Source organism: Pinus tabuliformis, chromosome 3_2 (genome assembly GCF_031772625.1).
Source record: "Pinus tabuliformis cultivar Carrire ecotype Pingquan chromosome 3_2, CPIR1, whole genome shotgun sequence".
NCBI lineage: Eukaryota > Viridiplantae > Streptophyta > Pinopsida > Pinales > Pinaceae > Pinus > Pinus tabuliformis.
In genome coordinates this window covers 446,214,744-446,354,699 of record NC_142302.1, presented here as the reverse complement: position 1 = coordinate 446,354,699, position 139,956 = coordinate 446,214,744, and the positions used below count along the sequence as shown (strand labels likewise).

At 40.0% G+C, this 139,956-nt stretch overlaps 1 protein-coding gene and 1 pseudogene across 1 annotated transcript; both read left to right on the top strand.

The window, feature by feature from the left end:
* The first annotated feature begins 6,809 nt into the window (after positions 1-6,809).
* On the top strand, positions 6,810-7,978 carry LOC149181221 (non-specific phospholipase C1 pseudogene; annotated as a pseudogene).
* Positions 7,979-18,289: 10,311 nt separating this feature from the next.
* Positions 18,290-128,948, top strand: LOC149181220 (uncharacterized). Its single transcript, XM_089416504.1, has 6 exons — positions 18,290-18,492; positions 18,583-18,804; positions 75,973-76,275; positions 127,456-127,617; positions 128,250-128,333; positions 128,620-128,948. The coding sequence occupies exons 1-6, from the start codon at positions 18,454-18,456 to the stop codon at positions 128,728-128,730; spliced, it is 921 nt and encodes a 306-aa protein (XP_089272630.1). The 5' UTR covers positions 18,290-18,453; the 3' UTR covers positions 128,731-128,948.
* The last annotated feature ends 11,008 nt before the right edge of the window (positions 128,949-139,956 follow it).

The window sequence follows — 139,956 nt, the reverse complement described above, 5'->3', positions numbered from 1 at the left end:
CCAACCTAGAAAGATGCAAACTGAAAATAGTATTACGACTTCTAAATGGTTTGACTATGCAAGACAACTCTATGAGCAGGATCCCAAGGTTGACCCTCCCCCCTTGATAAACATTGATACTCAACTCTTCACGTTGCAAGAGGTAGAGATGGGTAAGTTGGGTGTTGGAAAAGAAAAAGACTTAGCTAAACTCCAAGTAGAGTATCTAAAGTGGGGCTTAAAGATTCTTGCACCTCACATTACAAAAAATTTCAACAACATCATACAATATGGGTTCCCCATAGATTGGACAACTAGTCTAGCAATACATCTTTTAAAGAGTGATGACGTCAATAATCCCTCCAATTATAGGACCATAATGCTAAACCCCTTGTTTTCAAAGTTATTTGGAAGCATGCTAGAAAATAAAATCAACAAGTGGGTAGAAGAAAGAGATAAGTGTGCTAAAGGGAAAGCGGGTTTTAGACCTAAACATTCCACAGTTGATCATTGTATAACTTTAAGGCACATCATTGAAAAAATTTGGGAGAAAAAGGAAGAAGCATTTTGTTGCTTTGTTGATTTTAGAAAGGCATTTGACACGGTTCCTAGGGATAAGCTATGGCACATATTGGAGGAACTTGGGGTTCCTAAACATTTGAGAGGAGTTGTGCATAGGCTTTATGAAGAGGTGAAAGTAAAAATTAGAACTTTACCAGGAATTTCTGAAAGTTTTAAAAGTGATATCAAGGTCAAGCAAGGTTTCCCATTCTCTCCTATCCTTTTTGGTTTATATATCAACAAGCTTGAGGAGTGGTTAAATTTGCAAAGGGATGATGGTATCCATTTGGGCAAGTTTGTTATAAGGCTTCTTTTGTATGCAAGTCGCCTTATTCTGATTGGTAAATCTGCTCTTAGTTTGCAAGAGCACTTACTATCCCTTGAGCATTTTTGTAGAAGGGCGAGGATGCAAGTCAATGTTAGCAAAACGAAAGTAGTGGTTTTCTCTAAAAAAGAAAACATAACCAACATAAGTTTTACTTTGAAGGCAACATTATGGAAGAAGTCGCGATTACAAATACCTTAGTTGACTTCAACAAAAATCTAAGCTGAGATGGTTGTAAAAAGAAAAGAACTTTGGGGGATTGGAAAGCATTTTATGCTTTTCAAAATAAGTGTAGAGAGGTAGAGTTATGAGACTGGAAAACCACTCAAACTCTTTTTGGGCTTCTGGTGATTCTGGTGATTCTTTGTGGTTGTAACTGTGGGCCAACAATACATTTGACATTCAGTGCAAACAAATTGAGAAAATTCAAAAGCTTTTGATTACAAACAAATTCAAAATTAAAGTGCAATTCCTTATGCTATCTTGTTATCTGAAATAGGGGTTGCTCCTATTGAAGCAATTGCTATGGTGCCAGTCATAAGGTATTTAAAAAAAATTGAGCAAATGGAATAGGGAAGATGGCCTAAGGTTGCCTTTAATGACATATTGTGCACAAGAAAGAAGACTTGGATGCATCAAAATAACAAATGGTTTAGTAAATGGAGTATTTGCTTGAACACGTGTCCCATAAATAATAAAGAGATAAAATCTTTTGCTATGGATAAGTTCCACAAGCGTATTTGGGATAAGGAGCTAGGGAGAAAGAAAAAGTATTATATTGAAGTGTTTATTCCCACTCATAACCATCAACAAAAAGCGTACATAGAGACCAATATTTATGGGAGAGCCAAAATACTTATTGCTCAGTTAAGGACTAATTCTTATCAACTCTGTTGTGAAACAGGGCGCTGGAAAAGGCCAAAAGAAGTATGGGAAGAAAGAGTATGTATTTTTTGTTCTTCCAGAAAAGTGGAAACAAAAAGCATTTCATTTTAGAATGCAAAGCCTTCAAAGACAACAAGGAAAGTTAGCAGATATTCTGGTAGCTAGCTCTTGGGATAATTTATTTAGTGAGGGGTTTGTCGAGAAGCTAGGATAGTTTATTGTGAGACTTCACAAGAAAAGGGTGGAATACATCAACCAGATGAAGAAGTAATCTATCCCATAGACTATCTTTAGCCTCATGGACGTTAAAATAATTTTCTTTCTTTCTTAAGTTTTTAAATATTTATTAATTAAATTTAAATACGAAGTTTTAAAATATCATAATTACTATTATGAATTACTAATATTTTAATTTATATGGTCAATAGATCTTACTTTATTATTGTGATTATGTTTGATATATTTCACTCTTCTATATGTAAAAATATTATTATTTATAATTATATGTTTATTAATTATGTCTATAGGAATATCTATTTTGGAATAGAGCTTATGGAATTTTAATTTAATTATCAATAATTATTAGGTGGATGGTAGGGATTTAACCTCCATGGAATATTCTACAATATTTTTTAGTAGTATTCACAAATCGAAAGGTCAAATTTATGTTCAAAGTATTTAAGTCTTTTTTGTCATTTTAATTAAATTTCTCAGTTAAAAAAAATATTGTATGAACAAGTGTCACACTAAATGAGTTATGGTTTTAGGCACGTGGTATTGATAGGCCATGGTATTGTAACAAAGCCTATTTACAAATTAAGAAGATGGTTTTTTTAATTTTAGCAATGTGAGATATATCATGAAATAAGTGTTTTGATGCTTATTAGTCCCTGCCCAGAGAACTCTAAACTATTAGTTAGCATTGACCAATGCAACTTATAATGTTTAAGTTGAAAAACAAATATTTATTTTTCAGTATTATTGGAAAAATGGTTTTTCAAACATTTGATTGGACCATAAACTTAAAGACCTTATTGTAATCTTCACGTCAAACTATTAGTTTAGCATTGACCAATGCAACTTATGATGTTTAATTTGAAAAACAAATATTTAGTTTTCAATATTATTGCAAAAATAATTTTTCAAACATTTGATTGGACCATAAACTTAAGTCTTTACTCAAAATTTTGGATGCTCTTGCAAAGTTAAATTTTTTGAAAATAGTTCATACTAAGGTGAATAACATATTTAATATCTAACCACCATAAAAATTGGATAGTAACAAGATGTACTTACCAACATTTACTGCACACCATTATTTATGTGTTCTTTAACACTTTAATAAGTAGGAGTAAAAATGTAAATGTGCAAACTTTCCAGTGACCCACTAGAATTTATGCAAGTCCTTGCTCATTACTTGACAATTAATTTTTCCATTTCATATATCAATTTGCACTTTTTATGAAAGCATAATCTCCATTTAAGTAGTAGGGACTAAGTTTCTTGCATCACGTGTTATGAATTGATACCTATCTACATTTACTAGCCATTTCATTTATATAGTTTAATTAAATTTAAATAGGAAATTTCAAATATCATATTTTTTTATAAAGGAAACAAATATATTACATTGATTTAACCGAAAACAGGGTAACACCTTTACATTCATAGTTACATCCAGATCTTCATTATTCCAAAGAGTTACAAAAATAGCCCTGCTTCTACCTGGCCAAGTACTAAATATACTCCTAACAACATATATTTTAAAGAGTCTCTAGAAGACTCCATTGTACAGTACATACTTGCAGTTCATATAAAACCATTAAAACTTTAACCACTACTGTCTTTCCTATTTTCAGAAGTTCCTTCTTGTCCTGGTTGAGCCAACTCCACTTGAGGGTGAGAGTCCTCATGTGCAGGACGGCCCCTAATTTCCTCTTGATGGTGCTTCCCTTCTCGAGCACCCTAAGCAAGATTGTTCACGATGCCAAATACCTCCTTCAGAATGCCCAAGATTGTTGTCTCTACAGTAAGTTCAATATTATCAATTTTGAAGGTCAACTTATCCACTAACAATTATAAATGATCAACTGCACTCGTTAATGACTCAAGCTGTTCAAAAATGAGAGTAGATTGGGAGCGAGCCTCCATGGATGCCATGTCACCTTGCTTAGCTATGAAAGGTGCTACTCCTGACATATGGTCCTTCATAATTTCCCTACTCTCTGACTGTATAAAGTGCTCCATCTTGCGAATATTACTAGAATTGCATTGTCCAAACGAGAATTCCAAGACCCACAATTGCCATTTATAATTTGTCTCTCCTAGTTCACCTCTATCTCCTTCCCTCTCCTCCCATTCAATTCCAACTACCTGACTCTACACTTGCCTGACAAGACTTGCCATCTTTGAATCACCTCTAGTATGAGATCGTGCTCGACTGTAGCAGAAGATATTGAGTTGAGTAGCCAAACCCTCCACCTAGCATGGAGCATGGGATCTACCTTCTCGATATCACAACTGGAAGGAGTTCGGATGTGTTGGAAATACTGAGAGGGAGGGTGAATCAATATTTCTTTTACAATTATTATTTTACAAATTTTAGATCACTTATAAACTGAACACAAAATGAACAATACAAAATAAATAATTCTATTAATAAGATATATTGAGGACTCCAATCATCTTTTTACAATAAATCAAGTATAATAATATTTAGGGATCCAACCTTGGATAAAGACACCGATCTCCAATCCACCACGCTCCAACCTGTACTTTGCTAAGCACCTAAGTTGCCATCTTATTGACATCAATGACAACTTTATCCAACAAGATGCGATACATTAAAGGAGCTAGCCATCAATTCCAGACTTCACATGAACTATTCCTTATGCGACTAATTAGTGCTTTGCCAAACCTTAATTCGAGGTTATTTATTCTCCATACCTTGATGGAATGAGATATTAAAGCCCATTTCAAAATATGACTTTGATTCATGGCGTATCTATTATGATTGGAGAACTATAATCCATCATCAATGCACCATAATCGAGGGTTGCACCTTGATCAAGGGTTACAACTTTGTTAGCCAGCAAGTCTACAACTTGATAATGGTGCCTTTTGATGTGATAAAACTTAATTTTTTCAAAATTTCGGATTTGCATCCAGATTTTGAGTATCATTGAAGGACGATCATTTTTTGGAGTTTCTCTTGCTTTGATGATTTTTTGGATTACCAACATGGAATCTCCAAAGACTGTCAGATGAGAAATCTTCTTTGCAATTGCCACTTCCAGATCTTGCCATAAAGCAAGAAGCTCTACTTGATTTTTGGTAGTTCTGCCCAAGTGAATTGTGTCTTTATTTCTTCCTCGGGGCGAAAAATTATCCCCCACTCCAACCTTCCCTTAAAATATCATAATTACAAATATAAATCATAATTATTTATTTGTTAATATAATATATGTATTTTCAAAATTTTTAATTATTATTATTATTATTATTTGTTTCTATGTGGTTCAAGGCCAGAGATAGGTGACGACAACGACCATTGAATATTTGTACCAGGAAGATCCATCCAAAGAAATCACTTCATGCCGACTCAACCACGAAGTCTAACCTCAAGAGTGTTTAAAAATAAATTGAACATATGACCTCTCAAATAAAAATGCGTTTTTTACAAGGAGACTCCACCAATTAAACTGACCCTCAAGTTCCACAAGTGTACTTGGGATAAGGAGCTAGAGAGAAAGAAAGATTACTATATTCAAGTGTTTAATCCCACTCATAATCATTATTCAAGTGTTTAATCCCACTCATAATTGTCAACAAAAAGCGTACATAGAGACCAATATTTCTTGGAGATCCAAAATTCTTATTGCTAAGTTAAAGACTAATTTTCATCAACTCCGTTGTGAAATAGAGTGTTGGAAAATGCCAAAAGAAGTGTGGGAGGAAAGAGTATGTATTTTTTGTTCTTTGAGAAAAGTGAAAACATAAAAACATTTTATTTTAGAATGTGCGACCTTCAAAGGCAACATAGAAAGTTGCCAGATATTCTGATAGCTAGCTCTTGGAATAATTTATTTAGCGAGTTTATTGTGAGGCTTCACAGGGAAAATGCCAAATACATCAACAAGATGAAAAAGAAATTTGTCCCATAAACTATTTTAACTTCGTGAAAGTTAAAATAATTTTGTTTCTCTATATTATAAATCTCTTTTAATAAATTATTTATAACTTTACTATTAAAAGTTAAATCACAATAAAACAAATTAATTAAATTACATTAATTATTTTTCCCTGTTTAATTTAATTGAATCTTCATAAACATCTCACGGAGAAAATAATTAAATCACAATAAAACAAATTAATTAAATTACATTAATTATTTCTCCCTTTTTAATTTAAATGAAGCTTCCTAAACATCTCACGGACATTTTCTCCAAGGCCTATTTCCACCTCTATAGTCCCATTAATGCACCCTCTAAGGACGCTTTTGGAGAAGGACTCTGACATCAGTTTTCACTGTCAATTCATGGACATAATTTCTCCGGCAAATACTTTCCGGGGATTGGGTTGATGTCTTTGTAAATCATCCATCCATGACTTATGCCAATGCGAGATGCATCATCCCCATGTGCATGATACATGTGAACTGATCCATGACTTATGCTAATGCGAGATGCATCATCCCCATGCGCATGATACATGTGAATTGAATTAATTTAAACCACTACCGAGATTTGAATTTTCCCAACAAGTTTTGAAATTTTCCCGCCCACATTATTTTGAATTTGGCCATGGATGAAGCCGCTGCATCCACAAATCGATGCCCGCCCACATTATTTTGAATTTGGCCGTGGATGAAGCCGCTGAATCCACAAATAGATGGGGTTACCACCAGGAGTCGAATCCAATATCCACCACTGATCCCAATTCTGCGAGTCTTTTCTTCAAAGACGAGGCAGAGTATGTGGATCCGGATCCGAGGCACTCGTTTCAGGCCATACGAGACTAGATTTTTGGCTCCGAGAACACCTCCGCGGATCCTGCACCCATGAATAGATTCGCCCAACAGGCGACTTCCTTGGGGGGTCCCAACATGTCTCAGACTGTCATGAATGGCTTCAGACCCGAGGTTGTTCCCGTATATAACACTCTCGTAAGTGAGTTCGCAATATTCGATCGATGGTTTGCTTCGGTACCGGCCTTGACTCAACCCAACAGACTCTACGTTCATTCTGCGACTTCCCATGAAGCCACCAGCAATATCCCCAAGCTGTTGGCCAACGAATACCCACAGAAAACCATCTTTGAATCAATAGTCGAGTCGGGTTTGTCGTTCGAGATTTATTACCAGAACATCCCGGCCACTCTGTTCTACAAAAATCTCAGAAAACTCAAGTATATTGGCGATTTCCACTCATACTCGGCTCAATTCAAGGCCCATGCCAGGAATGGGAAGTTGCCCAATTATGTGGTTGTGGAGCAGCGCTACATGGATTCCAAGCTCTTCCCCGCCAACGATGACCATCCTTCGCACGATGTGGCCGAGGGCTAGAAATTCGTGAAGGAGGTGTACGAGATGCTCAGATCCAGCCCTCAGTGGAATGAGACGTTGTTCCTTATAACTTATGACGAGCACGACATATTATTTGATCACATTCCCACACCTGTGAAGGACGTGCCTAGCCCCGACGACATTATCGGCCTCGACCCCTTCTTTTTCAAATTCGACAGGTTAGGGGTTGGAGTCCCCACTATCGTGATTTCGCCATGGATTGACAAAGGAACAGGTTTCGACTCTCTTAACGCTAGCTTCTTCCCTTCATCCATAATTTGATTATTTTCCATAACATTGAGTATTATATTAAATAAATTGTTGTTGTAGTGGTACATGGGGCTAACGGACCATATCCATCGTCTCAGTTTGAGCATTCATCCATTGTTGTAACAGTCAAGAAGTTATTCAATCTACAGCTCGATTTCCTGAGCAAGAGAGACGCCTTTGATAATAAAAAAATAATCTATCCAATAAACTTCTTTCACCTCGTAAAAATTAAAATAATTTTATTTCTTTCTTTTCTCTTCCCTGCTTTTATGCATTATGCCTTCAAAATTCATCCATCCTACACGAATTTTTGCACCGAACATGAATTTTACACGTTAAAGTGGGTTGCGGCCAGTTATGCCTGCCCTCTTTTCTTTCAAGATATGCGTTATTGAGAACAACATTAATTTAAAACCACTAACCCTAATTTTGGTTAAGATTTATACGTTAAACGTTATTTTCATAAATAGTGTCATTGGAGGAAGGAAATGGGAATGCAATAGCGAATTTTATTAATTAATTTTATATCAAAGGAATAGGAATTATGTGGAGTTAGTATGCGATGTAAGAAGTTAAACCATCACTAGATGCTTGGTAAAAATTCACTACGTTGATTAATATCTTCTCAAGATTTATTATGCTAATTAATATCTTTTATAATGGGGATATATTTCAAGTTTAGATTGTATGTGAGGTAAGAAAACAAACAATTACTGGATGCTTTGTAAGGATTCATTATGTTGACTAATAGATTCTCAAAATTTATTATGCTCATTAATATTTTTAATTTATAAAAAAGGTTTGGGATTATATTTCAAGCTTAGATTTATTATGCTGATTAATGTTTCAAGATTAATATATTTGAAATTTGATTTATATGGTTGACCAGTTTTATTGGTTTTATATGTTTGATAAATTTTATTTTAATTAGTTATATGGAAAATTGTTTACACTTTTTGTATTTTAAGGTTTTCCAAGATAAAGTATGAATGATATTTTGTTTCAATTTTTTTTATACATATTTTGATGTGAATTTCAATATTTATATTTAATTCATTTATATTTTTAATAAAAATGTAAAAACAATATTGTATGGTTATAAGGAATTCAGCTTGCTATTTTGAACTATTATTTAAAAAAAAAAAAAAAATTAATTAATAAAAATGTATATTATTATCAAGCAACAAATAAAATTTATGTGTGAGAATAAAATATCAATCTACTCATATTCATTTATGGGGATTTTTGAACTCTAGGCTATTTAACCTTATATGGTGCCACAAACATTTTTTTAGCCTTGAATAATTTACTACGAGGTACCGACTACTACAAACATTGTTCTACCTCATATCATCATTCTTACTGTATTGAAATTCATTGCTTTATATTTCAATAGCTATTTCATTAAACGTAGAAATTATGAATGCAACTACTAAATTAAATTCTCTTTAATGTGAAAACATAAACATGAAATCCTATAAATATGAAGTTCAATTAGAATGGATTCCAAAGTAAAAGAAGTAAAAGCTGCAATAATTTAGCAGGAATTTTACAAAAATATTTTGAAAGATCACAAAGGGAGAAGAGATGTATTTGTAAAGGATATTTAACAATGTTAAAGTTTTTGGTATCATGGGTATGCATGTGGGAGGAATGAAGGAATGGAGGCAAGTCCCGAATTGAATCCTCAACACCATTTCTTTGCAAATTTTATAATATGCTTTAAATAATTTTATTTTTTTTCAGCAAAGTGAGGAAATGCCCAAAAATTTACTTAGAAGTTGGATTGAACCATTGTGATGGTTGACCTTCCAATGTAGCCCCTTAAAAATGAAGGTTGTGATGAAGAAGTGGGGCATTTAACAAAGAGGAGAAAATGAAGAAAGAAAATAACAGAGATGAGAGCTCAAAGAAGCAGTATGCTTGATGATCATAATAGAATAAGACATTGACTTGGTCCCATAATGAGACAAGAATTTTGTTAAGCCATCGTCATCTGCAAATTTCCTACCAGTGAGTAATATTACACCCAATCTGTGTACAACCCACCCTTTTCTAATCAATTCCTACATAATAAAATCTCCATAAAATCTGGTTTTTCCATTTGGGCTTTACATGGATAAAAATGTTCTATGTTTATGGTGCATTGAAAATCTATGTGGTCAACGAATTACTAAGACTAAGTGTTATGTTCCTATAATTTAAAACATATGTCATCACCTATTTTTATTCAATGGAATAGATGGAAGAAACCCATAGCTCAATCCTCCAATTGCTTGATTGGTGGCATGGAGAGAATAATTAAGTGTTGTGTTACTAGGTCACTAGAAACATTAGTAAAGAAGCACCATTGGTACTAGATGTTATTCCATGTTAATAATCAACAAGTCGTTCTAGGTTGTGTGAACCTTATGAACTAATCCCCATAGTTCAATCACTAAAAGTGTTTGACTTTTGAGTTGCTAAACACCTACAAGACTCTCCCTCATTCCTTCATTCAATGGATTCAAAGTTGAATTAATAATGCACTAACTCTTGTCCTTTCTTATGAGTTGTGCGTTGATTCTTGGTTTAAATGTTGTATAAATGCATTACAAAATAAATTTCTACTTCCATACTATATATATTTCCCTAGTTAAGAATTTCCTTATTCTATCCATTCAAGGCATGGACATTACCTACAACCATTGTGTTGGACAATTGAATTTACCAACAACAAAGTGATTTTAAATTAGTGATTATGTGTTATTTCATGATCGTGATGAGTTCAATTATAATAAGAAGAGTATAACATCTTACATTTTGTTGGGATGTATAGTGATTGAAAAAAATATATTGTCAATAGAAAAGATGGAATTTAAAATTTTTAATGTTAATTAAATGAATTTAATAAATAAATATTTTTAATTTTTAATTAGTTTTATTTAGATATAGCAATGTATAATTGTAACATCCCTTGGTTGATCTTTCATGTAAATAAAAATAAGATCAAGGTCATGGGATACGTATTCCAAGCTGAATAGTGATTAAAACATCATAATGGGCATCACTTGCAACTTATTAATGGCTATGAAAATTGGCAAAGGCATTGGCAAAGACAAAGAGACAATAAATGGCATTTAATTATGAAAATAAAGGAAAATAGGAGAAAAAATGATGAAGAGACAAAGATTTGCATGCAAGGGAAATTAAAGGAAAATGAAGAAAAAGGAGATATCAATGATAAAAAGGTGTCAAAGAATCAACTCATGGCTTTTGCACAACTTTTGTCAGTTTAGCATTTGGATCTCTTACACTCTTGCACAATTAGAGCATTATTGGAGCATGCTTGGAGCACTCTAGCATTCACTTGAAAATGGAGAAGCAAGAAAGGGAAAGCAAGGAAGTGTAAGGAGACAGTTGGATCAACAACTACAACAGACTTACTTTGCAGGTAACAGGTTGCATGTGTGATCTCCTTGTTGATTTTTGGATGCATGGTATATGCACGTGCTTCCTCAGTTATGTGTTGTCATTGGCATGGAGATTTTCCTAGATTGAAAGTGGTTTCAGCCTTGCCTTGTCATTTCCTGGATAGCTATGGTGTTGTGGGTTTTCCACTTGTTTTTCTGATTGGTTCTTAGGTTCCCTATGGTTGTCGATTGGAACAAACACTTTGGAGCCCTAGAACAACTTGGGCTGAGTTACTAGTTCTTGGAGCTTGCAGGTTAGGACAAATTCTCTAGAGCCTTGGGGTTTGAGTTACTAGTCATTGGAGTCACAAGTTGGAACAAACACTCTGGAGCCCTCATTTAGCTATGGGTTGAGTTACTAGTTCTTGGAACCTTGGACAGCTTGGATAGAGACTGATGTGGTTGATGTTAGTGATTTTTGGATCGTATAGGTGAGATCACTATGGTTGAGGGTTGAGGTGGTTTGGCTTCTAGAAGCCCTGGTTGATTTTGGTTTGATTTATCCCTTATGCTCCCACATTCATGCTTGGAATGTGGCACAGGGGTGATTGGATGAAAGAGAGATTTGGTTCAACTAAATCTATGGTCTGATGGTACGTGGAAGTCCCTGACTTAGTTGACATTTTTATACATTAGTATAAGATATTTTCCTATTGTGATCTATGAGCACTATAGTGATTATGTTGGTGATTTTATGGTTGATTTTCCATGGTTTCCATTTTTTTTATATGTTGGTTATATGATATATTCTATCTATGGCTCTTGACACGTTTTGATAAGTTGCTAGATGGTTGATGAATGCATGGAATAAAAAATGTTATTACAACTATCTTGAGAGGGTATTAGACCTTCTTGGTGATTCTTGATGAAGTGCAAACTCTTATGATCAGATATGCATTCATGACATGTAGCTTCTATGTTTACTATATGCTTGATGAAATGTATATCATGGATTAGGCATGTCTGGGTCAACTTATTGCTTGAGCTTTCATTGGTTGCCCTTGTCATCATCTTGTTTTTGTTTTTGGAATGTTACAAGTAGTTTTGTGTAGTGGTCTAGAGGCTAGCCTAAATAAGTGGATAAGATCTTAGAACCATTGACAAAAAACTAGAGTTTTTGGGTCATAACTACATGGAAGCAGGTCTATGCGTGCAGTTGGGACCTCATAAATGCACTGATGTTGTGTTGTACGTGTTGTTGGGGAGTTACCCTTGTGAAAATAACTCTATCTCAGGGATTGATCACCTGGGGTGGTTTCCAGGCTCTTGGGTGGTTTGTAGTCCATCAGGAATATCTGTAAGTTGTCATTGTTTCAGCCCCACATCCATAATTGGAAATTGGAGGTCAGGTCATATCATAGTGACATTATTGTCATGTTTACCTTGCCAAGCTGGTAAAATTGGGTAGATGTGGGATGAGGCGTTACAAATTGGTATCAAAGCGAGGTTGTAGCACTAGACCTCAGAGTAAAAGTAGATAATCATAAAGGTTTGTGTGTTGGGCATGCGAGTATGATGGTGAATGGTTTTTATATGCATCGAAGTTATATGCATGCCTTTCATTCTATTATTGTTGTGGATACATGCATGATAGATGTTATTTGATTAGTGCAGTCATATGCAAGTGCATTTGCTAGTCATGCATGATAGTTAACTTGTTGTTATATGCATTGTAGTCATATGTATGATGATTATTTTCATTGCGGTTAAGTTCTTGATATTATTATGTATCATGCTAATTTGGAATGGCATGCGCAGATGGTTATGGTTATTATATTCATGTATGCATCGGTATACTTGTGATAATGTGTTGTACTAATAGGGATTGAGTTATGCAGATGTGATAGCCTCCACTGAGATACACTGAGGTATGATCTTGATTATGTCTTCTATTTGGTTTACCTAACATGGTATGATTGTAGGAAATAGAACATCAAATATTAGTGGACAACAGTTCAAATGACTCCCCTTACAGGCTTGAAAAAGGAGTGCAAGCAAAAAGAGAAGGAGGTACAGTTGTGTTAAAGCATGGCGAGTTTATGGTCTTTATTGTCATACAGATGGCGGCAGCAGAAGGTGAGAAGACTTGCAACAAACCTAGAGCAAGGAGTGCTCAATTGGTTCCAGAGGAGAGAACTAGAAGGATGCCGAAAGACTAAGCTTAGAGGAGAAATCTTGGTGAGGTATCATGTAGTAGAGAAGACTGTTACTGCAGAGGATTGATTGCAGCTCACAGAAGATCATGAAAGCAGTTCCACTGAGGAAGTGGGTAGAATTGCTATGGGATTAAGGAGAAGCATATGGCTAGGAGGTCATAAATTTTTGTGCCTCGGGAGTCTAATGCAGGAGCATCCGAGCATTCATCATTAAAGGAGGAATCCAAAGCAGAGAAAGGAGGAGACATGGACAAACGAGCAAAACAGGGGACAAATTCTGTTAAAACCGAGCTAAATGATGGAATGGATAAAGTCTCTAGAAGACTTATTTAATGTAATCTGCCATATGTATGCATATAGAGAGATTTAGGGGTTGTTGAGTGATTTGTGAAAGGAAATCATGGAGAGGATTTGATCGGATCCTTCCAGTGATCCGATCCAATGTTTTCTTATAAATGATGAACCTGCGTGTTCTAGGGATATAGAGGGATATAGAGCAATATATAGAAATTCGTGTAACCAGATTGTAGAATCAATGTAGTCGAGAGGGGAAAGTGTGACTAAGGCTGAAATGCCTTAGATTGTAATCTAATTTTGTATAATGAATATACGTGTGTTATGTGGATTTATGTGCGTTTGAGTAATGTTTACTTATTGTTTATATGATAGAGTTAATTCTCATGTTATCGGATTGTTGGTTGACCATCGATCACTATAAGGATCGATGGCGATCCAAAGATATCATAGTTAACTGTCATATGGAGTAATGACAGTGTGGATGCAGGGTATGGCCGGAAACATGTGTGTAGCGTAATTCCATTAATGGTGAAGGAAGAATGACAGGAGAACCATCGCAGCTGTCGATGGAAAGGTAATAGCAATGACTAAGATGAGCAGCGGGGGTAAGAGTGTACTGGTTTCTTAATCCTGGCTGAAGTCCCGCACTCCATCACAACTATTGATCTCATAGTCAAATTTTGGAATCATAGTCAACTGCGGAGTTAGGATTGTCATTAACCCATGCACGAGTTGAAGTCCGCGGACCGTAGGATCTAAGGCCTTCGTCATCCAACGGATATCGGGTTGGAATAGGCGCATAAGTAAATCCAGAAATTCGGACCCGAAAAATTGTAAACCGCAACCTAGAATCCTATTGACTCCGATGGGCGGTAACGTCGTGCAAGTTCTCGTGCGATGATGCGACAATCGTCGGATCGAGAACCAGATCGACGGTCAAGATTTGATCGCTAATCGCATTTCGCAGAAGTCAAGGGTTGAAGGGTGTGGAAACACTGCGATATGCGATGAAGCGAGATTGCGATATTGCGATGAGCCAAATATGTGATATTGTGATTAACCGAGAATGCGATGAAGCATCAACCGTTGGATCAGAGAATGAAATGGACGGTGGAGATTGAAGAACAACGAAAAGGCTTGGGAAAGAGCAGACCTGAGAAGTTTATGGAGGCGGGTTTATTCTATTTGAGATCTGGCCTTAGGCGTTCATGGTTGGGTTTCCATGTATTTCCAGTGTATTCCGATAATTTGTGTTGTCCCGGTTTTTTAGGCAAAAGCGCTAATTAAACGCTTCCGATAGATTTTTGGGCCCATAACCCACAGGTCCAAGATTGATAGATTGTAAATGAAAGGGAGATTGCCTTCGTGCGATTTTTCCTTCATCACATTTGAACTTGGGTGGGGAGGGTAACAACCTTTTTCTCACGACCACTTGAACTACCTCCAACTGATAGTAGTATTATCTACTTAAAATAGAAGTCAAGTAGATCATTTCCCCTTGATATGGGTAGGTAAGTTGCTCCGTAAATGGAATTTCATTTATCCCACATCAAACCAAATCTTTGAAAGCATGGCCTTATGTGTATGTTGCATAAATTTAACCCGAATATGTAGTTCACAAATGATTTAAGGAATTAACTGTGTAATCATTGATAGAAAAGCATAAATATCATAATTTTTTTAATAACGAATAATTTAAAATCAGATCAAGAACTAGAATACAAAAATGTTGCTCTACTATATGTCCATTTCTATATAAAAATAAAATGACATTATAAAAATAATTCTGTTTGAAGTTGTAAGAGCATTGTGTAGAGTTGAATATTATGAAAAGAACAATGACAACTCAAAAACAATATATATATGCTAAAATGATCAAATGTAATTAATGAGTTCATTTCAAAGTTAACCTTATTCACAACAAATGAGGAAACTAAATCCCATTATTCCTATAAATCAACCAATTAAGTGTATTGATGATGATGTTGACTTCATTTGCTTTTATTCCCTAGAATGAATGATGAGCATGTCAATTTTGACAACAAGAATATTTTTCCCACATGGATGTAAAAATTGAAACTAAAATGATATGGGTAGTTGAATGTTAATTTATCAGAAACATATCGTGGACTAGATGTTTATGGAAGAATGAAGGCACATTGTAAATCAAGTGCAAGTTGCAGTCCCATAGGAAGGTGCAATAGTGACAATATGTAAATTAATTACATGTGAGGAGTATACTTAAAGTGAATTTGGAGTTCGTGATATTAAAAATTCATTCATTTATTTGATATGAAAACATCTTAGTTATTTATTATATATAAAAACATGTTAAGAGCATGTGTTTCCTCCTAAGAGGTCACAGGTTCAAAACCAGAGGGGGGGTAGAGTATGTATGTCTTCGTAGACTTAGCAGTCAGGGGGGTAGAGTATGTATGCCTTCGTAGACTTAGCAATCAAATCGCTGCGCGAAGGTGGGTCCCTTGTCCCACAAACAAGGGGGTCTCATACACCAATTTGGTGTCTGGCTTGGCTGTGACCTTAAAAATGGATATTATTATTATTATTATAATAATAAAATTTAAGAAGAAAGAGGTTTTTCAATTTAAACTTATTGTTTTGGAAAAGCATGTTAATATTTTAAGTTATAAAGAAATGTGTGATGAAGCTAAGCTTAATGTACACAATACGTTATTTTGAAAATTATTTTAAACAAAAAATTATTTAGAAAATTAATTTTTAATAAAAAGATTGAAAGTAAATGGTAATCAATCTAATACATGTTGATTTGTAAAATTAACTTTACTTTTTCTAAATTATTAAAAACAAAAATTAATTCTTATAAATTATAAATGTTTCATAAATTATAAATATTTTAAGAAAACCAAATAAATAAAAAAACCCCTACCCAACAAAAAAAACCAACAAAGAGAACTTGAAAAAATAAAATGATCTTTCACACTAAAGCTAGTTAGGCCGGTTCTATTACAAAAATTAAGTGTAAAGAGATAATCTAGATGTATTATAAAATGATTGTAAAGAGTTTAGGTCACTGAACTCAAAGTGTATGTATAGATAAATTTTTTATTTATTGAATTATATGATGGTTTTTTAAAACATGATTATCATTATATATATATATATATATATATATTTTTTTTTTTTTTTTTTAATTTGAAAATTAAAAATATATTTTTATTTTAATTGAAATAGATAAAAAATAATATGGTTAAAATAAAATGAAATTTAATATTGAATTTCTAAAATAATTTGAAATGAAAACATCTATTGTTTAAGGGGTTTTGGATTGACGTGAGTGACCAAACAAGCAGGGCCTAATCCCAAGGCATCCAAGTAGGGCCTAATTCTAAGAGCATCCAGGAGAATTGACCCTGTGTGACTTCCTAATTGGCAAAGTGCTTACCAACAAAAATTTGACCACTTAACTAACCCTTAGAAATATCTATTATCTTTATTTTAAAAAATTATAAAAAAATAGAAATTAATATATATATATATATATATATTTTAATATTTCACACATTTAAGTTTAAATGTTAAAATATTTAAATGTAAGTGGTTACCCTAATAATTTTATTAATAATTACTATACAAATTTAAAAATAAATTTTCATTTTATTAACTTAAAAAAATAAACAATTTAATTTATTCTTTATTATCAAAAATACCTAACCTTAAAACCCCATATATATTAATAATAATCATTTATATAGATAAGTTTCGAGTAGCCTATTTTTTCTATATAAACTTGGAAGCCAAAAAAATATACCTGTTATACAAGTTCAGGAAGTAAAAAATAAAAGCCTCACGGAAAACTTTAGAGCACGGTTAACATGGTTGCAAATTCTACCGTCCAAATTCTACTTCTAATCGACGGTTGACCTTGTGATCCTCATCCGCTGTCACACGGATCAGGAAAACCTGCTTTCTATTACTATATCTAAAAGGGACGGGACAGGGACGAATGCCGTTAGAGAGACGGAGTAGTCGACCAACACATTGGTCGGAAAAGGTGCTTTTCTGAAAACGAAAACCGAAAACCGAAGAGGTTTGAAATGGTACAGGTGTACGCATGGGTTGTATGGATATGGCATGGAGGCAAGATGAGGTGTTTTGGCGGTCATCGGCAAGGAAGCCGACCATCTCTCATACATGGCATACCATGTATGTGTTACCATGTAAATGGATGTCACGTCAATGCTGAAAAGTCACATTAAATATAGCTTGCCATGTTCATGCCCATGCGAATGCAGAGATGTATTTCGATTGACCAAATGTACTATTAAGAGTCTTAAATAACCAATAGCATGGGATTTATTGGTTCCCTTTCCTTTTCTCCTGTATAACGCCTCTTGAAACAACAACGATTGACTTTGTCAATAAAGATAACTTTTGACTTCGCAAATGCCATCCTCGTAATCATATGGGTTGTATGGATATGGCATGGAGGCAAGATGAGGTGTTTTGGCGGTCATCGGCAAGGAAGCCGACCATCTCTCATACATGGCATACCATGTATGTGTTACCATGTAAATGGATGTCACGTCAATGCTGAAAAGTCACATTAAATATAGCTTGCCATGTTCATGCCCATGCGAATGCAAAGATGTATTTCGATTGTCCAATGTACTCTTAAGAGTCTTAAATAACCAATAGCATGAGATTTATTGGTTCCCTTTCCTTTTCTCCTGTATAACGCCTCTTGAAACAACAACGATTGACTTTGTCAATAAAGATAACTTTTGACTTCGCAAATGCCATCCTCGTAATCATATCTTTGCCTTTTGTGCTGTATAACGCCTCTTGAAACAACAACGATTGACTTTGTCAATAAAGATAACTTTTGACTTCGCAAATGCCATCCTCGTAATCATATCTCCACGAGGAGCAACAACAAAACTTCTCAAATTGAGAATTGAATTGCGCCAATTTTAGCTTTCGGAGATGGCAGAAGATGGGCTGGGATCAATTCGTTACGCAGTGGTCTCTGTTGCTTTTTCATTTCACTCATTCTGATCACCCGGCTGAAACCAACTACTGATATATACTTTTTTATTCCAATTGCAACTGCAGATCGATGCATTCACAGACAAACCATTCCAGGGCAATCCTGCTGCTGTGTGTTTACTGGAAGAGAACAAAGATGCAGAGTGGATGCAGAAAGTTGCCAATGAGTTCAATCTTTCAGAGACTGCTTTCTTAAGAAGTCGAAGCTCCTCCTCTGTCTCACAAAAAGGAGTTGCTCTGGACAATGTCGAAGAGTTTGATTTGAGATGGTTCACCCCGTTAGTAGAGGTTAGCAAACTTTTTCATTTCCTCTTGTGATTTGCTTATTTAATTTTGAATTCAAAGTTTTGGTGTGTGTTTAAAACTGGCTATGTCAACGGGGTTTGGTTAAATGTAAAGTGGGTTACATAACCCACCAAGGTTTAAATATGCAGAGACATGTTTCACTTTTTGTGGCCTGTTTTGCCTATGGAGGCAGGCTGTTTCAAGCTATTGCAGCTGGTTGCAAGTCCTGGTTGACTCCAGCGAATTAGATACTCCACCTGTAGCTTCTAAATTGTCGTAAGCAGGGTACATTTCATTGCAATGTTCCCATATTGCCGGAGACCACCCTCGGAGCACAGTGATTATATGAGGCATAGTGTAAGCTAAAAAATCAAAATTTGGTTAGAATAATAGTCATGGAGATTCTAACATGGTGGTTCCATGGCTCCCTCTTATTTCTGAGCAATGACTGCTGAGAAATTATAGGAGCTACCTGGAAGGGCAATTGATGCTTCAGGGATTTAAATTCCAATATAAGAATTGCCCAGGGTTCTTTTATATTGTTTTGTGCTTGTCTGAATCAAATTATGAATTTTTTCAAAAGATCATAGATTTTAATAGAAATAAAATTTTATAGTTCCTAGCTTCCTAAGTCTAGTACTCTACCCCCAGATTCCAAAACTTTTTGGGCTTTTGCAGTAACCATTTCCAGACACCCCTTTCGTGCTGTTTCCCGTAGAGGAAAATGAAATATGGCGAAAACGCTTATCGAGTTAAATGAGAGATTTGATGCAAAGGACAAAATTCAAGTGTCCGCATACATTTTATAAGTTAAAGGAGTTAAAGCCAACCTCTTACAGGCAGGGACAAAAAATTCCTAAATAACAGGGTCAACAAACTTTTAAGACAGATTTGAAGTTTTCCTGTGAGCCTATTTCTTCCTCTTCATCGGACCACTTTTACTCAAAGGCATGTAACTATATACCTCCATGGGGTCATGTCTTAGGAGTCGGTAACATGGGAAGATACCTCGTATTTTCTGGAGTTGCTTTTTTATGGGTTTAATAATGCTCACTGCCCGGATGACAGAATAGCCAAGCCTTGTTACTGAAACTTTATTTATCCCCAGACTTGGAGTTAACTAGACCAAGAAATTCTCATAAGCAGAGACTTGGAAAAATCTATTTTTTTCGAACTCCTTAAACTGGTGCTGAATGTCTCCCCCTAGCAGAAAATGAAACTAATGAACAACTCTTGTTTCCTCTGCATAACTTTGCATTTCAAGGACAAGTTATGTGTCATGGGTACCAGCTCTGGTTTTTGACATACACTGAGACTCATTCCACTCTAAGTAGTAAATCATCATATAATTGTAAAATCATTAGTCTCACTGCTTTTCAAATGGCAGGGGGTACTTTTATATGATGGCACTTGACACTCATGCATTACAGGTTTTTGAAGGCTATTTGTTTTAGAAATGCAATAAAGGTTTACTGTAATCAGATTTTCAGCTGTGCAAAATATAGCAGTTGTTTCATGTAGTTCATATGTTAAATGAAACCCTTCGTTGACAGAAATTTGTTCCTCTCCATATTCTTATATATGTTCATTTGCTCTGGGTATGGAAGATCGTCTTATAGAGATTTGTTGTGGTCACGATATAAAGGAAATAATGACTAAATAATTATCCATAACATGAGTATATAATTTGGAATTCTGAAAGTTGACTAGAATTGAATAGAGAAATATAGAAAAGTTTGCACAACGAATGCACATTTTGAACATCACTGTCAAGGTAATGCATGCAACTAAAGAGGCATTAAGTACCTAATCAATATCAATTAATTGATTGTGTTGATTGTATCCTATACAAAAAGATTGGATTGGATCCAATACTTATTCCTATCATATGAATTGAGTTAATGACTATTTGTAATCAGATGTCAATCATAATTTGAGATCAGGGAGGGATCTTAAAATCATCACCTAAAACGGTGTTATAAAGCAACATGTGTTTCATTGATGTGGATGATGACATCGGTTAGAAACATAATCCTTTGGGGTTATGTGAATTTGGCACTTTCATTTGACTGGAAGGCGAAAAGCCTCAACTGAAGGCCAACAATCATGAGAAGTCCAAAAGACCTCTTGGAATATGAAACCAAGGGTCAGAAAATTGTGTATTTTTTTCCTGAGAAAAGATACCCATAATTTCATTCATATAAAATGATGAAGTTACATTTTGTATATACACTACTGAGAGTGTATTCCTGCAATTTCAGTTACTGCTTTACATATTTGTCTTGCCAGAAAAGAAGTCCAGTATATCTAAACAGGTAATGCTTAACATCACCATATCTGACATATATGAGAAAAATAAAAAAGAGCTGTACTGTCCATGAGAGATACATAGAGATTACAGAAAAACTGATAACCCAGAGAAAACCAGGCAGTCCCAAAAACAACTATGATTTGAGCTGAACCAACTAGGCATGGACCAGCCAGAATACCTGAACTGCCCAAAAAAACTGATAACTGTAGACTGTGAAATAAAGCTGCCAGCTGAAAGCACTGATGTTGACAAACAAACAAAAACAGAAGGATGTGGATGCAAGATAGGAGAAAACCCAGTGAGTCACACACTGTCATCAACCAGAGCTGCAACCTGTACCCTGTATGGACGATGAGTGTATTAAAAAATTTGATCATTAATTTGTTACTTTATCACCCAAGAATCCTTTTCCAAAACGAGACCATCTTTTGATAGGCGGTCAGTGTCATGGTTCCTCTCCCTGTAAATATGAGAACATGAACATGAATTAGATGAGCAAGTCTCAGTAATGCGAAAGATATCCTCAAGTATAGGCAGAAGGGTGGTATTCCTGCATGAAATAATGACATTTAGCCAATTTATAGATAGCATGGAATCCCTGAATATGTGAAGATGCGAGTAGCCTTTTTCTCTTGCAAACAGGAGCAAGTTTTTGCATGTGAGGAGTTCAGCTCTGTTGTTTGTCCCATAACCTAAACCCATTTTAACTTTGATACTGTGAGATGGAGAAAGGAATAAAAGGAACCCTCCTCCGCAATTCTGGCCATTATTGATAGAGGTGCCATCAAAGAAACCCCATGGCTTTGAAGTGTCAATATTTTCCGGAATGATCACCCTGGGGCAGCAACTCCTTTTTCCTGTAGAAAGTGGCTTAGGATAGCCAGCACCTCATCAGCAGCATGAAGAGGGACCGGGTCTTGTCCAAAAAACTGCCCTATTTCTAGCCAACCAGACCCCCCAACAAATAATGAGTGGAAGGACTTTAAAAGGGCGACTGTGTTGAAAATCTAACGAATGAAGGTCTGCTAGCTTGTGCCTTAGCTAGTTAAGACTTTGAATTGTCTTTCTCTAGCATGAATGCGAATTCATGAGATAGACTTCAGTGTGATGAGTTGATTTCCAGTTCACTGGAATGGTCATTAGTAGATTGCATGCGTAGTGTTGAAATTTCAGTTCGTTGGAGTTTTCTTCAATTAGACTACAGGATGAGGTGGCAGAGACAAGTCCAATTAGGACCAGTTAAGACCGCAGAGACAAGTTCAGTTAGGACGGGTTAAGAATTCAGAGACAAGTGAAGAGAGGACGAGTTAAGTCCTCAGTTAATGCAGTTCACAACTAGAGGAAAACAAGGAGCAACTTGAGCCAGTTAACTGAGAGCTAGTCCAAGTGTAACTGAGACTTACTCCAGTTAATTCGAAAAAAGAATTCATTGCACTTGTGTGAATAAGAATTCAAACTTGGTCTCCTTGCGTCAATTGAAAGTCTATTAAGGCAAGAGAAGGATGAAGGCACAAAGATAGATGATTCTTTATTGTTGACAGAGCACATTGGTTGAGGAGCGAAAATTAGAATTCAAAGAGTAGAAGCTGAGCCTAGTTTCAGCAAGAAACAATTGTGTGTGCAGGCCGAGATGAAGAGGCAAGGCTGAAGGCATCTTCTCAAGGCCGAGAGCAGTGATCTAAGAGCATGCCAAGATCAATTGTGAAGCTGAGATTAATCTCTTAGAGGCTATTTGCTGGCTGCTGTAACAACATACTGAATTTGTAAAAGTTCTGTTTGCTCAAAGAACAATCAATAAAAGCCCAGAACAATGATTGTAGGTTTTCCCATTTGGGTTTCCTGGGTAAAACACTGGTGTCAAATTTATGTGTGTGACGTGTTTTTATCTCAAGTATTTTCCGCTTCATGTTGAATGTTAAGAAACTCTTTATCTTGGTGAAAGTTAAACTTGGTTTCAATCTTCAGTTGCCTTGATTTTTCAGTAAATTCATCTAAGTAGTTGTAGAGTTTCAAGAAAATTAACATGGTAGCAGAGCCACGCTCAGTATAAAAACCAACACCAAGATTGTTTAGTCAGTGAATGACGCAACTCAGTCAGTAGGCATGCGCTAGAGTTTGAAGAGCAATATTTTTTGGATAGCAGAATGTCGTTCCAAGGACTAAGGGCAGATCACTGTTTAGAAGGAGCCTCTAACTTCTACTCATGGAGGGAGTAGACCTCAGTAGTGTTGGAAGATATGGGGTGCTAGATTTTGCAAAGAACCCCACAAATGGTGCCCGCAAATGCCCAATAGTTGATCCAACATAACAAGAATGACACCGAGGCTGGGACGATCATTCTTGAGGGGGTAAAAGACCACATTATCCCTCATCTCCATGGGAAGATGACAACAAATGATATTTGGAAAGCCATCTTGGTTTTCTATCAGGGATCCAGTGATGTCAGGAAGCTTGCCTTAAAGGACAAGCTAAGAAATATCTGGATGAGAAAACGAGAGCCCATCATTATGTACCTTTCCAAGTTCACCCAGGTTCGGGATGAGCTTGCTGGAGTGGGCGAGATTGTAGCAGAGAACGATCTTGTGAGTCTTGCACTACTGGGACTTCATAAGTCTTAGGAGAATTTCTAGGATGCAGTTAGTGGTAGAGAGAATCTTCCCATCTAGGAAAAGCTATGGGGACATTGCGTCAAAGAAGAAATTCGGAGGGGGACGAGAGCTAGAATTTCAGTGAAGACAGAGGACGAGGAGAACTTTGCCTTGGCAGGCAAAGGAAGCAAGGCCAAGGGCAGGAAGAGCCACGACAAAGTTGAGTCCAGTCAGAAGGGCGAGAAGAAGAAGAAAGATCTGAGCAAGATCAAATGCTTCTCTTGCCACTAGTTTAGACACTATGCCACTAAGTGTCCTAACTGAAAGAAGGGGTCTAATAAGGATCATGTGGCAACATCAGCCGAGGTAGATGATTTTACTTCTCAGTTCGAGAAGGATTTCTCATTGATAGCTTGCATGGCAAGCTCAGTGGGCAACAACGTGTGGTACATTGATTTTGGAGCATCCTTTCACATGACCAGGAACAAGGAATATTTCAGCTAGTTGAAGGAGAAGGACATGCAATTTCACATTGAGCTAGGAGATGATGGCAGGTACTTGACCAAGGGCGTAGGTACTGTCAGTTTTGAGAGGGAGTCTAGTAACTCTCTCCATCTCAAGGATGTCCTCTATGTTCTAGGCCTTAAAAAGAACCTTGTTTTTGTTTCCACCCTAGAGGACAAGGGTTATGATGTCATTTTTAGCAGAGGAAAGGCCTACCTCAAGCACTTAGAATCTGGAGCCATGAAGCAGATTGGTGTGAGGGTGAAGAACCTTTACAAGCTCCAGGTTGAGACAAACACATCCTTGAGCAGTAAGTTAGGGTGTGAGCATGGCAGAGATGTGGGGGAGCTTTGGCATAATTGCATGGGGCATTTGCATCATGGGGCGCTGACGATTCTTTAGCAGATAGCCACAGGGCTACCATAATGCAGTATTGACTAGCATGAAGTGTGCAAGGGCTACACACTTGGCAGGTATGCCAAGTCATTTTTTCAGGGCTGAGACAACAGAGACAAAGGGATTTTGGAGTTGGTACATTCAAATGTATGTGGGCCCTGTTACTGCTCAAACTAGCAGGGGTCTTAGGAGGGGATCCTATAGAGCAACTACTAGGTCAAGGGGCAACAATGGAGTGATAGCCCACTGTCACCTTAGCTAAGGCTCCCTGCTCTTTACAGACTTTCACCGATGGGAGGAGACCCGATATAGGGGGAATCACTAGGAAGGATGGATCTATGAATGGATAGAGAGTGATTCCTAAGGCCTATTCACAAGAGAGGCTCAATTAAATAGCTTGCTTGCTTCAAAAGCAAGGTGATGGGCTCTCTAGGAAGGGCTAAGAGGATTCTTAAGCCTAGGTTTGGAGGATATGCCTTAACAAGGGGCTTCCTAGACCTAAGGATCCTTATGGAGAATTGGCCTTTATGTGATCTTTGTGAAATCAGAGTTGTAAAGTTGCGGGACCACACACGACCAAGTGGACCCAAAATTAGGTCAAGGGTATGGAGTTGATCAACCAAGGAGGGGCTTGACCTAATTAGGGAAGAGAAGAGGATCAAAGGACAAATTTTCATTTGAGGATTGAATACAATGACCTAAATGAGGAGACTAGCCAAGGGAAACCTAGGGCAAGAATTGGTCCCTAAGCTAGGGCTTTTTATATCTCGGGATCCCACCATCAGAATCACTTCAAATTTGCAGGACCTCTAGAGATAACCCCAATGCAGTGGTCGACCAAAAATTCAGGTGTTTCGATGGGTACAATAAATTTTGTTGGATGCCCTAGTTGACCTATTAGGGCTAGGCCTAGAAAGATAAGGAGAAGATGAGAAAGATATTCTTTTAAGTGACCACCAACGGTTGGATCCGTGCCTTTCCATTGAGATGTTGATTTTTGGTAGCATCGGATGTGCTTTAGCTCCGAAATTTTGTGGAGGGGCTAGAACACATGAGATCTCCAAGACCCATAAATCGTTTGGAGAAATTTTACTCGGATGATGAGTTATTAAAATAATTAATATTTTTAATGAGTTCCTAAGTCTAAACTTAGGAAAATAAAAATATTAATGGGTATTAATAAGAATATGGGTGAGAAACTTCTAAATGACAAGGATCAAGTCTGTTTTAATCTTAGCCGTTGATTAAGGACTTAATCTCAGCCGTTGATTCATCAACAGGAAAAGTATAAGAGGAGGCTTGAGGGTAAGTTGGAGATACACTTGAGAAATCAGTGAGTTCGATTTATCATTTTTCTGGGGCGAGGTTCGCTGAGAAAATCGAACAATTGATATGTTGCAGTGAGAGTGGCAGTAGTAGAAAGTTGGATTGGAAGGGAGTTCCGAGCCAACGAGTACCAGGCAGAGAGGCAGTGGTAGCATTAGAGAGGCAGCGCAGAGGCCTACATAGCCCAAGAAGGGGCTCACGTAGGCCAAGTGGGTTCTCGCAGTGGCAGTGCGAGATAATCGAGGGAAGTTCGAGATCTTGCTAGGAGTTCAATGTTCTAAGCTGGGAGGGCTGAAGTCGAAGCTTATGAGGGAAAATCGATCCAGCAAAGAAGTGACGCAGTCTCCTAGAGGCAAGACGTTGTCCCACATAGTGTAGATTGTGCTGGGATTTTTGCAGCGCTTACCAGAGTCAGCCATTCAGTGGATCAGTTCAGACTTGGAGAACGAGGTAAACCCTCACATGTATTTCTTGCTGCCGTAATATCTCTGAAAGGTTAGCCGGTGTGAGAGGCAACTTGTTGTACTTAGATTCTGCTTGCTTAATAATACAAACCCTCTATATATGCTACACCAGTTTTCCCGAATTGGGTTTTTCGGGGACGATTGTCCAAAAATAACGGTGTCCCTTGTGTATTTGCCTCGTTCTATTTCAGTTCATGATTTGTATGTATGTGTAGTCTGCAATAGTGTTTTCATTGCTATTTAATTAATTAAATACCTTGTTGAAATTAAAAACAAGTAGGAGATGATAAACCAGTGATTGTAGTAGGATTTCTGATGTGTAGATTCAGAAATTTTCACATGGTATCAGAGCATTTGCAGATCATAGGAGACTGAAGACACCAACCGAGAGATCCAGAGAATTTGCTGCAGAGAAGCAGCTGTCCAAGTGACAACTCCATTTCAGAGGCAGAGGAGCAGCTGAAGGTGTGACACAGAGCCAAAAAAGTGACAAGAGGCTCACACAGTGCTTACGTTAGCATTTTGAGCCTGTAGAGGGTGACACAGAACCCAAGTGGAGCTAATGCAGTGACTACGTCAGCTCTCTGGGCCAGCGCAGAGCCTGAGAGGCTTGAAACAGTCAATTGTCGGGGCTAGAGGAGCAGAGTAGATTCGATCAATGGAGCTGGTGGGACGCTGTTGCTGTTGGTGCAAAACAGTGTCTGTGGAGACAGAGCCGAGGTAGAGGGAGTCACTGCCTTGACAGATTTCTAGCCAAACAAATTTAGATCCAGGTTGTAGCAACAAAGGAGGATTGGAGAGGAGTGATTCGACATTTGGCAGGAGGATTTCCGTGAAGGAAATCAGGACTCAGAGGGAGTCTAGAGGAGCTTGTTCCTTAGAGGGTTTCTTGCACCAAAGAAATCCAGATCCAAGTATTTTCAGATTAGCAGCAGGAGAGGGAGAAGAGAGCTAGTCCTATTTTTTTTAGCAGAGATGGCGGTCAATGGACTGAGGGATCAGGGCAGATTGGATGGAGCATCCAATTTTGTCATCTGGAAGGCCAGGATCCTGGCAATCCTAGACAAACATCGCATCAAGGACTATGCCTTGAAAGTAGTTGTTGTTCCGGTCGACGCTGATCCGCTGCAGAAGTACGAGGAGGCCTAGGTGAAGGCTAAATGCATGATTCTAGACGGGGTCAAAGATCATGTGGTCCCACACATTGCTGAGAAGGACACAACAAGGGAGATGTGGGAAACACTGACCACCTTGTACCAGGGGACTTCCGTTCAACGGAAAATGCTATTGGAAAATCAGCTGAGACAGTACCAGATGTAGAAGGGAGAAGAGATCGATCCCTTCCTCCTCAGGTTGCAAGGGATTTGCGACCAGTTGACTTCCGTGGGGTCTACACCAGATCCTGAGTTCATGGTCAGGATTGCCCTGAATGCAGTCACCGAGGACTGGGAGACATTTGTCCAAAGTATCTTGGGCAGAGCGACTCTCCCTAGTTGGGAGGAGATGTGGGCAGCTCTTCGACAAGAAGAGATCAAGAGGTTGACCAAGGCAGGGAGTAGCGACAAAGGAGCCCGGGTCAAGAAGGAAGAGGAGGATGTAACTCTCGCATCATCGGGACAATAAGGGCAACAAAAGAGAAAGAAGAAGGATATTTCCAAGGTCAGATGCTTCAAGTGTGGGGAACTTGGACATTTTGCCACTCAGTGCCCTTGGAAGAAGGGCAAGGAGGAGGCTTTTGACTCAAAGGCTGCTCCAGCGAAAGCTGATAGGGAAGGCGAGGATGACGATTGTGCCATGAGTGCTCATGTGCCTCTGGAGAAGAGGTGGGGCGACATGGAGTTGTAGTCGAGAGGACTACATGTGGGGTAGGATCCTTGAGGTACCCAAACTCTTGGATCACATACGGCTACGGGAACCCTCAACGACAGTAGCAAAATGACGGGTGTCGGTTGGTGCAAGGTGTGATGGAGCAACAATGGCAGAGCTAGAGTGCCAAAGTTTAAAACAACGCAGTGGATGTTGTAGCAGTGCGAGAGGCACAGAGCAGATTGCAACAATGCAGTAGCAACAGAGGGTCAACATAGATTAGCAATAGAGGTGGCTTCAGCATCACGAGGCATCCATACTGACCAGCATGTCAGTTTTTGGGTGAGGTTTCAGCTACTTACTTCTTAGTAACTGAGTTGCAGTGCAACAGTTAGCAGTGGCAGTGCTATGGGCAACATGATGCAACATTTTGAGAGGGAGCTGCTAGTACAGACGTAGCAATGGCAGTGACAGAGTCATGGGCAGCAGTACAGGATGCAATAGTGCAGTGGATGAAGGGCAGCAGGCCAAGCATTAGCAACACAGAGGACGATGCAGAGGATCAGTGTAATACTTCTATTGAGAAGTATTGCTAGAGGACATTCCTCGCTAAGAGGGAGTGTTGATTTTGGGTAGCATCAGATGTGCTCTAGCTTTGAAATTTTGTGGAGGAGCTAGAACACATGAGATCTCGAAGACCCAGAAATCGTTTGGAGAAATTCCACCGGATGAGGAGTTATTAAAATAACTAATATTCTTAATGAGTTCCTAAGTCTAAACTTAGGAAAATAAAAATATTAATGGGTATTAATAAGAATGTGGGTGAGAAACTTCTAAATGACGAGGATCAAGTCTGTTTTAATCTTAGCCGTTGATTAGGGACTTAATCTCGGCCGTTGATTTATCAACAAGAAAAGTATAAGAGGAGGCTTGAGGGTCAATTGGAGATACACTTGAGAGATCAGTCAGTTCGATTTTTCTGGGGTGAGGTTTGCTGAGAAAATCGAACAAGTGATTTGTTGCAGTGAGAGGGGCAATAGCAGAGAGTTGGATCAGAAGGGAGTTCCGAGCCAACGAGTACGAGGAAGAGAGGCAATAGTAGCATCAGAGAGGCAATGCAGAGGCCTACGCAACCCAGGAAGGGGCTCACGCAGGCCAAGAGGGTTCTCGTAGTGGCAGTGCGAGATAATCGAGGGAAGTTCGAGATTTTGCTAGGAGTTCAATGTTCTAAGGTGGTAGGGCTGAACTTGAAGCTTCTGAGGGCAAATCGATCCAACAAAGAAGTGATGCAGTCTCCCAGAGGCAAGACGCTGGCCCACACAGAGCAGATTGTGCAGGGATTTTTGCAATGCTTGTCGAAGTTAGCCATTCAGTGGATTAATTGAGACTTGGAGAACGAGGTAAACCCTCGTAATGTATTTATTGCTACCATAATATCTCTAAAAGGTTACCAGGTGTGAGAGGCAACCTGTTGTACTCATATTCTGCTTGCTTAATAATATAAACCCTCTATATGCTGCACCGGTTTTCCTGAATTGGGTTCTTCCCGGGGACGATTGTCCAAAAATAACAGTGTCCCTTGTGTATTTGTCTCGTTCTATTTCAGTTCATGATCTGTATGTATGTGTAGTCTGCAATAGTGCTTTCATCGCTATTTAAATAATTAAATAACTTGTTGAAAGTAAAAACAAGTAGGAGATGATAAACCAGTGATTGCAGTAGGATTTCTAATGTGTAGATTCATAAATTTTCACGTGGGAGAGATGGAGTCAAGGTGAATTTGTGATTTGGAGAGACTATATCTAATCAAGGAGGCCTTTAGGCAACTTTGCATGGCAATTAGGGCATGGGAGCAGCCACCCAAGGACTTTATTCTTCGATGTGCAATGTTTGATGACTTATCAAGGTATATTCAACAAAGATAATCTCTAGGAACATTCACCCGTTCATACATGACACATGTAATGATGCAATGCTTCAAAAGATCAAAATTTCCACAATTTCTAATAGAATAGTAGTGAATTTCAGGCCTAGATTTCGAAAATCCCAGCAACATTCATGTGATGTGATAAATATAAGAGTAGACATGAAAAAGAGATCATTTACATATACAAAGAGTATATGCAATCTTCAAATCATGACAAGAATGAAGATCCAAGATCAATAGAATAGTATCCAGATTCCAAACATCAAAAATCATCCATGAAACCAAATTCGTCCTCTAAAAGGGAATGCAAAATTCTCCAAGTAACTACTAAACCCAAATCCAAGTGATGATGAGAGAAATGAATCACCTCTCATCTATTGATACTAACTCTAATGAGTTTAGTTTGCCTAGTTGGCCTAATTAAGCCCCAAATAATAAAATAATGTGCAATACTGACATCCCTTGGTGAAAAACCCACCAAGATAGCTAAATAACAACTTGTCCTGATGATGAACCACACTAGTTGGTTCGAAACGCGTCGACAAATGTCTGTCTACATGTGATTTACGCCGAAGTTATTCTTTCAAAAATAAGCCTCTCAAGAGGGCAAAATTATCAATAAAATGAGTTGTTAGGTCTTTGAGGAGGCCTAATGAAGCCCAAAGTGTGCCATGGTGAGAAAATGGACACCAAACATAATGGACAAAGGGTTGGCCCCTTGTTTTCCAAGCAAGTCACCATGGTGCTCCCAAGTGGGTGTGGGGGTGCAAGGACATCCTCATGGGTCTCCACGTGGATAAAAAATGCTTGTAAACCATCTTAAGGGCTAGGATGATGACATAAGCCATCCCTTTGTCTCCTGTAGTGAGAATATCCTCATTTGGACCCTGGAACATCCGCCAAGTGTATGGTGCAACTGTGGAGTCGGGGGGGCATGGTGAACTAGGTGCATCATCCTCAACCAAAAGGTGGAACACGATCAATCAATGAGCGGTGCTGGAGATTCATGATGTAATCTCTGCTATGGTGGATGCCCATGGCTCTCAATGCTCACCCTGCAAGTGCCAATGTGGCCCTCTGAAAGTCTAGGACTACGTATAGGGAGACGAGGCCCTTCATGGAGACCCACTTGCAATCCTGCATAAGATCCAATGCTTCTCCTTGCCCTTAAATACAAAAAATTATTAGAATAATCAAGTAAAAGAGCTTACGAGTCATGGAATCAATGGGGCACTTCATGGTGGTATGCCCTTCCATAGTGGGCTTTGGCATGTACAAGTGTCTCCAAGCTCAATAAGGGGGTTTAATTAAGGACCCTATTAGGTGGTTTCAACCTTTAATGGGGGTGACATATACGCGGTACATCCATTAGGTAGTAGGTGGCATGTGATATAGTGATGGATCATGGAACAGAGTGGGGATCAGGGGAATGCTCCAGGCCACATGCCATGGTACAAGGGTAGCTATGATGAGGGAGGCCCACACTTATGTATATGAGTGTAGAAGGGAGCAAATCGTGGTACATGAGTTACCTCGATGTTTGTTTTTCCACCCTTCTTCATATGCCTTTTGCCTTTGATTGATGTTTCTTCATAATTGCTCGGGGATCCAGGGGATGAAAGCATTATGTATAGCATATAGCAGTAGATACCCCCTTTTAAGGTGGGGCATTTCATTGCCCACTAGGGGTGGGACAATCATGGGTTCCTTAATGTGGAGGGGGCTCATCTAGGGCCCATAGGAACTAGGGTGATGGCCATAAATAAGGGGTAGAGCTCATGTTTGGCTTTTGCCCATGTGCTAAATTTGTATGTCCCGACCATCTTTTGCATTTTGTGGTACATTTCCTGTTGAGAGTGGCCAAATTATGCTTTTTCTTTTCTTTTTAGTTGCATCAACCTTCGGGGCATTGTTCCAGGCCCGACCCAAGGTGTGGACAAGGGGAGGGGGAGGCTAACCCTATGTGGACCTAGTGGACACATGTGGACCTGAATGGGAAAAATGATGAATGGGGTTAAAATGAGTAGAAGGGAGTGATGTATATGGTGTCGAGAAGCAGGACCACGCAACCAAAATCGGGATTTCCCATGTAGTGCCAACCCTAAAGCTAATGGCCAGTAAAGGAGATCCCACAGGACTAGGATACAAGGCTAACCACCAAATCAGGCAGAGGAAATAATGATACACACCTAGCCCACTATTTCTGCCGAATCCCCCCACCAATCCATGCGCCAAAGTGTCCATGATAAACAAGGAAAATTTCTCAACTATACCATGGAAAAGCCATGCCTTCAGGGTCGGGAGGCCCACCTTCAAACATACGATCATAATAGGTGGGCGAGGGACCACATGGCTGGCTTAGGTAGCGGAGAGGGAGACAATGGCACATCGAGTTATTTGGTGGCTACAAGGGGCTGTCGGCTAAGGACCATCTAGGAGATTTTTTTTCCTGTGCATACTACCCACAGGTAGTGAGTAACATCTGGCTCTAACTGGGACAAGAGCTCTCGGAAAGGTGCACAAAGCTACTTGAATGGGAGGTCATGAGAACACCAACAATCTTTTGGTACTGCAGACCTGTTACCTACACATATCAAAGATAAAGCACATGAGGCAACATGTTTTTGTGGTGTCTTATGATCATCCATGCTTAGTATTAGGCCATAAAATCAACAAGAAATAACGTATTAGTCTAAATGCAATTTTTAATCTTAATGCAGTTAGTGTTTAATGATAATGTCACATGATGTTAGTTCTAATGAGGAAATCAACATGCCATGCATCCTAACCTACCATGGATGTTACATTATGCAAATACTAAGTGTAATCATGTGTTAATTTTAGGTATGTTCTATGCTAGAGCAATCTATTTCAATTTCTTTTCCAGATTAGCAATCACATCAACATAAAGTAAATTGCAGATAGAACATAAATATAAATCGCAAAAGACAAGCCAAGACAAGAGGACACAAGATGTGGCGCCAGCCAGGGACAAACCCCAATGTGGGGAAACCCTTGATCAATTCTTCTTTTATGTTCTTCAAAGTTCAGCAGAGAAAGTGAGAGAGATAGTACATTTACAATAGAAGTCAATATTTTGACTTTTGATATTGCATGAGATCAGTTGAAGACATATTGCTTCAACTGATTCTCTAAGGTGACTCTTTCACCTATTAGAGTGCTGCATTTCGTCCATTTGCTGCACATGACTGTGTGACACCATGCTGTACAGGTCCTCCTCATTGTTGCACCATTGAAGCCATCACTACAGTATCACTAAGATCAGCCTTGACATTATGTCAACGAGGTCTTCTTCAACATGATGACTGTGCCTTATATCTTCATCATCATTGAGACAGTGATGCTTTTCATCAAGTAGTCCTAGTTATTATATCATTCCTCCATTACTAGTTTGCTGGAGCTTTAGGACTGTTTCTTCATATAGACTGTGATACTGCTCCTTATGCCGAGACAGTGAGATATAGATCCAAATCTCACTGTGATGTATGATCTCTCTGTATCCCTGTGATCATCACTGAGATTGACTGCTGTCTACTGCAGGAATACCTTCATGATCTTTATGTCCACATCCGAAACTTGTCTTGTTCCTTTTATTCGAGTGACATGCCCAGACTTTGCTGTGGATACTACCTTCAGATCTAAAGTGTATCCAGACTTTGTTGCGGAGAACTTATTCATTGCTCCATGCATCGAGGTTGTGACTGCACCTAAAACCCAAACCAGGTGCAGTCAAACCTTGTGGCTCCTCTCTTCATGACTGCGTCTGCTTTCTTCATGATTGCGGCTTCCCTTTCCAAGACTGCGGCTTCATGCGTTGACTGTGGCTACACCTCCTTATTGCTGCGGCTCCTCTTCTTCGTGACTGCAGCTCCACGCCTTAACTGCGGCTTCACCTCCTCGTGACTGCGGTTATGACTGCGGCTTTTCCATATGACAGTCACTGCGTGTAGGGAGTCTCTCTGCCCTGCGTATAAATGACTTCCAGAACAACGTATAAGTACAACGTATAACATTCACAATGACCAGCGTATAACATCCATTATGAACAGCGTATAAAGACAACATATAAGTCTTTTGCATATATGTCTCCATTATGAACAGCGTATAAGTCTCCATCATGAACAACGTATAAGTCTCCATCATGATCTGCGTATATGGGAGCCTCCTTGACTGCGTAGATTAGGGCCTGCGTATAAGACTTCTAGACAACGTATTAGGGCCTGTGTATAAGGCTTCTGGATAGTGTATTAGGTCTCTGTCTGCTGTGTAGATCATCCTCATATGCCTGCGGCTTCCTGCGGTTAGGGCATCACCCTTGGGCCAGCGTATCTTCATTGTGTCTCTCCTTCACCAAAACCCAAAGACGTGGAGAGGAGGAGACCACATATGAAGAGGATGTGTGTTCCAAATGATTTCAAGTCCTCTATATTTATACTAAAACATAGATGATGAATAGACACGACTATTGGGCTTCTGAGCCTACATAGGATGCTGGCTGACTTGACAATATGTCTTATAATAAAAATAAATTCATAACTCCATGAATACTTATCGGAATCGAATGATCTTTAGATCAATCCTACACCTCTCGATGAGAGGGAAAATATCAGCTACCATAAATAAGATGACCCACATGGAGTTTGGCCCTAGTTGCCAATTTAACCCTCCCTCTCAACTAGGGAGAACTCCATCCACTGATCCATATGTCCGACTGTACTATCTCTGCCATCAATGCCCTGCACTGCTCTGCTCAGCTCTTGCTCGGCTCTGCTGGCTATGCTCGGCTTTGCTGGCTCTGCTCGGCTCTGTTGGCTCTGCTCAGCTCTGCTGGCTCTGCTCAACTCTGTTGGCTCTGCTGAACCATGAAGAAGAAGAATTGATCGAGAATGTGTCATACCATTCTCCACTGATCCAGAGTTAGTCTTAGAGTGTGTACGACTGGTCCCAGACCAGTCCTCAACCGACCCGAAGTCAGTGTCATAGTGGGTACAACTCCTACAACTGGTCCCAGACCAGTCCTCTACTGACTCGAAGTCAGTCTCAGAGTATGTACCACTGGTCCCAGACCAGTCCTCAACCGACCCGAAGTCAGTGTCATAGTGGGTACAACTCCTACAACTGGTCCTAGACCAGTATCATTGATCCCAGATCAATGAAGGTCATCCTAGCATAGGGAGTACGGTAGATACAACGATGCATCCATCGGTACTACTATGGTCCCTATCCTCATTTCCCTGCTCATTGATCAGATGAGAGGTACTTCCCATGAGTCTCGGACTGCATGGGTAGGATGCCTCGATAGGAGAACTAATCAATCCTGTCCACAGGAGAGCGAATCATCTTGTCCCACAAGAGAGCAAATCATCTTGTCCACAATCGCCATGGAGAACACATCATCCAGGCCTCACAGGAGAACTAATCATCCTGCTACATAATCGTCATGGAGAACACATCATCCAGACCTCATAGCAGAACTAATCATCCTGCTACACAATTGTCATGGAGAACACATCATCCAGACCTCATAGGAGAACTAATCATCCTGCTACACAATCGTAATGGAGAACACATCATCCAGACCTCACAGGAGAACTAATCATCTTGCTACACAAGAGAGTGAATCATCTTGTCCACAGGAGAGCGAATCATCCTGTCCAGTGCGCACCACCAGGGGAGGGTGAGTCACCCTGTGGTTGTATGTTGCTCCAGTAAGAACCACAAGCCCCCAGAGCTCCCAGAGCTCAATGTATACAACATGCAGGACCCTTGTACAAGGGTCTCTTGATGACTCCAAGTCGTTTGGGAAAATCACAGATTTGATCTTTCCCCCGGGGCTTAGACAAAGTGTAGCGACCTGTACATCATCTCATAGCGATGGAGCTTCCTTGTTCGTAGACTTACCATATCCTAGATAAGGTAGTATATGATGTCTATCTGCTGGAGCAATCGTCGAATAAGGGATTCCTCAATAATCGAATCCCACCTCTGGTTGTCACAGAGAATCACAGTGGTATTCATCATGTGTACAAACAACTCACTGAAGAGCTTCCCTAGCCATGCAGCTTCATACGAGATCATACTCGTAGATATGTATCCGGTCTCGGCGGTGCTTATAACAAGTGACTTCTGCTTCCTGCTCATCCATGATATCAAAGCAGAATCCAAAGAGAAACAACACTAAGAAGTGCTCTAGTGATCCTCCACACTACTTGCCCAATCAGCATTCGAATAATCATGCAGTTTCATATTTCCGGCAGTGTATCTCAATCCATGAGAGATTGTGCCCTGAAGACATCTCAGAAGATTCTTGGCACCAATCCAGTGAGGCTCAACCAAATATGAGCTCCCCATGCTAACTGCAAAACATATGTCCGGACGGAAGTTCACCAAGAACTTTCCCAAATCTGGTCCGACATCACTACCGTATAACTTTTGAAAGTTAAGATCCTCAAGGTAGTCACAGGCTTGTAGTTTATCATTTCACATCCGAAATCCAACTCCCTCTTACTTCTGCAAGTGAGAGGGTCTGCATAGGTCATCCTCATAAGGTGCTGGTATGAGAGGTCTATCATCCACAACCTTTGGATGGTTTGGATCCGTTTCACTCCTAGTGAATCTCAGCTTTATCAGACAGCTATCGATCCTCTCATACTATGCCCGGGGTGTTTTACTTCAAGCCATAGAGGGCTTTCTTCCACCTGCATATGCGAGATTCCTGATTATCAATCTCAAACTCCTCGGGTTGTTCCAAACCTGTGGACCTGCTGTATGAGGGGAATGGTCCCCTTATAAGATTTTCCTTCGGTACATCTCAGACATGTACCTTCATTCTCTTTTTGAATCCAGGCATCCCTGTCACCATCTGACTCACAGGCCTCTAGTGCTGTGTCAATGGACATGGTCCCCAGTGGATTTCCTGCAACTTGATACAACCCTGAACTCAAAAACATCTTTGAAAAATCTATTTTCAAACACGTACCTTTCCATCGATGAGTGCCATCCTGAAACCTTTGACTTCCATTTTCGAGATGGACACCAGGTTCTTCTAGCGATTAGGTACATAAAAGAGATTCTGGGGTTCCTTGCTTTCTTTGAAGAGTCGACCATTTCCTTGATGACCTGCATTATCAATCATTCCTTTGATCATTGGAGATGTCCCCGGAATGATTGTTATCTTCATCAAGAGATGTGTCTCTGCCATTCAGACACTCCTTTGCATGATGGCTGAACTTATTGCAACCAAGGCATCTGCCTTTCCTTCCACCTTTAGATCTGAACTTCCCAATGAAGTGATCTTCCACTGTGCCATTTGATAATATTCTCTGCTTCCACTTCACCCTTAGTGAATGAGAAGAGGGATAATGATCCCATTGATCCTTTTTTCCTGTCCCAATTGTCTTAGGTGATTGCTCTTTCAATGTTCACTCTTGCTTGGGCATTGTCTTCACCTCAGCTCTGATACCATGTTAATTTTAGGTATGTTCTATGCTAGAACAATTTATTTCAATTTCTTTTCTAGATTAGCAATCACATCAACATAAAGTAAATTACAGATAGAACATAAATATAAATCGCAGAAGACAAGCCAAGACAAGAGGACACAAGATGTGGCGCCAGCCAGGGACAAACCCCAATGTGGGGAAATCCTTGATCAATTATTCTTTTATGTTCTTCAAAGTTTAGCAGAGAAAGTGAGAGAGATAGTACATTTACAATAGAAGTCAATATTTTGACTTTTGATATCGCATGAGATCAGTTGAAGACATATTGCTTCAACTGATTCTCTAAGGTGACTCCTTCACCTATTAGAGTGCTGCCTTTTGTCCATTTGCTGCACATGACCGTGTGACACCATGCTGTATAGGTCCTCCTCATTGTTGCACCATTGAAGCCATCACTACAGTATCACTGAGATCAGCCTTGACATTATGTCAACGAGGTCTTTTTCAACATGATGACTGTGCCTTATATCTTCATCATCATTGAGACAGTGATGCTTTTCATCAAGTAGTCCTAGTTATTATATCATTCCTCCATTACTAGTTTGCTGGAGCTTTAGGACTGTTTCTTTATATAGACTGTGATACTGCTCCTTATGTCGAGACAGTGAGATATATATTCGAATCTCACTGTGATGTATGATCTTTTTGTATCCCTGTGATCATCATTGAGATTGACTGTTGTCTACTGCAGGAATACCTTCATGATCTTTATGTCCACATCCGAAACTTTTCTTTTACATTTTATTTGAGTGACATGCCTAGACTTTGTTGTGGATACTACCTTCAGATCTAATGTGTATCCAGACTTTGCTGCGGAGAACTTATTCATTGCTCCATGCATCGAGGTTGTGATTGCACCTAAAACCCAAACTAGGTGCAGTCAAACCCTGCGGCTCCTCTCTTCATGACTGTGGCTTCCCTTTCCAAGACTACGGCTTCATGCGTTGACTGTGGCTACACCTCCTTATTGCTGCGGCTCCTCTTCTTCGTGACTGCAGCTCCATGCCTTAACTGCGGCTTCACCTCCTCATGACTGCGGTTATGACTGCGGCTGTTCCATATGACAGTCACTGCGTGTAGTGAGTCTCTCTGCCCTGCGTATAAATGACTTCCAGAACAGCGTATAAGTACAGCATATAACATTCACAATGACTAGTGTATAACATCCATTATGAACAGCATATAAAGACAATGTATAAGTCTTCTGCATATATGTCTCCATTATGAACAGTGTATAAGTCTCCATCATGAAAAACGTATAAGTCTCCATCATGATCTGCGTTTATGGGAGCCTCCTTGACTGCGTAGATTAGGGCCTGCGTATAAGACTTCTGGACAGCGTATTAGGGTCTATGTATAAGGCTTTTGGACAGTGTATTAGGTCTCTGTCTGCTGCGTAGATCATCCTCATATGCCTGCGGCTTCCTGCGGTTAGGGCATCACCCTTGGGCCAGCGTATCTTCATTGTGTCTCTCCTTCACCAAAACCCGAAGACGTGGAGAGGAGACCATATATGCAGAGGATGTGTGTTCCAAATGATTTCAAGTCCTCTATATACTAAAACGTAGATGATGAATAGACATGACTATTGGGCTTTTGAGCCTACATAGGATGCTGGCTGACTTGACAATATGTCTTATAATACAAATAAATTCATAACTCCATGAATACTTATCAGAATCGGATGATCTTTAGATCAATCCTACACCTCTTGATGAGAGGGATCCAATAAAAATATCAACTGCCATAAATAAGATGACCTACATGGAGTTTGGCTCTAGTTGCCAATTTAACATCATATAGCCAATGTAACCAAAATATTATTAAATCAATATAAAAACATTTTCCCTTATGAACCATCATGAGGCAGGGGACCTAGATATCACTCTTCCCATTGCAAGATTTGCTTGACGAATAATAAAGGTGGCGGGAGGGATCATTTGAGGACCATGCATCAAGGGTCATCGATGAGGAGGGAGGATAAGAATCCAACTCGTGCAACCTTTCTTGCAATGAGCATATGGAGAAGTCAAGAACGAAGCTCATAAAATTTTGATGAATGGCAAGCTCAGGCATATCCTCCTCATGGCATGAAGAGATAGAAGGCTCATACACATCCATAATCACATCATCTTGATTATCGAGGGAGGAACAAGGTGGACTACAATCATCATATCTTGGGAAGAACCACAACCCCCTTTCAGGGCATTGGGAAGGCTCCTCAATTTCATGGCTCCCAAGAGATTCATCAAGAGGGGAATCAAACTCCTCATGATCATTGGGTGGAGGGTCATCATCTTGAAACATATAAAATAGGCCTCTCCAATGGTCCATTTATTTCCATGCATTTTTTTATAAGAGTCTATATTTGGAGTCGCCATGGTGAACTTGAAATGCCTTGAGAGATGCTTGCTTAACCCTACAAGCATTGACTTTGAAGTTCAATTAAGAACTAGGGCTTCGTTCTTCCAATGGAGTCGCCAAATGATATATCAATAATGTTGTATGGGGAAAAGACACACATCTCGTGTCCCCGAGAACGACGCCAAAATGTTACCGCTCAAACTAGCAGGGGTCTTAGGAGGGGATCCTATAGAGAAACTACTAGGTCAAGGGGCAACAATGAGGCGATAGCCCACTGTCACCTCAACTAAGGCTCTCTGCTCTTTACAGACTTTCACCGATGGGAGGAGACTCAGTATAGGGGGAATCACTAGGAAGGATGGATCTATGAATGGATAGAGTATGATTCTTAAGGCTTATTCACAAGAGAGGCTCAAATTAGATAGCTTGCTTACTTCAAAAGCAAGGTGATGGGATCTATAGGAAGGGCTAAGAGGATTCTTAAGCTTAGGTTTGGAGGATATGCCTTAACAAGGGGCTTCTTAGACCTAAGGTTCCTTATGGAGAATTGGTCTTTATGTGATCTTCGTGAAATTAGAGTTGTCAAGTTGCGGGATCACACACGACAAAGTGGATCGAAAATTAGGTCAAGGGTATGGAGTTGATCAACCAAAGAGGGGCTTGACCTAATTAGGGAGGAGAAGAGGATCAAAGGAAAATTTTTCTTTTGAGGATTGAATACAATGATCCAAATGAGGACACTAGCCAAAGGAAACCTAGGGCAAGAAATGGTCTTTGAGCTAGGGCTTGCTATATCTCGGGATCCCACCATCAGAATCACTTCAAATTTGGAGGGCCTCTAGAGATAACCCTAGTGCAGTAGTGAACCAAAAATTGAGGTGTTTTGATGGCTACAATAAATTTCGTTGGATGCCCTAGGTGACCTATTAGGGCTAGGCCTAGAAAGAGAAGGAGAAGGTGAGAAAGATATTCTTCTAAGTGACCACCAACAGTTGGATCAGTGCTTTACATTTGGGAGAGATGGAGTCAAGGTGAATTTGTGATTTGGTGAGACTATACCCAATCAGGAAGGATCGACGTTGTGGCCAGGAGGTGCAGATTTTTCCCAAACCATTTCTAGGTCAAGAAGGATCAACGCTTGGCTAGGAGGTGCAGATTTTGCCGGTGCTAGGATTGCGTAGAGCCTAGAGGCTTAGACCTTGAGATTGTTGGGGCATAGGAGGCTGTGGGTAATTTGCGGAGTGACGCTAGTGGGGTACTGTGGTCAGAACAATACATAACAAGGAAAGACCAAAGAGGAGGGAGTTGCTGCTGAGGATTTCTAGCCAAGGAATCTGGATCAGTGGTGCAGTTGCACAAACAATCGGAGTGGGGCATCTCGACATTGGTAGAGGGGTTTCCAAAAGGGAAATCGAGACTCGAAGGGAGTTAAATCGAGAACTTCCAGACGGGAAGTTGAGAGACTCAGCAAGAGTCAATCAGAGGACTTCTAGGAGGGAAGTAGAGAGACTTGGAAGAGTCAAAAGAGGAGCAGCGAAATGACAATGAATGGGCTGAGAGATCAGGATAGATTGGACAGAGCTTCCAACTTTGTAGTATGGAAGGCTAGGATCTTGTCCATTATAGACAGGTATCGCATCAAGCATTTCGCCTTGAAAACGATAGCGATCCCAGTTGACCTAGCTAAAAATGAGAAGTACGAGGAGGCAATGGCCAGGGCAAAGTGCATCATCCTTGATGGTGTCAAGGATCATGTGGTGCCGCATATTGCCGAGAAGGACACGACAAATGAGATGTGGGAGACCCTAAAGAAATTGTACTAGCATACTTCCGTGCAAAGGAAGATGTTACTTGAAAATCAACTGCGGTCATACCAGATGCAAAAGGGAGAGCAGATAGATGTCTTCCTCGGTGGATTGAAGGAGATCCGTGATCAGCTAACTTCCATAGGGGCCACGCCGGATTAGGAACTGATGGTGAGGACTGCATTGAACATAGTCTCAGAGGATTGGGAGGTATTTGTCCAGAGCATACTGGGCAGGTCGAGCCTTCTAGATTGGGAGGAACTGTGGGCAGCTCTTCGTCAAGAAGAGATCAGATGGGTGACCAAGGTGGGGAGTAGCAGAAAAGGGGTCAAAATCAAGAAAGAGGAAGAAGAAGATGCGGCTCTAGCATCTGTTGGAAAGCAGGAGAAACGAAAGAAGGACCTCTCCAAGGTCAAGTGCTTCCACTATGGGGAACTGGGTCACTATTCGAACCAGTGTCAAAGGAAGAAGAGCAAGGGAGAGGCTTCTGAGACCAAGGCAGCGCTAGCGAGGGTAGAGAAAGAAGTGGAGACAGATGACGACTGTGCCATGAGTGCTCATGTGCCACTTGAGAGAAAGTGGGGAGACATTGAGATGTAGTCAGAAAGATTACAGGCGATGAGGGGCAGGATCCTTGAGGTACCCAACCTCTTGGATTATACCTTGCTACGGGAGCCCTGAAGAGGAGTAGCAGGACTGACGGATGTCGGTAGAGACGGACGCGGATGGAGTGGTAGAGAGTGCTATAGTGCAGGAATCCCGGGACAACGTAGAGGCTAGCAGAATGCAACAATGCGAGAAGCATGGGAGTATTGCACCCGTGCAGGATGGCACGGAGACGTGTGCAACAGTGTAAGATGCATGGAGTAGTTGTAGCAGTGCAGAGGTCAGTAGAGGGAGCACTTGTTAGCTGTAGAGGGAGCTTCAACATCGGGAGAGTCTCTAGCCTGATAGGGATGTCAGAGTTTGGTGGATCAGTTACTTTCTTCTCAGTAACTGGGTTGCAGTGCAGCAGTTAGCAGTGGCATTGCTATGGGCAGCACGATGCAGCGTGAGGAGAAGGGGATGCAGTGCAGATGCAACAGTGGTAGTTGTTATCACCCCAAGAAACTCACCTAGGTTGTAAATCAGTGATGCTCAGGAACATTAAAAATTCAACAAAATAGTTGGATAAGATGATGGATAAATGAAGATATGCTTCACATTTAAGCCAGATAACCACTCCTACTATGATTATCCCCAAACATGGGTGAAGACCCCCAAACTACAAGGCTTTCAACTACCAACTACTCACAGTTTAAGGTAAAAGTGATGATGGAGAAGACTAATTACACCAGCAGATACACAGGACCCTGTGATGGCCAGCTGCAACCAGTTAGAAGATCTGTAGAACTATTGTTTAATACACAGTCGGGATGACGGCTCCCTGATGTTAAACAACAGCAATCTGCAAGCAATTTTAATGAACCACTAAATTATAATACAGAGGTGGGATGACAACCCCTCTGATATTAAACACTCACAACACATCAAATAAATGCCAGCAGGCACAGCTTAGAAGAAGAAAGAGAAGTGGAAAGTGAGCAAGTGACAGCAAAAGAAGCTTGTATTAGTTGAAAATCAAGACCAGAAGCTGTAGGTCTCATAGTATTTACAGTCTCCAGAAGTTAAAGGCAACAACAAAACTATTATTCATCAAACACTCATCAATGTAGAAATTTCTTATTTCCCACCTCGGTTTTTAGTTTCTCCTTATTTCTCCCATATAGTTAAATGCCCTTTCCCATAACCATACATTTAACAAGCTAGAAAAAATAAATTTGCTGAAAACACAAATTCTGGAAATTTTACAGAATGCTGGAAATTTTACAGAATGCTGGAAATTGTAGAAATAAAAATCAGCAGTAACAAACAACCATTAAAACACATTTAAACACTGAGATTTTTGGTCAATGTGACCCTGGAAAAACCCTCTAAAACTCTTGGGGAAAACCAGTTCGAGAGCTCTTTTTTATTTCTGAAAATTGCCTTTTTACAGTGAGAAATATTCAGCAAAAAATCAGCAAGCAAATTTACAACTTATCTCTTTTCCCGTGCCTCACAGCAATCTGGAAATTACAGCAAACATGACATCAATAAATGCTGTACGGCCTCCTCGATTTTCGTGCCTACTTTCAGCATTAAATGCAGCTGTACGGATAGCATTAAATGCGCTGTACGGCCTGCAATAAATGCGCTGTACGGCCCTCGTTTTGCGTGCAGAAAAATCAGCAAACTGCTCCTCGTTTTTTGTGCAAACCACTCCTCGAAAATCGTGCCAAAATTTGCCTTTCACTGTGTGCTGAATCAGCTGTACAAATCTGTTCAACTGCTGCCTTGGAATGTGTGCCAAGCTGCTGTCTCCTTTTCCTCCCTGCTCATAAATCTCTCTTGCTCTCCTTCTCCCAATCTGCTCATGAAAGAATGAATGACCTTTTCCTTCTTTAATCTAACCCCAAGTGACTTTTGGGTGATCCCTAAATCCAATGGCTGAAATAGATTGAGATCTAAGGCTGAGATTAAATGCTCATTTAAATCTCACTTTTTTATTTTTTAATTCACCCCACTTTAATAAAGACCCACTTAGTCATTTATTTCCAAAGTCACTTTTCTTTTCTAATTTTTCATTGACTTTATAAAAGTCACTTTAAAATTAGACTTAGTAACTTTATCACTTAAAGTCACTTTTAAATTAGATTTAACTTCATAAAATTATAAAGTCACTTTTAAATTAGATTTAACTTTATAAAATTATAAAGTCACTTTAGGAGAAAAATTAAATTCTTTTGGACACTTTTCCCTAGGCCAAAGATCAAAGCCTAAGGGAACCACCTGTCCTCCGGTACCAAATTTCAACACTCCCTCTTATCGAGGAAGGTGTTCCTCACCACACCCATCTTGTCTCTGAAGTAGACATGCTTGCCCCGTGGTAAGGCTTTGGTAAGAATATCTGCAACCTGCTCATCAGTGGAAATATACTCAAGCTTCACAGCTCCCTTCTGAACATAGTCTCTGATGAAATGATATCTGATCCCGATATGCTTTGACCTGTCATAAAATACTGGATTCTCCGTGAGTTTAATGCAACTCTGATTATCACAGTAAATCACTGAAGGTCTCAACGACTGACCAAATAAGCCAAACAACATCTTGCGAAGTCAGATAGCCTCACAACTAGCTAGACTGGCCGCCATATACTCTGCTTCTGCTGAACTCAGTGCTATTGACTGCTTCTTCCGGCTGAACCATGACACTACTGCTGAACCCAACCCAAAACAGCACCCTGAAGTGCTCTTCCTATCAGAAGCACAACCTGCCCAATCAGAATCAGTGTATCCTGCCAATCTCACTCCATCTCCCTGCCTGTAGTCCAAACCATAATCCATTGTCCCCTGCAAGTACCGCAAAATGTGTTTTGTAGCCACCCAGTGAACCTTCCTAGGCTCACACATAAACTGACTCATCGTGTTGACTGCAAAACAGATATCTGGTCTAGTGTTGACCAAATACATCAAGGAACCAATCAGCTGCCTGTACAATGTGGGATCCACCAACTCGGAATCCGAAGCATGAAGCTTCTTCCAGTTGGTGATCATCGGTGTCGACATGGGTCTACAATCCTCCATGTGGAATCTGCTAAGGATGTCCACAATATACTTCCCCTGCCCCAGGAAGAAATGCCCCTCCTCTTGCCACACCTCCAAGCCCAAAAAGTAATGCATCAAGCCGATGTCCTTCATCTCAAACTCCGTCGCAAGATCTCTCTTGCAGTGCTCTATGAGTCTCTCTGCACCTGTAATGACCAAGTCATCCACATACAGCACTAGAATGAGAGGCTCCTCACCAATCACAATAAAGGTTCGGATCTGCCTCACTCTTTGTGAAACCCATCCCCTGCAAATATGTATTTATCCTGGAGTACCAAGCTCTGGGAGCTTGCTTCAGGCCATAAAGGGCCTTCTTCAGTCTGCACACATGGGACTCCTTCCCATGCACCTCAAAGCCCTGTGGCTGCTCAATGTACACCTCCTCTTGTATGAAGCCATTGAGAAATGCAGTCTTCACATCCATTTGGTGGATCTTCCAACCCATCTCTGCTGCTATCGATATAATGGAGCGGATCAAAGTATATCGAGCCACGGGAGCGAAGGTCTCCTCATAATCAACTCCCTCTACCTGGAAGAACCCTCTAGCCACAAACCTTGCTTTGAATTTCTCAATGCTGCCATCTGCAGCATGCTTTACCTTGTAAAGCCATCTGGAAGTAACCACGGATTTGCCCTCAGGCCTCGGCACCACCTCCCAAACATCATTCTTCATGATAGAAGAATACTCCTCCTGCATGGCCTCTCTCCAGACCTGCTGGCTAGCTGCCTCCTCATAGCTAGAAGGCTCAAAGTCAAGGATGCTGGTAACCATCGCCATATAGCTACAAAACCTCTCAGGTGGTCTACTCTCTCTGACGGGCCTCTTCGGCTCAGCAACAGATGAGGCATCTCTCAAGGTGTCCTGAAGTCACTTGGGCTTCCTCTTCCCTGAGCGCACTTCTCCCACCGGAGAATGAAACTCCTCCTCCTCATCATTATCAGGAGCCTGAACTCCTAACTGTCTGTCTGCTATCCTCCTGCTTGCACCTGAACCTGTAGAAGCTGAGGTACCGTGTGAACTGTCCATCAGTGGACTCCCTAGTGAACTGCTCTGCATGCTGCCCGGAGCACCACCCCTCTGGCTCGGTGAGCCATTGCTCACTGACGGACCTGACATCCTCATAGATGTACCTCTTGATCCTCCTGATCCTTGCCCACTGGATCCCTGCGACTGACTCAACTGCTGCTGAGGGTCTGGCTGATCTAGATACTCTAACTCCCGTGACCTCCTAAAGGCCCTGTCCTCCTCGAACTTCACATCCCATCTGACAACGACTCTCCTCTGTGCAGGAATGTAAATTCGAAAGGCCTTTGAGGTCTCACTGTAGCCCACAAAGATACCCTTCTCTGCGCTGGGCTCTAGTTTGGTCCTCTTCTCCTTGGGTATATAGGAGTATGTAATGCATCCAAGGCACGATGCGGACTCCTGTTCTGCAAGTAAACAGCTATTTTGCAGGCCTCTGCCCACAAGAATAATGGCAACCCTTGATCATGTAACATGGCTTTGGCAGCCCCTATGATGGATCTGTTCTTCCTCTCCGCAACCCCGTTCTGCTGGGGGTTGTAAGGAACAGTGAACTCCCTCCTAATGCCTGCCTCCGCACAATAATCAACAAACTCCCCAAGGGTGTACTCTCCTCCATTGTCCGACCTCAGGGACTTGATCTTCCGACCTGTTTGTGTCTCCACAAGAGCTCTGAACTCCTGAAACCGCTTGAAGACCTCACTCTTGGTCTTCAAGAAATAAATCCAGGTCCTCCTGGAGAGATCATCAATGAATAAAACATAGTACTCATATCCACTCAAAGAAACATGAGACATCCGACCGCTCACATCAAAATGAATCAAATCAAGTATCCCAGTCGCTCTGCTGTCACTGCTGGGAAAAGGGGATTTGGCAAACTTGCCCATCGCACAACCTCTGCAAGTATCAAAGTGATCAGTACTGAAATCTGGCACACCTGTAGTGATCTCCTGCAATGTCCTCAAGGCTCCATGATACATATGTCCCATCCTGCGGTGCCAAATCTCACACAGCTCAGAACTGCTAGCTCTGCTGTCGGTACTACTACTCAATGCCAAAAGGGGCTGGAATGCAAACTTGTACACCTTTGCATGGCGTACACCTATCACTCTAGCTGAATTCGCTAGAGTGCCCCTGGGATACATCAACACCTGTCCTCCTTGAATAGTACCTCATATCCTCTGTCCTCCAAAGCTGAGACGGATATGAGGTTCTTCCTCATCCCTGGCACATAAAGAACATCTGACACTTTCAAGGGAGGTTTGGACTCCCTCTGAAATGTCAGTGTCCCCATCCCGACTGCTCTAACAACTCTGTCATCATTGAGTACTACCTCTATATCAGTGCCACTCTCTGAAAGCTCTGAGAAGTACTCACGGACTCCTGTCGTGTGACGTGAAGCCCCACTGTCCACATACCAGATACCTGAAGATGCTCCGCTAATCGAGGGAAAAGCATGCTCCCTCTGAACCTGTGTGGCAGGTGATCTTGCACTAGAGGACTCACACGTAGTGAACGCAAACTCCCGGTCAAAACGATCTGCAAAGTCCTCAATCTCTGCTGAAGCTGCCACGTCCTGGTTCTTCCCCTTCTTCTTCTACTTCTCCGGACACACAACTGTAATTCCAACACTTCACCTTGGAATAGTCCTTCTGTGTGTTCCCTTGTTTACCTTTACCTTTGCCTTTGCCCCCACCACTGCTTGTGGAAGCCTGCTTCTTCCCTTTGCCTTTCTTGCCTCCTGCCACCAGTGCTACATCCTCATCCTGCTCAACTGGCTTGGCTGCCCCAAGCTGACCTTTCCTGATCTCTGTCTGAATGCAATCATCCCAAAACCTCTCCCATGTGGGAAGGGTCTCACGTGCACAAACCCCATCAGCAAAGTTCAACCATGAATGGGGGAGGCCATTCACTGCAATCCGCACCAACTCAGTGGGTGGAATGGCCTCTCCAATCGCTGCCAACTCATCTCTCACATTAGTAATCTTTGTGAGGTATCCCGCTGCACTATCATTACCCATCTTAATGTTCTTCAGCTTCTCCTTAAGAACTATCTTCCGGTTCTCATTGGTACTCTGGTAGAGATTGGACAGTGTTGTCCACATCTCATGGGCATTGCTCTTTCCTCTCACATGAGGAATGCAATGGTCTTTGATTCCGTCTAGAATCAGCCTCTTACCCTTGTTGTTCTTTTTATTATAAGCTGTCAGCTGAGTAGCATCAGTAGGCACAACAACAGGGTTCTGTGTGGTATGCACCATGATATCCCAGACTTCTGCCTCCTCAAAGATACTTTGCATTCTCTCCTTCCAAACGCTGTAATTTGTATGCCCATCTAGCCTATCCTCCACCCTCAAACCCAATGACATCCTGCTGTCCTAAAACTGAAAAATAACACTGCTGTAGTAAAGATAAAACTGCTGTTTATGAAAAAATCAGCTTGCTGGAATTTTCTGAGTGAAAAATCAACAGCTGTAATTTTTCCTTTTGCTGTCCCAAACTGCCCTTCAGCACTCAAGCTCTGATACCATGTAGGAATTTCTTATTTCCCACCCCGGTTTTCAGTTTCTCCTTATTTCTCCCATATAGTTAAATGCCCTTTCCCATAACCATACATTTAACAAGCTGGAAAAAATAAATTTGCTGAAAACACAAATTCTGGAAATTTTACAGAATGCTGGAAATTGCAGAAATAAAAATCAGCAGTAACAAACAGTCATTAAAACACATTTAAACACTGAGATTTTTGGTCAATGTGACCCTGGAAAAATCCCCTACAACTCTTGGGGAAAACCAGTTCGAGAGCTCTTTTTTATTTCTAAAAATTGCCTTTTTACAGTGAGAAATATTCAGCAAAAAATCAGCAAGCAAATTTACAACTTATCTCTTTTCCCGTGCCTCAGCAATCTGGAAATTACAGCAGTTAGGACAGCAATAAATGCTGTACGGCCTCCTCGATTTTCGTGCCTACTTTCAGCATTAAATGCAGCTGTACGGACAACATTAAGTGCGCTATACGGCCTGCAATAAATGCGTTGTACGGCCCTCGTTTTGCGTGCAGAAAAACCAGCAAATTGCTCCTCGATTTTTGTGCAAACCACCCCTCGAAAATCGTGCCAAAATCTGCCTTTCACTGTGTGCTAAATCAGCTGTACAAATCTGCTCAACTGCTGCCTTGGAATGTGTGCCAAGCTGTTGTCTCCTTCTCCTCCCTGCTCAGAAATCTCTCTTGCTCTCTTGTTCTCCTTCTCCCAATCTGCTCATGAAAGAATGAATGACCTTTTCCTCCTTTAATCTAACCTCAAGTGACTTTTGGGGTGATCCAAGTGACTTTTGGGTGATCCCTAAATCCAATGGCTGAAATAGATTGAGATCTAAGGCTGAAATTAAATGCTCATTTAAATCTCACTTTTTATTTTTTAATTCACCCCACTTTAATAAAGACCCACTTAGTCATTTATTTCCAAAGTCACTTTTCCTTTCTAATTTTTCATTGACTTTATAAAAGTCACTTTAAAATTAGACTTAGTAACTTATCATTTAAAGTCACTTTTAAATTAGATTTAACTTTATAAAATTATAAAGTCACTTTAGGAGAAAAATTAAATTCTTTTGGACACTTTTCCCTAGGCCAAAGATCAAAGCCTAAGGGAACCACCTGTCCTCCGGTACCAAATTTCAACAATCAATCCCACTACATCGGTTTTTTCAGTATATATGGTGTCTCATTACACAATCTCTCTGTTAGCTATGCGTGGAGGAGCCCATAAATGGCCACCAACCATATTTACATTCAGGAGTGGGCCTCTGGTACAAATCTGGCTGTGCTGTAAATGGATTTGACCCCTCTGTTGCTCTGCAGTCCTCCTTTGAGCAGGTGGCGTGAAATACCAAAGGAGCCATAACCATTGAATGCACTGATCTGATAAACGGTGTCTTGCTTCCTCCTCGGCCATACTTTTGATTAACGACAGTTGTTGAATCATTAAAACGACTCAATCATGACTGTTTGGCTTTAAAACAGTGAAACGCTGCTACATTATTCATTCCCGCCCATCACTGTTTCAACTTTGGCCTTAAAAGGTGTCCGTCAACCGTTGATCTGCCCTCAAGAAATCGAACGGTTGAGGTGAATATCGGAAGCCCTTTCTTGACTGTATTTTACGTCCCGATAGAACGGCTGCTTTGGAAACGTACAAAGGACGTGTGGCATAGTTCTATTGCATCAGGCTCGTTTGTACAAAAACCACTTGCTAGGCAAAAGCGGTCCGATAAGGTTGGTGGTTTTCTTTATATTTGAAAACACATAAAACTGCTGCAAAACACGGGAAATTTGCTTTTGGCGGACCTAAATCATATATATATTATGTTTCAGAACCCTTTCGGATCCGAAAACCCATCGCAATCACACCCGCCAGGCATCCTTTACATTTCTTTATATTTCATAATACATAGAAAATGCGCCCAAAACCAATGAAAATGGCTTAGCGCGGACTTGAAATTTTAATAAAAACCATTTATAGTCCCATCGGGTCTGGCCCATCGGGTCGCAACATAACTCATGTTAAAGCCCGCCCCTTTGTTATCGCCGATAGCGATATCGGCGATCGCTCATCGCAAACATAAAAGCCCCGATTTCTTTGATAATGCCGATGCGGTATTGCTGCGGACCCGAAAATCTATCAAAAAGGATTAATACCGCCGTCGGGTCCGGCCCATCGGGTCGCAAACATAAAAGGCCCATGCTCCATTGTAAATGCCGATAGCGATACGCCGATGCGATATCGGTGATCGCTCATCGGCGATGTATCATGTCGCTGCCGCTGCCTCCCCCGACTTGCGATATGCCGACGCGATCTAGACCGTTGATCGGCCAGATCCAATGGCTGAGATTGATGCGGATCCTTAAGCCTGCGCTTTTGATTTTTACATGGTTTTTGGGGTATTTCCACCTCCCGATAGTGTATTTCTGCCCTCCAAAGGGCTTTCCCCTTGCAATTTTTTCGATCGGTGGAAGACTTTTAGCCATAATTTGAGAATTTGAACAGCAACCATGGATCCTTTGGCATATTTATAAGTGTAATTGCAGCCTTTGAGAGTGTTTGAATCCATTTTTGATGCTTTTGCACAGCAAAGCTAACAGTAGTTGCAGGGCTGTGGGCAGCAACACAGATGCAGAGGGAGCTGCCGTACAAATGCAACAGTGGCAGTGGTAGGGCCATGGGCAGCAATACAGGATGCAACAGTGCAGAGGGTGTTGGGCAGGGAGGCCGAGCATCAACACAGGTACCGATGTTGGATGATCAGGGTGATACTCAATGAGGAGTATTATTAGAGCACAGTCCTCGCTAAAAGGGAGTGTTGATTTGGGGTAGCATCGGATGTGCTCTAGCCACGAAAATTGGTGGAGAGGCTAAAGCACATGAGATTTCGAAGACCCAGAAATGGTTTGGGCAGAATCTAACTGGTTTGGGAGATATTAAAATAATTAATATTTTTAATGGAGTTCTAAGTCTAAACTTAGGAAAAATAAAATATTAATGGGTGTATTAATATAAAACTGGGTTAGAATGGTCAAAAATTCATGGATCAAGCCAAATCTAATCTTAGCCGTTGATTAGAGATTTAATCTCCATTGTTGATGGACCAATGAGAAAAGTATACGAGGAGGCTTGAGAGTCAGTTGGAGAATACACCAAGAGAGATCAAGAACTCGATTTTTTGGGGCAGGGTTTGCTGAGGAAATTGAGTGAGTGATATGAGTTGCAGCTAAGGGGTAGTTAATACAGAGTAGAGAGGCAGAGCTAGTACCAGGAGGATCAACGCAGAGCCGGGAGAGGGACGCAGAGCCAACTGGAGGCCACGCAGAGGTTCCAGAAGCAGACGCAGAGCCCAGAGAGGCTGATTCTATGCCAGAGAGGCTGACGCAGGGCTTAGAGGCAGCACTGGGAAGATTTCGTGGGACAGACTGGGCGCTGGAGAGTCGGATAAGGTGACGCAGTCCCTATCAGAGTGATGCAGAGTAGCAGAAGTTGCATTGTTGCTGTGGGATTGTTCATCCGGTGTTTTTAGCCAGAATATTTGTTTCCGACTGAGAGGTACTAATGCCAAGGGAATTCTCTGTTGGGTGAGCCATTTCTGGCACCCTGGTTGTATTCTGAAATTGCATAATAATAAAACCCTCTGAATAGCTGCACCGGTTTTCCCGCATTGGGTTTTTTCGGGGACATTAGTCCAAAAACAACGGTGTCACTTGTGTTCTTGTTTACTTTTAGTCGATGATCTGTATGTGTTGATATTGTACTTGTATTTATTTTCAGTATTTACATGGTAAATAACTTGTTAAGTAATTGAACAAGTAGGAAGAAATAAATCAGATAGTACAGGAAGAATTTCTAACTGGTTAAACTTAGAAATTCCAACATCAATGGGGCACTTCATGGTGGCATGCCCTTCCATAGTGGGCTTTGGCATGTACAAGTGTCTCCAAGCTCAATAAGGGGGGTCCTATCAAGTGGTTTCAACCTTTAATGGGGGTGACATGTCTGTGGTACATCCATCAGGTGGTAGGTGGTATGTAATATAGTGATGGAACAGAGTGGGGATTAGGGGAATGCTCCATGCCACATGTCATGGTACAAGGGTAGCTATGATGAGGGAGGCCCACACTTGGGTATATGTGTATAGGAGGGAGAAAATTATGGTACATGAGTTACCTTGGCCTTTGATTGTCCACCCTTCTTCATATGCCCTTTGCCTTTGATTGATTTTTCTTCGTAACTGCTCGGGGCTCCAGGGGATGAGAGCATGATGTATAGAATATAGCAGTAGATACGCCCTTTTAAGGTGGGGCATTAAATTTCCCACCAAGGGTTGGGGCAATCATGGGTTTCTTATGTGGAGGGGGCTCATCTAGGGCCCATAGGAACCAGGGTGATGAGCATAAATAAGGGGTAGAGCTCATGTTTGGCTTTTGTGCACATGCTAAATTTGTATGTCCTGGCCATCTTTTGCATTTTGTGGTACCTTTCCTGTTGAGAGTGGCCAAATTATGCTTTTTCTTTTCTTTTTAGTTGCATCAACCTCCGGGCCATCGTTCTAGGTTTGACCCAAGGTGTGGACAAGAGGAGGGGGAGACTAACCCTATGTGGACCCAAATGGGAAAAATGATGAATCGAGTTAGAATTGTTGAGAAATGAAGGCTAGTAGAGTTAGGGTTAGATTTCTTGTTCTTGATAATTACTTGTGAATTATATTGGCTTCTTTATAACTTTGTTATATTATCTTTCATCAAGAAATTACCAAATTATATGTGTATGAAGATCGCAAGAACAAGAGACACAAGATGTAGGCACTCTGCCAGGGCAAAACCCCTATCTAGGGGCAGTGTTGCACACATCGCGATCGGGATTTAATCGGCGCCGGGAAAAAAGCGGAAAAAATCGTTAAAATCGGGAAAAAATCGGAAAAAAGCGGGAAAAAATCGTTTGGCACAAAAATATTCATTTTTTTTCAATTTTTTTAATATCTAAACCATCTACAACATAAAATAAATACATTGACACATAAATATGATAAAAAAACTAATATATAAGATGTTTAATATCATTTCTAGCGCTAAAATCACACATAACATTGAATCATGTCCTGAATAGTAAGTCCCAACTCAGCCTCAAAATATCAACAAAAAATATGATAATGTATCTCATCATGTCATAATGTCATATACAATAAAATGAAAGTCTAATCCTATTGATTTCCTCTGCCCCTCTTGCGAGAAAATGCCACAGCTTTCCCTTTCCCTCTAGATGTAGATGCTGGTGCCCGTGCAGGTGGAAATGGCAGTGGAGTCTGATGTGATCTAGACGTTGAAGAACTAGAAGTAGGAGCTATAGGAGGTAGACCACGTCCTCTACTGGTGGCAGGGGTAGCCCGGGCACGTGGTGTCACCTGGAAACATTACAATCTCCCAATCCTGAAATCCTGAAAAACTGATAAGTCTGCTGGATTTTAATTGAAATCTAAAATTCTACTTTCTCCATATGAAATCCAATGAGGCTGGAACCACTCTCAAACATCCTGAGTCATTTCATGGTAATGTTAAAAATTTAAGTAAAAGGATGAAAATGAAGATTAAGGAGAATGTCACTTTTACTTTAAGAATTTAACATTACCATGAATAGCATATCCATACTAGGGCCTAGACTTGATCATTAAGCTACCCCACTCAAAAATTATTTGTTTCTTTCAAAAAACATTGCATGAAAAAACCCAAAAAAAGTTATAAAACTATGCTGTCCTGAGCCCCCACGATTTTTTCGTTAAAAATCGCGCTTTTTTCGAAAAAATCGCGATTTTTTGAAAAAAGCGCGATTTTTTCAGTAAAAATCGGCAAAAAAAAAAGTAGGCGATTTTTTCGTATAAAAATCGCGATTTGATCGGCAAGATGAAAAAATCGCGATTTTCCGATAAAATCGCGATTTTATCGCGATTTTAACAACACTGGGCAAACCCAGTCAAAGTTCTTCCTTCAGTAGGTAAGATGAGATAATCCAAGACTTTTCGACCTAGACACAGACCTCCTCCAACCACCAAGTTAGCCTCTCCTTCCAGCAACTTCGACCTTGCAGTAGCAGCACTTCGACCCAACAAATCCATAATTTCGACCTTTCAGCAACAAAATATTCGACCCAACACTTTCAGAACTTCGATCCTTCCAGCAGTAAAACTCCTATCTAGCGATTGGCCTAGTAACTTCGCATAAGAGAGAGAAAGAGATAGCCCAAAACCTTCGACCTGTATTTCTTCCTTCTTCACCTTGAACTTTGCACTATTTTGCACTTCTTTGATGTAGATCAAACTGCTTGAGTTGATGTCTCCAAATGAAATCAAACTGCTTGTATATATAGGCTTTAGGTGAGGTTAAATTACCCAGTTTGAGGCTAACTTGATCTCCTTGAGGCCGACTTGGTGTGGAGGTGACAAATACCTTATTTGACTCAATAATAAACCTTTTTACTATGAAATTTTTTGAATCTAACACATCAGAAACCCCTACTGCAATATTTGGTTTACTATCTCCTACTTGTTCTTTACATTAACAAGTTATTTAATAACATAAACATCGAAGTAAACACAATTGCAACATTCACAAATATACAGATCAACAACTGAAATAAAATAAACACAAGGGACACCATTATTTTTGGACAATCGTCCTCGGAAAAACCCAATGCGTTAAAACCGGTGCAACAAATATGAGGGTTTTAATATTATGCAGTTTTTTGAATACAATTAGGGTGCCAGAAATGGCTCACCCTTCAGAGATTATCCTCGGCAGTACCTTTCTCCAGAGATAGATATTCCGGCTAGTCAGCAACCGGATGATTGGCCCCACAACAACTTCTTTTGTTCCTCAACGAGACAACGAAAATTGCTGCAAGCTATCTTCTGGAACTGTGTCACCCTCTAGGGACTGTGTCACCCTCCTACGGCTCTGCGTCACCCTCCAGGGACTGTGTCACCCTCCTACGGCTCTGCGTCACCCTCCAGGGACTGTGTCACCCTCCTACGGCTTTGCGTCACCCTCCAGGGACTGTGTCACCCTCCTACGGCTCTGCATCACCCTCCAGGGACTGTGTCACCCTCCTACGGCTCTGCGTTAGCTGATCAGCTCCCAGTCTGGCCCAAAAAATCACCTCAGCGCAGCCTTTTCAACTTAGCGTCAGCTCTGCAGCTCTCTGTGCTACTTGCGTCAGCCTCTGCGGCTTCTGCATCAACCTCTGCGGCTTCTGCGTCAACCTCTTGGCTCTCTGCGTCCTCTGCGCTGGCCTCTTCAGCCTCTGCGTCAACCCTTGTTGCTTTTGCGTCAGCCTTTGCTGCCTCTGCGTCAACCTTCCTAGGCTCCGCGCTGTCTCTTTGGCACTTTCTCTGCCTCTCTAATATGTATTCTCGGCCTCCTACCGAACTGCCCCTCATTGCATTAGATCACTAACTCGATTTCTCAACAAAACCTGCCCCAAAAAATCGAATTGACTGATCAACTTGGTGTCTTGGTGTGTCTCCAACTGACACTCAAGCCTCCTCTTATAATTTCTTGTTAATGATTCAACAACCGAGATTAAGTCCCTAATCAACGGCTATGATTAGATCTGGCTTGATCATCGTTATTTAGAACTTTCTCACCCATGTTATATTAATACACATTAATATTAATTTTCCTAAGTTTAGACTTAGGGTCTCATTAAAAATATTTATTATTTTAATATCTCTCCAGCCGAGTGGAATTTCACCAAACGATTTCTGGGTCTTGGAGATCTCATGTGCCTTAGCCTCTCCACCAATTTTCATGGCTAGAGCACATCCGATGCTACCAAAAATCAACACTCCCTCTTAGCGATGAATGTGCTCTAGTAATGCTTCACCATAGAAACATCACATTGATCCTCCACATCGGTACCTGTGCTGATGCTTGGCCTGCTACCTCACATCCATTGCACTACTGCTTTTTGTACTGCTGCCCATGACACTGCCACTGCCACCGCTACATCTGTACTGCAACTCCCTCTCAACATGCTGCATCATGCTACCCATAACACTGCCACTGCTAACTGCTACGCTGCAACTCAGTTACGGAGAAGTAGGTAATTGACTTCACCCAAACACTAACATCCCGGTCAATCTAGAAGCCTTGTGATGCTGAAACTAACTTTGCTGCTATCGTATGCTCCCTCTGCTGCCACTGTGCTATTGCAAACACCTCTGTGCCTCTCACACTGCTGCAACCTCTACTGCGCTGCCTTGCCTCTCCATCACAGTTTGCTCCACCTGACACATGTCATCATGCTACTGTCGTTAAGGGCTCCTGTAGCCGTATGTGATCCAAGAGTTTGGGCACCTCAAGGATCCTACCCCTTTTCTGTAGTCCTCTCGACTATAGCTCCAGATCACCCCACCTCTTCTCTAGAGGTGCATGAGCACTCATGGCACAATTGTCATCAGTATCGACATCCTTCTTCGCCTTAGCTGGAGCTGCCTTTGAATTAGAAGCTTCTCCCTTGCCTTTCTTCCTGGGGCATTGAGATGCATAATGTCCTAGCTCCCCACAGTTGAAGCACTTGATCTTGGAGATGCCCTTCTTCTTCCTCTTCCTTTGCTGTCCTGTAGATGCTAGAGCCGCATCCTCCTCATCCTCTTTCTTGACTCAAACTCCTTTACTGCTACTCCCCGCCTTGGTCAACCTCCTGATCTCCTCCTGTCGTAGAGCTGCCCACATCTCCTCCCAACTGGGGAAAGTCGCTCTGCCTAATATGCTTTGGACAAACGTCTCCCAGTCCTCGGAGACTGCATTCAGAGCAGTCTTGACCATAAAATCTGGATCCGTTGTAGACCCCACGGAGGTAAGTTGGTCGTGAATTCCTTGCAACCTGAGGAGGAAGTGATCTATCTCCTCTCCTTTCTGCATTTGATATGACCTCAGCTAATTCTCCAATAGCATCTTCCGCTGCACAGAAGAGCCTTGGTATAAGGTGGTCAAGGCTTCCCACATCTCCCTTGCTGTGTTCTTCTCAGCGATATGCGGTATGACATGATCTTTGACCCTGTCTAGGATCATGCATTTTGCCTTGGCCTCGACCTCCTCATACTTCTCATTATCATTCGGGTCAGCTGGGACAACAACGGTTTTCAAGGCATAGTCCTTGATGCGATGTTTATCCAAGATTGCTAGGATTCTGGCTTTCCAGATGACAAAATTGGAAGCCCCGTCCAATCTGTCCTGATCCCTCAATCCGTTCATTGCCGTCTCTGCTCCTCTTCTAGATTCCCTCTGAGTCTCAACTTCCCTCCTAGAAATCGGCCAACTGCCGAATCACTCCTCTCCAATCCTCCTTTGCTGCTGCAACTCGGATCTGGATTTCTTGGCTAGAAATCCGTTGAGGTAGTGCTTCCCTCTACCTTGGTTCCGTCTCCTTAGACACTGCTCCACACAGACAAAAACAACGTCCCACCAGCTCCTCAAATCACAATTTGCACAACTCCCTTAGCCCCGACAACTGAAGAATCTGAACCCTTCAGGGTCTGCGCAATCACAGCGAACGCTGAATCTGCTCCTACAACCAAGTGCGTCAATCCTATCTGGCTGAGTAGGATGACGTGGCTCTGCGTGAGCCTCTTCTGCCTCTCTCTACCTCTGCGCTGACCCTTCCCTCGGCTCAAAATGCTGACGTAGGATCTGCGTGAGCTTCCGCGTCACCCTCTAAGAAGTGCGTCACCTCTTCTCTTGTTGCTTCAGCTCTGGAACAACGCTGTCTCTCGGGACAAATGCTTTTGCTGCAAAATTTTCAGATTTCTTCTGCCGGCGTCTTCAGTCCTCCTGTGATCTGCAATCGCTCTGATACCATGTGAAAATTTCTAAATCTAACACATCTGAAACCCCTACTGCAGTATTTGGTTTACTATCTCCTACTTGTTCTTTACATTAACAAGTTATTTAATAACACAAACATCGATGTAAACACAATTGCGGCCTTCACAAATATACAGATCGATAACTGAGATAAACTGAGACAACACAAGGGACACCGTTATTTTTGGACAATCGTCCCCAAAAAAACCCAATGTAGGAAACCAGTGTAGCAGATATGAGGGTTTTATTATTATGTAGTTTTCTGAATACAACTAGGGTGCCAAAAATGGCTCACCCTTCAGAGATTATCCTCGGCAGAAGTACCTTTCTCCGGAGACAGATATTCTAGCTAATTAGCAATCGAATGATTGGCCCCACAACAACTTCTATTGTTCCTTAGCTGGACAACGAAAGCTGCTCCAAGCAATCTTCTGGAACTGCATCACCCTCCAGGGACTGCGTCACCCTCCTACGACTTTGCGTAAGTTGACCAACTCCCAGTCTAGCCCACGAATCACCTCAGCATAGCCTCTTCAACTCAGCGTCAGCTCTGTAGCTCTTTGCGCTGCATGTGTCAGCCTTTGCGGCTTCTTTATCAGCCTCTTGGTCCTCTGCGTCCTTTGCGCCGGCCTCTTCAGCTTCTGCGTCAACCCTTGCTACCTTTGCGTTAGCCTTTGCTGCCTCTGCGTCAGCCTTCCTAGGCTCTGCTCTGTCTCTTTGGCACTTTCTCTGCCTCTTTGATATGTATTCTCGGCTTCTGCCGAACTGCCCCTCGTTGCAACAGATCACTAACTCAATTTCTCAGCAAACCCTGCCCCAGAAAATCGAATTGACTAATCAACTTGGTGTCTTGGTGTGTCTCCAACTGACCCTCAAGCCTCCTCTTATAGTTTTCCTGTTGACGATTCAATGACCGAGATTAAGTCCCTAATCAACGGCTGATATTAAGTCCCTAATCAACGACTAAAATTAGATCTAGCTTGATCCTCATTATTTAAAACTTTCTCACCCATGTTATCTTAATACACATTAATATTTTAATTTTCCTAAGTTTAGACTTAGGGTCTCATTAAAAATATTAATTATTTTATTATCTCTCCATCCGGGTGGAATTTCCCCAAACGATTTCTAGGTCTCGAAGATCTCATGTGCCTTAGCCTCTCCACCAATTTCATGGCTAGAGCACATCCGATGCTACCAAAAATCAACATTTACATGATTTGAAAGCCCAAGAAGGGTCTTTTCGAATGGACAATGACTCTAATGGCAGAATAAATCCTAGAAGTCCTCAATGGGGACTTTGACCTAAAACATGATGACCCAAGCATGAAACGCATGCTTTAATAAGTCATAAGTCATAATAATAATAAATTTCTTTTTCATTCTTTGAGTCAAATATAAATATGAAGAATGAACCTAGTTACATTCTTCAATACTCATATGAGATGTGGGAGGCCCTAAAGAGATTGTACTAGCATACTTCTGTGCAGAGAAGAATGTTACTAGAAAATCAGGTGAGGTTGTATCAGATGAAGAAGGGCTAATCGATTGACACCTTCCTCGGAGGATTGAATGAGATTCGAGATCAGTTGACTGCTATAGAAGCCACGCCGGATCGGGAATTGATGGTGAAGACAGATCTAAAAGATGTCTCAAAAGTTTGGGAGGTATTTGTCTAGAGTATACTGGGCAGAAGGACACTTCCACCTTGGGATGAGATGTGGGTGACTCTTCGCCAAGAAGAGATCAGACGACAATTAAAGGCGGGAAGCAACAGTAAGGGGATCAAAGTCAAGCAAGAGGAGGAAGATGTTGCCCTAGCATATGAGGGAAAGCAAGAAAAGCGTAAGAACGATCTCTCCAAGATCAAGTGCTTCCACTGTGGGCAGTTGGGTCATTATGCGACTCAGTGTCCAAGGAAGAAGAGTAACGGAGAGTCTTCTGAGACTAAGGCAACGCCAGTAAGGGCAGAGAAGAAAGTGGAGACAAACGATGACTATGCCATGAGTGCACACGCACCACTTGAGCAGAAGTGGGGAGACATCGAATTGTAGTCAGGCGGACTACAAGCGATGAGGGGCAGGATCCTTGAGGTACCCAGCCTCTTGGATCAGACCTTGTTATGGGAGCCCCGAAGAGGAGCAGCAGGACTGGCTAATGTGGGTAGAGACGGATGCAGATGAAGCCGCAGAGAGAGCTACAGCGCAGGAGTCCCAAGACAACGCGAGGCTAGCAGGCTGCAGCAGTGCGAGAGGCACGGGAGTGTTGCACCAGTGCAGGATGGCACAAAGAGGTGTGCAACGGTGTGAGATGCAAGGAGTTGTTGCAGCAACGTAGAGGTCAAAGAGGGAGCACTTGTCAGCGGTAGAGGGAGCTTCAGCGTCAGGAGGGTCTCTAGCCCAACATAGAGGTCAGAGTTGGGAGATCAGTTACTTACTTCTTAGTAACTGAGTTGCAGTGCAACAGTGGGTAGCACGATGGAGCATGATGAGAGGAGTTGCAATGCGGATGCAGTGTTGGGAGAAAGGAACAACAGCAACATGGATGCAGAGGGAGCTACCGTACGGATGCAGTAGTGGTAGGGCCATGGGTAGCAGTACAGGATGCAACAGTGCAGAGGATGTTGGGCAGCAGGCCTAGCATCAACACAGGGACCGATGTTGGATGATCAGAGTGATACTCAGTGAGGAGTATTGCAAGAGCATAGTCCTCGCTAAGAGGGAGTGTTGATTTGGGGTAGCATCGGATGTGCTCTAGCCACGAAATTTGGTGGAGAGGTTGGGGCACATGAGATCTCCAATACCCAGAAGGAGTTTGGGAAAATTCTAAACAGTTTAGGAGATATTAAAATAATTAATATTTTTAATGGAGTCCCTAAGTCTAAATTTAGGAAAATTAAAATATTAATGTGGATTAATATAAAACTGTGTTAGAATGATCCAAAAGACATGGATCAAGCCATATTTAATCTTAGCCGTTTATTAGAGACTTAATCTCGGTCGTTGATATGTCAACAGGAAAAGTATAAGAGGAGGCTTGAGGGTCACTTGGAGAACACACTAGATGATCAGTCATTCTATTCTTTAGAGCGGGGTTTGCTAAGAGAGATAGAATCAGTGATCGGAGTTGCCGCTGAGGGGCAGTGAGTACTGAGAGACAGAGAGGCAGAGATAGTGCCGGGAGATCAACGTAGGATCCAGAGAGAGTGACATAGTAGCAGCCAGGGCCACGCAGAGGCAGCTGGGAGCTGCGCATTGCTTTAGAGAGGCCAATGTTGCTGACGCAGAGGACCAGAAAGCTGACGCGGACCCATTCAGGGTGATGTAGGGCCAGTGCTGGGCAGAGAGAGGCTGACATAGTCCAGAAAGGCAGACGCTGGGGCTTCTGGGGCAGATTGGATTTGAGGAACTGTCAGAAGGTTTATCCGGGGTTTCAGCCGGGACATTTGTCTCAAACTGTGTTATGAAACCAGCTCACAAAAAGATAGAAAAGAGAGATCAACGCCTTAGAATTCAGCCTCTTTGAGGGGGCAACTTCCTTTACATTACACAAATGAACAATTCTTGGATGATTCAAATGACAAAACCTCCTTTCTATATATAGGAGTCTAAGGAGTCGCAATATAACCCAACCAACCTAACAATAATAATATAAAGCCACAAAAATAAGAATAGAGGGATTCTATGGGGCACAGTAATAACAATATGGGGACAATAGGGGCACAACAATATTAATAAGGGATACAACTACAATAGTAATGAGGTAATCACTAGTATTATAGGGACCCAACATGCCCCTCTCCTTCAAAAAAGTGTTGTCCTCAACGCTTGAGTAGTTCTGGATGCTTCTGTATACAATTCTCATCCTCCCATGTGGAATCTTCAGCGGATAAGTTCTTCCACTTGATAAGATACTCCGAAATTGATCGATTTCGTAACTGTCGAGTTCTTGTTTCTGTGACTGCTTCTGGTTCCAATATAATTTTTCATTCTTCGTCAAGTTCTGGCAATATTGTTTGAACTGGGAGCTTGTCGCCTATAACCTTCTTTAAACATGAAACATGGAAAACTGGGTGCAAGCGAGAAGCTGTAGGAAGCTCCAATTTGTATGCCATAGTACCAATCTTTTGCAACACCTTGTACGAACCATAATACTTTGGTGATAATTTATTATCCTTCTTAGCTTGCTTGAGGGACATTTGCTTATATGGTTGTAGCCGTAGGAATACCCAATCACCTACATCAAAACTTATTTCGCTGCGATGTTGATTTGCCTGTTCATTCTATTCTGTGCCAACACGAGGTTATCCTTTAAGAGTTGGAGGACTTGTTGTTGATGTTCGATGTGATGTTCCACTGCTTGAACTTTAGAATTTTCTCTTAAATATGATGTGATGGATGGTGGCTGATGTCCATAAAGTGCCATAAATGGGGTCATTTTTGTTGCTGTATGGAAGGAAGTGTTATACCACCATTCAGCCAGAGGCAACCATTTGAACCATTGTGTATGTTTATCAGATACAAAGCAACGAAGATATCCTTCCAAACATTTGTTTACTATCTCAGTTTGCCCATCAGATTAAGGATGATAAGATGAGCTATGAGCTCACTGAGTACCAAGACAAGAAAATAATTTTGTCCAAAAATTTCTAGTGAAAATGGGATCTCTGTCGCTTACAATAATCTTTGGGTTTCCATGTAGCTTTTGAATTGTTTCCATAAATGCAGTAGAAACTGTACTGGCTTTAAATGGATGTGATAATGCACAAAAGTGTGCATACTTGGTAAGTCTGTCAACTACCACCATGATGACACTCTTTCCCTCAGACTTGGGTAAACCTGAGATAAAATCCATTGAAACCTCCTCCCAACGTTGGCTTGGAATGGATAAAGGTTGTAATAGACCTGGTGTCTTAATTGTTTCAACTTTATTTTGTTGGCAAACCAAACATTCCGCCACAAACTTTTGAATATTTGATTTAAGGCCCTCCCAAAAAAATTCCTTCTTAACCCTGTGGTAAGTTTTTAAAAATCCTGAGTGTCCTCCTAAGGGAGAAGTGTGCAATTCCATAAGAATCTTTTGTTTTAGCTGGGAATTCGTACAGAGGTATAAGCGATCTTTGTACCATAACGAATCATTTTTCTAGCTAAATGTATCAGACGTACTGGAGTCTTGTTGTAACTTTCGAATAAGTGCCCACACTTCTTCGTCGTTCTTCCATTCCTCCCTTACTTCGTTATCCAATCTGGTTGGATAATAGAAATGGTGCACAACAATGCTTCCACATCCTCATCCTTTCTTGAGAGTGCATCTGCCAGTACATTTTGCTTCCCTTTTTGGTAGATGATTTCAAAGTCATAACCCAACATCTTTGTGACCCACTTTTGTTGCTCTTCAGAGGATAATCTTTGTTCTAAAAAGTATTTAAGGCTATTAGGATCCGCCTTGAAGTGTCTTCCCATTAGGTAGGGTTGCCATTTCTTAAGTGCATGGAGTATTGCCAACGTTTCTTTCTCATAAATAGCTTTGTGTAAAAACTTTCCCTTGATTGGACGACTTTCAAAAGCAATGGGTCTTTCATCTTGCATTAAAACAACACCAATTCCATTTCCTGAAGCATCACATTCCACAATAAAGGTTTTTGTGAAGTCTGGTGTAGCTAAGACCGGTGCTTGGCACATTGCCTCTTTAAGATGTTCGAAGGCCTTTGTTGCTTCTGGAGTCTATGAAAATGCATCTTTCTTCAATAATGTTGTTAGAGGTGCTGCTATTCTCCCATAATTCTTAACAAACTTGCGATAATACCCTGTCAACCCGAGAAATCCTCACAGATGCTTTATGGATGTGGGGATTTTCCATTCCTTAATGGCTTTAATTTTGCTAGGGTCTACCTTAACTCCTTCATGAGATACAATATGACCCAAATATTCCACCTCTTGTACTCCAAAGAAACATTTGGATCTTTTTGCATATAATTGTTTCTTCTCCAATAGTTGTAGCAGCCTGTCAACATGTTCAACATGATCCTTCCAAGACTTGCTGTAGATTAGTATATCATCAAAAAATACTAACACAAATTTTCTAAGGAATGGTTTGAAAATGGAATTCATCAAACCTTGAAATGTTGAAGGTGCATTGGTAAGGCCAAAAGGCATGACCAAAAATTCATAATGACCCTCATGAGTTTTAAATGCTGTTTTCGGAATGTCTTCAGTCTTCATCCTGATTTGATGATATCCTGAACGAAGATCCAACTTGGTGAGGTAAATTGATCCATGCAATTCATCCAGTAATTCATCAATGACAGGAATGGGAAACTTATCTTTAATAGTGAGCTTGTTGAGCTCCCTATATTCTGGACACATGTGCCATGATCCATCATTCTTGTGCACCAATACTACTGGAGCAGAGAAAGAACTTTGACTCGGTTGAATTATACTAGCCTCTAGCATTTCTGCAACCATACGTTCAATTTCACTCTTTTGGGCATAGGGATATCTGTACGGCCTGATGTTTGGAGGAACACTTCCTGGAATTAGATGAATAGCATGATCATGATCACGAATAGGTGGGAGACCTTTGGGAGTCTCAAATACCTTGGAATGATTGTCCAAGACTTTTTAGAGATCTGGAGAAATAGATGATTCCAACGTGGAAACATCTAGCGAACATAATTGTGCAATTACACCTCTTTGTTCCTTTTTTAGAAGCTTTGTTATACCGTTAGAGTTGATTATCTTTCCCTGTTTCCCTGCAATACCCCTTAATTCAACTTCCTTTCCTTCCACAGAAAATTTCATGAAAAGTTCTTGAAAATTAAAAGCTATTGTACCCAAGGATTGTAGCCATTGGACTCCTAGTACAACATCAACACCTCCCATTGGAATGGAAAGCATTGGGCTAGTCAATACATATTCTTCCATGGATAACTTGATATTATGGCACTTTTTAGAACAATTTATTGTTCATCCATTTGCAACCATCACTTGACACTCTGGTGCTGGATATAAGAAGCAATTCAATTCTTTTGCTACCTTACAATGAATAAAATTGTGGGTACTTCCTGAATCAATCAACATTATTACCTTTTTCTTCTTGATTTGTTCTTCTATCTTGATGGTTTGAGGAGTGGTAATTCCCGCCAATGCGTTACAAGATATGGTTGGATTCATTTCTTTTTTATCTAGACTTTGTTCCTGGAGTATATCCTCTTCTTTTGACCATTCTTGCTCCTTTTCTTCTTCCTCTTCACAATCTATGTAGAATAATTTCTTCTCAGCACACTTATGACCTTTAGTGTATTTGCTATCGCAACTGTAACAAAGCCCTTTTGATCTTTTTTCTTCCAATTGTTGTGGTGTCAACCTTATAGGTTGTGGAAGACTAGGGGCAACAACACTTCCATTTTTATAGTTGTGAGTGGTATGCTTCCTGGTTGCCATAATTTTGCTTTCCATTTTTCTTGCTAACCTGAATGCCTTCTCTAATGAATCGGGTTCCCAAAGGCGAACATCATGTTGGATATTATCCTTTAAAGTCCCTATAAACACATCAATCCTATGCTCATCTGGAATATTTTTTACCCTTGTGTTCAATTTTTGGAACTCCTTAATGTGCTCCATTATTGAACCCTTTTGTTTGAGACTTATCAATTGGCTAAAAAAAGTGTTTTTTTTTGTATCCTCATAATGTGCTGTCAATTTTTATGTAAAAATTGCCTAAGTGATAATTTGTTTACAAGAGCAAAGCCATTGATACCATACAAACTGATTTGGTTCCAAATATAAAGTTGCAATACGTACTTTTTGTGTGTTTTGCACATTATTGAGATCGAAAAATTGCTCCATCTGTAACATCCATGTTGCGGGATTCTTGCCATCAAACTTCCTCATATCGATTTTTGGAATATGGTGGGTCTTTGATCCAACATTAGAGTCTATGGAATCTTGATTAACATTTCTTTTGTTCTCATCATGAGTTTCCTTTACTACCCTTTCACCATTAGTGACCATTTCTTGTAGCAACTTATTCATATTTATCTTCAATTCTTCCATCTTATCATCCATGCCATCAATTTTAGTGTCCATGCCATTCATCTTAGCTTCCATGCCATCCATCTTAGCTTCTACACCTTTCTTTAAACAATCCATTTTAGCTTCTACACCTTTCTTTAAACCACCCATCTTAGCTTCTACATCTTTCCTTAAACCATCCATCTTAGATTCTGTTGTTTTTTGTGCAAGTGACACTTGTTGGACTTGGTCTCGTAATTTTGATATATCATGTTGCATTTCTTCCTCTTCTTCATGAGTCATGCTAGAGCTTTCAGGTTGCTTACTAGGTGTTTGCATTTTCTTTCCTCGGGGCATCAATTACCGATTTAAACTAATTTTTCAAACCAAGCTTATGCAAAAATTTAAAAAACTACACATTTTTTTCACTTTGTAGAAGCTTGATATTGAATATGATGTAGCTCTGCAATTTTAGATCATCCAGTTTTGAAATTGCGACCTGTAGTAGCCCTCTGTGTCCTCCTTCCAATGCCACCAATCTGATCCAAATTGGATTCTGCAAGGAAGAGTTATGCACAATCTCCCAAGATGACCTGATTATAGACTAGTTCAGTAGAGCGAACTTTTACGACGTGCCACGAGTCACTGTTTCGACCTTTGGCTCTGAAAAATATATACAAGAAACTACAGTCCGTCCTATTTCTGTACCTTCTTACGAAATTTCAATCCAATGCTCAGAGAGAAAGTTGTGACGATTTTCCCCAGGTCACCTGTTTGGAATGTAATTCAGGAGTCTGCAAAAAGACCAACTTCCTCAGATCATATCTTTGCAAATATAGCGCGAAAAGCTCTAAAATTTGGACCCGAGATTTAGCGCGATTTCTTCTCAAATGGGTTTTTTTAGCTTCTGAAACGTCGCAGAAAAAAAGTTATAGCGAAAATGCCACGATGACCTGTTTGGAGCAGCGAAACCCTAGAATCCAAAGCTCTGATACCAAATGTTATGAAACCAGCTCACAAAAAGATAGAAAAGGGAGATCAATGCCTTAGAATTCAGCGTCTTCGAGGGGGCAACCTCTTTTACATTACACAAATGAACAATTCTTGGATAATTCAAATGACAAAACCTCCTTTCTATATATAGGAGTCTAAGGAGTCACAATATAACCCAATCGACCTAACAATAATAATATAAAGCCACAAAAATAACAATAGAGGGATTCTATGGGGCACAGTAATAACAATATGGAGACAATAGGGGCACAACAATATTAATAAGGGATACAACTACAATAGTAATGGGGTAATCACTAGTATTATAGGGACCCAACAAACTGAGAGGTATCACTGCCAAGGAAATTCTCTGTTGGGTAAGCCGGATTTGGCACCCAGATTGTACTCTAAAATTGCTTAATAAGAAAACCCTCAGATAATTGCATCGATTTTCCCACATTGGGTTTTTCCGAGGACATTGGTCCAAAAATAACGGTGTCATTTGGTGTGATTGTTTCTGTTTCCTTCAGTTGTTGATATGTAATATGTTGAGCATGCACTAGTGTTTATTTTCAGTATTTACATTGTAAATAACTTGTTAAGTAATAGAACAAGTAGGTAGGAATAAATAACATAAAGTGCATGGAGGGTTTCTAACTGGTAGACTTAGAAACTTCAACAGAAGCATCAAGCCAAGAAGTCTCAAACACATCAAGGACAAGAAGGTCTACCATCTACTATTCATCAAGGATGACTACTAAAGAGAAGCCTTTCATATAAAGGCACCTTCAAGAAGATCAAGTAAAAAAGGGACCTACATCAAGCTACATCGTCTTCAAGGGAAGAAGAACTACAAGACAAGTCATCACTCTCCAAGCAAATTTCATCTTGAAGCAAGTCTATTTGAAGAAAGCAATTTGAAAAGCATCAAGCTCCAAGAAGGCAAGCCATCAAGTCTTCAAGAAGAAATCAAGTCCACTACATCTCAAACTCTATCAAGTATATATGTCCCCTCCTGAACATACATCAATGTCTTTTTGCAAGGAAAGCAACAAATTGGTTGGGACCACTAACTTCCTTGCATGGAAGAAGAGAGTTGATTTACTTCTCAAAGAGAATGAACTTCTAGACCTCATCAAAGGGAATACTACTATCCCTGCTAAGGAACAAACTCAAGCCTTAGCCAAGTACAATAAGGATGAGACAAGAGCTCAAAGGATTCTAATAGAATCTATCAAAGACTCTCTCATTCCTTATGTCTCCAAATTTGAAACATCAAAAGAAATCTATGATAAACTAATAGAGCTATTCTCGGTAAGCACAACTGGAGAAGTGATATCTCTATGAAATGATTTGTACAAGATGAAGATATCAAAGGAAGGAATAGCTCCCTACTTCATGAAGATCTCTGAGATGAGAGATCAACTTCAAGAACTAGGAGAAGTCATGTCTGATAGAGAAATGACAACTGTAGTACTCAATGCTCTACCTGAGGATTGGGGCAACTTCACATCAAGCATATATGCCAAGAAGGAAGCTACCCCACTAAGTGAACTATGGTCTCTATGCAAGATAGAGGAAACTAGACTCAAAGCCAAGGATGACGTGGGATCAAAGGAGCAAGCATTTGCTACCATGTCCAAGAGAAAGGGAAAACTTGGCAAATTTTGTCCACGAAAAACAAGCAATAGAGATATGTCCAAAGTCTAATGCTTTGGATGTCAAGAATATGGACACTACAAAAGGGATTGTCCCAAACTTAAGAAGGACAACAACAACAAGAGAAAAAGAGAAGAAGCTCACATAACTCAAGAAGTGAAAGAAGAAGACAAGAAGTAGAAGAAGGAAGATCCTCCAGATCTCTACTATGACTAAGTCAACCTATTTACTTAATTCTTCTTTCCAAGTTTTGAGTAGCATAGGAGCATATAGAGATATGATAGAATGCATGGTTAAGTAGCATCTTCTAGAATATAGGAGCATGGTTTAGATATAGCTCAAGGTATTCATGTAGAAAGTGCATACCCATTATAGGACCTCATTCACAATGAAAGAATAATTGATCATGATTAAAATCATAGAAGGCCTCTGTCATCAAAAGGAAGAAATATTTGCAGGATAAGGGTCTTCAAGATCCTCTGATGGAATCTTCAAAAGAAGGTTCATAAATAAGAACAAATCTTTCATTCGGAGTCCCATTCATGGGATTCAAGAAAGAATGATATGCAAGCAAGAAAGGCTACACTAATCAAGAAGAACCATCAAATGAAGCCAATATGATCAAAGCAGAATCAAGATGAGGTATGTATGCATCAAAGTTTAAGTCATGTCATCATATATATTATTGGGTCATGGGAATAGTTCTAAAGCATGATCAAGTATAAAAGGATCTCTTTCACCAATGACATGCTCGAAGGCATGTACTACAATGCAATGAAGGTCAACATGAAGAAGTGCTCCCATAAGGAGTATAAGGTGGTTGACTAATCAATCCAAAAAGAAGCAAATGAAGAAAGAGATCAAGCATGTGAAGAACACCATGGTCACAAAGAATCACTATCTGACAAGATCCATTAAAGACATCTCCCGAAAGAAGGCATGACAACTTTGACAAAGGAAGAAAAAGATCAAAGGACCCTTGACACCTATGAAGGCCTTGGAGATATTAAGGTACAGATAACTGATTCAACTCTACAAAGATGTCATGATGAAGAAGCCATCCAGCAAAAGCACTATTCGATGTTGAAGCAATATCAGGATGAAGTCATGAAGGGCTACTAAATCGAAGTATGGGAACAAGCAAGTACAACTAAGAATCTATGTGATAAATATTTCGAGGCATAGTCAGATGACAAAGGAGTAGCCAGATGACGAAAGATCTTGACATACATCAAGAAGGCCACTTTCCACGAAGGGAGCAATGACATGACAAAATCAGGAAGGAAAGTGATCGATGGCTAGTGCCTTACCAAGAAGAAGTTCAAACAAAGACTTCATGACATCAAAAATCAAGCAGCTGAAGGACCCATGAAGAAGAATTTGTTGATGAATGGACAAGTCCCTAGCTAAGAGGGAGTTCTAACAAGTTCCCAATTACAAAGGAGCTTGAGCAAGTTCCTTGACAGAGGAAACTTGGGCATGCCTTCCTCAATTAAGAGGAAGAGATAGACACAACATTCTTAGCTTCACCTGGGAAGAAAGACTGGAAGGATTGGGTAATCATCTAGCATCCGATACTCTTTGAGGATGTGTAGGGAATCCAAGACAAGAGTAGGCAAGAGGACCGATATTCTTTGAGGGTTGGGAACCCAAGACAAGAATAATCCTAGAAGGTCATACTCAGTGAACACCCGAGTGGGTATGTACCTTGAGAGACAATGAATAAGGTGTCTATAAGTCATTGGTCTCACCAACATTGTGCTCTTATTAGAGATAGCGTTGTTAGTTAAGACCTTGCTATGAACAATGTTGGTTACTATGATGCTATAACAGATGGATTGCCAATCCGGTTTCTCTTGTGTGAATTCTTCAAGATTGAAAAATAGCCAAACACCTTGTAATGATCTACGAATACCTCCCTAGTTAAGAGGGAGTGTTGAAGAAAGTGTAACTAGGTTCGGTCTTCGTAAATGTACTTTTGATATTTGTATTTATACAAGAAAAGAAATATTATTTTTGTTATATTTATCAATGAGTTTCTTGCTCATTGAAATAGGTCTAGCACATGTCAAAGTGCTATAGGTAATTCAAAGAGTCAAAAGAAAATGTTGAAGAGCCTTTAGGGCATGTTACACTATGTATACATTTGTATAAGAGTCAAAGATATCTCTCCAAGCAATGTTGCGGGGGAGCCCCCCCTTGATCCCGCTCCCAATCCGCGCTCTGGGCGGGAGTGAAGAGCCTTTAGGGCATGTTACACTATGTATACATTCGTATAAGAGTCAAAGATATCTCTCCAAGCAATGTTGCGGGGGAGCCCCCCCCGATCCCGCTCCCAATCCGCGCTCTGGGCGGGAGCGACTCGGGAGCGATTTCGGGAGCGCGCTCCCAAAATTTTTTTTTGCTCCCTGCCTTTTAAGGAGCGTTTAGCCATTTTTGCAATTTTTTTTTGCAGTGATGTTCCAAATGCAAAATTTTTTCAAAGAAACAAATAAGTTTTGAGTGGGGCAGCTTAATGATCAAGCCTATGGCGCTAGTATTGATAAGCAATTCATGGTAATGTTAAATTCTTAAAGTAAAAGTGACATTCTCCTTAATCTTCATTTTCATCCTTTTACTTAAATTTTTAACATTACCATGAAATGACTTAGGATGTTTGAGAGTGGTTTCGACCTCGTTGGATTTCATATGGATAAAGTAGAATTTTAGATTTCATTCAAAATCCAACAAACGTATTAGTTTTTCAGGATTTCAGGATTGGGGGATTGCAATGTTTCCATTGAATTTTGTCATGTATTAGGGTATGGAACTCGTATTTAATCAAGAGCACCAATCCCTCTATGTACCTTGATGTTAGTGACATTGGTTGCCGAACTCCTCTATCATGACCCTCCTAAAAATGTACACATCACTCAAACAAAATCTTAACTTGACATGCTATGCTTTTTCTATCTTATGTTAATGCTTAGAGGGTGATATTAATGACAAAGGTCTTGATTTTCCAACAAGACTAAAAAATTAGACATTTCTCGTGGTGGCAAGAGGCCCAAGCATAAGCAATAGATAATAGATTTACTTGTCTTTTCTAGTTTCTAGTAGTTTTTATAACTATTGACTCTTTCATATTAATTATGATATTTTTTTAAACAATATATGACAATTTAAGTTTGAAATTGGCAATTATAACTCATTAGTGATGAATTATGAATATGATGCTTCATGAAAGTTGAAAGTTGTTTCATTTCATTTCATGTTAAATATTATTTGTTGTAATGGTTACACTTAGCTTACAAGTACAACTTTGGTGATCGATGATGATAAATGTTATATATTGAATTTTGAAAGCTTGAAACTTTAAGATTGATGAATCATGAGACTCAATATGTTGTATGTTACTATGTTACTAACTTTTGGATGTGGTTGATGAAGATTATAACTTCTAGATGATTGTTGTTATATGGTTCAATCTATGTTTTTTTATATCTAATTCATCACTCTATATGTTTTTGTTGACATATATGTATCAAAATATAAAAAATATATATATTTTATAAAAAACGCTCCTGGATTCGCTCCCAAACCGGGAGCTTCTGAAAATGTCGCTCTCGCACCCGTTTTCACTCTCGCTCCCCGCTTTCACTCCCGCTCCCAATTAACACAGTCTCCAAGCAAAGTCACAAGTCCTCCATGCAACGACATCACCAAAAGAAGCTAATCCAAAGAAGAAAAACGAAGTCGGCTTAAAGTCACCAAGTCGGCCTAAAGGAGGGACAAACCTCTATATATAGAGGTTGTCCACTCATCCAACAACAAGCAATGATACCTCTGAAATTAGCGAGAAAAGGAAGACCGAAAAAGGGTGAAGAAAGTTGAAGTAAAAAGGAGCCTCTAGTGCAGCAAAGAAGGAGAAGACAAAACCGAAGTTTAGAGGGTTATTCTAAGTGTAAATCACAGTCACACGTGTGAGAAAATGAGGTCTCTCTACGGTCATAACAACAACAACATAACAGTCTCATATCTCTCATTGTTTGGGCTAGAAACTTAGGCCTATAAGGCCTCCCACTAGAGCGAAGAAGAGGCTCTCCCAAGTGAAGGTAAAAGGAGTCAAATATACAAGGAAACCTCCCACACGTGCGAGAAACTAGGGCTGCAGTGTTGTCATATCAAGTCTACAACTACACATCAAGAAGAAGCTCAGTTGGACAAGAGAAGGAAGGTATCTTCATAGGTGAAGGATCTCACTAAGTATCTCTTCTAGAGCTCACATAAAGAAGGTCTATCACCAGTTGTCGAAGGAAGAAGGAGGACGAAGTGCCGAGGAACGAAGTGCTGGAAGGAGGACGAAGTGCCAGGATACAAGTGTCGGAAGAAGGAAGGACTTGAATTGTGCTTGGAGGATATTTTTGTCAAGGGTCTAGGGTTTGGCATTGTTCAATAAGAAGCTTCAATAAGAGAAATTTACGAAAGGGTTTACCTCTCTAAGAGAGAGAGGTTTTGCCCTAGTAGAGACAATATCTTGTGTTCTTGTTTCTTGTGTTTTGGTAGCAGTTTGATGAAGTAAATACACATACAATAATAATAAGAGAAGAAGATCAATCTAACAAGTTAAATTGAAAAAATGCTTCACAAATTGTTATCAAGTAAAGAAGAATCCTACTATATCTAAGTGCCCTAGATTCTTCAACAAATGTTGCCCTGGTAGGTCACTTGGAAGAAAGCCGAGATCATTATAGTGATGAAAAAATGGTACGTGATCTTCCTTATGATGACCAAGAGAGTAATGAGGGCTTAAATCAAGAAAACTTCCAAATACTTCAAGAGAATGTGAATGAATATAGGAAGTATTGCAAGTAACTGACTGAGGATTCCCTTGATATGAATCTCCTATTGAACCTATGCAGTGAGCGAAGGAGGGAATTCGATGAAGTATGGCATGAATATGAGAAAAATCCTACTAATATCCTCTTTCTTGAGCTCTCTTACAAGTACTATATGATATCCTACTGCCTATCAAACCAAGTTTCAAATTGGAACCAGATCGACTTGGATCAAATAGGATTCAATGGACCGGTTTTTAAAAATAGACATAAAATAATTAATTTTCATTGAAAAATTACTCTTAAGATTCCAAACCATTAGAGAGAAAATATGCAAAGTTTTCTCATATATATACCATGTAATGGTGAATATATCAAAATGGCACTGAGTGCAATACATATCAGCAACAGAGTACATAATCATTGAGTCTTTGAATAGCCTCTAGATTCCAGAAACCATGCTACAAGCTATTGGTCCACTGGCCTACTTCAAATTATTGATAAATATTATGATTTATAACTCATGAGTCATCAATATCATCAACAAGAGCTACATAAACATCATCTGGCTTAGGGTCTTCAGATTCGTCGAATTTCTCAACCTTATAATATGGTATAAAATGTTTCACATGCCTAAGCAATGATTTTGGTTTCAATGAAAGCTACATTTTTGTTAAGGCCATGGTAAAAGAGTTCAACAATCAATACCGCCAACATCAAAGGAGTTCAACATCAATACCACAACGTCAAGGTACATAAAGGGCTTGATGCTCTTTATTAAATGCCAATCCCATACTTTCATACATGATAGAATTCAATGAAATTGTTGCAATCCTACCAATCCTAAAATCCTGAAAACTGTTAAGTCTACTGAATTTTGCGTGGGATATGAAATTATAGTTTCTCCATATGTAGTTTGACAAGGTTGGAACCACTCTCAAACATCCTAAAACAATTATGTCCTTTTAATTTAAGAATTTAACGTTACCATTGATTGCCAACATCGCTAGGATTTAGGAGTTAGTTTTTTGTTTAGGGTTTAGGAGTTAGGCTTTTACAGCATGACTGGTTCAGGATGGGACAGGCCGGTTCGGATTGGTTTGGAACCAAAGCAGTCCACTGGTTTGCATTGGTGGCCGGTTTAACGCCTAGCCCTATCCAACCAGCCGGTTTGACTGGTTGCGGTTCAGACTGGGCTGGCTTTTAAAACTATGATCTATGTTATATAAGGTCCCCCTTAATTGATGTCCGGCTATTCTTTTGTTCTTTATTGATCATTGTTAAAGTTAATTCCTGACATCCATGAGCAATGTTATAACTAGCTCCCGTTCTTGTAGAAGATTGAACTCTTCCACTAGATGTTCACATCTTGCATATGCCACTAGCCTAGATATTCACAACATAAATTTGGGCACTAAAATGGGGTAATGTTCAATATAATCAAACATATAGGATGTTTTGCAGATTGACAAGAAATATATTGTCTGCTGTAATGCAAGTTTACTTTCCATATACTCTTCTCAATTTTGTTCTCATGAAGTCTATCTGGTTTTATGGCAGGTTGACCTTTGTGGCCATGCAACATTAGCATCTGCACATTTTCTCTTTTCTGCTATTATAAAGTGCAACACGGTGCTCTTCCACACGAAATCTGGAACTTTAACTGCTACTAAAGTGGAAGGATTGAATCAAAATGGAAGTACAACATATTTGGGAAGAAAAAATGAGCGATTTGCGATCGAGCTGAATTTTCCACAGGTTTCAGTGTTTGATTGTGTTTCTACAGAGATACCATTACTTTCCAACACCTTAAGGGGCGTTGCAGTTGAGAGTATTAAGAAGACGACATGCAATGATTTTATTGTAAGTTTCCTCTCTTTCTAATATTTTTTCTTGTCTCTGACACAGCTACAGCCACATCCATGTACACCGAAAAAAATCCTTGGTACAGTTAAAACAGTGCATTATGTTTAATGCTTAATATTGATAGTCTGTGGAAGTGTACTAAGAACTGCTTTGTGTCTGATGGATTATATCCCATTTTGAACAAATTGCAATTCAAACTGTCTGCCATAGCACTCTAACTATTACAGTTTTTTACTGAAACCCCACCTATGTTACTTACACAAGTCTGCATAGTTGTACTTCTAGGCTTGCAAATTCTCCTTTCTTTGTTCACAATTTAAAAGAAAAACAAACTTCTACAAAATGGTTCTCCCTATTATTTGAAGCTATACAATTCTTTTCATATAGAATGCGAAGTGGCATCATGATAAATTCCCTCTTGAAAGTTTACTACTTGAAATGAATTTCATTTGTTTTCTTTAAATCTATGAGTCTACCATGCATTCCCTAAAAATATAGGTCTACAGACTACTTTGAAGGCATCCTTTATAAGTTGTTACTAAGCTTATAAGGATGGTAGGCCCTTTGACTTGGAGTCAGTCCTATATTTGGGAAGCTTGAATGGTAGTCTGATAAATCGATAATGTCGTGGTACTACTTGCCATATGAAACTTAACCCTGAAATGTCACAGTATTTAAATAACATATTGTTGATATAAACTAGGCAAAATCAGAAATAAAATGACTGTCTACTTATGGGAAATTGCATAGCAAAACATTCTTCTTTTGAGATGCTAACGTTAAATGTGATCTTGTTTACATTGACATGCCAACTGATTTTAATAATTTTATATGGGTTACAAGAAAGGGAGATCCTTACCATGTTTTGATTTAAATAGGTTTTTTGAAATGTTCAAATTTCTGTTTCTGTTCCACTCATTTTTCCTATCAAGTCACTGACACTCTAGCAAATCTATCAAAATTTATCATCTACTGCAACTACTTTTGAAAATAGACACCTTCATTGTATTTCACTATCTGCACTCTGTTATAGCGAAATCTACCTTTTCTAATATGTGAAAGTCCCAACTGCCAGGTGTTAGTTTGTGTAACTATAGAAGGCTACCCATTGTCACCATAGTAGAAGTTCCATTGTTGCGAACATCTCGATAACATTCTGATTTTATCTCAAAATCACGATTTTTTGGCCTAGCCGATGTTTGCCGATTTTTAAAGATATTTTTATGATATCTTAGATTTACTGATGTTTGCCGGTTTTTTACCGATATTTTCCCGATTTTTACGATTTTTTGGTTTTCCGTACCCTTGCCGATTTTATCTCAATGCCGATGTTTGCAACACTGAGTAGAACTTCCTCCCTCGTTAGGTTTGTTCTTATGACTCAAGGAGGGTATCCCTAAGGCTAATTAAGTATGATGATAATTAATGATGTTTGATTGGACCAATGTTATCGGAACTAGAAAACCTTGTGGACTGGGAACCGGTCGGAACCAGAAAACCTTGTGGATTGGGAACCGATTGAAACCGGACCGATGACCGAACCAGAAAACCTTGTGGACTAGGAATTGGTTGGAACCGGTAAAAAACCAAACCGAAAAAACTGGTTGACCAAAAACACACAGAATATTCAAATTTTAAAGAAAATTATATACGTTAATGTGCATCCATATGAATCCATATGTAACTATGTAGGAATGTGAATGATATTAAGCAAATAAATAGTGCAGCAACATATAAAAATAAAAACACACATTAGACATCCATGAAAACATTGCCAATCAGGAACTGCTGAGCCATATTATTAAAAATTAGAGGGCTAGATATGATGCGAAATGGAATGGTGCACCTGGGCTTATCCCAATGAACAAGCAATACCAACCCCAGGTGGGAAAATCGCTGAGCTGAAGGTTGCCCAGCTGCTGCACCACTCTACACTACGCTGCCCCAGTAAACCGCTGCCCTGCTGAACTTTGACCCGCTGGAATGTGCCCAAAAATTGCCTAGAAAATTATATCCTTTTAGTTCCAGACAACTTGGACAAAACCCAGAAAAACCCAGAAGGGAATTTCGCTGGTTTTGACTTTGGATATTCGGCCTCCTTGGAGCCTCTCCCCAGCGTCTGTTGCCAAATTCGACTTGCAGAAAACAGCCTGCAAATCCCTTTGTAAACACTCATGAAATGCTGGTTTTATCTGTGCTATCCAACTCCTTGCTCCCCGGATGGCTCTTGCCCAAGATTAACTGCTCTCTCAAGCCCCACGAAATTGCTGCTACATGCCTCTGCGGAATCCCTCTGCCTAGAAATTCGTACAACTGATGCACTGGTCTAGCTGGCTTCAAATCCCAGTGAAAATGTCCTCAATAAGGCCTCCTCAGCTCCCGGAACTCCCAACAAGCAATGAACCTCCTTTCTAGCTTCTAACTCCTCCTGCGTGTTTTTGGCTGCCCAGGAAATACATAGTTCCATTTTCTGCGCTGTTGGCTGAAGTGTGTGACTGTGATGAACTCCCTAAAACTCCTGTGGAACAGCCTCCCTAGGGCAGGCACGGATGGTCCCTTGAAGAAAAGGTTGAATCTTTCGTGTGAGAGATTTGTGGCTAAACAGCTGGTAGACTTGCTAAGTAGTAGAACGTACAAAGGTGTGTTTGTTTGCAAATGTTCAAGATGGTCGAAAATGAGCGCTGATCCTCCAACCCTCTAAGAATTAAAATAAGATAGAAAAACGCAGCATGTTAAGTCAAGATTTTGTTTGAGTGATGGGTACATTTTTAGTAGAGTCATGATAGAGGAGTTCAACAACCAATGCCACTAACATCAAAGTACATAGAGGGCTTGGTGCTCTTGATTAAATACTAGTTCTATACCTTTGTACATGACAACTTGCAATCCCCACAATCCTGAAATCCTGAAAAATTGCTAAGTTTGCTGGATTTTGAGTGAGATCTAAAATTCTACTGTTCCCCATATGAAATCCAATGAGGTTGGAATGACTCTCAAACATCTTGAGTCATTTCATGGTAATCTTAAAAATTTAAGTAAAATGATCCTTTAAGAATTTAACATTACCATGAACTACATAACAACACTGGGGCCATAGTCTTGAATATTCAATATTAGGCTGGCCTAGGGGAGAATTAGAAGTGGGCCAACCAAATGAGAAAAAAACAAAAAAATGGCAAATTTTTTAAGCTGACCCACATGGGTACACACTGCACGGAACCGGTCTTGAACCAGCCGGTTTGGTGAAATAGGCCGGTTCGGTATTGATCTGGCCTATTCCAGTTCTGGAACCCAAACCGGACCAATTTTGGGCCCAAATTGTTGGACCAGCCGGTTCCACTGGTTCTGGTGCAGTTCCGATAACATTGGATTGGACCAAATGACTTGTTTGGAATATTGTTGAAGTATTTCTCAAATTGATTTACAAGGGATGGTTCCAAACTAAGTTTCAAGTCTTGTTATGATCTGTGAATTTGGGTTGTTTGACTTGTTTCAAATCTGAATCTTGAGATGTCTTAGTGAAAGATTATTCCAGGTTTATATGTGAAATTTAATGATTTGAGTAAGTAATTGATATAAACATGGAGTGAATGTTTCAAAAATCAAATTCTGGAATTAAATTGCAGCAATGAGAAATGATGCAAAATGTAGAATTTCTTAATGCTAAATTTGAAATGGGTTTGAGTAAGTAAATGATATAAACATGAAGTGAATGTTTCAAAAATCAAACTCTGGAACTAAATTGCAGCAATGAGAAATGATGCAAAATGTGGAATTTCTTAATGCTATATTTGAAATGGAAATTTGGGAATTAACTCCCTAATACTTGAGGCTACAAAATGCCGCTAAGATGCAATTTTCAGATCTGAAACGGTTCTGAAAATTTTATTTTCTAAAATAATTCAATTGTCAAAACAAAAATTAGACTAAAACAAAAAATAGATTGAGTTTCTAGAATGTTAAGTTCAAAATTTTGCATATGATGTGAAAATGCGAATTTCTAGGAAAAATACAATGCCGAAACTAAATTTTTGAATGTGAAAAACATCTAAACTATTGGATATGCAATCAGAATTTTAAAGCTAGGATTTCCAGCACACAAGGGTGTGAAAATAATCTAGTTTATGGGCTAAGATTGAGGTCTTAGGTGAAATAGGCTTGTTGGAGATCAAAATTTCTGAACTAAGTTAAATGTAGGAATGCAAAATCTTAAAACAAAAATTTAAAAGGGAAATTTTTAACAAGCTATATTAATCGTTTAGCCTAGTATAAGATCTAAAATAAAATTTCTAAAGTATAAGTGGAAATGTTGCCTCAAAATCTAGCAGGTCTTGTGAGAGGCCTCACAACTACAAGACAAGCACTAGACCAAGATACAACAATGAGGTAGAGGCCACTCTCACCTTGGCACTCCAGAGTCCACACTGTAACGACCCATCTAAACTAATCCACTATATAAAGTTTTAAACTTTATAATAAAACGGATATGATGAACTTTAAAATAAATATGATTAAGTTTTATAAATATAAATTTTAAACTTTATAAAATATATAAATTAAACTTTATAAAACTAAACTATATAATAAAAATAAAAATCAAAAGAAGCACCCTTATATAAAAGGGGACGCATAAACCAGCAGGATATTTATAACAAAGCGCATATGACAGCAGGGAAAATATCTGAGAGCCGTAAATGCGTGGAAGGCATGTCGGGAGGAGGAAAGGCGGTGGCTGCAGGTAGGAGGGCGGCCACCGCCAGGCCCGCAGATAAAAACCGGAGGTCTGAACTGAGAAGGGGGGCTGTAACAACAGAGTTAGAAACCAGGAGGAGGAAATTCTGCAGTGAGAGAGGTCTGCCATTGGAAGAGCTTTAATCCGTCTGAGGTTCTGGGCACGGGGGACAGTGAGCTGGATTGAGCAGCCAGTCTCTGCTCAGTCAGGCTGGGTGGAATTGGTCTCCCTGGGTAATTGGAGCAAAACAGCAGCAGCATCAGCAACTTCACGGGATCAGATAGCAGTTCAGGTAAGTGCAAATCAAATTTTTTTTACGGTTCCTGTTTTCAAGTTTTTGATTACTACACATGGTATCAGAGCTAGTTGTTCAAACTCTTTTCGACCTTACAGGCCCACAATTCGCTGTTCTTTGGTATATGGTGAATGAAATGGATTTCTTTAATTGCCCTTGCCTGCGTTCTTTCCTTTCCCTGTCAGCTGTATCACCTGTAGCTGCAATAAAGCAAGCGAAATAATTATGTTCCTGTGCTTTGGATTCTAGCCTTAGGGCATCATTCCGACACCGCAGCAGCTCGCGTCCTTGAATTTCGTCAATTTGTGTGTCTGTCGAGATTTTCCCTCATTTCTGAGAAGCGAAAAAAAAGGGCTTTGTTTTCTTAAAATCAACCACCCTTTAGTGCCATTCATATGAAGTTCAGCTGGTGATGCATGATTCAATTTCCTCACGCAAACTCAGCAAATATTTGGGTTTTAGTTGAAAATATCCGAGAGAATTGAAAATACACCGTTGTTTCCTGCCGCGTCCGTGACGATAAATTAAAGCTAGCCACTATTGCATTTAGAAGTTCGTGGTTCGGACAAAGGAATTTCAGAGTGGAGCTTCAGTGAACGGAAATTTAAGAACAATCATCCCGTGTTTGACCGGAGCCTCCTTTGTGTTCCTTCAATGTCTGGTTGGGTGGCTCGCAAGGTCAAGCGGGATTTCAAAGTTCGGAAGAAGTCAAAACGGTGAGCAGCAACCTGTAGGAAATTTAATTGCGGGACGATATTCCTTGCGGCGATGCTGTGTGCCATAAATGTGTGCAGAGCTCGCCGCGCCGTCCTACGGCTGTTTCTCGTGCTTTTCGAAACCTTGCTTCAAATTTTCTCATTTTTAATTTTAAATAAGGAAATGCGATTTTCGATTTATGCTTTATTTATTAGTTTTCATATGAGCACAGGGTCTCTGTTAATTCCGAACCACTGTCACCTAGGATCCCATTGCCCCACTCTTTTCAGATGATCGTATGTCACCTGCGGGGGGGGGGGTTCCCTAATTAATACTCATGTACTCTGGGCTATAAAGCATTGGTGTAGAAGGGATTGGCCTCTCTGTTTGTATATGAATGTGTTCCAGGACAACATTTAATTTTAAACGATTGCCTGGAAGTGCTTAACATTATATAGCTACGGTGTTCTCGAGTTCCTTCTCATGGACAATCAGATTCGATTTTATGAAAGTTTAACTCTCGGGTGAAGCTAATGAATTTGTCACCAACCTTTAGATTATTGTATAAAGCATATGAATGGAGCTATTATCACATGGAATAACAACAGGGAAACAGAGCCACTAAGCTTTAGTATTAACATATTTTCAAAATATACCGATAGCATTCAAACAGGAAAGCATGAAGGCACACTAATAAACCTGAATCGGAAATGAGGTATATTTTCCTTGAACTGTAACAGAATTTCCAATCGTACAAAGACTGCAGATATGCCGGCAGGCTATCAGATGCAGATATTGATGAGGCACCTGAACTGCATGAATAAACTACTAAACCGTTCGACTGATTTGATGAAAGGGGTTGATTTGTTGCTTCAGCAAACACAGGATTACCAGAAGGCATCCACCCCTGGTTTCCTCCCAGTACGATCAAAGCTTGACTGATACCTGTTCTTGATTTAACAGAAGTTTTTTTTACAAAGGGCATCAATCTCTTCAATTAAAGCATCATCAAAACCTTCAAAAGGGTTTTCTGGTAGGGGAATAATCTTCTTCAATGTAGCAGCTTCCAAACATTTTTTTCAGCAAAAAACAAAGCCATTGCTTATAGAACCTTGCATCCAAGTCTGGACGAAGCCTACATCTTCTCTATACTCATATATTGTAGTTGTTATATGTTTTGCCAGATCAACTTTAAATGTAGTCAACTGTCCAAGACAAGCATTAGCCTAGTCACCATTGCAAGTTGTTATACACCCCTTCCAAAGGGAGGTGAACCCTTCTAAACAGGTTCTTTTTTTTGTTCCTTGACAGTAATCGATTCTAACTTGATAGGTTCCCGGATATGTTGTTGATCATTCATAGCCTCCTAGGATTGCCAGTTTCCAGTTGACAGGAACAGCTAAATTTCTCAGGTAATATCTATGCAAGTTTTCTGCAAATACAAGTTGAAATCTCGGGTTAAGAAGACTTCAGAAAACAGTAAAACTCAGTAAGTGAAAAAGACATTGCACATAGAATCTCATCATAGCGATGTTAGTTAAGGGTTTTTGATAGCATAGTTGCAAATATAATTGATATATTAAATATTGAAATATATTGTGAATATTTCAACTCCACGATACTAGCAGCGAAAATGTCACAATATCTTGAGGGGTAGTACAATATAGTGATATATCATGAAAATATTGCAATATGATGAAAAATATAAGCTTTGTAACAAAAAAAATAAATATTTTGTGGATCCTATTACTCATTTTGAAAGGAAAAAGCAGGGTATCAAGGACAAAGGGGTTATTCACCATTCACTTCGGCTATGAAAAGGGTAGAGAGGGGATTGCTTTAGATTTTTTTTCAAAAAAAAAAAGGGAATATTTTAATTTGATTTAACTTTGTCAACATTTTCATTTCCTTGATATTTTTTTACGAGTTTCCTAAGTCCTTACAGTGCTTGGGTGATGTAAGCACCTACATGATATTTGCAACATTGTATGATATACTTAAATTTATTCAAAAAGACATAAATTTAAAGCAGATGCTACTTGAAGCCATTTCTCAAACTTCTCATGCTTGTGGATTGGGAGAACAGTATCAAACATGGTTAATTACTCTTCATGGGTTAGGTTTTAAAAAACGTCAACATTCAATTTAGATTATTGATAAGATAACATGTAGTACTTATCTATATGGATACGTTTAAGCTACATGTATCTAAAGGTAACAGTACTCGGTAAATAGTTGCTATATCCTTAGTTATAATACGGTGCTTAATAGTTATGATCAAATCCCATATATGTAATCACTAGTGTTAGCAACAGGATATGGAGCTAAGCATTCACAGTAATCAATCATTACGCTTATAACACAAGTAAGAGTGTATCAATGGAGATACTAGTATAGTCATCACCTTTCTACGTATGAGTAACTGCATATTACTGATTCACTGTTGAACTAGTGTGATGGTATTTACATAAGTAAGTTAAGCAGCTTTCTATACAATGAGCATGATTACAGTGTTACTACAGGTCAGCTTAGCTCACTACAACCTTAACAAGAAGAGTCATCATCATTTTAAAGCACAGTACTTGTACAGACTATCTGAGAGTAGCCCGTTGTTAGACCAGTTATTCCTTGCCTATGAGTGTGGTTCTCCGGTGTGTGGCACAAAATTTTTCCATGAATCCTATTGCAGTCAAATTTGCACTTACATCAACCATTAAAGTGTTATGTGCAATTCACAAAAACTACTTTTCAAAAGCATCAATTAGAGAACAAAATTATACTAATTATATCCTTTGACGGAGTCATTCTTAAAAAAAAACTGGTTCTAAAAATTCATAATCACATTTTATCCTAATTATTTCCTCCGTTTAAAACCAATCTACTATTTATGATATACTGCTGAACTGTATCTCTTCTAGATTTTCATCATGACATATCTATGGTAAAATTTTACGGCTAAAGGTCAAACTAATATGGAACCAAAACAACCCTTCCTTTTATAGATTTAATCTGTACCCAAGTAATATATATAGAATATCATGGATGTTATTAGGTGAATAAACTTTAGATGTCTTACCTTAGGAGCTAATAACCATACACTTCTGCATTATTCATATTAGGATAGAATACCCTGCATTAGGACAAGGAGGTCGCGAGACCACCCTCCTTGACCTCGGTACCAGTAAGATCCGCCTAGCGGGTAAAAATAGCAAAACTATACCCGTTTATGAATGTGAAGTTGCAAAAGAAAATTGTGTGTTAAATTCGGTTGTCCACCTCAAAATTTTTACGGAATTTTATTATGTGTTCAGGAACCATTACAATGGTAAGGACGTATGAGCGACGACGACGTGATCAGGCAGCATCACCACCATTAATGCCGCCACCGTCGCCATCATCATCCCCATCACCATCGTCACCGCTAAGACCATCATCAACATCAATCGCTCCAACGCCAGAGTTGACTGTGATAATGAATTCTTTGGAAGCCTTATTGGAAACATTAAAAGAATCAACTAAGGCCAAAACCAAAGGGGAATTTCAACATGTAGCCACCAGTTCAGCGGAACCAAATAATTTTGAGCCCAGAAGATCGAGAGAAGACATTTCTAGGGAGCTTCAGAAAATTAGACTCCCAGAATTCTCAGGAGGTCGAGCAGGTGAACGCGCTGAAGCATGGTTGGAAGGAATGAACCGATGCTTTAGGTTAAGAGAATATTCGTCTTCAGCAAAAACAAAAATTGCCGTGTTTCAACTAAAGGAAAGTGCCTTGATTTGGTGGGGAAATCTGGAAAAGCAGCTGCACCTTACATCGGATAATGTCCCTTGGGAACTATTTGAGGAAAGGTTCCGCGCAAAGTATTTACCTCCATACTTTCAACAACAGCAAGCCAGAGCCTTTCATACATTAATTCAGGGAAATAAAACGGTGGAAGAGTACGAGATAAGGTTTATGGAGCTTGTAAAATACATTCACTACTTAGATTCTGATGAACGTCAAGCTGAACGCTTCATATTTGGGTTAAATCCTCGCATCAGAGCCTTGGTAAGCATGTGGAAACCATCATCAGTAGCCGAGGCCGTCGAATGTGGTCGTTATGCAGAAGAGCACCTTGGAATCAAAAAAGATATGGGGCCAGCAGGGCCTTTACAATCAGGATTTCCAGGGAAGGCTCCCCGGAACTTCTTCAGAGGAGGTAGCTCGAGGCCACCTTATGGTAACAGGTTTACCCCGAATGTGGGGACAAGAGCTCCCATGGCAGTAAACACTATAGCCGCGGAATCATCAAACACCAGACCATGGGCATCGCGAGGGACTGCCGGTAGAGGAAGAAGTGCGAGAGGAATCAACATGAGAGGACGAAGCTCGTTCTCTAGAAATTCACACCTTGATTCAAGAGGATCAACGCAGCTCAATTGTTGGGGATGTGGGGGACCGCATTTTCAGCGTGATTGCCCAGAAGCTTCATCAAATATATTGCATAGGACTGGAAAGGAGCCGATATCAACCAATCGAGGTAATCATAGAATTCATGCAGTAGTCAACCATGACCAGGCAACCCATCAATCCACTGTAGTGGAATCTTCAGGTATTATCAACGGTATAAAACTCAAAATTTTATTTGATACAGGTGCCACAGATAGTTTCATTTCGTCATATGCATTAAACAAATGTGGGTTGGCAGCTCGTAGACAAAATGATTTCCACCAAGTGGAAATGGCCTCAGGAGAACTCCAAACCGTGGGCTTAAGTGTGGATCAATGCAAAATTGACCTAGGGGTCTGTTCGACTAAACTGAAAGTTTATGTCACAGCCTTAGGAACGTATGATCTTATCATAGGTATGGATTGGCTAGAAGCTCACCAAGCTTGGGTGGACTGTTATGGGAAAAGGATTCTGGGCATAAATGATGAGGGAGAAGTAATCCAAATTCAAGGAATCAAGAGGGAAGTTTCTTTACGCTACATTTCAGCAATGCAGGTGAAGCGTTGTTTAAGAAAAGGTTGTCAGGCTTATGCAATTCAAGAAGTAAGCCAAGAAAAAGGGCCATCCTTAGAACAATATCCAGTGTTAGCCGAATTCCCGGATGTATTTCCAAAGGAACTACCTGGATTACCCCCGGTAAGAGAATTGGATCTCACTATTGAATTAAAACTAGGTACCCAACCGATCTCTAAAACGCCTTATAGAATGACAGCTCCAGAACTTCAGGAATTGCAAATCCAATTGAAGGAACTACTCGATATAGGGCATATTCGGCCCAGTACATCACCTTGGGGCGCTCCTGTAATTTTTGTGAAGAAGAAAGATGGATCCTTAAGATTATGCATAGATTATTGAGACTTGAATCGAGCTACAGTAAAGAATCAATACCCTATGCCTCGAATCGATGATCTTTTCGATCAAATGAAAGGAGTTGTTTTCTTTTCAAAAATTGATCTCCGATCAGGATATCACCAGCTAAGGATTTCCGAAAATGATATTTCTAAGACTGCATTCCGAACACGTTTTGGACATTATGAATTTACTGTGGTGCCATTTGGGTTAACAAATGCGCCAGCCGTATTCATGAATCTTATGAACAGTGTTTTCCGTGAATACCTTGATCAATTTGCGCAAGTCTTTTTAGAGGATATTCTCATCTATTCCAAGAATGAGAAAGAGCATGAAGATCATTTGCGGATAGTATTGTCCTGCCTTAGAGAACGTCAGTTGTATGGAAAACTATCCAAATGTTCATTCTTTCAGGAAAGGATTCATTATTTGGGTCACATCATATCAGGTGAAGGGATTTCCGTAGATCTTGAGAAGGTAAAAGCGATCATGGATTGGCCAATACCGAAAAATGCACATGAGATACGAAGCTTTATGGGTTTAGCCGGTTATTACCGAAGATTTGTGGAGGGATTCTCCAAAATCGCAAAGCCAATTAGAACCCTTCAACGTAAAGGTGTTAAGTATGAATGGACCGAGGAATGTAATAAAGCATTCTCTGAACTCAAAAGACTACTCACCAGTGCACCAATCCTAAGAGTCCCTGATATGGGCAAAGACTTTACGGTATGTACTGATGCATCCAAGCAAGGGCTGGGTGCAGTGTTGATGCAGGATAGGGGAGTGATAGCATATGCTTCCAGAAAGTTAAAACCTCATGAAGAGCTCTATGCTACTCACGATTTAGAATTAGCCGCTGTAGTGCTAGCTTTAAAGATTTGGAGACACTATCTAGTGGGACGAAATTTTACACTTAAAAGCGACCATCAAAGTCTACAATATTTGTTCACCCAAAGAGACTTAAATGCCAGGCAAAGGCGATGGAGTGAATTCCTAAGTGAGTATGACTTCGGAATATCATACATTAAGGGAAAAGAAAACGTAGTAGCAGATGCTTTAAGCAGGAGACCTCGGATATTCTCTCTCATACCCATTAAAGTAGACTTAAGACAACGAGTACTGGATCATCTTATAAGAGACAGCTGGTATTTAAAGGTGAGAGCAAGTGTTGAGGGTATTAGGGCAAAAGAATCTAAATTTGAGGGTTATGAATTAGAAAATGATGGGATCTTACGATTCCATGGAAGGATGTATATTCCTGATGATAAAGATCTTCGAGATGCCATCCTTGGGAAAGCCCACAAAGCAGTATATTGTGCTCATTCTAGAGTAGGGAAAATGTATGCGGATACCAAGAAACTCTTCTTTTGGGCAGGCATGAAGCGTGATATCACTTAATTTGTTGCAAAATGTTTGGAATGTCAGCAAGTAAAGGCAGATCATTGTCACCCAGCGGGCCTCTTACAACCCCACGACATTCCTATGTCTAAATGGGAGACCATTTCTATGGATTTTATCACTGGACTACCTCTTACTTCTCAAAGACACAACGCCATTCTGGTAGTGGTGGATAAATTAACTAAAAGCGCCTATTTCATTCCGGTAAGAGATACTTACGATGTTGCTGACGTAGCTCGAGTATTCATAAATGAAATTATCAGATTTCATGGAGTACCTAAGAAGATTATATCCGATAGAGATTCGCGATTCACTTCCAGATTCTGGACTTGCATGCAAACAGCCTTAGGTACTCAGCTAAATTTAAGCACTGCTTACCATCCTGAGACTGATGGGCAAACTGAAAGAGTAAATCAAGTACTTGAAGACATGTTGCGAATGTATGTGATGGATCAGCAATCACACTGGGAAAAGTATTTACCCTTATTCGAATTCGCATACAACAACAGTTACCACAGTTCGATTGGGATGCCTCCATTTGAAGCTTTATATGGCAGACCTTGCAGAACACCGTTAAGTTGGGACATGTTAGAAGATCGAGTGATAATAGGACCAGAATTAATCCATGAAATGGAAGCGCAGGTAAGACAAATTAGACAACGATTAAAGGAAGCATAGGATAGACAAAAGAGTTATGCTGATGCTCAATGAATTGATAGGAGGTATGAAGTAGGGGATCAGGTCTTCATCTGCATCAAACCAAATAAAAGTACTATTCGATTCGGAAAAGGGACAAAGTTGTCACCCCGATTTATTGGACCGTTTAAAGTCGTGGAAAGAGTTGGACCTGTTGCCTATCGTCTTGCCCTGCCACCTCACCTGCATAGAATTCATAATGTATTTCATGTTTCTGTATTAAGGCATTATATAGCTGATCTATCTCATAACCTTCAATGGAAGGAATTGCAGGTATCAGACAAGGGAGTCATAACGGTCGAACCGTTACGTATACTGGAACGTAGAGTTCGACAGCTGAGGAACCGCCTGGTGGACCAAGTTAAGGTCCAATGGGACAAGTATAGTCCTGGATCAGCAACTTGGGAAAATACAGAGGACATATGTCAGAGATACCCTAATTTATGTCCATTTTGAAGAACTTTACACTATGTTTAGTATATATTTACTTCACTACAATCAGAGACTCAGAAACATTTTGAATGATTATGGATAGACATGAAATTTTGTGGCATAATATATGTTTAATTCCTGCTGGTACATGGATACCAAAACAATATATGTGGTTCATTTTACCAAATAAAAGTAATATTCGATTCAGAAAAGGGACAAAGTTGTCACCCCGATTTATTGGACCGTTTAAAGTTGTGGAAAGAATTGGACCTGTTGCATAGATTATTGGAGACTTGAATTGAGCTACAGTAAAGAATCAATACCCTATGCCTCGAATCGATGATCTTTTCGATCAAATGAAAGGAGCTGCTGTCTTTTCAAAAATTGATCTCCGATCAGGATATCACCAGCTAAGGATTTTCAAAAATGATATTTCTAAGACTGCATTCCGAACACGTTTTGGACATTATGAATTTACTGTGGTGCCATTTGGATTAACAAATGCGCCAGCTGTATTAATGAATCTTATGAACAGTGTTTTCCGTGAATACCTTGATCAATTTGTGCAAGTCTTTTTAGATGATATTCTCATCTATTCCAAGAATGAGAAAGAGCATGAAGATCATTTGCGGATAGTATTGTCCTGCCTTAGAGAACGTCAGTTGTATGGAAAACTATCCAAATGTTCATTCTTTCAGGAAAGGATTCATTATTTGGGTCACATCATATCAGGTGAAGGGATTTCCGTAGATCCTGAGAAGGTAAAAGCGATCATGGATTGGCCAATACCGAAAAATGCACATGAGATACGAAGCTTTATGGGTTTAGCCGGTTATTACTGAAGATTTGTGGAGGGATTCTCCAAAATCGCAAAGCCAATTACAACCCTTCAGCGTAAAGGTGTTAAGTATGAATGGACCGAGGAATGTAATAAAGCATTCTCTGAACTCAAAAGACTACTCACCAGTGCACCACTCCTAAGAGTCCCTGATATGGGCAAAGACTTTATGGTATGTACTGATGCATCCAAGCAAGGGCTGGGTGCAGTGTTGATGCAGGATAGGGGAGTGATAGCATATGCTTCCAGAAAGTTAAAACCTCATGAAGAGCTCTATGCTACTCACGATTTAGAATTAGTCGCTGTAGTGCTAGCTTTAAAGATTTGGAGACACTATCTAGTGGGACGAAGTTTTACACTTAAAAGCGACCATCAAAGTCTACAATATTTGTTCACCCAAAGAGACTTAAATGCCAGGCAAAGGCGATGGAGTGAATTCCTAAGTGAGTATGACTTCGGAATATCATACATTAAGGGAAAATAAAACGTAGTAGCAGATGCTTTAAGCAGGAGACCTCGGATATTCTCTCTCATACCCATTAAAGTAGACTTAAGAGAGCGAGTACTGGATCATCTTATAAGAGACAGCTGGTATTTAAAGGTGAGAGCAAGTCTTGAGGGTATTAGGGCAAAAGAATCTAAATTTGAGGGTTATGAATTAGAAAACGATGGGATCTTACGATTCCATGGAAGGATGTATATTCCTGATGATAAAGATCTTCGAGATACCATCCTTGGGGAAGTCCACAAAGCAGTGTATTGTGCTCATCCTAGAGTAGGGAAAATGTATGCGGATACCAAGAAACTCTTCTTTTGGGCAGGCATGAAGCGTGATATCACTCAATTTGTTGCAAAATGTTTGGAATGTCAGCAAGTAAAGGCAGATCATTGTCACCCAGCGGGCCTCTTACAACCCCACGACATTCCTATGTCTAAATGGGAGACCATTTCTATGGATTTTATCACTGGACTACCTCTTACTTCTCAAAGACACAACGCCATTCTGGTAGTGGTGGATAAATTAACTAAAAGCGCATATTTCATTCCGGTAAGAGATACTTACAATGTTGCTGACATAGCTCGAGTATTCATAAATGAAATTATCAGATTTCATGGAGTACCTAAGAAGATTATATCCGATAGAGATTCGCGATTCACTTCCAGATTCTGGACTTGCATGCAAACAGCCTTAGGTACTCAGCTAAATTTAAGCACTGCTTACCATCCTGAGACTGATGGGCAAACTGAAAGAGTAAATCAAGTACTTGAAGACATGTTGCGAATGTATGTGATGGATCAACAATCACACTGGGAAAAGTATTTACCCTTAGTCGAATTCGCATACAACAACAGTTACCACAGTTCGATTGGGATGCCTCCATTTGAAGCTTTATATGGCAGACCTTGCAGAACACCGTTAAGTTGGGACAGGTTAGAAGATCGAGTGATAATAGGACCAGAATTAATCCATGAAATGGAAGCGCAGGTAAGACAAATTAGACAACGATTAAAGGAAGCATAGGATAGACAAAAGAGTTATGCTGATGCTCAACGAATTGATAGGAGGTATGAAGTAGGGGATCAAGTCTTCATCCGCATCAAACCAAATAAAAGTACTATTCGATTCGGAAAAAGGACAAAGTTGTCACCCCGATTTATTGGACTGTTTAAAGTCGTGGAAAGAGTTGGACCTGTTGCCTATCGTCTTGCCCTGCCACCTCACCTGCATAGAATTCATAATGTATTTCATGTTTCTGTATTAAGGCATTATATAGCTGATCTATCTCATAACCTTCAATGGAAGGAATCGCAGGTATCGGACAAGGGAGTCATAACGGTCGAACCGTTACGTATACTGGAACGTAGAGTTCGACAGCTGAGGAACCGCCTGGTGGACCAAGTTAAGGTCCAATGGGACAAGTATAGTCCTGGATCAGCAACTTGGGAAAATACAGAGGACATATGTCAGAGATACCCTAATTTATGTCCATTTTGAAGAACTTTACACTATGTTTAGTATATATTTACTTCACTACAATCAGAGACTCAGAAACATTTTGAATGATTATGGATAAACATGAAATTTTGTGGCATAATATATGTTTAATTCCTGCTGGTACATGGATACCAAAACAATATATGTGGTTCATTTTACTAAATTAGAGTTGTCGAAGTAAAGTTAAGACAGTTGAATAATTTTTCCACTGATAGAAATTAAGATATTATAGATCTGATTTACTTATTTATGTCAATATGATCAATGAGATAGAAATCAGGAAGTGAATACATTCTAGATGAACGTCAAAAGACATGCATGGAATATGGAAAAATATGTTGTACTGTAGTATCATAGATGAATTCATAAGGGAATAATATGTGAGTTATTTTGAATATGTTGATGCACATTTTACGGATGCATGGATAAGTGTATGATTGTAGGTAATAGACAGTTACCGGGATGACCACGTGATGACAAAACCTCAGAACAATTAAAGCTCCAAGTGATTCTATGATAGGGTATTAACCCTAAATTCTACTAGGTGGGGTGGAGGTGTTGCCCACCGTTTATCCTTAGAACCTTGGAGTCATGGGAGGACTGTGCGGATCACGCTCCCCTAGACGTGTGATGATGACTGCCGGATGCCTACTGGGAATCAGGTCGGTATAGCCGACGCTGTCACCTTAGAGTTTATGAATGGTCAGGTCAGTAAAACTGACGCCATGGCATACTCCGGTAGAGGACGGATAGGATGGGAGCAGAAGAGATTAGGAAGGATAGGATGATTTTAGAATAGCTTGGGAACCTGGATAGAAAAAGTCATGTCCATTAAAACCTTAAACCTAAAACTCTAACTTCGGGACGAAGTTTTCAGAAGGGGGAGTGTATGTAACGACCCATCTAAACTAATCCACTATATAAAGTTTTAAACTTTATAATAAAACAGATATGATGAACTTTAAAATAAATATGATTAAGTTTTATAAATATAAATTTTAAACTTTATAAAATATATAAATTAAACTTTATAAAACTAAACTATATAATAAAAATAAAAATCAAAAGAAGCACCCTTATATAAAAGGGGACGCATAAACCAACAGGATATTTATAACAAAGCGCATATGACAACAGGGAAAATATCTGAGAGCCGTAAATGCGTGGAAGGCGTGTCGGGAGGAGGAAAGGCGGTGGCTGCAGGTAGGAGGGCAGCCACCGCCAGGCCCGCAGATAAAAACCGGAGGTTTGAACCGAGAAGGGGGGCTGTAACAACAGAGTTAGAAACCAGGAGGAGGAAATTCTGCAGTGAGAGAGGTCTGCCATTGGAAGAGCTTTAATCCGTCTGAGGTTTTGGGCACGGGGGACAGTGAGCTTCTGTGAGAAGCTCGCTGGATTGAGCAGCCAGTCTCTGCTCCGTCAGGCTGGGTGGAATTGGTCTCCCTGGGTAATTGGAGCAAAACAGCAGCAGCATCAGCAACTTCACGGGATCAGATAGCAGTTCAGGTAAGTGCAAATCAAATTTTTTTTACTATTCCTGTTTTCAAGTTTTTGATTACTACACACACCCTGCTCTTTAGTGGAGTTTCAGCACAAGGGAGGCTTCCCGGTACAAGTCACCTGGGGAGAGGCTCTAAGGAGGCCGAATAGCTCAAAGGTGTTAGGAGGCCACACATCATCTCTATGGGTGTCCAATGGTCAACATAGTGCTCTTCCTATCTAGTATTCGGGATCCATCAGGTGCAACAAGCCCTCCCTAGGCATCTCATAGAAGACCATCCTCATTTGGGCTCTGAATCATGCCTTGCCCATCAGGGAGTGTCAAGGCCAGCCTAGGCACATGCTAGGTCTAGTGGTGCAATCATCAAGAATCCTCTGTGCTAGGCCAAAGAAGATCGACATCCTGGGTCTTGGGGTTACTCTGGGATGTGCATTAGTTGCTCGAGTCATCATAGTGCCTAAAGCTCTAATGTAAGTGGGCAATGATGCATCTGCTAAGCCATCAACCTCTCTGAAAGGCCTGGGTACCTATAGAGTGGGTGCCCTCGAGTCCTGGGCTACTGTGGGCCACCTTATAAGACCAACATAAAGTCAAGTGAAAGCAACCATTCATTAGAGACTAACATCATATATGTTAATTTTCTTGTGTTTTATGCTTAACACAATCACTTATTACAATTCTTCTTCAGTTAGCAATAATTTTATCCAATTCCAAAAACAGTGAGCAATTATAGATAGAACAATAAACCAAATGCACAATAGAAGACAACTAAGAAAAATAAAGACACAACAATTTGGTCAAAGACTAGGGAAAAACCCCACAAGGTGGAAAACTCTTTCCAAATTCTTCTTCTATTAGATTATCATCAAATGTTCAACAGAGAGATACAATGTTCAAGTTCATCAACAAAGAGTCAAAGGTCAAAGCCTTGACTATCCCAAAATACCAATCGAATATCCAATCAAAGATGAGCCCAAAAGTCAAATTTGATCGAAAGTCAAATCTCTCAATTATGGTCAAAGTCAACAACAACAAAGGAAGCCCTACTAGTCAACGGTTAAATCAACCTCCAAAAGTCTCAGTGAAACAGTCAAAGAACTCGATCGTCTTTCCTTAATCAAACCTTGTCAATGTAGCCTCCAAAAACTTGGTCAAAGTAGAGATAAAACCTATGGTCAACCTTCAATAGATTTGCGGTCAAACTCAGTCAATGACTGTGGTCAAATTTGGTCAAGTATCCTAGAAAAATTTGGTCTCATTCCCAATCAATTTGGCCTTCCAAAATAGAGATAAATTCAAGCCAAACGAACCTAAGTCAAAGTGTAGTCAAGGCCGGTAAATGCTACCCCAATAGAAAGTCAACGAACCAAACAAAATATTATTCCTTCCCTTTGCACATGTGAGATCAAATCTGCAATTTCAGATGTAGTACAAACCAATCAAGAGAAGAGATGTTTGTGTTGTGATGTCTCGGAATGAAGTGACGTGAAGTGTATTTATATGAGGTTGAGGAGACCCAATTTCTCCTTGAGGTTGACTTGAACTTTTGTGACAATGTGGCTCCATATTAAAATAATCATTTTTCCTTGTGCAAATTAAATTCTTCCAAGGGCTAGTAGGGTCTTCTTTGGATGAGGAAGGCTTCCTAAAGGAGGGAATTTCTCCCTGAGCTGTCAAATTGCAACACTCCCTCTCAGCTAGGGAGGAATCCGACTGCATTATGAAACTCATCTTAAATGTTCTATCATCATCATCGTTGTATCATACTTGTGATTTGGGGTAGCATCGGATGTGCTCTAGCCATGAAAATTGGTGGAGAGGCTAAAGCACATGAGATCTCCAAGACCCAGAAATGGTTTGGGGAGATTCCACCTGATTAGAGTGATATTAAAATAATAAATATTTTTAATGGGTTCCTAAGTCTAAACTTAGGAAAATAAAAATATTAATGGGTATTAATATAAAATTGGGTGAGAAGTTTCTAAATGACATGGATCAAGCCAAATCTAATCTTAGTCGTTGATTAGAGATTTAATCTCGGCCATTGAAGACTCAATAGAAAAAGTATAAGAGGAGGCTTGAGGGTCAGTTGGAGATACACCAAGATTGATCAGTCAGTTCGATTTTCTGGAGCAGGGTTTGCTGAGAGAAATCGAACAAGTGATCTGAGTTGCAGCGAGGGGCAGTGAGTACATAGTAGATAGGCAGAGATAGTGTCGAAGGACCATTGCAGAGGCAGAGGAGGCTACACAGAGCTAGCAAGAGCCACGCAGAGGGCCAGAGGGATTATGCAGGGGCTACTAGGGCTTGCGTGAGTGACGCAGAGGGCCAGGGAGCCTGCGCAGACCATTAGAAGGCTAATGCAGAGGGTTCCAGGTTGACGCAGAAGCCAGGAGGGTTGACGTAGAGCCTCAAAGAGGCGTTGGAGAGTTTTTTGTGGAGTAGACTTGCCGAATATCTACTTCTGAAGAGAGATATCACTGCCAGATTGATTTCTCTATCGGGTGAGTCAGTTTGACACCCAATTGTACTCAAGAAAGCTGCTTAATAATAAAACCCTCAGAACCGCTGCACCGGTTTTTCCAAGTTGGGTTTTTCGGGGGATGATTGTCCAAAAATAGCGGTGTCCCTTGTGTGTTTGTCTATTTTTTAGTTGATGATTTGTAGATGGTTGAGACTGCATTTGTGTTTATTTTCAGTATTTATATGGTTAAATAACTTGTTAAGAAATTAAACAAGTAGGTGAAATAAACCAGATAGTGCAGGAAGAATTTCAAACGGGTTAGACTTAGAAATTCCAACACATACCATAAATCATCTTTGCTCATCTCTGCTCATCTGCTGAACAATCTCGAATCTAGAGAAGAAGAATCATCATAAGGGAGCTCCGACTTCCACCCTATATCCAAGGACGATAGGCAAGATATAACTTACCATGAGAGGTAAGGATCACACTCTATCTTATTATCTATTGATCCTTCCCACCTTAACCCTCAAGAGTCAAGTGGTAGAAAAGCTGCATCTCATCACTTAAACAAGATACTACTTACCATAAATGGTAAGGATCACACCCTATCTCAAGTCTCCTCACCCATTGGCCAGATGGGTGGCAGTCCCAACAAGCCCAACTTGTGGGTAGGATGCATATTGGGGTATACTCTGCTAAGTCCTTGTTGAAAATTTGGCAGCTCAGGGATGAATTTCTAAAAATAGAAAGCTCAAAAACAAAATTTCTAAAAATAGAAAGTCTAAAAATAGAATTTCTAAAATATAGAAAGTCTCAAGATAGTAAATCACCTTGCATCAATTGGTAATCAAGTATTGTTGATGGAAAATCCCTTTTGATCATCAATTAATCATAATAGTTCAATTTTGACTTAATCATCAATATTATCATTAATATTATTATTATGATATTATTGTATTATTATTAAAAATAAAGTCAAGTCACTCAATCATGACTCTCAACAATGTTCTCTTACACTCATTATTGACATGGCATATTCCTCTTGCACTCTCATTAATGCTCTTACACTATCTAAAGCATGTCGTAGAAGATTCTCTTACACTCTCTTACACTCAATAAAATCATGTCATAAAGGATTCCTCTTAAGCAATCTTTAATGCATGTGTTACACTCTCTCTTAAAAGCATAAGTTACAAAGGCATGTGTACCTCCTTAATGACATGAGCTACATTTCCTAAATGGGCATGAGTTACACTAGTCTTAGCATGCGAGTTACTCCTCTTTTATGGCATGGATTCATTGCTCCTCCTATATATATGTGCCTCATTCTTTCTCCCCTCACTGCTTTTGCATTGTGAAAGAAGAATTCAAAATTGAGAGAGAGTTGGAGAGAGTTAAAGTAGATCATGAGAGAAACACTTGGAGAGTAAGAGCAAAGCTTGGTGAGCTAAGGTTGATTTAGTGCTTCCATGTTTCAATGTTGATTCAATTGAAGGGAAGGTTGATTCAACACGTGCATCTGTTGCTGCTGCCAGTGATCTTCATGCTACAACTTGTTTAAATTTTGGTGAACTTACTCATTCTCTTGATTTCTCATTGTACTCTATATCTCTGTTGAACAATTGATTTCTAATAAAAGAAGAATCTAGTTGGGTTTTTCCCTTGTTGTCCTGGTCATTGTACCTAAATTCTCTATGTCTCATTGTATTCTTGGTTGTATTCTATTAGGCATTTTATTTATATTCTATCTACAATTGCTTATCTAATATTGCAGCATAAAAAAGTTTTGTAATAGGTGATTGTTACAGCATAAAACATTCGAATTTCAACATGGTACCAGAGCTTCGGTGAAGACAAGTGGTGTTCCAACCCATTTTCTGCTAAAATATCTCTTGCTTTCCACTCTATTTGTAGTCCATTTTTTGCTAAAATATCTCTTGCTGTCCACCTTCTTTACAATCCATTTTCTGCTGAAATATCAAGTGTTGTCCACTCTATTTATAGCCCATTTTGTGCTGAAATATAAAGTGCTGTCCATTCTATTTGCAGCCCATTTTTTTTCTGAAATATCACTTGTTCCTTCTATTCGCTGCTCATTTTCTGCTGAAATTTACTACTGAAATCTTACTGTTAAATTTTACTATTGAAATTTACTACTGAAATCTTACTGTTGAAATTTTGTTGCTGAAATTTTACTGCTACTGTTCTTCCAAGATTTCAAGGAACTGAAGATATGATAGTAATTTTGCAGATAGTAATTAAGGTGTTGCATGTGTTTAATAGTTGTGGTTTTGGTACTTGTTGATGCTTGCAAAAGTAAATAGTTTTACTTCTGTTTATGCATGTGCAAGGAAGTGTTGTCTTGAAAAGTAGTATAATCTATAGAAGGTTATGAAAGAACAACTAATAGAAATTGAATGTTGAAGATAGGAGGATTTTGACTCTCTCACATTATATGAGAAAGGTCATAATCTTATGGGGTTTGGTAATTTTGATATTAGAGTTTACTAACAATAGTGGTTGTAGGTAAGAATCATGTCTTTTGAAAAAGATGGAATGATAGTTTTCTAAATTAACCTCTTTTGCAGCGATCAAAGTGTTGAGAAATCTAAAGGGTTGCAATTAAGATGATATCTCTTCAATTTGATAACTATTTGTGATGCATTTTTAATTTTCTTGATTATTAGCTTGTTCTCTTATTATTACGTTGTTTTTATCATCAAACAACTTCCAAAACAGGAAGATCAATAATACACAGGAATAGAGGATGTAGGCTACAAGCCAGAGCCAAAACCTCTCCACTTGAGAGGAAAACCCGCCAATCTTCTCTTCTGATAGATTCTTCAAATGACAAATTCCAAGACCTCTAGACCAAAACCAATACCCTTCTAAGACCAAGTCTGGCCTCCTTGATGATGTGCTTCCTCTATCCAAGTCAAACCCAGTCAAATCTCTTCTAGCTGCACAACTTCGACCCCTAGCAACAAAATTTCGGCCTCCACTGCAAGTCTGAAAATTTCGGCCCTTGCAACAGTTGTTGCCTCCAGACGTGTGAGCAACTTCAAGGCTTCCAAGGCTTCCTTTGACCTTCACTTGGATTTCTCCTTCTTCTAGGGGTTGTAGGTGACCTAATAGACCTTCCTTCGACCTTCTTTCTGCATTTTCCTCAATTTTGATCTTACAACATCGAAACCCTAGCCTTCCTTCTTCGCACGTGCGAGTGAGAGAGAGAAAAACAACCCAAACTTTCGTCCTTCATCCTTCTTCTTCCTTCTTCGCTAGCCTTCTTCTTCTTCTCCTTCTCCTTCCCTTAGACGATGAGAAGATGAGTGAGTGTCCATAAGAGGTCGAGTTCCCTCCTATATATAGGCTTCCAAGGAGGACAACATGCCCTAATGAGGCTGATTTCTTAGCTGCTAGGCCACCTTGGTCTTGGAGAGCATTTTGACACCTTTAAATACAAAAATAATTCTTTTTACAAGTTATAATGACCCGATGGGGTATTCTTCATATGACAATGACTCTTTTGACTTCTTGACCCTAGGACATGTTGAAAAAATGTAACTAGGTTCGGTCTTCATAATGACATGATCTTTGTAAATGATGAAATGAAAGAAATAAAATTATTTTTGTATGCCTTGCTTCATGGGTTTCATGAGAAAGAGGTTTATTTGTTAGTGGCTCCCATTGAGAACCTTAGGATTTATTATTGAGTCTAAAGAGTCATTGTCATGTATGAAGAGCTCTTCTTGAGCACATGAAAAATATATATGAGTCAACCTACTGTCTCGAAAATCCCTCCAAAATAACAAGCACAATCCTCTTGATGTCGGCTAGCATAATGAATTAAATACAGTCATGTTGGCTCACCTATGGAGACACATTCATTCAACATGACACGTCGGCTCATTTATGGAGATGAAACTACTATAAATACCTTGCTGAGATTTTCATATAAGTTCAGTTCAGGATTTCAGATGTCTATGAAATATTTGGTGGTAACTACAGTGGATACAGTGAGGTACAGGAACTCAGATTCTTTGAATTCTTCGGATGGGTACAGGTCTGAAATCCGCATTACAGGAGGGAAGAAAAACTCGGATCCCTGTAATTACAGTCTCAACTTTCTTGGCATAATTGTGACGACGAAGACCTTAGTGCAGGGAAAGAACACAATCACAATCTTGGTATAGTTGTGATGATGAAGATGTAGGTGATATCTCTCTCTGTTATACACTCTTGGCACAGTCACATTCTTTTGGCATAATACACTGTCGACATACTAGACACAGTCATGATCTTGGCATAGTGGTAACCATGATCTCGGTCATAATCTTGATGAAGACAAGGTCACAATGAAGATCTCGGTATATACATACATATCTCAGCATAGAGGCCTCGTTGACATGGTGATGATCTCAGTGAGAGTGCAACAATGATCTAGGAGAAGGTACAACAATGATGCAACTATAATGCAATAATGATTACCTTGGTGAAGCAGCAGTGATGATGATGAACTCAGTAGTGCCAAAGAAGACGATTGGTGTCTTGGTCTTGGAGTGGCCTAATAGGTCAAGGGTCATGGTCTTGGTATTCGTTAATTGGAATCTCTATAAGAAGAATTTTGTGCGGGTTTTCCTCTCAAAGAGTGAGAGGTTTTGGCCTTGGAAGAAAGCCAACAACTTGTGTCTTTGTGTCCTTTTTTTTGGTAACTATTTGATGAATTGAGAAGACACTCTAATTATAACAAGTGAAGAATTGTGCTAATAAGAAAAATTAAAAACACCTCACAAATAGTTATCATGACTAGAAGAATATCATTAACCTATATTGCCCTAGATTCTTCAACATGGTATCAGAGCTAAGGTGCTGAAGTCAAAGGAAGGGCACCAAAGAGACATTCAAGCTTTCAAGAAGGGCATCAAAGCAAGTTGAAGGGCTTTGTGTTTCAAAACCTATATCAAAATTAAAGGACCAGTCTACAACAATAGTCTACAACAACAATCTACAACAACAAGGGCTTTTGTCTATATAATCAAGAAAACAACCTACAACAACAAAGGCTTTTGTCTATATAATCAAGAAAACAACCTATAACAACAAGACAATTTAGTCCTACAGTGAGATTGATTTGGATCCTTATTTGAAGATGATTTCATCGTCTCATACTACCCATAGTGGCAGTGCTATGCTATTGACATCTCAGTGCCACAATATGATTAAGTAATCATAGTCAAAAGAAGAGAAGGCAGTTTTCGCTGCTAATTCAGTATTGAAATAACCATGGTGCTAGCCAAAAATTTGGTGTCACTACAATCTTTGTTATACCACAGCGATCTCAATAACTTATAGTCTGGAGCAATTTTGGTGCTTGGTGCTAGATAGTGCAAGAGGGTCTCAAAAGAGATCTTTGAAAAATGATTTCAATTGTTCAACTCAAGCAAGGATCTACAATAAAATCACATCAACTCGAAGATCACCTAGAGGAAGCATCAATACATCTTCAACATGATCAAGGTGAAGTTTTTATCTTCACATGTCAAGTAAGTATTCTCATTAATCAATTTGGTAAAATGACTTCATGATTGCAAGGATATCTATAGGTTGGATGGGTCATCAAAGGTCCTTGCATGGAATAAGGAGGATTGTCATAGTCCTCATAGAAAAGAGAAGTCATTGATATCTATGGAAAAGTCTCTGAAGGTCAAGCATTGTTTGAATGCATGGAAAAGGATCAAGGGGCTCATAGGATTCTTATAAAATCAACCAAAGGTCCTCTCATCCCTATGTAACAAGAGAGGAGACATAAAAGAGATATATGAAATGATGATGCAGTGAAGAAGTTCATATCACTTAGATCTGATTGAAGGTATCAAAGAATGAAGGAATATCTTCATGAGATCTCAATTGAGAGATTTGGGAGAGATGATAAGAAGATAATCATCATTGTTCTAACTGATAAGCAAGGTAACAAATGTCCATGAACAAGAAGGCTACCTTAGTCGACAATTTGTGGTCTCTATGATAGATAGAGAAAGACAAGTTGATGGTAAAAGTGTTGAAGGTTAAAGGACTCAAACATGTGCAGAAAGGAGAGGAAAGGGTCCTCAAACAAGATAGAACAATGCTATGGAAAGATTAGAAAAATCAAACACACTCTCATTTATAATGAGTTGTGGAAAGGAGTGTGTGTTGGAGACAGAGACAGAGCCAGAACAACCTACCTCAGACAAGGAATTTGCCATTTGGGAAAATAAGAACAACAAGGCTTATGCATTGATTGCAGTATCAGTAAAAGAAGAGGTGAGTCGCCATATTTCACCATTTTCAAATGCTTTTGAAGCCTTACAAAATCTAAAGGAACTCTATGACTCACACTCTGCACTTGATTAACTCATGATTAAATTGTTCACCCTTGAATTACAAAATGATGATCCTATTTCTCTTGCATCAGAAGTAAAATCTATTATGCAGGATATCAAAGTCACTAATGTAGAACTGAACATTCCTCTGATAGCTTTCCTCATGGCACTTTATCCCACTTTTTCAAATTATCTAGAGTCATTGCAAGCAAATGGAAACCTCAAAGATATTACCTTTGACTCCCTTGTGAAAAAAATCGCTGAAAGAGAGAAAGCTTTTGGGAAGAAGACAACTCCTTAGTCTTCTGAAGAGGTTGTGTGCCTTGCACATAGAGAGAATAATCTTGCTCAAGATTCTTCGAGAAGAAGAGATGGTTGAAGAGGAAGAGGAATAAATTTCAGATGCAGGGGGGCCGACACTCTCAAGGAGAAAATTCAGATTTGCGCTGCATACACTGCAAAAGAGATGGATCACATGATGCATCCACATGCAAGTTGCCTTGGGACAGAATTGAGCATGAAAGAAACCAACCCAAAGGTAAAACTAATGACAAAGAGAAAGGTAAAGCACCTGAATCCACTCACTATGTTGTGGCACACTGTAATATTGGAATAAATGAAGACTTATTTAATGCTTCACTTGCTTCTTGGAAAAATGAATGGTTGCTTAATTCAGGAGCAACTTGCCACATGACATTTAGAAAATATTTTTTTGAAGAATTTTCTGACAATGTTGATGGAGCAGTATACTTTGCAGACAAATCAAAACTCAAGCCATCAGGGCTTGGTACAATCAAGCTTAAATTGCCTGGTCATCCAGACTTTCTTCTGCATCATGTTTTATATCTCCCACAGCTGAGCAGAAACTTGCTTTCCTTGGTCCACATCTGCCAGCAAGGACACTCCATTCATATGTTTGATGGCAAGCTTGAGGTAAGAAAAGCATCAGATCACTCACTTGTCATGACGGGGATAGAAGAAGAAAGGCTTCTCAAGATGCAGGGCACCTCTGCTCGTGCACAAAATTTCTCATACAATTCTCATTATGAAGAAGGTACATTTCCATCAAGTTTATTATGGCATGCTCGATTTGGACACCTGAACTATGACAGCCTCCGCTTGTTGAAGAAAAATGGTGTTACTGGTTTGCCTACAATTCCTAGGAAACTTGAGCAATGTGATGCTTGTATTCTAGGAAAGCATAGCAAACAGTCTTTTCATGATTCACATTGCAGAGCACATAGAAAACTTGAACTCATTCATTCAGGTTTATGTGGTCCAATGCCTGTTTCTTCTGCAAATGGAAATAAATATATGATGAGATTTATTGATGACTACACCAGAATGTGTTGGGTTTATTTATTGAAGAACAAAACTGATGCGATAATGGTTCAAACCCGATACGGGTATGAGCCAGATTTAATAAGATCTCAGGTCCAGAACTTCATTCAGGCTAAGTCTTTTCACGGGTTTCCTGTGTAAAACAAAGTTTCCGCCGCGGAACTCAACCATGCATGTAAGAGGAACAAGCGTGCCGATATAAGGGAAAACCGCACCAATAAGCTTAAAGCAAGTATTAATAAGAAAACAGGGCCAAAACACCGTTAACAAGGTTCAGAAGAAAAGAACTGCAACCAAATACGCATACAATTACCAGTTAACAGAGAACCATAAATTCAAATGCACAGAGAGAGTTTTTCAAAGATCACAATGTCTCCGGGCCAACCAACACAGAGAAGTCCTGTTATTTCCTTCAAAAAATAATAGATAAAGCCCACTCGGTCCTTATCCCTTTACAAAAGCATGCCAATTACATATCTACTGGTTCATTTTAGCAACCAGTTCCTAAAACAGAAACTTAGTTATTATGAGTAACAGTTCCGCGAGACATCCCCCTCGAGAACCTCCACTACAGCTTATCCATAAAGCGATTATTACAACATGATCTTATTCTTAAATTCTATCCTTATCCTAAACTAGAAAAGCATGGAAATTGATGGCTAAAGGACCTCACTCCTTTGCCTGTAGATTTTTTTTTTGATTTTTTGGAATAAGTTTGAACATTTTTCCCTCCAAGTCACATGCTCCTGCGTCAGACTCCTAAGGACAGAATTCTTCATGGGCTCTTGTCCATGAGCTCATCTACAGTATTGCCCAGTTTCTGTAACCCAGGTAGATTCAGCGATTGGCTGATCCTTCCATTTTACCAAATATTGGAAATACTCTTGTCCCCTTGTTTTCTTAAACACCTTCTAGTCCAAAATTCTTTCTGGCTGCAATTCCTTTGTTGTGGGTAACTGCTTTACCCAGATCTCTTGGGTCTCTTGATCCTTTCCTGTATTATTTGCAGTTTCACCTTCATACTTGTACAGGTCAGCAACATTGAAAATTGGTGATATTCCAACATCAGGGGGTAACTCAATCTCATAGGCATTTGCAGAAAATTTCCTCAATACTCTGCACTGTCCAATTTTCTTGAACTTCAATTTGTTATACTCCCTCTTTGGAACCTCTCGTGTCCGAGGTGTGCTAAAACCAGATCTCCAACTTCAAAATTCACCTCTCTTCTTCTCATGTCTGCTTTGGTTTTGTACTTGATGTTACTATCCTGCAGTGGCTGTTGAACTTGTTCATGTATTGCTTGCATTTCTGAAGCAAAATCTTCTCCCTTTGCACTTCTCATCTCATCTTTTCCCAAGTTTCTTAACTCAAATACTCCTCTTCGATGCATTCCATAAACAATATGAAATGGACTCTGTTTTGTATTCCTGTTAGGTGAGTCATTATATGCATATTCAGCTTGTGCCAACACTTGATCCCATTGCATTGGTTTTTCTACAGTAAGACTCCTTAAAAGATTGCCCAAACTCCTGTTCACAACTTCAGTCTATCCATCAGTTTGTGGATGATAGGCAGAGCTGAAACTTAGTTTAGTTCCCAACTTCTTCCATAATGTCCTCCAGAAATGTCCAACAAATTTGGAATCCCTGTCCGAGACAATACTCTTAGGCAACCCATGCAATCTTACAACCTCCTTAAAAAACAAATTAGCAATGTGAGAAGCATCACTAGTTTTATAACATGGAATAAGGTGTGCCATTTTTGAAAATCCGTCCACCACAACAAAAATTGAATCATTACCCCTTTGAGTCTTAGGTAAGCCCAAAACAAAATCCATACTTACCATATCCCAAGGCCTATCTGGAATTGGTAATGGAATATACAAACCTGTGTTTTGGCTCCTTCCCTTTGCATATTGACAGACTTTGCAAGTTTTCACATTCTTCTCCACTTCAGATTTCATTTTCGGCCAAAAATAAAATCAGTTTAACTGCTCATAAGTCTTCTCTACACCAAAATGTCCTGCAAGTCCTCCACTATGTTTCTCTTTGATTAAGTTCTCCCTCATAGAACAGTTTGGTATGCACAACTGATTTCTCTTAAACAACAGTCCATCTTGTAAGAAGTAATCCAACCATTTACTCCTATCCACTAAAATAGGATTTTTACAAGCTTCAAATGCCTCTTTAAAATCTGGATCTGTTTCATACAATTCTTTAAGAAAATCAAAACCCAACACTTGGATTTGACTCTCTTGAAATAATACACTTCTCCTACTTAAGGCATCTGCAACTTTGTTTGATTGGCCATTTATATGCTTCAAGACAAAATGGAAACCTTGAAGATACTCTACCCATTTGGCATGTTTCTGGCTAAGCTTTGGCTGCTGCATAATATACTGTAGTGCATGGTTATCTGAATAAAGTATGAACTCCTTTGACATTAGATAATGCCTCGATTTCTTCAATGACTGTACAACTGCATAGAACTCCTTGTGATAAGAAGAATACTTCTTCTTTGAATCATTGAACTTTTCACTAAAATAAGCTATAGGTCTATCTTCCTGACTTAATACACCTCCAATAGCTTCTCCACTAGCATCACACTTCACTTGGAAAGGTTTATTAAAATCAGGTAGAACCAAAATAGGCTTTTCAGTGATCTTCTTCTTTAACAACTGAATTTTTTTCTGCTTCAACAATCCATCTAAATGGTTGTTTATCCTTTTTTATGGTCTTAATAATGGGAGCATTGATCTTACTAAAATTCTTTATAAATTTCCTATAAAAACTAGCAAGACCATGAAAACTTCTTACCTTAAAAACCTTTTTAGGTGAAGGCCACTCCATGATTGCCTTGATCTTCTCTGGATCCATCTTCAGTTCTTCAACATAAATAACAAAATCCAAGTACACTTGCTCTTCTTTCATGAATGAACACTTCTTCAAATTCAGCAATAATTTCTCTTGCTGTAGCCTTTGTAAGACAATTCAGATGTCTCATGTGCTCCTCCTTAGACCTGTTGTAAACTAATATATCGTCTAGATATACTATTACAAATTTACTAATAAACTCTTTAAGAACTTCATTCATGAGTCTCATAAACGTACTTGGTGCATTTGACAATCCAAAAGACATTACTCTCCACTCATACAATCCCTCATTTGTCTTAAAGACAATTTTCCACTCATCCCTTCTCTTATCCTTATCTGATGATACCCACTTTTAAGATCTAGTTTTGAAAAATACTTTGCTCCAGTCAAGCAATCCATTAAATCTTCAATTCTAGGTAAAGGAAATCTGTACCTGATTGTGATTTTATTGATGGCTCTTGAATCTGTACACATTCTCCAGCCTCCATATTTCTTTGGACTCAATACTGTTGGTACTGCACAAGGACTCAAGCTTTCTCTGATCAACCCTTTGTCAAGCAATTCTTGCACTTGCTTCCTAACTTCTTCATTTTTTGTAGGAGTCATTATGTAAGCTGCTTTTTTAGGTAGACTTGCTCCAGGAATCAAATCTATATGATGGCTAATTCTTCTAATGGGTGGTAACTCATTGGGCAAATCATCAACAATAATATCACAATAGTTCTCCAACATTTTTTGAATTTCAATGGCTAAATCAGAAACTGTAGTAGAAGTCATTATTACCTTGGGTTTGCAAATTACAACAAAATTTACCTCATTCTCTTCAATCTGCTTCAAGTATTCCTTCCCTACTAGTAACAGAGTTTTTGGATCAGTCTTCTTTCCTAATGCATCTTCTCCTTGCAGAGGCAGCAATGTATGATTGACACCATCTTTTCTAAACTTGTAGGTGTTTCTTTTCCCATCATGCATGGCTCCTCTGTCATATTGCCAAGGTCTTCCAAGCAATATGTGACACACATCCATTGGCATCACATCACATACAATTTTATCTTTATACTTACACAACTGAAACTCCACTTCACACTGTTCATTCACTAATAGTTGATGTCCCTTTTGTAACCATGACACCTTGTACGGTGTTGGATGTTTGATTGTCTTCAGCGTCAATTTCTCTACCACTTTTGTAGAGACCAAATTATCAGTGCTACCACTATCAATGATCATCTGACAACATTTCCCTTTAACCTTACACATTGTCCTGAATAAAGTCTTTCTTTGTGATGGTTCAACTATCTCCTTTGTTGGCTTGAGCAAAACTTTATTAACTACCAAAGATTCTCCTCTCTTTGTTATATTTTCTTCTTCTGTCACTGCTGTTGTTGTTGCTTCTCCCTCAACTTGAGCAACAATGGCATTCCTCTGACTTGTTTCTGCTTTCTCTGGGTGCTCAAAAGTTCTGTGTCCCAGTTTGTGACACCTGTAACATCTTACTTCTCTTCCTCTTCCTTTGCCTCCTCTTCCTCTTGAAAAACTCTCTCTGCCTCATGCATCACCTCCTGTGGGTGCATGCTGGGTTGAGCTGCTGCTAGCTCCATCTTTAGGTGCTGTAGATCTTCCTCTACCACCTTGACTTCCCCTTCCTCGAAAAGTACCTCTCCCTTTGGCAGACTGCTTCCTCATGAGTTTTTCTTCAGCTTTCAGTGCTATTTGGTAAGCTTCCTCTATTGTTTTAGGAGACAGTATACTTATCTCACCTTGAATGTCCATCCTAAGACCATTCACATATCTAGCCACCTTCTCATCTGTATCCTGAGTTTCTCCAGCCCTTATGCTTATCTTATAGAATTCCTCTGTGTATTCTTTCATTGTCATCGATCTCTGTCTAAGATTTTGCATCTGTCTAAACAAGGTTTGCTGATAATTACTAGGTAGAAACTTACCTCTTAGTTTTGCTACCATCCTACTCCAATTCTTGATAGGTTGCTTGCCAAGTCTCTTTCTTTCTGCTTACACACCATCCCACCAAAGCGCTACATGGCCTTTTAACTTGGTGACAACAAACTTTACTTTCTTCTCATCTTCTGTTTATTCATAGTCGAAGAATTTCTCCATGCCATTAATCTAGTCTATCAATTCTTGTAGATTCAGTCCTCCTTCATATATTGAAACCTCGGTCTTTGGCCTAGCTGTGGATCTCAACACTGATTGTAAGAATCTCATCTTAGGAGTAACTGCTACAGCTTCTTCCCCTGCAGCTTCAACCTCAGGCTCACTAACCTCTCCATCATCTATATTTCTTCCTGTTGTTAATGCATCCAATCTAGCTTGCATCTGTTGCACAAGTTCCATTACTTCAACATTTGCAACAGGCCGTCCTCTTCCACAACGTCCTCGTCCTCTTCAAACTCTGAAAGCCATATTAACTTTCCTTCTCCTGCTTCTGAGATTCAATTCAGTGTCAACAGGTTGCTCTGATACCACTAATGGTGGCCTGGGTGTAGGCCAATGTTGTAGGAAACGTCCCCTCCGGATCTAATGCCTGAAGCGCATACCGTACGAATGTGCCCAGGAAGCATCCCCGGAAGCGTAGTTCTGAAATTCCGAAATGCGTTTCGGACTGATATGGACGCTTCCTGGAAATTCCGAAAGCGTCCCTCCAAAACACGTTTTGGAATCTCCAAAACGCGTTTCGTATGGTGTTTCGGCTGTACGAAGCGTGATGCTTCAGAGGCCGAATCGTACACTTCCATACGCGCTTTGGCGCCGCGCAGCCTAAAAATATTAGTTTTTTTTTTTGGTGAGTTTGCTTGTTGGGGGTAGGTCCACCTTGGGTTAGGGTGAGGAATGAAGGCAAAAAAAATATAAATATAGCAGATGCTCCCTCATGGTAATGTTAAATTCTTAAAGTAAAAGTGACATTCTCTTTTATTTTTCATTTTCATCCTTTTACTTAAATTTTTAACATTACCATGAAATGACTCAGGATGTTTGAGAGTGGTTCCAGCCTAATTGGACTTCATATGGAGAAAATAGAATTTCATATCCTATTCAAAATTCAGCAGACTTAACAATTTTCAGGAATTTAGGATCAATGGGATTGTGGCATTTCGTTAGATTATATCAAGTATGAAGGTATGCGATTAGCATTTAATCAAGAACACCAAGCCCTATATGTACCCTAGTGTTGGTGGTGTTAATTGTTGAACTCCTTTGTCACGCCCTTAGCAAAAAATTACCTTTCAATCAAGTCAAAATCATCTATCAAGCATGTTAAGCTTTTTCTACCATGTTTTAAGTCTTGGATTAGGTAGTTTGATCAAAATTAGGCAATGTTGACTAATATCCCTAGACAATTGAGGTAGAGGCAAAGGCTAGACAAGAGGAGAAGAATCTAGATTCTAGATGGTTGATGCATCTAAATGGTTGATGCTCGAATAATTAATCATTAATGTACAATGGATGCTATATCTATCTTGATTTATGAAAAAATATGCATGTTTTCATGTCTTCTATGTTAGAAAATTATATATTATGGAGCAATGGAACACATAAAATATTACAGAAATATAAACACAGAAAATAATCAGGTTCCACACCCAACAATCTCCCACTTGGAGATTGATTATAGCAGCTCCACCGCTGCTTCATTTGCTAGACAATGACTCCACTTTGGACCTGCCTGTTTCTCATCTTTTTCATCATACTTGAAGGCCAATTGAAACTGAGCAGATTCTCAGTTTCTCCCTGGTTACAACTTTTGTTAGCATATCTGCAGGATTCTGGCTAGTGTGTATCTTTTCCAACTTCAATTGTCTATCTTCCAATGCTAACCGTATGAAATGGTACTTGAGTTGTATATGTTTAGTCTTGGAATGAAATGCAGAGTTCTTTGCAAGATGTATGGCACTCTGGCTGTCACTATATAACCTGCCCAACTCCTGCTTCTTACCCAATTCATCCAAAAACCTTTGTAACCAAATCATTTCTTTACTAGCCTCTGTAGCAGCAACATACTTTGCTTATGTTGTTGAAAGTGCAACTACACTTTGGATTTTTGAAACCCAACTGACAGTTGTTCCACCTACAGTAAATATATATCTTGTAGTGCTCCTCCTGTTATCTCTATCACCTGCCATATCTTCATCAACATATCCCTGTAGAGCAATGTTTGAACCACCAAAGCATAATGCTTGAATTGTGGTACCTCTCAAATACCTGAGAATCCACTTCACTGCCATCCAATGTTCTTTTCCTGGATTGTTCATGTACTTGCTTACAACTCCCACTGCATGTGCAATATCAAGCCTTGTGCAGACCATTGCATACATTAAGCTTCCAACTGCGGATGCATATGGAACTTTAGACATATGAGCCATTTTTTCCTATGTCTTGGGACACGCCTCCTTACTTAATTTGAAATGGCTAGCCAAAGGTATACCAATTGGTTTTGCATTCTACATATTAAACCTTTTCAACACCTTTTCTATGTACTCACTTTGAGACAATGTTAATTTGCGATTCTTCCTGTCTCTAGTTATTCTCATACCAAGGATTTGTTTTGCAACACCCAAATCCTTCATTGCAAATGAGTTTGCCAATTTTCTTTTGAGCACATTTATCTCCTGCATGTTAGAACTTGCAACAAGCATGTCATTTACATACAATAACAATATAATATAGCTGCCATCATTTTGCCTTTTGAGATAAACACAATGATCAGAGTGACACCTAGTATAACCTTGTTCAGACATAAACCTATCAAATTTTAGATACCACTGCCTTGGAGCCTGTTTAATATATATTATTTTTATAATATATGTCAATGAGTTTCTTGCTCATCGAAGTAGGTCAAGCACATGTTTAAGTGCTTCTAGGAAGTCAAAAGTCAATGTGTTTATGTAAGACCCTTAGAGGGCATGTTACACTAAGTATAAAATTATATTAGAGTCAAAGGACTACCTCCAAGCAAAGTCCAAGTCCTCTCCATACAACAACGTCCTCCAAATGAAGCAAAACGATGGAATAAATTCATGTCGACCTAAAGCTAGCATGTCAGCCTTCTAGTCGGCCTAAAAGGAGGGACAATCCTCTATATATAGAGGCTATCCACTCCACTATAACGTCAAGCAACTCTCCTCTGAAATCAATGAAGAAGGACAACTAAGGAAAGTGAAGAAAGAGACAAGTCTAAGGGTCTCCAAGCAAAGCGAGGAAGGAAGTCAAAATGAAGTAAAGGGACTGTTTCTACGGCAAAAAACAGTCACACGTGCGAGGTACAAGAGGGAAGATTGCGGATATAACAACAGTAGCATTTCAGTGCAAGATTCATTAGTGTTTGGGCTAGATATTAGGCCTACAAGGCCTCCCAAGTCAAGCGAAGAAGTCTCTCTCTCTAGCGAAGGTGAAAGGACCCTAATTCACTAAGGGTACCCTCCACACGTGGGAAAACTAGGGCAGCAAAATAGCATTACAGTCATACACCCATACCTCAAGAAGGATCTTGTTTGGTCAACAAAAGAAGAAATCTACTCGAGCAAAGGATAGAAGAGGAACATCTCATCTAGAAGGCTCACTCAAGGAAGGTCTATCTCTAGACAAGAAACAAAGGAGGACAAAGTGCTAGGGAGCAAAGTGCTGGAAGGAGGAATTCTATGTGTCGGGGAACCAAGTGCAGAAAAGAGGAAGGACTTGACTTGTGCTTGGAGGACATCCTAGTCAAGGGTCTAGGGTTTGGCAGTGATCAATAAGAAGCTTCAATAAGAGAAACTTACCGAAGGGTTTTCCTCTCTAAGAGAGAGAGGTTTTGGCCTTGGTAGAGAGCCAACATCTGTGTTCTTGTCTTTATGTTTTTGGTAGTAGTTTGATGAAACACACACACTAATAATAAGAAGAAGATCAAGCTAAGATAATTGTAAAAGTGCTTCACAAATTGTTATCAAGAAGTGAAGAATCTTAACATACATCATTTCCCTTCAATCTTCATCATGGACAAGGGGAGGGGGAGGCTAACTCCTTATGGACCCAATGGACAAATGTGGACCCGGATGGGAAATATGTGAAAAGGAGTTATAATGAGTGGAGGGGAGTGATGTATGTGATGTTGGGAAGTGAGACCACGCAACCAAAATTAGGGTTTCCCATGTAGTGCCACCTCTAAAGCTAGTAGCCAATAGAGGAGATCCCACGGGACTAGGATACAAGGTTAACAACGAAGTTGGACAAGAGGGCAAGAGTACAAACCAAGCCCATTCTTTCTGCCCTCACCAATCTATGCCCGAAAGTGATCACCCCACCAATTCATGCCCAAAAGTTTCCATGATAAGTAAGCAAAAATACCCAATTACATAATCAAAGTCATACCTTCGGGATTGGAAGGTCCACCTTCAAACATACGATCATGATAGATGGGCTAGGGTGCATAATGGTCGAATCAGGTGGCGGAGATGATGGCACATCAAGCTATTTGGTGGTTGCAAGGGGATGCTAGCTGTTTGTTGAAGACGATCTAGTAGAAAAAATTCTCCTAAGGGTGTCACCCACAAGTGGTGGGTAACAGTCCCTTCACCAAATGTATGTGAAGACTTTTTTTTTGCATTGCTTCCTCAAGGAAGAAGTATTTGTGGAGAAAACACAAGGCTTTGAAGTACATGACCGGAAAACTCATGTGTGTAGACTGAAGAAAACCCTCTAAGGTTTGAAGCAAGCTCCAGAAGCTTGGTATGCCTGCATTGATAACTTCTTGATGAAGCTTGGTTTTACCAGAAGCAATGTTGATCCAAATCTCTACTTCAAAACGGTCCAAGGTATGCCTTTGATTTTGGTATTATATATTGATGACTTATTCTTGACAGGTGGAGAACCCCTTACCCTCCAGTGTAAGAGGGAGTTAGCTTCTAAATTTGAAATGAAAGATCTTCATTTGATGCACTACTTTCTAGGTATCGAAGTATGGAAGAAACTTGGTAAGATTTTCCTTTCTCAAGGAAAATATGTTGTCAAGCTGCTAGAAAGATTTGGTATGACAGAATGTAAATCCATGAATACTCCAATGGAGATGAACTTCAAGACGTTGTGTGGTCAAGCTGCAAGTCCCAATTTTTTGCAAATCCTTCTAAGTATCGACAACTAACTCGGGCACTGATGTTCTTAATGAACACTAGACTAGATATATGTTTTGCAGTCAATTTTCTGAGCCAATATATGATTAAACCATCTCATGCACACTAGATTGCTGCAAAACATGTGCTGAGATACATGCATGGGACCATCAATCTTGGATTGAAATATACTATTGGAGATGTAAGACTACATGGCTACTCTGATGCTGATTAGGCTGGTAACTCCGCTGATAGAAAAAACACATCTGGATGCTGTTTTAGCTTGGGATTTGCCATGATATCTTGGATGAGTAGAAAATAGAAGTCTGTAACCCTTAGCACGATTGAAGCCAAGTATATTGCTACTAACATGGCTCGCTGTGAGGCAGTATGTTTGAGGAAGCTCTTTGGAGAGATGTCTGAGCATGTGCTAGATACGACAGTAATATGTTGTGAGAATAAGAGTGGGATTCAACTTGCAGAAAATCCCCTGTTCCATGACAAGTCCAAGCACATTGAAATTAAATATCACCATATTTGGGATATGGTGTAGAGAGGAGCAGTGAGGCTCCATCATATTGTCACTGATGATCAGAAAGCTAACATACTAACCAAGCCTTTGTCGAAAGAGAAGTTATTTTTTTTCAGAGAGCAGCTTGGATAGATAGATGTGACCCTTCCTAGAGAGGGTGGTCATGGATGATGAGCCTTGGTTGTGCGAGATCCTTGTCATGTGTTGACAAGTGGATCCCCCCAAGCAGAGATGACACTTGGTTGTACGAGATCCTTGCCTTGTGTTGACAAGTGGATCCCCCCAAGCAGAGATGACACTTGGTTGTGCGAGATCCTTGTCATGTGTTGACAAGTGGATCACCCCAAGCAAAGATGACACTTGGTTGTGCGAGATCCTTGTCAAGTGGGTTATCCCCCCAAAGCAGAGAGGTGACTTGGTTGTGCGAGATCCTTGACAAGTGGGTTATCCCCCCAAGCAGAGATGAGACTTGGTTGTGTGAAATCCTTGTCATATGCTGACAAGTGGTAATCCCCCCAAGTGAATATAGGGTGATAGATTAATCTCCCCTATTGTTTGTGGATATAGGGTGGTAGCCGAAGCTCCCCTATGATGATTCTTCTTCATTAGAGTGAGACATAATTGTTCTAGATGATACAGAGTAGAGATGAACAGAGATGAGCAGTGAAAGCAGAGATCTTTTGTTGCAAAAAGAAATTCCTCCTTGGCTAAGAGGGAGTGTTGAAAATTTAGTAGCCTAGGGATGAATTTCTAAAACTAGAAAGTCTAAAAATATAAAGTTTGAAAATATAATTTCTAAAATAAAAAGTCTAAAAATATAATTTCTAAAATATAGAAAGTCTCAAGATAACAAATCACCTTGCATCAGTTGGTAATCAAACATTTTTGATGGAAAATCCCTTCTGATCATCAATCAATCCTAATAGTTCAATTTCGACTTCATCATAAATATTATTATTATTATTATTAAAAAGAAATTCAAGTCACTCAATCATGGCTCTCAATAATGTTCTTTTACACTCTCATTATTGGCATGGTGTATTCCTACACTCTTATTAACGCTCTTACACTCTCTTATACTCGTTAAAGCACATAATATAAGATTTTCTTACACTCTCTTGCACTCAATAAAAGCATGTCATAAAAGATTCCTCTTACGCACTCTTTAATGCATATGCTACACTCTCTTTTAAAAGAGTAAGTTACAAAGGCATGTGTACCTCCTTAATGGCATGAGTTACATGTTAGCACCGTTCTAGGCTAAGTCATGAGTAGGTTTTAAAATTTTTATTTTTTAGGATTAATTTTGTAAAATTAAAAAAAAAAATTAAAATGCTACCGGAATTTTCGGTAGCACCCGATTTTCTCATTCAGACAGTGTCCCCTGTTTTTCGGACAGTCTTTTTGTTCTTGTGGTTTTTTTGTTTTTTGTTTTTGTTTTTGTTGTTTTGTTTTGTTTTGTTATTTGTTTTTTTTTTTTTGTTTTGTTTTGTTTTGTTTTTTGTTTTTTGTTTTTGTTTTGTTTTTCTGTTTGTTTGTTTGTTTGTTTGTTTTTTTTTTTTTTTTTTTTTTTTTTTTTTTAACCGATGCTACTGGAATTTTTGGTAGCATTTTCCGTTTTTAAAATAAAGCCGAAAACGCAATCGTTTTCGATTGTCCAAGTGTCATAATGGCGGAATATCTAATCCAAATCATGAGGTTTCGTGATTGGATAGGTCTCAAACTTGAAGTCAAGTCAAGTGGTAGTGGTTAATTGTTTGGGTTGATTGTGTTTGCTAGGTGTTAGTTACAACCATTGCCTACCCCACCCATCTTAAATAACTTGTGTTTCCCAAAATTTTAAGCGTGTCTACAACGTCAGTCTCAGCCAGTTGTTTGAATTCCGACGGCCGTCTTTCTGTTCCGTGTGATGTGCTACTGGAATTTTTGGCTAGTTCGAATTAATGCAGGAAAATTACCAAATTTGCAAAAAATCTCATACAGCCACCTGTAGCAGATCAGCTGGACTCTCCAAGGCAACTCGACTTCATCATTACTACTACATGTTGTCTATTATGACATGAAATCTTATGTGATCATGAAGTATTATATGCATGGGATATTGAACCATAAATTCATCTCAAATATTCGAAAGTGAAGGAAATGTCACTATTTCGAATTTCTGAAGTGAAGCTAAGGAGACACTAATTGAGGAGGTTAAGAACACATCCCAGATTTCAGGCTGCGTAATTCAAGATAGTTGCAACAATTGTTGGATAAGCTTCCACACTTTGACACCTATTCTTCATAACCAACAAGCAGATATTCTATGGCACCAAAGTCTAGGAAAGGTGGAAAGCTTAAGAGAATCGAACCTCAAGGAGCTGAGCTAGTTGATGCTAATCCAAAGGTCAAAAGGTTGTTTATTCAGGCAGGCTGGTATCCACTCTACACAAGGTTAGGAGATTCACATCAAGGTGTAGCCCGAGAGTTTGCTCAAACTTTCGATGGACAGGGAACTATTATCTTTGGTCTTAGGTTGCAGGTTTTAGAACAGTCGATTGCAGAGGCTTTTAACCTTCCCTGGGAAGGAGAAAAGTGGTTTAAAGGATAGCTCATTAAGGGAGGAGATCTCAATGCTTTTATCAGAGATGGATACAAAGATCCTAACTGGGCCAAAGGAATTCCCAACAATTATCTTAAGAAAGAATGGGAAGAAACAGTCAAACTGATTAAATTTTTTCTCACTTGTGAGAGAAGATATACAATAGTTTTTCTTTACCATATGAGGTTTCTTTTTCTTTTTGCAGATATGAGGACTCTTAATTTGCCTTATTTCATATTGAAGAGCCTGACCAAAATGGCAGCTAGGATTCAAACACATCAAGAAGCATCAGAATACATCCTGTATCATCAGGCAATTATCAAGGTTCTGGTTGAAGAAGAACTGAAAAACAGAAACCAATCCTGGGACCATTTCTTGTTTTACAGGGCAGGCCAACCTGCATCAAAACCCCAAGAAATTTCTAAATCTTCTTCAACACAGATTCAGACAAAGAGAACATCAACTGTATCAGCTGAAGGAAGCTCCAAAAGAAAGACAGAGGGAAAGTGTGAGCAGAGGTGCCAAAAGCAGCAAAGAGAAACCCTTAGTTGTTGAATCTGAAAAGAGAAAGGAACAAGGTGAAAGCTCTTTTGCCCAGAAAACAAAAAGCTCAAGTGGTTTCCCCTGTTAGACCTTTTCCTAAGGTTTACACAAGAACTCGGAGAAGTAAACTTGTAGCTGAAGAGAAATCTAAAGCGCAGGTGTTTCCTGAAATTCTGAAAGCACATGAACAACAACAAAAAAACCAGCCTCTTGATTCTGATGAGGAAATACTGAAGGAAGTAGGGGATACAAGAACAAGTAAAAACAAGAAAGAAGAGCTAAAACTAGTTGTTGGAACTAGGAGGAGACATACTAGGGAAAAGAATAAATACAGACTGAAATCAAACGCCCTAAATAATCCTATTTTACTGACTGAAGTAATAGTTATAGAAGAACAACCAACAGAGTTACAGACTGAGGATCCTTCAATTGCAGAAATCAAAAGATCCTTGAATAAGCAAAGAGGTAAAGCTCCCATGGACTAGCCATCATAGCCTTCCAAAAGAAGAAAGATCCAAAAAGAAGCAGAAAAGAAAGAGGCCATCATCAAAGGAGAAACAACAAAAATTACAAGGTCTAAATCTACTAGAATTAAAACAAATTTGGATAAGCTTGCAGAGGCTGCAGCTCACATGGAATGTAAGGTATTTTCGAAGCATTTCTGTTAAAGTTTTGAAATGGAAATATTATCCTACCAAAAATATTGGAAGTGTTTCTTGTTTTTTCGCTATTACAGGTATTACCGGAATTTCCGGTAGCACCTATCTCAACAGAAATATATAGTTGTTAGCAGAAAACCTCTGGGCCAGTTTTGGAAAGATGGCGACCCATAACAATATGGATAAGAAAGATAATGGATATGAGATAGTTATGTGGTTATTGAAGGTTGTATTTAATGAAGCCATATGGTCATTCAATAGTCAAGACCATAAAGAGAAAATTTAGCAGCAAAAGGGGCAGCCAGTCAGTTTGTCCAGGTCATTCTTCCTCTTCTTCTCATCTACACCTGTACTTTCTGTTGCAATTCGATGGGAAATGTTTTTAATATCTGAAAGACACCCATGTAATCAGGAAATAGTGGAACTACCAATTTAGGAGAGTTGGAGTTGATGCCTCTCTCCCTATATATATCTTTTGTAAATATCATTTCATGGTTGGATTTTGGTTCACCTGAAGACTCAACTTCATAAAATAGCTTTTTCTGCACTTCATGTTGGAGGATTTTGTGATTCAAGTTATATCTAATGTGTGGTTTGTCTATCTCCTGTTTTCAATTTTCTAAATTATAAATTTGTAGTAGCTAGTATAGTATGAGTGAGAATCATTAAGAGGATCTGATGATGACTTATCTACTATCCACTTTTCTGTAAATTATAATATATGTTCAAGTAGAACTTGCTAGTGAAGGTTTCACATAGTATTTGTGAGATACTTTATACATGTTTTCTACTTTCTAGTTGTTGTCTCCTTTGCCAAACCTATTTTAATCTTTTAAATGACAAATTACAACAGCTAGTATAGTATGAGTGAGAATCATTAAGAGGATCTAATGATGACTTATCTACTATCCAGTCCCCTGTAAATCATAATATGAGTTCAAGTAGAAATTGTTAGTGAAGGTTTCACAAAGGATTTGTGAAATACTTTATACACTTTCTCACTTTCTAACTATTATTTTCTTTACCAAAAAAAACAGAGTTTGTTACAAGGCTTTATGTAGTTGAAGTGTCTTAAGATACTTAGTTTCTTTGGATAATTATCAGCTACCTGTTACTTTTCCCTTGCTCCCCTATATTACTCACTTAACCACACAATTTATGCTTGCCACAGCTTGCCAAATGCATGAAAGTTAAAGAGGAACACAATTATTTCAAAGCATCCTTCAGAAGTCATCCCACCACTCAAAAAACCCTTTTAAATTTTGAAATGAAATCATGATGTGTAAAGCTTACTCCTTTTGCAGTCTAGGAGTAACTCCTTGCGCTAACATTTCATTTCCTAAATGGGTATGAGTTAGACTCCTCTTGGCATGTGAGTTACTCCTTTATGGCATGGATTTGTTGCTCCTCCTATATATATGTGCCTCATTCTTTCTCCCCTCACTACTTGTGCATTGTGAAAGAAGAATTCGAACTTGAGAGAGTTGGAGAGAGTTGAAGAAGATTGTGAGAGAGAGACTTGGAGAGTAAGAGCAAAACTTGGTGAGCCAAGGTTGATTCAGTGTTTCAGTGTTGATTCAGTTGAAGGGAAGGTTGATTCAGTGTGTGCATCTGTTGCTACTACCAGTGATATTCATGCTACAACTTGTTCAGATTTGGGTGAACTTACTCATTCTCTTGATCTCTCATTGTACTCTGTATCTCTATTGAACAATTGATTTCTAATAGAAGAAGAATCTAGTTGGGTTTTCCCCTTGTGGGTTTTGCCCTGGTCATTGAACCTAAATTCTTTGTGTCTCATTGTATTCTTGGTTGTCTTCTATTGTGCATTTGATTTATGTTCTATCTACAATTGCTTATCTAATATTGCAGCATAAAAAAGTTTTGTAATAAGTGATTGTTACAACATAGAACATCAGAATTTCAACAGTCCTAGACTTGATGGTAGGGGGAGATACCCACTTGTCATAAATGACAAGGATCACACACACGTCCTACAGTGACAATAGGCGAGATACAGTTATTGCAATGGGTAAGATCACACCCTATCCTATTGTCCAGAGTTCCCTCAACCCCATGAGCTCTTCGACTCAATTCCTCCCCGTGAGCTCAAATAGGGGAGAAGAGCATAGCTCAGTGTCCTCAATCAGTCGTGACCCCCGGAGGGTCACATCCATCAGTCCAAACTGCTCTCTGAAGACCAAGAACTTCTCTTTCGGCAAAGCCTTGGTAAGAATCTGAATATCTGCTATCTGCTCATCAATCGAAATGTGATGGAGTCTCATTGCTCCACTTTGCAGCATATCTCGGATGTAGTGGTATTAATCTCAATATGCTTGGACTTGTCATGGAACACATGATTCTCTGCCAGTCGGATCCCACTCTTGTTGTCACAATATATCACTGTCGTATCCAGAACCTGCTGAAACAACTCTCCAAAGAGCTTCCTCAAGCATATTGCCTCACGGCTAGCCATGCTAGCCACAATATTCTCTGCCTCAATCGTGCTAAGGGCAAGAGACTTTTGCTTCCTACTCATACAAGATATCATGGCAGATCCCAAGCTAAAACAACACCCTTATGTGCTCTTCTTGTCAATAACATTTTTGTCCCAGTTAGCATCGGTATATCCATGTAGCCTCACATCTTCAGCAATATATCTTAGTCCAAGATTAATCGTCCCATGTAAATATCTCAACACATGCATGATGCTTAGCATCGACCCAATGTGCATGTAGAGGCTCAATCATAAATTGACTTAGAGTGTTAACTTCAAAACATATGTTTGGTTGGGTGTTCACAAGGAACATTAGTACCCCAATCAACTATTGATACTCAAAGCAATTTTCCAAATCAAGTCCAGCAACTTCTCCACATAACTTCTTGAAGTTCATCTCCATCGGTGTGGCCATGGACTTGCATTCTACCATTCCAAATCTTTCCCGCAGTTTCACAACATATTTCCCGCAGTCTCACCAGGTCTCTGCCACACCTCTAAACCCAACAAGTAGTGCATCAATCCAAGGTCTTTCATCTTCAATTCAGAGGCTAGCTTCCTCTTACACTCAAGAATCAGAGACTCTCCACTTGTCAAGAATAAGTCATCAACATATAAAACCAAAGTCAATGGCATACCTTGGACAACTTTGAAGTAGAGATTCGGGTTGACATTGCTTCTTATAAATCCAAGCTTCATCAGGTAGCTATCAATGCGAGCATAGCAAGCCCTGGGGCTTGCTTCAATCTATAGAGTGTCTTCTTCAACCTGCACACACGAGTCTTCATGTCCTGTACTTCAAATCCCTGTGGTTGCTCAACATATACTTCTTGGAGTATGCCATGTAGAAATGCGGTCTTCACATCCATCTGGTGAAGAGTCCATCCTTGACTAGCAACAAGGGCAACAATAGATCGAATAATAGTATAGCGGGCAATTAGTGCAAAAATGTCATCATAATCTTTCTAGGAGAAACCCCTAGCCATGGACCTTGCCTTGTATTTCTCGATACTTCCATTTGCTCCATGCTTGATCTTGTACAACCATTTTGAAGTCACAACATACTTTCCTTTGGGCCTTGGAACTACTTCCCACACATCATTTTTCATTATAGACTCATATTCCTCTGCTATAACATCTTTTAAGACCTGCTCTTTCACCAATTTTTCAAAGGTGTGTGGTTCAGCTTGTACAATGTTGTTGATAGCCACGCCCCACAACATAACCTTGATATCGACATGGCTTCTTACTTTTTGTAAAGGTTTTTGGTAGTAGCATGTCTCTCGGCGTCTTGTAAAGTGTCACAGAGCCAAAGTGGTCTCTTCCTTGTAGGAGGATCACTTGGGAGAAGGATCCAAGGGGTCCATGGGTTCCAAGGGATCATCAACAACATTTGTCTCAAGCTCAGGCACAAAAGAACCTTCTAATAGATCCATATCATCATCCTTCTTCTCAATAATGGGAGGAGGAAGAGTGTCTCTTGCTTTCCCAAGGGCAACATCTTCATCAAATATCACATCCCTACTAAACTCTATATTCCTTTGACCAGGCACATATACTCTAAAAGATTTAGAATTTTTACAATATCCAACAAACATACCTTTCTTCCTTGAAGCTTCTAGCTTGTTCCTTTTGTCCTTCAACACATGAAAGTATACAAGGCATCCAATGATCCTCAAGTATCCAACATTTGGCTTCACACTTGTGAAGACTTCTTCAAGAGTCTTGTCACCCAAGGCTCGATGAGGGGTCTTGTTTTGAACATAGACTGCAATGTTAGCATCTTCTCCCCATAGAAACTTCAACAAATTTTAATCATACAACATGGCTTGAGAAACTTCCATGATGGTCTTGTTCTTTCTTTCATCCACTCCATTTTGCTGAGGGTTGTAAGTTATGATGGTCTCCTTCTTGATCCCGAATTTCTTGCAAAAGTCAATGAACTCGTTTGAAGTGAATTCTCCACCATTATTAGACCCGAATACATAGATTCTTTTCTCTGTTTGATTCTCTAGCAGTGCTTTGAAGTCCTTGAACATATCAAATGCCTCGTCCTTGTGTTTCAAGAAGAATATCCATGTCTTTCATGAGAAGTCATCTACAAAGATTATATAGTATAGGTAGCCACCAAGAGATTTCACTGGCATGGGTCCACAAATTAGAATGTATGAGATATAAAATATCACTGGTCCAGCTCCTGCTAGAAGGGAATGGTCCCTTTGATTTCTTTCCACTTGCACACCCCTGACACACTCCATCTTGATTAGCTTGAACCTCAGGCATTCCAGAAACCATACTTCTTACTTTAGGCAGGGCTTCATAATGAAGGTTAGTGAATCTACAGTGCCATAGCTCACTTTGATGATTGCTATCATGTACCAATGCTTAGATTGATCTTCCATTGACTCTATAATGTCCTTCAATTCTTGATCCCAAAGTGAATGCATCCCTCATGCGAGATTCCATAGGCCAAGAAAGGACCTTCCCTCTTATGAAAACAACTTTCATCCCTTTGTCTTCCAAGGCAGATATAGATACAAGGTCAAAATCAACAACAACAAAAGAAGCACTAACCAGTCAATGGTCAACTGTCAAATCAGCCTCCAAAAGTCTCAGTCAAACAGTGAAAAAACTTAGCCTTCTTTCCTTAGTCAAACCTTGTCAAAGTAGCCTTCAAAAACTTGGTTAAAGGAAAGATAAAACATGTAGTCAACCTTCAACAGATTTGCGGTCAAACTTAATCAATGTCTGGTCAAAGTTGGTCAACTAGCCCAAAAAAGTTCCATCTCTTTCCCAATCAATTCGGCCTTCCAAAACAGAAACAAATCCAAGTCAAAGTGTAGTCAAGGCTAGTCAACACTGTCCCAACAGAAAGTCAATGAACCAAACAAAAGATTCTTCCTTCCCTTCGCATGTGTGAGATCAGATTGCAATTTCAGATGTAGTATGAAGTTTGAACCAATCAAGAGAAGAGATGTGTGTGTTGTGATGTCCCCAAATGAAGTGACATGAGGTGTATTTATATGAGGTGGAGGAGACTCAATTTCTCCTTGAGGCTAACTTGAATTTTTGTGACAATGTGGTTCCAGATTAAAATAATAATTTTTCCTTGTGCAAATTAAATTCTTCCAAGGGCTACTAGGGTCTTCTCTAGATGAGGAAGGCTTCCCAAAGGAGGGAATTTCTCCCTGAACTGTCAAATTTCAACATTATAAGCATCTAAATGGACCAAGCTTGTATGTTAAGGGCATATTAATACTTCAAACTGGGATCAATTTCCAATATCTAACTAGACCGAATCCTGTAAAGGTGTTCACTACCTTGATTGGAGTGCCAATAGTCAACCCTATTAGATGCTTCCAACCCTGAAGGGAAAGTGGCATTTCCAAGGTCAACCCTTCAATCAAATAGGCATTAAGTGTAAATGAATGGCAATGGATGGGAATGGCTTCATGGCCAAGTGCCATGGTCAAGGGGACCAACTAATGGGACTCCACATCATGAGTATATAGATGTAATGGAGGGAGCAATCGTGGAGGCATGAGTTATGTTGCTTTGCTAGCTTTTTCCACCTCTCTAGTGCGCCGTTTACTTCTTTTTAATAATGCTTTTATTTTGAATTCATAGCTCAAGGGTTAGAGCTTGCTTTTTATGATGTAGCATTTAATTTCACCCCTTAAGCTGAGACAGTTTATCACTCATTAGGGTTGGGACATGCAAGGGTTCCTTTTGATGAAAGGGAGAATCAAGTGCTCAAGAACCAAGTGATGGCTAATGAGGAGGGTAGGGCTTATGCTAGGCTTTTACCCACGCACTAATTTATGTCTTGACCATTTTTGCATTTTGATTTTCTTCTTTTTCATTCATTGTGGCCATAATATGCTTTACCATTCTTTTAGTTGCATCAACCTCCAAGGCAATGTTTCCTGACCCTACTCAAGGATGTGGATAGGAGAGTTCTGAATCCCAATGAACCAATGAAAAGTTAGACCCGAAGAATAAAGATGATATATAAGAGGTTTGTTATGTGACATGGAAAGTGTCAAGTGTGGTGTAAAGGAGAATGACCATGTTGGGTGTGGAGCCTGAATATCTTCTGTATTCAAAGGTTTCAGCCGGATGTATACCCCAGGAAGACTGTACACCCCTCCACGCGGGGGGGTGCCGGGGGGACTTGTCCCCCTCGCGGGGGTCCGGGGGGGTAAATCCCCCTCGGTTGGGGGGTCCGGGGGCCAGCGGTCCCCCAAAGCTAAAAATAGATGTAAAATTGTTTTGTAAAAGTCTAGTAATTTCTAGTCAATTTGGGCCGTTCATTAGGCGGATGATCTGACAGTAGAAGTTATGTTTAATTTAGGGTTTTTTGCCCTAGAAGGCAACCCCTCACTATATATGAGGTAATTGTATTGCGTCTATGTAGATCTGTATTTTGAGTGAGGAAGAGAGAGGAGATTGAGAGCGAAGAGGGTGTTACAATGGATTTGCTGTAGGTTGTATCTCTTCAGTTTGCTGGATAATATAATAAAAGAAGGACTGGCTATTTCTCCGTGGATGTAGCCCAAACTAGGTGAACCACGTATATTTGTGTCTCTCTTGTTTTATGCGTTTTCTGTGTTTATATTTCTGCAATATTATATGTGTTCCATTGCTTCGTAATATATAATTTTCTAACAGACCATGCTATATCAATCTGGGTCTTTGAAGTAGCGCCTCTCCTATAACCCTAAGGCCTCAAGGGAGGTCCCGCTAGACTAGGGCTAAAAATTAACCCCCCTGGTAAGGTGAAAGAACAGATTTACAATCAAGATCGGTCAATCTTCCATATCACCCCTTTATCCATACTAAATCCCTGAAACAAACAAACAAGTATAAGCACTTGATTGCAAAATGATCATAGTACTTTTTGAATAGCAACCCACCTTCATTCAAGAGGAAATTTCAAATGGTGAGAGGTGTGTGGTTGATGCAGATGGAAAAGGCACATGGCATATCATCAACAAAAAGTGAATGTTAGCAGTCGCTGGTTGGTTGGCTGTCAAATGTAGGAGAAGTTTATTCTTTTATGGGGTTACCCATTTTGATGGGTAACATCTGGCTCCAACTCGGGGACATGAGCTCACCGTAGAGCTCATGATACATATCAAATCAACTTGTTTGGAAGCATGTGCACTAGGTATTGGTTATCACCCTAGTTTTATATGATAAAAATCCATACAAAAAATATAAATCTATCTAAATGCAATATAGCCTATGATGCAACACAACAATATGAAAATGCAAGAGTTAGGATGCTCACACAACATAGAATGCAACTAACTACAGATAATTCAATTAGTTTCCATCAAACAAAGTGAGGCGGTTCCCTCTCGTTGGTGAGTGCAAGAGTTCACCATCAAGTTTAGCAATATAAAAGTATCCAACCCCTACTTTTCCATGGATCCTCACAGGGATGGGGTTCCTATCAACCAGCACAAGATCACCTACTTGTTATTCTCTACTTGGTTTCTGATCCACTGTTTCTTTGAAAATGTCTTTCTTATGGATGTTGTGATATGACAAACACTTTGCAAAGGATGAGCTTCCTTCGACTTCTCAGGCCCCTTTGACTTAAAATGACTTTGATCTATACCCTTAGGATGTTTGGTAACCTTCGGATTTTCAATGGATTGAGGGAACGGGAAAGGCTCCATATCCTAAACTTTTTCATTTTACTCAAGATTATGGCGAGCATGAGTTTATAACCAACTGTACAAACTTCACCAAAGTTCTAGCTTTTGAAGAGTGCACATTGCACAGGTCTCTCATAAAATTAATTGTAAACTTACAAGAGTAACCTGGAATCAAACAGAGAGTACATAACATGAATCCTTTGATAAATTGTATTTAGTTACCATTACCCTGCATTTTCATATTCAAAACCATGGATGGAGGAGGCTAAAGAACACATGCACACACTCAATGTTTCTTTTGAAAAATTTATGCTTATTAGTAATTACTGGAAGAGATGCAAATGTCAAACCATAAAAGAAAAAATAAAATGACATCACTATGTCAAAATAACCTTTTGCCCTGTTTCTGTGTAAGTAGAGAAAGTCTATGTCATCTGGCATGTACATACAAATGCACACACACTTGTAGGATTAAACTGTCAAATTTTTAATGATTTTCTGATACCTAAAACATCGCAATCCCAAGAACAAGATCTATATGGATGTCATGGAAATTTGTAATGCTTTCTTATATTTTGTTGGTGGCAGAAGATATTAGGTGCCGTGGTGGCTAACTTTATCATTTTTTTTGAAGGTTGAGCTTGCTTCAGGAGAACTTGTTGAAAATCTACAGCCTGAATTTGACGAAATTCAGAGATGCAGTGCTAGAGGGATCATTGTGACAGGACTTGCTCCCAAGCAATCTGGTTTTGACTTTTTTTCTCGGTTTTTTTGTCCAAAACTTGGTATTTATGAGGTAACAACTGTGAAATGTGAACATGCAATGATTAAATTTCCTCAAAATTTATTTCTTGGATTTGAAACAAAATAAATCTTTCCTCCGGATTTCTTTTTTAAATTAATTTGAAACATGAATTCATGTCATAATTTAGTTATTTTTGCTTTTCTCGTCGAAACAAATTAAGGTTCGTGTGCATGTGCTTCTCTCTATCTTGAGGATAAAACTTCTAATACTAGAGGTCCGTTATTTGTAGGGATCAATAATCATTCACATTGCCTTTGTAGCAACGTTGTCTTGACTGATAGACTCATTAAAACCTGAATTAGTAATATAAAGTACCCTACCTTCTAAAGCATGAAAGAGCATCTTTATCTATAAAAGGGAGTAGAAGAATAATGTAAAAAAATACTCCAATTGTCAAGTTAGGTTTGAGTTTTACAGAGAGTTAACTGAGAGGCTTTTAAGAAAATTTTAATGTTACTTTCTTCCTAAAAAATGCAGTGTCTATGCTTCCATCAAAAACTTTTTATTTAGTTGATGAATGCTTGACCCATCCTTTTTATATCTTTGAATTTGTAAATTTGTTTGCTTGTTTTCAAGTCTCCTTGACTTTGGTTTGTTTCTCATTTTTTGGTTTCATCTTTTAGGACCCTGTGTGTGGAAGTGCTCACTGTGCATTGGCACCATATTGGGCCAAAAAGCTTGGAAAAACTGAGTTGGTTGCGTACCAGGTAAGCTGCATTTCCCATGATATATTTCGATGGGATCTCAGCATTTGAGCATATGAAGGGGGTCTCAGCTGTGCGTTTATCCATAATTAGTAGTAGCCTCTCTAAAAGGTTTATCTTTAATTAACGTTCTATGTTGAGGATTCATAATTGCCAATGCATAGTATTATAGTGATAGCTGCTTCCATTTTATTAGATTTCTTGAAAAGCACAATGGTTCAGTTGCAAGCAATACAATGCAAATTGATTTTTGGTTTTGAGATATAACACAACATCATTTGTGAATCAGGCATCGAAGAGAGGTGGAAAGTTGGTCCTTCGAGTGGTTGAGGACCCAAAAAGTGTAGTTTTACAAGGAGAAGCTGTTACAGTCATGTTAGGCATTCTTATAACAGACTAGAGATACCGGTTGCTATTACTTATAAGCCAGGTCATCTCTCAGATACCCAATTGTAAGTCAGCAAAGTGTTTAGAGACATGAAATATGTCTTAATAATAATTGAATTGATGAATGAATAGTGATGTAATACAATAGAGTATAGCCTGTCATCTTGACTACAAACCGTTCATATTTATGTTTCCATTAATATAGCTAATATACTCGTATTAGATATACTATATGCTTCCCCTTTTGAAATATTGATAGATATGTGATTCCTGCTGCCAAAAAGAGAGGTCCTATTTTCCATTTTAGTTTAGGCTTTTCTTGTTTTAAATATCTCCTGTATTTATCATGGAAATTCCCATTATGATCTAAGTGTGTACATGCATAACGTAGAAAATACAATTGCTTGTCCCTATTCAACGTCCCTATTCAATTTCCAGCATTAAAGTAAAATTTTCTTAGACATATATCTCCTAAAGGAAATTGACAATTATAAAATAAGGGAAATAATAAAATTATAAATCATATGAGCTATATGTATATCAATGTAGATCCATCTTAACTCCGGATCTATCAAGTGCCGAGAGGGATCAAATCCCTCAAGGTGCAAACCTTTTTTTTGAGTGTAAAACTTGAGGAAATGTTTGTACCTCGATAGATTTTATCCCTCTCGGTGCTTGATAGATCCAAAGTTAAGATGGATCTACGCTGGTTTAATAGAGCCCAACTATGTGACCAAGAAAGTTGTAATCTTCTATGGATTTAAGCCTCAATGTAGATCCATCTTATCTCTGGATCTATCAAGCGCCAAGAGGGATCAAATCTCTCAAGGTGCAAACCTTTCCTCAAGTTTTGCACTCGAAAAAGAGGTTTGCACCTTGAGGGATTTGATCTCTCTTGACGCTTGATAGATCTGGAGTTAAGATCGTTCTACGTTGGTTTTATGTTATAAATCAATTTTCTTGGACCTAACTGACCTCAACCTTCACCTTCACCCTAGAGCCTAAAGAGCTACCTGTCTCTAGGCTTAACTCTAACCCTAAACCTCAACCTTCACCCTCGTCCTAGAGCCTAGAGAGCTACTTGTCTTTAGGCATTTCTTGTTTAAGGTCTACTTGGTTCGCTCCTTGACCCTTCACACTTATCCATCCTTTTACACAACATTTAAAGAAGGTTAGCTCGATCGACCGTTATGGGCAATTTGTTGTGGTGGGTGGCACTTAACGCCAAATAGATGGTGGGTGACAATTAATGCCAAATTGTAACTTGCTCAACTTGGTTTAGTGTAGAGTTAGGTAAAGTGTGTTTCTTTACTATGTACGTTTGTAACTTACAATCTGACGATCACGATATGTTCTAGACATGAAGTGATCCAACGGTTCATTCTCTCCTTGTTATTACTGACACTTGATCTGTGGCTTAACACTCGATTGGTCCATGATCTCTATTTAAAGAGTATGGAGGGTCATTTGTAGGGTGATGTTAAAATTGGCAACTAGGGCCAAACTCCATGTGGGTCACCTTATTTATGGTTGCTGATATTTTTCCTAGATTCCTCTCATCGAGAGGTGTAGGATTGATCTAAAGATCATCCGATTCCGACAAGTATTTATGAAGATATGAATTTATTTCTAATTACTTGACAAATTGTCAAGGTCGGCCAGCAGCTAAGTCTGTGGCACACATGCCCAGCGTTTCATATAAATAGAAGAGAGGTTGGGTCATTTAAAACTCATTCATTCACTCATCTTCTCTCTCTCTCCCCTATGCATCAAAGAAGCCTCTCTCTCTCACACACGTGTGGCTAGAAAAGAAGACGTTCTAGGGCAAGGCAGACGCAGAAAGAAGGACGCTAGGGCTGCAGGTCATCTCTTTGACCAGCGTTGACCATACGTTGACCTAGGGGTGCGGATTTGGTGTGGTTGCCTCTCCTAAGTAGGCCACAAATTTTGGCACAAAAACTGAGGTGATCTGACCTCTGGTTTCACTGGTGTTGATTGCCCTAGTTTAGGGCTGCAAGTTGACTTCAAAAAATTGCAATTTGACTGTACTTTTGGGGTTGTACAAGGGTTGTTTCTTCAGGTTGTTCAAGGGCAAGTTGACCAGAAATTGACCAAGCATATTGGAGGTCAATTTCAACCCATTTGACCAAGTTTGACTTTGCTAATCTAGGGTTTGCTTCTGCTGATATAAAATTACAGAATTCAGATTTTGTACTATTTCTCTCTGCTGAACTATTGAAGATAAAAGAAGATTTGATCAAATGGTTTCCCTGCATTGGTGTTTGTCCCTGGCTAGCCGCCACATCTTGTGTCTCTCGTCTTGGCTTGTTTTCTGTTGATCATTTAATGTTCTATCTGCACTTTACTTAATGTATATGTGATTGCTAATCTGTGGATAGTAAAAGAAAAATAAGTAAACTGCTCTAAGCATAGAACATACCATAATTTAACATGGTATCAGAGTTGAGGTGAAGACAAAGCCCAAGCAAGATCAAGAGCAAGAGCAATCACCGAAGAGAAGGTTGGCAAGGCTATCTTAAAGAAATCATGGGGTCCTCAACACACTTCCCTGTTGAAAACAAACTCCGTGAGAAGTCTGACTATCACGGATGGAAGATGTCTCTCGATCTAACATTAGAAGAGCAGGAAGTGTTGGACCATGTGAGAGGAGGAATTGTTGAGCCTCCATCAAATGCATTCGCTGTTGCTAGGAGCAAATGGACCAAGGGACAAGTCAAAGCAAGGAAGATCATTCGGGACTCTATCGACAAGCGCTTGGTGGCCTATGTTTCGAAGCTGACCACCTCCAAGGAAATCTACGATAGACTAGTGAGTTTATTTAAAGTTAATGATGCAAATCAAGTTTTGTTCCTTAGAAATAAGCTGAAGGAAATTAAGAAGAGCAAAGATGAGAGTATGCAAGCATATTTCTTAAGGATCACCGAGATCAAGAACGATCTCCTATCTATTGGGGAAGTAATTCCTGACAGGGAAATGACACTCACAACTCTTGGAGGACTGCCATTTGAATGGTATATATTCAGGACTACTCTTTTCAATAATAACGTAATTCTTGGATTTGAAGAATTGATAGCTAGATGCATTGAAGAAGAAACAAGGATGGAAGAACAAGAAATGCCCGCACTTAAAGGCCATCCCTCTGCTTTTTCTTCTCATTCTAAAAGAAGAAACAATTTCGGGGCTAAATTCAAAGGAAAGGCTGGACCGAAGGGTGGAAGAAAAGGATGATGTTACAATTGCAATAAAACGGGCCACTATGCAAGGGAGTGCCCTGATAAAAGGGACTCATACCGGGACGATGATCAAAATCACTCTCAAGGCAATCAAAGGAATAGCAAGTCAAATGGCAGGGGTAAAAGAAATGCCAGAAATCAAGGAAGAGGACAACCCTTCAAGAAGGCAAGAAACTCTAGGTATGCATCTAACACTGTTAACAATAAGCAAGATGAATATTATCTTCCACCTTCCCCCCTCCCGTAACCCTCCTGTCCCGTCCTGTCCCTTGCTCTCCCATAACCAGTCTCCCATCTCGTTTCTCCCGCAGCCGTTGCTCGTCTCCCGTCTCCGCGGCTCTCTCTGCAGGTAAAGAAGTGCGAGGATGGGAAACATGGTAGACCGTTCAGAATTACCAGCTCATGAGATTCTCCCAACTGTAGCAGATATTTCCCATAGGTTGTGGTGGGTCCTAGGTGATCCTCGGATGTCTGGTGCATGCCGACTGTGATCGGGTCAATCCCTCGAGTGCAAAATATATCCTCTGTTCTGTCATGCATAGGGATCTGGAGATCTTTGGTTCGGGCATTGAAGTCTCCCGTGAGAATGACGTCCCCCACTGCCAAAAACCTGGTGATGTCAGAGTACAGGTCTGTAAAAGGGTCTCCGTCTGAGGCTGCGAGAGACAGCAGCGGCTGCGGGAGAAACGAGATGGGAGACTGGTTACGGGAGAGCAAGGGACGGGACGAGACAGGAGGGTTATGGGAGGGGGGAAGGTGGAAGATAATATTCATCTTGCTTATTGTTAACAGTGTTAGATGCATACCTAGAGTTTCTTACCTTCTTGCAGGGTTGTCCTCTTCCTTGATTTCTAGCATTTCTTTTGCCCCTGCCATTTGACCTGCTATTCCTTTGATTGCCTTGAGAGTGATTTTGATCATCGTCCCGGTGTGAGCCCCTTTTATCAGGGCACTCCCTTGCATAGTGGCCCGTTTTATTGCAATTGTAACATCGTCCTTTTCTTCCACCCTTTGTAGACTTCCAGAAGGCCTTTGACTCAGTTCCAAGGGAAGATCTTTTCCAGAGGCTAAGAGAGATTGGTATTTCCTCGACTCTCCTTAATGCTATCATGCATCTCTATGATGTCGTCCTTGGTCGTCTCTGCACAATAGGAGGATTGTTGGATTTCATCCGAAGCACCATTGGAGTCAAGCAAGGATGCCTCCTTTCACCTACTTTATTCGGGATATATATCGATGAGCTTGAGTCCTTCCTCCAAGAGCATATCCAAGATACAGATGGATGTCTTCTTCACCAGGTCCTGATCTCCATCCTCCCCTTTGCAGACGATATTATCGTCATTGCCTCCTCCTAAGAAGGCCTCCAGAAACAGCTGGATGCGCTCGTAGCTTTTTGTGACCGGAGGCATCTAACTATAAACTTGGGTAAAACCAAAGTGATTATCTTCAATGTAGTCAAGAAATCCTTAGATTTCTGCTTCCTATTTAAAGGAGAAGAGATCGAGATTGTCAACACCTATACATATTTGGGAGTTCAGTTCTCAAGGCCTCGCTTCAGCCTGTGGCCAGTGCTTCAGCCTCGGATCAACAAAGGGTATGGCTCCCTAGCCCTTCTAGAAAGGCAGTGTTTCCGACACCACTTCCAGGACATATCGTCCAAAATGAGCATCATGGACACCTTGATTCGCCCCACTGTGCTTTACGGCTCAAAGATTTTGGGTCCCTCTCTCCTAGAGTCAAATTGGGCTTCAGTAGAGCGAGTCTAGACCCTCCTTTTGCGCCGTTTCATCAAATGCAAGCAGACTGTTTCCCAGCACATCATTCTAGCTAAGTTCGGGGCTCAGCCTTTCCGTCTAGAGGTAATTTTCAGGTTAGTGTCCCTCCTACACAGACTTCGAGGTCTGGCAGACGCGAGGAATGGTCGTGACAGATACCCGTATTTAGCATATTCCTCCTTGGAGCACATTGCCCGTATGTAGACAGGCTGATCCAAATGTTGGTACACTGGTGTCACAGAGATTTTAGAGGCTTCAGGAATTCAAATGGACCACCTCCCTCCTTTTCAGTACTCTTTGAATGCTCCTGGCCACCTTCTTCCCAATCAGCAAGAGCTGAATAAAATCATTAAGGAGGATATTTACAGACGATACATTCAGACTAGATGGACCAATCCTCCCAATGGGTTGCGCCCAAAAATGGACTTCTACGCAGAGCACTGCCTGGAGATCAGGTATGGGCTTATCATCAGACCTTAGTACATGTTTGGATGCATGCCCTTAGAATCCCCCTTGGGCAGTTCAAAGTCGGATCTCACAGACTCCGGGTGGAAACAGATCACCACATCGATAGGGCAGATAGGATCTGCCAACTCTGTCATTTACAGGAGATAGAAACAGAGACACATTTCATCTTCGGATGCCCTGCGTACTACGAGATCCGAGGCCGTTTCCATTGTCTCTTCAGGTCTTCTCAGACCTTGTCCAGCTTCCTCAGATATGTTGATCCGAGATGCCTAGCACTTTATCTCCAGGAGGCTTTCAGATTTCGGGCCCGTTTTCTTCAGCCTCCCACCAGATCAGACACTACGCAGAAGATCACGGACTTCTTTAGGGCGCTACCCTCAGCACGGGGCACCAAAAGAACCATGGACCATCCCACTGATACTGAAAACAGATCAGTGCGGTCCTAGAGGGGCCGACCCACCAGACTGCACCAGTGCTCCAGGATTAGTTCCACCCCAAGGAGGCACCTTAGAACTTCCAGGCGACATCATGGACAACCCAATATATCTACAAGACAACAGACTTTGACAAGCTTCCCTCAGTTTTCTTCTCTCGACCTCGGATGTTAGGAGTAGGGGATAGACAGGAGTTCCTTCCCCCCCCCCCCCCCCGTCTTCTTCTTCTTCTTTTTCATCTCTACTTCATCGCAGCGCTCTGTTTCGAAGCCGAGAGCTCCTTGCTTCTTCATTTACATTTTAGATGTATTTCCTGCTTTTTAAAAGAAATGTTAAAGGGGACTGTTTGGTCCACCGACTTGCATGGTGTAATCATTGTAATTGACAGTCCCTTTGACCTACTATGGTCATTTGTTGGACATTAATAAAATTATCTTATCTTATCTTATCTTATCTTTACTACTGCTCCCCCGGACTCGCTAGGAAATTGGTTTATTGATAGTGGTGCCTCAAGGCACTTCACTGGCTACAAAGAAGCTCTCTATAATTTGGTAGAGAAGGAAACCAACTTGGAAATTGTTCTTGGAGATAATTCAAAATATCTCGTGAAAAGCGTAGGAAATGTCACTCTTCAATTGAATCAGGGAAATACAATCCACTTACAAGATGTATTATATGTAATTGATCTAAAAAAGAACCTGGTGTCCATTTCGGCAATGGAAGACAAAGGCTACAAGGTGGCCTTCAGTGATGGCAAGGTACGTGTATGGAAAAAGAACTTTAAAGATTCTTTCACTCTTGGGTTTCGAGTTGATTCATTATATCAGGTCAGAGGAAGTCCGCTGGGTGTCATGTCTTGTGACACATCTCTTCAATCCGAACTATGGCATCGGAGGTTTGCTCACCTTCATTATAAATCACTACCCGATGTGAGACAAATGGTGATAGGGATGCCTGAGTTCCGAGTAGAGCAAGAAGGTGTATGTTCGGGATGTGCCGAAGGAAAGCTCAAATGGGGACCATTCCCCTCAAGCCAAAGCAAGACCTCCGATATATTGCAGTTGGTTCACTCAGACATATCTGGTATGATGCCTGTGAACTCCTTGGGAGGATATTCATATTACCTCACTTTTACAGAATATTCTCGCAAGACTTGGATATACTTGAAAAAGAAGGATGAAGTGTTCTCCTGGTTTCAGCACTTCAAAGCCTTGATCGAGAATTAGACCGAAAAGAAGATCAAGATCTTAAGGACTGATAATGGGACTGAATATGAATCCAATGAATTTCATGACTTTTGCAAAGAGGCTGGCATTAAGAGGGGACTACTATACCATATACTCCTGAGCAGAATGGTGTGGCGGAAAGGAAGAACCGTATGATTGTGGAAGTTGTCCGTGCTATGCTCCATGATCAAAGACTTTCGAAGTTTCTATGGGTTGAAGCTGAAAATACTGCTGTATATGTACAAAATCGATGCCCTCATCAAGCATTGGGTTCCAAGACTCCCGAAGAAATGATCACTGGTAAGAAACTTGACGTATCTCATTTTAGAATTTTTGGAAGTCTTGTATATTTTCATGTGCTGAAGGAGAAAAGGAATAAATTGGGTGCATTTGGAAAGAAAGGAATTTTCATGGGCTATAGCGAAAATACTAAGGGCTATAGAATCTATGTGGCTGGTCAAAGGGAAGTCGAAATTAGCCATGATGTCACCTTTGACGAAGATATGGCTCTTAGCAAAGTTGACAATCTTTCTACTCTAAGAGGATCTAAAGAAGCTGACAGCAAGGAACTAAAGGAAAAGGAAGACGAGACGATGCCCGATGTGGAAGAACCTATGGATCCTATTGATCCTCCTCCGCAAGAGCCTTTCTCCTCTGGGAAGAGGCCTTCATGGCTTGGGGGACACTTGATGATGTTAAAGGACACATTGCACCCAGAGGAACCTTCCGTGAAAGTAAGAAGCCGAACAAGTACCAGGGATACCTAACCATCATGAGCACGATCATCCAAAATGAGCCTTCATCGTTCACATAAGCTGTCAAGCATCAAGTATGGAAGGATGCTATGACCGAGGAATATGAGTCCATCATGAAAAACGATGTTTGGGATGTGGTCCCCAGACCCTAGGACAAAGCCGTTGTCACTTCGAAATGGATTTACAAGATAAAGCATGCGGTTGATGGAAGTACCGAAAAGTATAAGGCTCGTTTTGTCGCTCATGGCTTCTCTCAGAAGGAAGGTATAGACTATGACGAGATGTTTGCACCTGTTGCCCAATATACCACCATGCGCTCAATCATAGCCCTTGTTGCTTCGCAAGGATGGAACCTACATCAAATGGATGTCAAGACTGCGTTCTTGCATGGTTCGATCAAAGAGGAGGTCTATGTGGAGCAACCCGAAGGATTTGAGATTCATGATCGAGAATCTCACATGTGCAGGTTGAAGAAAACCCTCTATGGGCTGAAGCAGGCACCCCGAGTGTGGTATGAAAGGATCGATAGCTACCTGATGAAGTTGGAATTCACTAGGAGTGATGCCGAACCTAACCTTTACTTTAAGGTTGAAGATGACAAACCTCTCATACTGGTGTTGTACGTTGACGACCTCTTTCTAACAGGTGCAGACCCTCTCGTTCACAAATGTAAGAGGGAGTTAGCTTCTGCGTTGGAGATGAAGGATCTAGGACTGATGCACTATTTCCTAGGACCTGAAGTCTGGCAGAAGCCAGGGGAGATTTTCTCATCTCAAGGAAAATATGTGGTGAAGATATTGGAGAGATTCGGTATGGTGAACTACAAGCCCGTAACTACCTTGATGGAGCTTGACTTCAAGAAGTTAAGCGATAGTGCCGCTGGACCTGTTTTACAAAATGCTATCAAGTATCGTCAACTCATCGGAGCATTGATGTTCTTGGTGAACTCCCGTCCGGATATATGCTTTGCAGTCAACATATGGTTGAACCTCACCACACACATTGGATTGGTGCCAAGAATCTGTTGAGATATATTTGTGGCATAATCACTCATGGGTTAAGATACACTGCCGGAGATGTGAGACTACTTGGATATACTGACACTGATTGGGAAGGTAGTGTGGTGGACCGAAAGAGCACTTCTGGGTGTTGTTTCTCTTTGGGATCTGCCTCAATATCCTGGATGGGCAGGAAGCAGAAGTCGGTGGCTTTGAGCACCGCCGAGGCAGAGTACATTGCTGCTAGCATGGCCTCTTGTGAGGTAGTTTGGTTGCAAAAGCTCTTCAGTGAGCTGTTTGGATTTACATTGGATACCACCATGATCCTGCGTGACAACTAGAGCGGGATTCGTTTATCAGAGAATCCTGTATTCCATGATCGCTCCAAGCATATCGATATCAGGTACCACTATATTCAAGATATGGTGCAGTGGGGAGCAATAAGACTCCAACATATCAGTGCAGATGAACAGGTCGCCAACATTTTGACAAAGCCCCTGGGAAAGGTCAAATTCCTGACTTTCCAAGAACAACTTGGTGTCGTTCAGAGACCCTCTTATGAGGGTCGAGTATGATGTATGGAGCTCTGGGAGCTCCAGTGGGGCACGGGGTACTTCTTGGAGCGACATGTGACCACAGGGCGACTCACCATCCCTTGGTGGTGCACTATGTACAGGGTAAAAGGTTCAACCTTCCCCTGTGACACCCCGTGGCGACTGTGGAACAAGATGATTAGTTCTCCTGTGGGCTAGGATGATTCATTCTCCGTGGCAACTGTGAACATGATGATTAGTTCTCCTGTGGGTCAGGATGATTAGTTCTCCATGGCATCCACTGGACAGGATGATACATTCTCCTATGGACAGGATGATTAGTTCTCCTGTCGAGGCATCCTACCCATGCAGTCTGGGACTCATGGGAAGTACCTCTCATCTGATCAATGAGCAGGGAAATGAGGTTAGGGACCATAGTAGTACTATTGATGGACGCATTGTTGTATCTATCATACTCCCTATGCTAGGATGACCTCCATTGATCTGGGATCAATGAGAGTGGTACACACTCTGAGACTGACTTCGAGTTAGTGGAGAATGGTATGATACATCCTCAATCATTTCCTCTTCTTCATAGTTCGAGTAGAGCAGAGCAGAGCAAAGCAGAACAGGGGTCAAGCTGTGCAGGGCAGTGCATTTGATGGATGGATAGTAGCGACGGTCAGACGGATTGCAGATGGAGTTCTCCCTAGTTGAGAGGGAGTGTTAAAATTGGCAACTAGGGCCAAACTCCATGTGGGTCACCTTATTTATGGCTGCTAATATTTTTCCTAGATTCCTCTCGTTGAGAGGTGTAGGATTGATCTAAAGATCATCCGATTCCGACAAGTATTTATGGAGATATGAATTTATTTCTAATTACTTGACAAATTGTCAAGGTTGGCCAGCAGCTAAGTGTGTGGCACACATGCCCAGCGTTTCATATAAATAGAAGAGAGGTTGAGTCATTTGAAACTCATTCATTCACTCATCTTCTCTCTCTTCTCTCCTACGCATCAAAGAAGCCTCTCTCTCTCTCTCTCACGTGTGGCTGGAAAAGAAGACGTTCTAGGGCAAGGCAGATGCAGAAAGAAGGACACTAGGGCTACAGGTCATCTCTTTGACCAGCGTTGACCAAACATTGACCATCTAGGAGTGCGGATTTGGTGTGGTTGCCTCTCCTAGGCAAGCCGCAAATTTTGGCATGAAAACCGAGGTGATCTGACCTCTAGTTTCACTGGTGTTGACTGCCCTAGTTTAGGGCTGCAAGTTGACTGGAAATTGACCAAGCATATTGGAGGTCAATTTTAACCCATTTGACCAAGTTTGACTTTGTTGATCTAAGGTTTGTTGCTGCTGATATAAAATTACAGAATTTAGATTTTGTACTATTTCTCTCTGCAGAACTATTGAAGATAAAAGAAGATTTGATCAAAGGGTTTCCCCACATTGGGGTTTGTCCCTGGCTAGCTGCCACATCTTGTGTCTCTTGTCTTGGCTTGTTTTCTGTTGATCATTTAATGTTCTATCTACACTTTACTTAATGTATATGCGATTGCTAATCTGTGGATAATAAAAGAAAAATAAGTAAACTGCTCTAAGCTTAGAACATACTATAATTTAATAGGTGACCATTCATGAGAGAAGCTTACCACAGGTTATGTCTCCACTCTTGGTTCTAGACCTATTACATGGACTTGTAAGAAACAAAGTGCCATTTCTCTTTCTTCAACAAAAGCAGAGTATCGTGGTGCCATAGAAGCTTGTAAGGAATCCTTGTGGCTTCGTCAGATCCT

Bases quoted from the DNA above. Each gene is read 5' to 3' on its own strand.
- LOC149181220 (XM_089416504.1), top strand. From the start codon at position 18,454: ATGGCAGAAGATGGGCTGGGATCAATTCGTTACGCAGTG. The intron at 18,493-18,582 runs GTCTCTGTTGCT...TTGCAACTGCAG, and splicing joins GATCAATTCGTTACGCAGTG to ATCGATGCATTCACAGACAA. The intron at 76,276-127,455 runs GTAAGTTTCCTC...TTTTTTTTGAAG, and splicing joins CGACATGCAATGATTTTATT to GTTGAGCTTGCTTCAGGAGA.